General features: G+C 50.9%; 2 protein-coding genes and 2 long non-coding RNA genes across 4 annotated transcripts; 2 read left to right on the forward strand and 2 right to left on the reverse strand.

Moving 5' to 3' along the window:
* The first annotated feature begins 4494 nt into the window (after positions 1-4494).
* LAPTM5 (lysosomal protein transmembrane 5) lies at positions 4495-31743 on the forward strand. The gene is made up of 8 exons (XM_069578779.1): positions 4495-4908; positions 21319-21412; positions 22269-22345; positions 23981-24115; positions 24817-24939; positions 26076-26171; positions 29017-29109; positions 30352-31743. Exons 1-8 carry the CDS (start codon positions 4822-4824, stop codon positions 30439-30441), a joined length of 795 nt encoding a protein of 264 aa, XP_069434880.1. The 5' UTR covers positions 4495-4821; the 3' UTR covers positions 30442-31743.
* On the reverse strand, positions 8655-10680 carry LOC138434317 (uncharacterized). Its single transcript, XR_011254738.1, has 2 exons — positions 10331-10680; positions 8655-9562 (listed from the first exon to the last, which is right to left on the reverse strand). It is a non-coding gene; the product is annotated as an uncharacterized lncRNA (long non-coding RNA).
* Positions 31744-40390: 8647 nt separating the features above from the next.
* On the reverse strand, positions 40391-44570 carry LOC138434748 (uncharacterized). Its single transcript, XR_011254847.1, has 3 exons — positions 44066-44570; positions 42158-42330; positions 40391-40575 (listed from the first exon to the last, which is right to left on the reverse strand). It is a non-coding gene; the product is annotated as an uncharacterized lncRNA (long non-coding RNA).
* Positions 44571-47505: 2935 nt separating this feature from the next.
* On the forward strand, positions 47506-57466 carry MATN1 (matrilin 1). The gene is made up of 7 exons (XM_069579495.1): positions 47506-47603; positions 49329-49675; positions 50794-51016; positions 51942-52067; positions 53042-53458; positions 54557-54709; positions 56283-57466. Exons 1-7 carry the CDS (start codon positions 47507-47509, stop codon positions 56552-56554), a joined length of 1635 nt encoding a protein of 544 aa, XP_069435596.1. The 5' UTR covers position 47506; the 3' UTR covers positions 56555-57466.
* Positions 57467-141274: the final 83808 nt, after the last annotated feature.

The following is a 141274-nucleotide window of genomic DNA, read 5'->3' on the forward strand; positions in this document are numbered from 1 at the left end:
GGGAGGAGAGTTCTGGTGAGTTTCCCTTGGTTGCACCACTCACATGCTTCCCAAGCCGCTATCCCAAAGCGGGACCCCACTTATGGTTCTGCTGCTGCTTGGCTGCGTGTCTTGTGGCAGGTCACTCTCCCCTCAGGCCTGCCAGGACCATACCAGCAACTTCACTCTGCCTTCCTCTCCAGGCAGGGTCTGGGGGATGCTCAGCTGAGCAATGAGCTGGGAAAGAGCTTAGCTAATGATAGAAATGACATCAAAACAATCACAATCAAAATAGCTCCCAGCATTAGGGCTTTCCTGTGAGCCAGACCCTCCAAAGCGCTTTACCTGGTTCATTGAAAGGACACAAGACTCCCCAGTTCTTTGCTTAAATATGAAACCCGATAGAGTCATGGCTTTTATTTTTACCTCCAGGCATGTGTGTGAAGAGGGAAGTTCCAAAGATGTTCTTCTGGCTTCACAAAGAAAACCTGCAAGTAACTCTGCCTTTGAGGAAACAGAGGTGTCCATTGCAATATTAATATACCACAGCAGTAAATAATTAAGCAAGGCAGCCAACCAGAATTAGAGACTTTTTCTGGATGAAAGGTGACTTTCTAGGATATGCGAATCATCGTGAAGTCAGGGAGTCTTCAGAAGACTCTTTTGAAAGAAGTAGAACTTAGGAGGATAGTTTCATAAGCAGGTTCATCTCTGCAGAGATGTGGAACATTTCTTCCTCCTTATTTTGAGGAGTTTGGAAGGCGTGAAATTTTCAAGGGTTCTACCTGTTAACAAAGGGAGTTTAAAGAGTAGCCTGGAGGAGCTCAAAACTTGCTAATGGAAGAGGACAGAATTGGAGTCGGAACATCTGCAACATTGTCAGCTGTGTGGGCATTTTCTTCTTCTCTCTCTCTCTCTCTCTCTCTTTTTTTGCCACATGGCATGTGGGGTCCTAGTTGCCCCCACTGGAGATCGAAAACATACCCCCTGCACTGGAGGCACAGAGTCCCAACCACTGGACCACCAGGGAAGTCTCTATGTTCATTTTCTTATTTAATCGTCACAGACGATGAGATGGATGTTATCATTATCTCCACCCTGTGCAGGAGGAAACTGAGACTCAGACAAGTCCATGACTTGGCCAAGATCACAAAGCGAGGAGGTCAAGGGCTGCACTTGTGAAGATGGGGACTGGGGCTCCCACGGTGATGGAGTGCACTGTGATTCCAAAGGCAGAGACTTCCGGGTTGCATTGTGGACTCTGCTGAGTAGCTGTGTGAGTTACCTGTTGCTGCTGTAACAAACTGCCATAAATGCAGTGGCTTAAAACAATACACATTTATTATCTTATAGTTCTGGAGGTCAGAAGTCTGAAACAGTGGTCACTGGGCTAAAAGCAAAGTGTCAGCAGGGTTGCATTTCTTTTAGAGAAAATCTGTTACATTGCCTTTTGCAGCCCCTTGAAGCTGCCTGCATTCCTTGGCTTGTGGCCCCTTCCCTATCTCATGAGCCAGAAGTGTAGCATCTTCTAGTCTCTCTGTCTGACTCTGATATTCCCACCTCCCTCTTTCACTTTCGGGGATTCTTTTGATTACATTGGGTTCACTTGCATAATTCAAGACAACCTCAAGATTCCTAACTTAATCACATGTGCAAATTCCCTTTGCCATCTGGGGATTAGAACGTGGGTACCCTTGGAGGGCCTCTATTCTGCCTACCACAGTGGTCTTGGCCAAGGGACCTAGTTTTGGGATAATAGCTATCCCTTCCCTAGGAAGTTGGAGGCATTGGAAAAAAAGAGGATCAGATTTCCAGCCCCCAGGAAGTTACTGAAGCTCCACCCAGGGACCAGCGTGTGCTGGAGGCTGGCCATCCAGTGAGGGATAGAAGATCCATCAGAACTCTGATGTTTCTGGAAGGGAGACAGACAGTGCTTGGGAAATGCCACCTGCCCACAAAGCACATGTCCCTTACAGTCACTGGACTCTCCTGGAGGCGTGTCCCAGGACTCAGCATCAGACAGATCAGAGTTCAGATTTCAGCTCTGCCTTCTCCCAGAGGCTTGGGTGTGGTTGAGATGGGGGAGTAGGGTGGGCCGGAAAAGGAGAAGCAAACAAGACGTGTGCCCGTGACCTCATTTCATCTCCACTGAGGTGGAGCTTCTGCCTCCGTTTTGCAGATGTGGAAACAACAGCTCAGACAGAGAGACTGGGCGCCTTGTCTGAGATCGCATAACCACTGTGGGATTTCTCATGCGCCAAGATTCCCAAACCGGCGACGCCCTTACCCTCTCCAAGGCTGTTGGCTGCATATGCCTGCCTCATGGGCTATGGCTCCTTGATAGTTGTCTTTAAATCAACTTATTGCTTTTTAAAAAAATTTAAATGCTTCTGTTTTAAACTGAAACTTCATATTACTCCCATAAATGGAAAATAACAGAATCCATGGGGTAGTTATGAATATTTTTATAATGTACATGAAAATGAATTTTTATCACCATAAAAATGAAAAGTATTCATCCCTATGCCATGTACAATGAGTTCTTGGCTCCGTTAGTACACTTGGCCTTCTCTTTGGGAGTTGACTCCATACCTGCTCTGGTTTCACCAAATCATAATATTATTCATGGCTATCATTTATTACAGTATTAAATTTTCAAATGTCTTCCCAGCACCATTAAATCCAGACTCATCGGCCTGGCCTCAGGCCTCTGCTGTCCTCATCTCTGGCAGTCTGGACTTGTTATTCTTGGGGAAAGAAGGGTTTTTCTTGCTGTACTGGCTACCCAATTTTGCTGGATTGCAAGGAGATCCTGATCCTATAGGAAATCAGTCCTGAATATTCATTGGAAGGACCGATGCTGAAGCTGAAACTCCAATACTTTGGCCACCTGATGCAAAGAACTAACTCATTGGAAAAGACCCTGATGCTGGGGAAGATTGAAGGCGGGAGGAGAAGGGGACGACAGAGGATGAGATGGTTGGATGGCATCACTGACTCGATGGACATGAGTTTGAGCAAGCTCCAGGAATTGGGAATGGACAGGGAGGCCTGGCATGCTGCAGTCCATGGGGTCACAAAGAGTCGGACACGACTGAGTGACTGAACTGACTGAACTGATTGGCTACCCAGCTGGGAGGGGCTGGGATTTGAACCCAAGGCATGAGCCTCTGAGCCAAGCTGTTAACCTCTACTCTGTACCACCTTTCTATGATAACTGGTCTCAGCAAGGCCTGTAACAACAACAAAGACAGGCTTGAAAATTAAGTAGGGAAGGGCTTGGCTGGGCCACCCAGGAGCCCCAAACCTGTAGAACCCTTTTTGGTCTCATTGGCAAAGAGAAAGTTTTGATCAAGACCCCCAGCCAAATTTTGTAGGTCTAGTAGAGCAGCTTCTGCTGAGAGGGAGGAGCTAGAGACCTTTAATAACCTCTCCTGGTGTATAAATGATGGGCAACTGTCGTAACCAATTCTAACTCTGTGATCTCATAAGAGGCTGGGACTTCATGGCAGATCGGCTGAGTTTCTCCACTGGAGGAAGCTTCACATAGCAAGTGAACTCTCAGTGTCTGGACCAAGCAGACTTCTTGCAGGAATTCTGCAAGTGCCTCCTATTCCCTTCCTTTATTGCAACACAGATAATTTCTCATCTGAGAAGGGAGTATAGATCCCAGTGTAACTTGTTTAATAGTATCAGTAGATTCATTCCAGCTTTTCCTAAGCGTGAGGCAGAAAAACCCCTGATTGCATGGGAGCATCAGGGCCCTTGAGACTTGCCAAGGGGAACTTGATGGTGGGTCCCCCAGATTGCTCTGACACATTGATGACCCAGCTGTGGGAAGGGCCTAGCCCAGGACCTGACACCCAGTTGGTGGGTTTGTTTAATAATTATTCTTGTCCTGGTTTGGGCTTCTCTCTGAGGCTCAGGTTAGAGTGAAGACACTGATTTCTAGAACCAGTCAAGCCTTAGTTCAAATCTCCGTTCCTCCACAGGTAAAATGTGTAACCTCGGGCAAATCACTTCCCCTCTCTGTGCCTCAGTTTCTTCATCTGTAAAATAAGGATAATAGTACCTCCCTGAAAGGGCTGAGGAGAAGATTAGAGGAGTGGTTAGCCTCCCTGGTAGCTCAGAGGGTAAAGCGTCTGCCTGCAATGCAGGAGACACAGGTTTGATCCCTGGGTTGGGAAGATCCCCTGGAGAAGGAAATGGCAACCCACTCTGGTATTCTTGCCTGGAAAATCCCATGGACAGAGAAGCCTGGTCGGCTAAGGTCCATTGGGTCGCAAAGAATTGGACACAACTGAGCAACTTCACTTTAGAGGATTAAAGGCATGGATCCAGGACCGTGCTTAGGAAACTCTAAACAAGGCAGGGGACACTAAGCAGTAGCCGTTTTTGTAGCTGAGCAGGCCTGGGTGTGAGTCCTGCCACCAGCACTAACTGCTGTGTGACTTTGGGTGGATGCCTTGACCTCTCTGAGGGTCTAACTTCTGTCCGGAAATGGGGTTGATAAGAGTCCCTGCATCCAACGATGGTGGTGAGCATCCTGTCAGCGGGGTTTTGTGAGTGCAGCTGCTTAAACCCCAGCCCTGAGCCCTGGCAAACAGCAGGCAGCGGAGATGTAAGGGAAGGCCCGAGTGGCAGCGGCCCCCTGCTGTCCTACCCGAGGCAGGCCGGGGCCCTTCCCCTGCCGCCCCGCCCCAGCTGTGACGCCCACACCCCTGCCTGTCTGAGGGGCAGGAAGGAAGTGAGGAGGGCAGCCGGCAGCTTCCCCTTTTCTGCCCCTGCTCCAGGCTCCTAGTTCCTTCCCCGTCAGTGCCTCGGAGGAGGGGAGGCAACATCATGGCCCCCCGCGCGGCCGCCATCCGCCAGACCTGCTGCTGCTTCAACGTGCGCATTGCCACCACCGCCCTGGCCATCTACCATGTGGTGAGTGTGCTGGAGGCCCGGGCACTGTGTGTGCGTGAGACGGAGGGAGAGAGCCCCACCCCCCATCTACTGAACCCCCCTGAATGGGAGGATCGTGGCTCACCACCTCTTCGGAGAACCCCGGTCCGTCCTTTCCATGCTCCGGGCCTTGGGGTCCCTCTCTGTCCAAAGTGCCTGCTGGGGGTGAGGTTTGGGGGCGGGTGGAGCTCTGCGGCAGTGGCAGGAGTGGAACGAGGGGGTCCTTGTTCTAAGCGAATATAGCTCCCATTCCCTCTGAGGCTCAGTTTCTGTCTCTGTGAAATGGGACCTTCAGCTCCACAAGCTCTTTCAGGGTCAAACAGCTCCAGATGTGAAAGTGCTTTGGAAACCCGGAATCTCAGGAGGAACGTGAGCCAAGAGTGTTGTCAGGAAATGGGGTCAGGTCACAGGCACAGCTGTGCCGACTCTCCCTGGGGCCTGGGCCACTGGAAGGGATGGGAAGTGGGAATCTCCCTTTTGTGCTTCCAGAGGGGACAGAGGGGCCTGAGTCCTCTTGGTTTGGCTTGCATATGAGCAGGGTGACTGGCCTGGACCTGGAGACTTGGGCCAGTTGAGGAGGAACGGGCCCCCAGTACCCCTTTGGAGGCTGGTGCGCACAGCTGGATGTTGAGTCTTGTCTCTTATAAACTCAGAGTGACTGACTCTGGGCAAGTCATAGCCCCCGGGGGCCAGAGGCTCTCCCTCTGTCTAGGTGGCTGAAGGTTGGGGTTCTCTTTTCGGGCCCTGTCCAGACCCATCCCCCGAGCCCACAGCTCTGAGACACACGCAGCTCACCAGACCCAGCTCACCCTCCCTCCCAGGGTGACTCAGGGCCTGTGGTTAACAGTTCTTTTATGAGCCTGGAAGGGCTTCCTTAAAATTAGCCTAAATCCGGCAATGCTGTGGCGGGCTGCTATAAACTGTTCAGACCTGGTTGCATCTGCTTCTTGTCGCAGGCAGAGCCGGCAGGGCTGTGGCCAGAGCCCAACCTTCAGAGCGCTGGTGCCCCTCAGGGTTCAGCACAGTCTCTGGATCCGGACTCTGGTGTGCCAGTCCTGGCCTCATCACTTCCTAGCTGTGCAGCCTTGGGCCACTTACTTAACCTCTATGAATGTCTGTTTCATCTAAAAAAAAAAAATGAGCTTGAGAATAATAATACCTCTCCTATGCGGTTGTTGAGAGGATCAAGGGTATAAATATCTACAAGGCACGTAGTGGGAACTATTACCTGACAGGTTCAGTTCAGTTCAGTCGCTCAGTCGTGTCCGACTCTTTGCGACCTCATGAATCGCAGCACGCCAGGCCTCCCTGTCCATCTCCAACTCCTGGAGTTCACTCAGACTCATGTCCATCGAGTTGGTGATGCCATCCAGCCATCTCATCCTCAGTCGTCCCCTTCTCCTCCCGCCGCCAATCCCTCCCAGCATCAGAGTCTTTTCCAATGAGTCAACTCTTCGCATGAGGTGGCCAAAGTACTGGAGCTTCAGCTTTAACATCATTCCTTCCAAAGAAATCCCAGGGCTGATCTCCTTCAGAATGGACTGGTTGGATCTCCTTGCAGTCCAAGGGACTCTCAAGAGTCTTCTCCAACACCACAGTTCAAACGCATCAATTCGTAGTTGAAGTTATTATTAGCAGGGCCTCAGACACAGAGCCTGAGGCCGGCACACCCATAAGCCAAGTGGTCAGATCCCCAGAACACTGGTTTTGGGCGGAGCTCAGAGGTTGCTCTGCCAGGCTCCTACCAATGTGAGAGTGATTCTGAGAGGAGTGAAAGGCTCTTGACTGTCCCCAGACCAAATCCTTAGGGCCTCTTCAAGCTCTGAGATTGTATCATGTTCTTGGAAACACAGTGTCCTAAGCAGGGATGTCCCCGTGGGAAGCAGGCCCCTGGGTCTCTACCCTTGCTCTGCCGCTAACCAGCCATGCAACCTTGGACAGGCTGCTTGCTTGGGGCTCAGTTTTTCCTTTACAAGATGATGGATGAGGGGTGTGGACTGGCTCAATCGCTGATGCATCCAGGGCCAGGCAGCTCCTGTAAGTGAGCACCCTGGGGCACGCGGCCCTTGCTGTGACCTGGGAAAACTGTTCTGCGTCTGTTCCGGCAGCTGCTCTCCGTTTCCGCCGATTGTTGCTATGTGGGCCCCAGCAGCCGCTCTTGTGACATTTGGAGAAACAGGAAACACGGGCTTTTATGTCACAACTTCTGCTGTCTCCATGTTGGTGACTGATTTGAGGAAAAAAAAGAAATCCCTGGGCAGGCCGAGTCAAATCTACTTGCAGGCTGCAGGGCCCAGAGTCTGCCTCGCAAACCCCTGACTTTGTGACTTGAGGTTTCTTTCTGCTCATGCCATCCGAGATCCTCACCTGTACACAGTGATATGACATCAGCCTCTGCCCACAGAGCTGGAGAAAGTGTGCATGGGTGATCAGGAAGCCTTCTTGGAGGAGTGCCACTGGCAGACGTGTAGTTTGGTTATGGGGAGGGTGGATCTGGGATGGATAGGTGTGCAAAGCTGTGGAGGCTGAGGACTGTGGCTTGTGCTTGGGACACTGCACAGACCAGCTGGAGGCTTTAGGTTGGGGAGTAGGAGGTGGGAGGGGGTTGGATTGATAAGCTAGAGGTTGGGCCTTCACGACAGGGCACTATTGATATTTGGGGCTGGTGCATTCTTTGTTGTGGAGAGTGAACAGTATACTGTCAGATGTTTAGCAGCATCCCCTGGCCTTTATTTACAAGATACTAATAACTCCCCACCAGCTGTGATGACCCAAAATATCTCCAGACACTCTGAATGTATCCTGGGCGTGAAATCACGCCCAGCTGAGAACCACCATCTTTCATGTGGGTCATGGGGAGCCATGGGATGTCCTAGAGCAGAAGGCAGGAGAACGGAAGAAAAGTCTGGAAGCTGGCTTGGGCAGTCTTCTCTGGGCTGGGATGCTTGATTGACTCCAGTGGAGGATGGTCCTCCTGCCCTCTCTGTGAGAGGTCTTGCTCCTTCCCAGAAAGGGCAGGGCTTTCTCTGTGGCCTGGCAGTCACGTAGCAGGTGTACTGTCAGGGGCTTGAACATCTGGATAGAAAAGTAGAAGCTGCCCTCCAGATGTATTGATCACCTAGACTGGTGTCATCTGGAGCCATTCGTGGGTGACAGCCCTGCACACGGAGAGCTATTCGTGGACTGGGCCCCTCTAGGGAGGGTTAAATCGGGCTCTTGGCATACTGAGACAGTGCCACCGTTTATTGAGTCATCGGGGCATTATTATTGCAGGACCTCCACGTCCAACGGCCGGAGGACCTTCTTCCCCACTTCCCTGGGTTTGTGCAGAGGATTCCCTGGGTCACAAATGATTTTTGACCCAAAGTGGCACCCCTAGAGGAGTCAGAGAACTTTCGTAAATTGGTCTCTTTGGTTCTGGTTTATCTGGCAGCCCAAAGCATGTCTGTCCCAAGTTAATGGCAGGAGATAAGGACCCCAGAAGACCCCTTTGCCCAGAAATATCTCCCTCCCAAGGTGCCTGGAGTTCCATTAGAAATTCACTGCCTGATAAAAAGCTTCCACCCACAGTGATTGCAGCCCCGTAGGGAGAGGATTCACCGAAACAAGCCCAGGAGGAAATGAGGCTGGTGCTGGCCTTGGCTTGTCTCTGGGTTACAGGTTGTGAAAGCTCTGGTTTTTTTTTCCTACTTTTCTGTATTCTCAGTATTTGCTACAATGAGCATGTATTACATTTTAAAAATAAATATTTTATTTTAGAACAGTTTTGGATTTATAGGAGAACTGTGAACAGAGTTCCTGTATACCCGCTTTCTGGGCTCCCCGATTGACAGCGTCTTATATTAACATGACGCATTTGTCACAGTTGATGAGTCAGTACTGATATACTATTATTAGCCGCCAGCCAATACTTTACTCAGATTTCTTCAGCTTTCCCCTAAGATCCTTTTTCTCTTCCAGGACCCCACGTTGGGACCCCACGTTGTATATAGTCATCACACCTCCTTAGGTTTCCCTTGGCTGTGATAGTCTTTCCAGCCCATACTTTACCCAGATTTCTTCAGCTTTCCCCTAAGATCCTTTTTCTCTTCCAGGATCCCACGTTGTGTACAGTCACCACACCTCCTTAGGTTTCCCTTGGCTGTGATCGTTTTCCAGGTTTTCCTCATTTTTGATGACCTTGACAGTGTTGAGGAATATTAGTCACGCATTTTGTCAGATACTCATCACATGGGACTTGTCTGGTGGTTTTCTCCTGGTTAGACTTGGACAGCGTGTTTGGGAAGGAGATCGCAGAGGTGAAGTGCCCTCTCCGCACTGCACATTGAGGGTGTATGCTTGCACGTGTCTTACCGCTGTTGATGTTGACCTTGGTCACCTGGCTGAGGTCCTGTCTGTTGTGTTTCTCCACTGTAAAGAGACTGCTTCTCCACCAGTATTCTGCTTGACCTACAGGTCTGCTGGCAGCAGGCTCCACGTCTGAGGCACTGCTATTGAAGCATTCAATCTCTATTACTTGAAGGACCCTCTTGTCAATGTGGATCCGCTCTCAACGTGTCTTTCTTTTCTGTGCCCTGCCCCAGGCCAGTACATGCGCCTGACTCTTTCATGGCCTCTGTCCTCTAGGGGTTCCAACCTACCAAGGAAAAATTGTGATAATGGTGCTGAAGGATAGCAGTGCTGGCTCAGATGGGGGCACAGACGAGCTGCGTTAGCTCAGCCCTGGTGTAGAAGCTATGGGTTTCTCTGGTTGCTCAGTGGTAAAAAAATTCTGCCTGCAAGGCAGGAGACACAGGAGACATGAGTTCGATCCCTGAGTCACACAGGAGACCTGGGTTCGATCCCTGAGTCAGGAAAATCCCCCAGAGGAGGAAATGGCAACTCACTCCAGTATTCTTGCCTGGAAAATCCTTTGGATAGAAGAGCCTGGCGGGCTACAGTCCATGGAGTTGGAGTAAGAGTTGGACTCCACTGAGCATGCACTAGGTGGAGGCTGGGGATTCAGGAAGGGCTTTGGGGAGGAGGCCTGAGTGCTAAGCAAGAGCAGGACTTTGCTTGAGAACGTAGAGGAAAAAAAGGGCATGCTGGCCGAGGGGGCAGCAGATGCAGCTTTGGAAGTACTGAGAAGCTCACGGAGCTGGGATGGAGGGAGCGATGTTTATGAGGTGTGGTAGGGGAGGTTGCAGAGGTCAGCAGGGGTAAGACTGAAACAGATCTCCGGCTTCTTTCATGGATCTCTGCTTGCCCTAGTTCTCTCATTTCGTAGAGGAGTGAACAGGCTCCAGAGGGTCCCTGACTTGCTCCAGGTCACACAGGGAGGTGGGGGAGGGGCTTGCTCCAGACCTCGGCTACCAGCACACAGGTGTGTGGGATGAGCCCGCGGGTGCACAGATGAACTCCTTACCTGGTCCATGGCCCGGGGGTGGTCCAGCTGTCTGAGAGGCCCTTCTCTCACCCAGCGTTCGTTTCTTCTTCATGGTCCTGCTCATGGGATGCTTCCTCCTCCAGGAAGCCCTCTCGTTTGTCCTCCTGAGAACTGCAGTGCCTCCTCTCTCTCTGCTCCACTTTGGGGACTGAAAAGATTGTGGACTTGTCTCCACCACTCACTGACAATGTGACTGAGCAGGCAGTTGCCTTTGCTGTCTGGGCCTCAGCTTCCTATCTGTTAAATGGGGCCAGTGGTCCCTGTCTCAAGGCTGATGGTTTTGAAATATTGAGTTGATGTGGCCCTACGAGAGACGGCGGCTGGCAGGCAAGAGCCCCGTGTGGGCTGTGGGATGTGACCAGAGGCCACTCCCCTTTCTAGAGCTCATCTGTTTAGAGTCTAAAAATAGGTCCTAACTGTTAGGTCCATCTGTTAAAACCTCTGCCTTCACGCCCAGTGGCCCCATGCGGGGCAGAAAGAACTCGCTCCGTATGCTGCCTGAATGGTGGGGGAGGCCAGCGGGGGTAGGGTGGGAATCATGGCCCCTCTCCAGAGCCCTGGCCAAAGCGCCCTGGTGGGAACTCAGTTGTGCTCCCCATCTCCAGGGTGCGCATCCTGCCTTCTAGCTTATAAAATGTCAGAGGCCTTCAAGGGGCCCCCTGGACCAGCTGGGCCCAGTGTGGGTGGCAGACAGGGCCTTCTGGGGAGCAAAGTTAGTTGGGCTCTTCTTGCTGCCCCAGGCCTGGTGGGCTGAGTGGTGGTGGCCAGTCATCTGTGTGAGGTGGGCCTGGAAGGCCAGACCCCAGACTGAGCCTCGTCCCATCCCCACTTCCTGGTTCTCAAGCCCAAGGAAAGAGAAGGAAAGAGCTTCTGGGAATGGAAGGTGGTGAATGGTGGTTCCATCCATTGAGGGTCACCTTGGCTGGAGGGACCCACTGTTGTCAGAGAGCCATACCAGCCCCAGGGAGGGTTCTCCCTGGTATAGGGGCTGGGGCCTTACTCAGACCTGGCCCTATGGCTGGAGGGCAGGGCCTGGGTGGGCCAAGGTTCTCGGTCAGCACCCTAGTCCAGAGCCCCGCCGCACCCCGCCCCCCCAACCGGAAGGGAGGCTTTTATTTTGAGCCCAGGGCAGTGGCTCAGAACCAGGACTTCTATCTGAGGCCTGCATTGGCCTCCCAGGGGACCCCACACCACCGGGGGCACAGAGCCTTTAATGAGGCAGGAAGCTGAGCAGGGAGCTTGCACAGTGGAGGTGCTGGCTCCCCGCCTTGCAGACCTCAGCCCTGCTGCAGGCCCAGTGGGTCCCTCTCCTTCTCCGAGCTTCAGTTTTCTCCCTCGTCAACTGGGGGCCAATTACCATGACCGGCATCGTCAGAGACTCAAAGGGGACCAAGTGGGAGACCCAGCGAGTGCCCCACAAATGGGAGCTACCCCTGGAGAAGAAATTTGACAAAAGAGGAAATTGAGGCTTGCACAGGCCAAGCGACTTTGCAGCCCGGGGTAGATCCAGAACAAGAGCCCAAGAGTCCTGCTCGAGGCCCATTCTTCGCTGCTACTGCTCCAGACCGTGGCGGGGGAAGGGCAGGCTTCTTGGTAGCCATGGAGTTGGATTCAACAGTAGTATCAGGGGAGCATTGTTCTTAGAAACACAGAGCCCATGTGCAAAGATGCAATCTCTATTTCACCTGTAAAAGGAGAGGGAATTGATCTCTCCTAAATGCTCCAGTCATAGTAACACTTATTATCACAGCGGGGGCGTTTGCCCTGAAGGTAAATAAGGAATTGATGCTTTGTGGGGATAGTTTGGGGGTGTTCAGAAAGTGAAGGAGGATGGGAGCGTGGACTCAGCTTGGAGGTTCATTCTGAGCCCCCAAATGGGTGCCCATAAAGGATGCCCAACCCCCCATCCTCCAAGAATAGCAGAGACCCCCTGGGATTCACCGGGTCAGAAAGCTCACCTTCAGTGCCTCTTCCTTCAGGGGAAGGCTTGCCCTCCTGTCTTCTTTCACAGGGGCAGGTCTGAAAGGTCAAAGGGCAGAGGGCAGAGGCCAGAGGGCTTCACACTTGAAGCACAGGCAAGGGACGGGGCTCAGAGGTTGATACACTGGTTTTCCCGGACGTGGGCCCAGAGCGAGCTGCTCCCATGCTCGCACTTTCCACTTTCCACTTTCCACTGCGGGGTAATGAACCATCGGGCGTGCAATCCCAACCATGTTCTCTGCCAGCTCCCGACCTGTGCGTGAGCTGTTCCTTTTTTCCCTGGAGTGTTCTTTCTCCCTTTTCTGCCAACCTCGCAGTCACATCCCTGCAAAACCACATGTCCCCGTAGCATCTCCTGCATCCTTCCACCAGCCCAGCCACCCAGCAGATGCTGCCATTTTCTGGGGGCCTCCTGTGTGCCGGGCATGTGCTGAGCCCAAGTCGCAGTTCCCCAAGAGAAGCTTCTTGCAGTTTCCTAAACACACCTCATCCTTTTCTGCTTTTGCTGTTCCCTCTGCCTGGAAGACCCTTCCCACTGCCCTTTGGGGGAAATCTTTAATTCTCACCACCTCTCAGAAGCCTTCCTGGAACCCCGACTCCTAGACCCTGAGTTCTCAGAGTTTCCCCCTATCTCAGGGTGGCTCCCACCTCCCCCTGTGGGGGTCCTGGGGGTCCTGTGGTCTGGCCTGGAGCCCTGAAGGCCAGGGTTGGCCCTGCCTGATTCATCTTCATCATCCCCAGGGCCTGACATGGAGTAAGTGAAAGTGAAAGTGAAGTCGCTCAGTCGTGTCCGACTCTTTGCCACCCCATGGACTGTGGCCTATCAGGTTGCTCCAACCATGGGCTTCTCCAGGCAAGAATACTGGAGTGGGTTGCCATTTCCTTCTCCAGGAGATCTTTCCAACCCAGGGATTGGACCCCGGTCTCCCGCACTGTAAGCAGATGTTTCACCGTCTGAGCCACCAACAGAGGGAACTGACATGGAGTAGGTAGCTGCCAATCTCAATTGTATTTTACTTTTGCAAACCTTTTATTGATGCATAATTTCTATAAGTGCGTGTCTTGATGACCTTTCTCAGGGAGCAACATCCAGGTAGCCTCCACACTGAGAAACAGGACGGGACCAGCCCCCAAGGGCCTCTGGTGGGGCTCGTCACTATGCGGTCCTCACTGACTTCTTTCAACCCTTGTAGTTCTAGAAGCACCTGGGGATGAGTTTACACATCACGGGCGCTTCTTTTCTCTCAGCACTGTGTTTGTGACCTTTTTCTGCATGACTGTGTGTATCCACTTTGTTTTCCCCTTGCTGTTTACTATTTCACTGCATGAATATATCAGAGTATGTTTGCCTCTTGTAGGGAGGGGGAAGACACTGGGGTTGTTTCCAGCATGGGGCCCTTACAATGGCCACGGGGACCTGTGGCTTGGTGTCTGCCCTAGGCACAGTCACTTGGTCTTTCTGAAGATCAAGTCTTTGGTAGCAGACGTCTGTCAACCTCATCTGCTCTGCACAGCAGCCCTGCTAGTGGGTGGGGCCTTCTCTCTGTTTTACAGATGAGGAAACCAGGAAACCAGGCACAGAGGAGTCGAGGGGCCAGGTGGGGTGAAGGAGGGGCGGTTAATAGGAGGAGGGGGCGGGGATGGGAGGGAGGCTGGTGCAGCTGGGCTCCCAGGGAAGTGAGGGGGCCTGGCTGGGGCAGCTGCTGAGCTGTGGTTCTGGGAAGGCGCCCTGTGATGGTATCTAGGCCGGCTGGGGAGGTGTCTGGGGAGATAGCGCTGGCAGAGGTGGGAGGGGGAATGGCCCCCACTCAGTTGCCCCTGATAAGCTGCGACAGGAAGTGTGGGGTGGGGTTGGGGGAGGGAAGCTTCCTCCCCACGCTGATGCATCTGGTTCTTTTCTCCCATCCTCTGGCCAGACAGCCCCAGGGGGTACCCCCCTCCCACCCCCAGGGAAAACAGGGTGGGTGGGCGAGGTGGAGGGGAGTGAGCTTCAGGGAGGGGCGATGAGGATGATGATGGGAAGGAGAAAGATAACAATAATGACAGCCTGAACATGCAGCAGTCTGTGAGCTCCTTGGCCCCCAGAGACGGAGGACCCAGGGTCAGGTTGGAGCAGCCCTGGAAGGCTGGAAGAACTGTGCGCTTGGGACCGGTTTCCCATTGGGCGAACCGCTTCATCTCTGTTGGCGAGGGCGGAGGACAAGCCGGGGCCTGACTCCTTGTGCAGCCTGGGCTGAGGCACCCACAGGCCCGTTCTCCTCGGCTGGAAGCGGGTCAGCAGTTCTGACCTCACAGACCTGTGAGGAGGAGTCAGGGGAGTTAACAGACAGGAAATGGCCCAGGCACCGGCTGTCACATAGCAGATGCTCACTGAGTGTTAGATCGCTCTGTCAGTTTTACCCCCGGAAGCTCAGAGGATAGGTCTCTGCCTGCACGCTTGTGAAAGGGTGGGTCCTAAGCCCCCTCAGGAGGTCTGAGAAGCGGGGGCCCCCATTCTTGACTGGGAAATGGTGCTTGATCGCCAGAGTCAGGGGATCTGGCGTCATCAGCACCATCGCCGTGATCTTCGTCACCACCATCATCACGTCATGCTGTCAGGAGTGCCGTGGACATCAGCAGCAACAGCATGGCCTGACAGTCTTTGCAGTTATTAATTACAATTCCCAGCAGGCCTGTGGCTCCCTCCATCACCACCAGCCTGCCACCTCCACTGTCGCCTCTATCATCACTGCCCATAGGATCATAAGCCAGCCGCAGGGCAGCCAGTCCCCGCCTCCCAGCTCCCGCACGATTGTCAAGCCCACCCGACCCCGTGTCTACTCCACTCAGCTGCAGCATCACCGCCGTTATGGCCCCGGCCATGTTCAATGGTGCTCCCATACCCCTGCCCTCCTGGCCGCCTCCTCTCCTCCTACAACGGTAGGTTAAGGAAGTTAGAGAAGGCGAGGTTCGGAAAAAGAAGGAGACGGGCACTGTACAGAAACAGATCACCTTTAATGAGGCGAGAAGGGGCAGCAGTCAGATTAGCGAGCTGCTGCACTTACCCAAGCAAAGGGTTAAGTATATATAGGCATGTATGTGGAAAGCTACTGTCTTAACGGGGCCTGTTCTTCTCCAGGGTTGTTCAGAGTAGTTCTCTCTTAAACGGCGATGGGCCAGAGGCTGGAAGATCAGCCAGAGGCTGGGACTGGCTGGGAGCTAGGGGTAATCAACCTTAATGTCCATTTTTTTTCTTCCTGCAAGAGAGTTCTTTGTTTGGCATAGAATGTTGGGGAGGACCTGGAGGGGAGTTTTAACTCCAGGCTATTTTGAGCTGTGTACCTTTCCTTCAGCTGCCCTTTTATTTTAGCTCAGGCTGTTGGTTTGCTCCTCAGAACCGCCAGGAAAACAAGTAGAAATTCTCCTGGCCTCCTGGCCACTTCCCCCATCACACGGCTTAGGGAAGTTGTGTGTTTGTTTTTGAGAAAGAAGAGCTGGGGTGGGGATGAAAGTGGGAACTGAAACCAGGGAGAAGGCGAGGGAAGAGGTGAGAAAGAGGAATGGAGAGCGAAGGCGGCAGCGGGTGGCTGAGCGTGGTCAGAACTCACGCGGCCACAGAGCCCGCGCCTGAGTGCGGTGTCCGGAGGACTCAAGCTGATTCTGACTCTGCAGTCTGTTTGCTGTGTGGCCTTGGGCTGGCCACTGCATCTCCTTGGGCTCCACGTGCCCATGGGTGACATCCCCTCTCTCAGGGAAGAGTCATTCCTGCCCCCAAGTTTCCCTGGATCTGTCCTGCCGCGCTCCAGGTCTCTTCCGGGAATGCTTTTCTCTTCTCTCTGCTGGAAAACTACTTCTCCTTCAAAGCCATGATCAAGCTTTTTCCTGTTTGTGAAACCTTCCCGGGGCCTTCCAGACAGCTACGATCAGTCCCACGTCAGGGACTCTCAGCCTCCTGCATGTCCCATGATGTGGCTCTGAATATTCTGGTCACCTGTTGGGTTCCCCTGGGGACTGTGGCACCTGCAAGCCAGGGTCAGTGACTTTTCCAGACAGGGCTGGGAGGTGGTGGGTGCTCAGAGAGTGTTTACTGGATGAACAAACAAGGGAGCAGGTGTAGACCTGCCCAACAGTGTGTACTGATGGGGCACTTGCTGTATGCCAGGCTCAGGGCTGGAGGGCCATTTAACTGATAGCAGCCCTGCCAGGCCGGTCCAGTTATTATCCCATTTCCCAGAGGAGGGGACTGAGGATCAGAGAGGTTAGGAGCTTGCTCAAGGGCACAGAGCCGGGGTTGGGGCAGGGTCACTTGAGTCCAGCACCCTGGCTCTTAGCTGTGACTGACCAAAGATGCTGTCAGGGAAGAACAGGTGGGCAAGTGAATGCCGTGTTCCCAGGCACTGCAGGAGGAGAGAAGCCCCATTCCTGTCCCAGGAGGGCATGAATCACGGCCCAGGCAGGCGCTCAGACTCAGGGAGAGGACAGCTCTGCTCTGGTGGGAGGAGGGAGATGAGGGGAAGGGAGGGCCAGGTGGCCTGGGTAGTCTGGACTCTTGGGGTTTCCTGGCCTCTCCCAGCTTATGCTATAGGTAAGTCAGGTACTTTCTGAAACTACAAACAGCTCTTGGTTGGGGACTTGGGTGGAGCAGTGAGGACTTTCTGATGAGTGGGGTATGTTCTGGGGTGGGAGACGCTGGGCAGCCTGGGTGTGACATGCCATGGGTGGCAGGAGTTCAGTCATTCCTGTGAGAATGGGGGTGACTCTCTTCTTTGACTGGAGGGGATAAACTGAGATCAGGGAGGAGCCAGGACTTGGCCAGGGTTATCTAGCCGTCAGACAGTGGGAGAGGCCTCTTCTACCCCAGCTGTTGTCCCTTGAGCTGTGGGCGTGGGGTCAGTGGCTGGGGAGGGTGGGTGGATGGTTGGTGAGACCAGGGCTGGGCGCCAAGTCAACCACTCAGCCTGGAGTGGAGCCTGGACTCTGGGAGCTCAGGCAACAGGGTTCATATACCAGCCAGGCCACGTGACTCAGGGCACGTGAATTTTCCTCTCTGAGTCTCCATTCCTCATCTCTAACACGGGGAAGATGTTGGCTTTCTTGCAGGGTTTTGGGAGATGGCGGTGCAAGCCTGTGGATACAGGTCTGAGCACAGAGTAGGTGCTCAGGGAATGTCAGTTCCTCTCCACTTCATCTCCTACAGAACTGAGGTGCCTATCTTCCTCCTGGATCAGGGACTGGTGTCTTCCATTGATGGTCAGAGGCCAGCCGAGGGTCTGAGTCAGACTGAGGTTGCTCTGGGGTTGGTTCCTGCCTCTGTGAGCCTCCAGGTTCTTATCTGGCAAATGGGGACAGGGTTATCACTCTCCTACAGGATGATCGGGTGAGAAGGTGAAACTGGGTAAAGGAGGAGCTTGGTTTTAAGCACAGGTGGTTTTTTACAAAAGTGGAAATGCTTCTAGTGTCTGCTGCTGCTTCTAGCACAAGCTGTGGGAGGTGGAGGAGGCGGCAGAGGGAAGGGGAGGAGGGGCCCTGCTGGCTCTGCTGGGCTCTCTCGTGGGAGCGGAGGAGGGCAGACCTCAGGCAGAGCCAGGAGGTGGGGAGATGCTGGGAGGGCACTGGGCGGGGGAAGAGAATCAGATTCAGCGCCCATTGGCCTGGGGTCCTACAAATGATCAGCTCATAGGCCTTGGACAAGTTACCGGACCTCTTTGAGCCTCACTTTTCCCATCTGTGAAATGGAGGTGGGAGCATTACGACCAGTCCCTTTGCTGGATTTGGGAGGATCACAGGGATGGTGTGAGTGGTGAACCAGGCATGGAATCAGGCTGTATAAATGTCTCCCCTCTTCGCTCTCCTTCCTGGGATCCCAGGATATTCAAGAGGGGGTGGTTGAAGAGGGGTAGTTAGGACGCTAGTGGCAGGATTGCTGACGTGGCAGCAGGGCTGTGGGAGAGTGTTAGGGCCAGAAATGAGAATCTCGGGAATGGTTTGTGGGTTGGCACCAGTTTCCAAAGTGGGGTGATACCCAAGGTAACCGCTGGGGCCTCAGAATGACAATATTAAAATTTCTAAAATTTTCAATCATGTTCTTTATTCATTTCTGGGTATGTTGTGTGCAGGTTTTCTGACGTTCACTCTAAACCAGGATGGCGGCACATGGGTATAATTTGGAAATCAAGCCACAGAGAGTAGTGTGTGCAAAGGGTTTTACTGACACGGGCACATGGTCAGAGTATCTGAGCCCTCTGGAGTCAGGAAAGGCAAGGCCCCGAGTTGACTTGGGATTGGGGTGTGTGGGAAGGCATCAGGACAGCCCTGGGACACTGGGACTCCAGGCTCCTCTTTGTCCCCAACTTGCTGTGTGTCCTTGGTCCAGCCACCTAACCTCTCTGAGCTTAGAAAATGAGCAGAGGGAGTTTACAAAAGAAGTGGACAGACTCTTTCTAGCAGCTAGATGTCGAGACTGTCTGATTCTGAGTTTCGTCCTAGACTCAGACAATCCTGGACTCTTGGGACTTCAAAGGGCTTCCTGTTATCACGGCTGATAGATACTCATGCGTTTCTAAGCCCGGCTGTGGCGAGTCGTCTGTGCTCTGCTCGCACATCCCAGGGAACCCCAGAGCTTACCATCTTCCAGGGTGCCCTGTTCTGTCCTCAACTGAGCCATCACTTGCCTCCCTTTCTCTTTCCCTCATTACAGGGGAAACTGGGGTAAGAGGGGCTGGAACTCCAGTCTTCAGGAGGTGAGGAAGCAGCCTTTCTCTCTCGGAGCTGTTTCCTGTGGGTATCAGCCACAGCCCCCACCACATCTGCCTTCTGCTGTGAGGTGCTTTCCACCCTTCTGGTGAAACAAAGCCTTTTTCACCAGGTAGAGGGGGCCCATGTCAACTCACACCAGCCAAAAGCAGCTTATACTTGCTGAGCACCCACTGGAGGGCTTGAAGCTCAGTGCTTTGCAAATACAGTCCAGTTTACTTCCCATTAAATCCAGTGCTTGCCAGTTTCCAGGTGAGGGAGTTCGGAGAGGTAAAGTGACTTACTCAAGGTCACGTAATGACCTGGATTTGTATCCATCTCTGCCTGACTCTGGAGCCCAGCTCCTCAGCAGTCTTCTTTGCTGTCCCTTTCTGGCCCCCTGAACAGGATGTAATATGGCAGGAAGACAAATTGAAACCTATGTCTGCGCTAAAAAAAAAAAAACCCATCACAAGTCAGCCGGGGGGAAACAGATGGTGAGTGTCTAGTTGTTTGTCAGCTGAGCATCAGTTACTAGTGCAGGGCCGCCTAGAAAGCCCATGCAAACTCAGGCCATATTAATAGAGGTAGGCCACCCACTGCAAGGGAGGAGACAGTCTTTTTCACAGTGTGGTCAGATGGCACTGGAGAAGTACGTGTGTATGATGGGGAGAAGGCTTGCTGTAAGGACATGAACTCAGTGAAGATTAAGTTCGCTGTGGTTGGAAGCATTCAATAGAGGCTGCATGGTACAGGATCCCTGCCTTAGAAGATGGAGGGCAGGGATAAGGTGACCTCTAAGGGCCTTTGAAACTGCAGCTTTGTGGCTGAACCACAGCTCTTGCCAGGACCACAGCAATGCTCATGTCCATCAGGTTTGCCCCTTCTCTGTCATTCTTAGCAACGGTCCCCTGAGGAAATAGGGTTTATCCGTTCATCCATCCATCCATCTGTTCATTCATCTATAGCAGCTAGAGCAGTGAGCAAGAGAGACACATTCCTTTCCTCAGTTCAGTTTAGTTGCTCAGTCGTGTCCAACTCTGTGCCCCCATGGACTGCAGCATGCCAGGCCTCCCTGTCCATCACCAACTCCCGGAGCTGACTCAAACTCATGTCCATCGAGGCGGTGATGCCATCCAACCATCTCATCCTCTGTTATCCCCTTTTCCTCCTGCCTTCAATTTTTCCCAGCATCAGGATCTTTTCAAATGAGTCAGCTCTTCCCATCAGGTGGCCAAAGTGTTGGAGTTTCAGCTTCAGCATCAGTCCTTCCAATGTATACTCAGTACTGATCTCCTTTAGGATGGACTGGCTGGATCTCCTTGCAGTCCAGGGGACTGTCAAGAGTCTTCTCCAACACCACAGTTCAAAAGCATCAATTCTTCAGTGCTCAGCTTTCTTCACAGTCCAACTCTCACATGCATACATGACCACAGGAAAAACCATAGCTTTGACTAAATGGACTTCTGTTGGCAAAGTAATGTCTCTGCTTTTTAATATGCTGTCTAGACTGGTCATAACTTTTTTTCCAAGGAGCAAGCGTCTTTTATAATCCAGAGAGAATAATAACAACAACAATAATAGCACAGACTGTGCTTATTATTTGTCAGGTACTTTAAATGAATCATGCCAGCTGGCCCCACTACAACCTTATGAGACGAATATTAGTATTATCTCCATTTGCATATGAGGGTTGAAAAGCCAGGAGGACTGGGATTCATAGATCAGAGACTCCCAGGTCTGAGTTGATGATCCCAAGAACTTGAATTTCTGTCATGCTCAGATGCTGTGACTAAGATCCCGTGATGTCCAGAGGCTGTCGTTATAAAAGAGGGTACACAGCAGGGGCCCAGTCCCTGGTGAGAGCCCTCCATTTCCCCCACTTCCTCAAGCCTGACCTTCAGTAGCCACAGTTACCGCTTTGCTAAGAACTGGGTGTGGTTCTAAGCGCTGTCCTGAGATGTTCTCCTTTAGTCCCCGCATTAGCCTCCTTAGGTAGCTATCAGGATTATCCTTATTTTACAGATGGGAAAACCGAGGCACAGAGAGGTCAAATAATTTGCCCAAGCTCACACAGCTAGGAAGGAGAAGGAGGGTTAACAGCTTGAGCTGTCTCTCTGTCTAGGCCACACTGTATCCAGGATGCCCCACTGCCCGGCATTCCACCTCCTCCAGGACCTCTCCTTACCGGCCCTGACTGCACACTGTTGGGGTGGAAGCGGTTGGTGGTGGGACTGTGCCGACCCCGACTCACTGATGCTCTGTTCTGCCCCCAGATCATGAGTGTGTTGCTGTTCATTGAGCACTCAGTGGAGGTGGCCCACGGCAAGTCCTCCTGCAAGTTCTCGAAGACGGGCTACCTCAGGATCGGTAGGTCCAGGGGAAGCCAAAGGGTGGGGAGCGGTGGGGGAGGGGCGCCAGCCAGGGGTAGGGCAGCTGGAGTTGAGGCCCTGCCACTCGTCCTTTCTGACGTCTGCAAGTGGAGAAATTCCCACGTGTCCGTACGAAGTCTCCAGGTGTGACAGCAAACAGGAGGGTGCTAGGTGGCTCAGACAGTAAAGAATCTGCCTATGGTGTGGGAGACCCGGGTTCGATCCCTGGGTCTGGAAGATCCCCTGGAGAAAGGGAATGGCAACCCACCCCAGTATTCTTGCCTGGAGAATCCCATGGACAGAGGAGACTGGTGGGCTACAGTCCATGGGGTTGCAAAGAGTCGGCCATGACTGAGCGACTGACCCACTTTGCAACCCTAACCAGCCTTCCTAGGCTGGGCCAGTGGCAGTGGCGGCAGGGCCCTCCGCTGCTTAGCCCAGACAGGCGCCCGTCACTCTGCTCCTCACCATGGGCTCCAGCCCCCTCTCTGGTCTCACCTCTCATCACCTTCTGCTCCCACCACACTACCCTCCCCCTGCTGCAGCCACCACACCAAGCTGGGCCCTGTCTCGGGGTCCCTGCCTGGCCTCCTGGCTCACGGGCCACCTCCTTAGAGGCCTTCCCAGGGCCCTGCCACCCTGCTCCCTTTCTTACACTGTCTTTGTTACCTGAAATGTTCTGTTTGCAACTTGGTAGCCTCTCAAGACTGAGAACTGCAGGAGGGCGGGGCCTGGGCTTTCTTGCTCACTGGCATAGTGCCCACACCAGAGGTTCCCAGAGTGTGGCACTTGGAACCTGGAATGCCTCCCTAGGGGGCACTTCTGGGCTCCTCACCTCTCTCTTTGCCTTTCAGCCGAACTGGTCTCCAGCTTCCTGCTTATCACCATGCTCTTCATCATCAGCTTGAGCCTGCTGGTTGGCGTGGTCAAGGTGAGGGCCTGATTGGGGAGGGGCAGGGGAGTTGGGACCTGGGGGGTGGGCATGGAACCCTCGCTGCCCTCCTGCCCTCTCCTATTCACACCAGCTACGTCGGCAGCCCTGGATTCTGAGAGGTGGGAGGCAGGTATTTGGCGGAGATCCAACTTGCACCCTGAGATCTTCAAACTTAGCTTTTGGAAACCTCCCGCCTTTTTCCACGCCAGACCCCTCGGGCTGGAGGCGCTGGTTTCCTATGAAAATCTGTCCTCCACAGGCAGGGGTGTGCTCAGCCAGATGTGGCCGCCACTCATCACTGACACTTAGGCTGAACTAGCTGCCAAACCACGTCCTTTTGAATTGCAGATGGTGGCAAGGAATTTGGTAGAGAGAAAAGGAAGGGGCATTTTGAGGCCTAGGTAGAGGGGAGGAAAGCAGTGGATTCTGTAATCAGTGAGAGGAGCCCAAGCAGAGGGGAAGGTGCAGCTGCGTCTAGCTCAGTGCCACCCAGCTAGCGGATGAGAGAGACGGGCTGTGGCTCAGCCTCCTGCAAAGAGGAACCTGTCTGTCTCTTGGCACCCCCAGGAGTGGGCAGGAAGCCAGGGCCCAGGTCACACAGTCATGGGAGTGGGCCCTGGAAAGAATCCTTCCTGGGCAGACAGTGGGCCGGGCATCCCAGGGCCAGCAGGGTGGGGTGGTGATTTGGTGCTGGTTTGGAACGTCTCCACCTTGCTCCAAACACCACTGTTCACTCCCTAGCTAAGATCACTCTCTCAGAAGCCCTGCATCTCAGGGAGGGTTTTCACCCTGGTTCCTGGGGGGTTGTGCAGAGACAAATGGTCCAGCTAAGAAAATGGATCCGATCGTCCCTGAAGCCTCTGAGCTTTAGCCTGGGCTGATTCGGCTGCCTCCTGAGCAATTTTGGATAACCACATGAGAAACCACGAAACCACCTTTTCTCTGATTTTGTCCCTAGCTGTGGGTTCCTATGAATTAATACTCGTCACAGTGGTCACTTGCTTTCAGTTGAAGGAGAGGGATGTCAGCCTCAACCTCCCAGGCCCTCTCACTGTGACTGAACATCCTGGGAGGCATGCTACCCAGAGGTCAGATCCATTGTTAAAACAGCACGAGCTTTCTTTTTCCCACCTTCAGGCCTTAGCTCCTGCCAGCCCTGCTGCCTCCAATGACCACCCCTTCCCTCCCTGCTTCTTTCCAGCTCTAGTCCCAGTGACTCCACCTCTAGGAAGTCTTCTCAGGTTCCTTTTCATCTGTCAAATGAAAGTCTTTCCTTCTTGGGTTCTTAAGAGTGAGTTGAGGCAGACCTAGGCAGTCTAGGCAGTCCTAGAGCCCCAAGCACTTATGTCTGTAGATGAGGACCGCTCCTGGTGTTCCTGCTGTCTCCCAGGACACCGAGACTGCTTACCCTCAGGGCCTGGGTCTTGCCTTCTCCCCATGTCTAGACCCTCGCTCAGAGGAAGGCATGTGGATCCCCATGGGGTGACCTCAGCCGAGCTGCACAGATGATTTAAGAGAGCATCAGGTTCTCAGGGAGGGAAGGGAGCTTCAGGCCATGGGGTGCCGGAGACCCTCAGGCTGCACAAAACAGCTTGTGCAAGGGACCCCAACCATGCTGGACTTGCCTTTCAGAACCGGGAGAAGTACCTGCTGCCCTTCCTGTCTCTGCAAATCATGGACTTCCTCCTGTGCCTGCTCACCCTGCTGGGCTCTTACATCGAACTGCCTGCCTACCTCAAGTTCGCCTCCCGGAGCGGCAGGCGGGTGGTAAGTACGTCCTGGGTCCCTGTCCCGTGCCTCCCAGCCTCTAGCAGGGGAGACAGAGGAGCTTAGGCTGGTGAGGGTGGGAGCCCACAAGGCCCCTTTCTAGTTGGTGAGGTTGAGCAAGTCCCTGAGCCCCTTCAAATCACCCTGCATTTCTCCCTGTAAAATGTGTCTGAGATCATGTCTCAGCCATACGCCAAAGTATTAATTGGGGAATGCCTGCACAGGGCGAGTGTCATGTGGTAAGCATGGAACAAAGGTGAATTTACACCATAGGAAAGGGGGCGCCCCATTTCTGCCCCGAGCTCCTGCTTTGTCCCTCAACCACGGTGAAGAAAGGAAGGGAAAGATGGTGAGCATCTTTGGCGGGGATGCCCATGGCACCTGGTGCCAATCACTGACTCAGCTTTGCAGAGTTGCTTTCACACTTCTCCTGACTGTGGCCTTTGAGGAGACTGACAAGCTATACTGCAGATGACCCCGGGCTGGGAGTCAGGACACCCTGGTCCTTGTCCTGGGTCTGTACCAGCCCATGGTGGCAATGTCTGAGGAACGAGCTTCTGTTTCTTTCTGGGCACCATGGACCAGAGAGGTGTTGATGTTTCTGGCTGGCAGTCTCTCAAACTGAGGGTCCACTGTGTGCCCCATGGTACCCAGGCTTTTGGGTTGGGGCTGACTTGCTGGTCTGTCTTCTTCCCCCAAAGAACCCCTCCAAGGTCCCACTGATGACCCTGCAGCTGCTGGACTTCTGCCTGAGCATCCTGACCCTCTGCAGCTCCTACATGGAGGTGCCCACCTATCTCAACTTCAAGTCCATGAACCACATGGTGAGTCTGAGCTGAGGGCTCGCTGCCGTCACTGATGGTGTGGCCTTGAGCAAGTTGCTTCCCCTCTCTGTGCCTCAGTGCTTAGGCTGGGTTCTCTGAAAGTGGAGCTGGGTGGGGAGATTCTTGTGTGAGTGATTTCCTGAAGGAGAGTTCTCAGGAAGAAATCTGGAAGGAGCCAGGGAAGCAGGTTAGACAAAAGGAAGAAGTCAGGCAGATATCGGCTTTAGGAATAGCCCTGCGGGATCCAGAGGGCGCCCCGCAGTGTGAACTGCTGTGCAGAGATGGTGAGAGTTTCTCATTTCTCTCTAACAAATGATCCGCAAACCTAGTGACTTAAAACAATAAGCAATTGATATCTGAGTAGTTTCTGAGGATCGCAAATTTGGGAGTGGCTTAGCTGGGTTGTTCAGATTCAGGGTCTCCCTTGAGGTTGCCTCGAGGGCATGTGACTGTGGCCGCCGAGGGCTTTTCTAAATCTGGAGGATGCCCTCCCAGGCTGGCTTACTGGCATGGCTGTGGGCTCTTTGCCTTGGTTTCCAACTATGTGAGCCTTTGAGACGGCTGCTTGAGCATCCTCATGTCGTGGCTGCCAGCTTGCCCCCAGTGAGCAGCCGAGTGAGAGCAAGGAGGAAACAGCCATGGGGTCTCCCAGGTCACACTTACCTCTGGCACATCCTATTGTCTGTGAGAAGTGAGTCTCTAAGTCTAGCTCACACTCGAGGGCGGAGTGTCAAAGGATGTGTGCACATATTTGCATATTTGCACAATTTGCATATTGTCCCCCCAGAGCAGGACCTTCCATCAACCAGTCCTGCTGTAAGCTGCCCCTAGGGGAGGGGACATGTCCCCCTGGTGTTTCAGGATTAGGTGGATCTGTCAGCCAAGACTACCCTCCAGAGAAGGACATGATGGGGACAACGGGGGGTACCAGCCAGATAAGGGTCATCTGGATGGGCATCAGCTGCATTTGCCTCTCTGGGTTTGCTCCCCTGCCAGACAGGGCTAGCACCGGCCTCCCAGGGCCCTTGCAAGGGTCATCTGAGATCATGCGTTCCTATGTGTGTGGAGAGCTGGCTTTTATTCCTTTAGAGTTCCCTAGGGCAGAGGCACTAAAATGGCCCCCGAATCTGTTACAGAATTACCTCCCCAGCCAGGACGGTATGACTCATAACCAGTTCATCAAGGTGATGATCATTTTCTCCATTGCCTTCATCACTGTCCTCATCCTGAAGGTGAGTGGCCCCCGCCCCACGGCTCAGGGAGGGGTGATGGGGTTGTGCTGCTCCAGCGCCTCCTGTTAGGAGGCAGGGAAGCGTGTCTGCCCCGTCTGCCTTCCCTGCTGTGGGCTCCAAACTCCAGCGCTCCCCACACCAGCTCCTCTGACCCCACATGGGATCCTCAGGGACCCCCAGTTTAGAGCAAGTGGATCTGTGAAGACCCAGCTGTGTTTGTCAGGGACTTGGTGTGTGACTCAGAGAAACCCTGATTTAGGGGAAAGAGGAGCTATTCTGTCCGGAATTAGATTCAGAAAGACCTGGCTTTGAATCCCAGCTTTCCCATCTGTAGCTATACGGTTGGTTTTCAAGTCAGTTCTCTCTGGGTCTTGGATCTCACCTGTGAAATGTACATCCCGTGTCTTGCGTTGCCCACGTCAACAGTTTTATGTGATTCAGGCACCAAAATGTAGACAGGTCCTGAGGTCATATTGTTAGAGGTTTGGTGATGAGAAAGACTTTTAATTTCATGACTGCAGCCATGAAATTAAAAGATGCTTACTCCTTGGAAGAAAAGTTATGACCAACCTAGATAGCATATTCAAAAGCAGAGACATTACTTTGCCGACTAAAGTCTGTCTAGTCAAGGCTATGGTTTTTCCAGTAGTCATGAATGGATGTGAGAGTTGGACTGTGAAGAAGGCTGAGCGCTGAAGAATTGATGCTTTTGAACTGTGGTGTTGGAGAAGACTCTTGAGAGTCCCTTGGACTGCAAGGAGATCCAACCAGTCCATTCTGAAGGAGATCAGCCCTGGGATTTCTTTGGAAGGAATGATGCTAAAGCTGAAACTCCAGTACTTTGGCCACCTCATGTGAAGAGTTGACTCATTGGAAAAGACTCTGATGCTGGGAGGGATTGGGGGCAGGAGGAGAAGGGGATGACCGAGGATGAGATGGCTGGATGGCATCACGGACTCGATGGACATGAGTCTGAGTGAACTCTGGGAGTTGGTGATGGACAGGGAGGCCTGGCGTGCTGCGATTCATGTCGCAAAGAACCGGACACGACTGAGTGACTGAACTGAACTGATGAGAAAGAGGAAGGAGATTGGTTTTATTTTTCTCAGGAGCAGTCAGGCCCAGAGGACAGAGTTCCAGTTCTTAGAGATATGGTAACAGACAGGAGTGTGTTAATTGTATCAGTCTCTAAAAACATATTGATTGATACATCTCTGGTCAATGACGGGGTTCCCTGGTGGCTCAGTGGTAAAGAACCTGCCTGCAACGGTCAGTAACATTTGAGCAACGAAAGATATGTTAATACGTCTCCGGTCAATAATGTGTTAATAGCAGCACAACAGGAAGGTGAAGGGGCAAGAAAACTCTGCTGTCTTAGGGAGTCAGTGAAACCGGGGCAGTTCAGCTTGAGAAAGAAATGACTCAAGGGGGATGTGATCACTGTCTCCAAGTACCCGAAGGACTCTCATGGGGATTCTAGAGGCCACAGTGGGGACCTGTGGCCGGAAGCCACAGGGAGGCTGATGTCGATTCAAGAGAAGGAAGGGCTTTTAAAAGCGTTCTTTTCTGATTGTGAAAGTAACATATGATCGCTGTAGAAATTTAGAAACTACCGATGAGCAGAGGGAAGATGATCAGCCCACAATCCACCGCCTCTCAGAGAGTAGCACCTCGGATATCTGGGTGCATTTCTGCCCCCCCCCGTTTTTTTATGGGTGGTGTTACCAGACATCACTGCCTCCTTTCATCTGAGGCCCTGAGCAGTCTCTGCTCTCACTTAATGCCAAACTGGAAACAGCTTCACTCCTTTTAACCCTTCCTCGAAGGACTGAGCTATCACAAGTGCATTAGTCATGCTCAGTGAGAATATTTCTGAAGGCTGGCGGGGACCCAAGTAGGGGTTCACATCATACACGCTGCTAGAGAAAAGCTGTCCAAACAGAACTCCATCCCCTCAGCCCTCTCCTATTATTTTCATCCAGTGGGAGTGGGGGGGTGGGGTCTGTTCTCTGTTAATATGGAGACGTATTAACACATCTTAGGTCTGCCCAACTCTGCCTCAGTGACCACCCTCCACCTGCTTGCTTTGCCCTGGCCCTTCATACTTCATTTTTTCATGGCTCATCTTATTTATCTCTTCTCCCTCTAAGTCTCCATCATAGGACTCCATGAGGCAGGGGACATCCCAGACACCAGGACCCGCTCTTCTTCCTTAGAAGGCAGTTTAGGGGCAGAGAGAGCCTTACTGGCTCTTGTTCCTTGAATGCACCCTGGGGACTTCACTCCTCACCCTGGAAAACGTCTCCCCAATTCTTACATCAATTGCTAAGAGAAAACTATTGCTCGTGTCATCTGACAGATATATACATCTGTACATGTAATTTTTATGCGTCGATAAACATAAAACACTACTGTGTACAGTTTGTAATTTGCTTTAAAAAAAATCAACATATCATAAGCGATTTTGTAGAAAACTTTTTTGGCTGTTAGCTTTGTCTCAAGAGGGGTGGTGCCACCTTAGGAGGTGGTGAGTTTCCTGTCCCCGGAGTGAAGAATCGGGATCTGCAGAAGTGTTGCCAGAGTGGCTGGAGGGTAGCCCAGAAGCCTCCAGAAACCTCCTCCCTGTGCTGAGTCTGTGGGGCATTGAAGAGGGAAGCACCTTGGATCGCTGAGATTGGCAAGTGAGGCCCCCTCCAGCCAGAAGAGGCGTCTGAGCAGCAGCAGTTGAATGTGGCTTTGGGGATGAACTGGGGCTCCACAGGAAGCACCTAGCGTCTGTCCCAGGCCTGCTGGGGTGGTGAGAAGGGGATCACGAAGCACAGCCTGACTTGGGCCTTTTTTCCAGGTCTACATGTTCAAGTGTGTGTGGAGATGCTACAGACTGATGAAGTGCACGAACTCGGCTGAGGAGAGGAGTGGCTCCAAGATGCTACAGAAGGTGAGCCTGCTGGGCAGCCAGGCCCCAGGTCTGCCACCCACTGTATCACTGAGGCCAGGTCTCTCTGCCTTGCTTGGTCTCAGTCTCTCCACCGGTAAGACGAGAGCTGGACCAGAAGAAGTGTGCAGATCCCTTTCCACTCGGATTGTCTAGGATTCAATTCATTCATTCACGCACTAAACATTTTCTGCCTCTTACTCTTTCTTGGCCTCACATCCAACCCTTGGGATGTAGAGAAAATTAAGATGCCACCCTGTTCTGGAGGAGAGCATAGTCCAGAGTGAACCTAGACGTGGAGATTCAGTGATAACTTGCAGAGAAGCACAGGGGCAATGGGAGCACAGAGGAGGCACCTAGCCTCATCTGGGGTTTCAGGGAAGGCTTCCTGGAGGAGGTGGCATTTGACCAAATCTTAGACTGTCAGTTGGTACAACTTAGCTGAGAAAGGGGAAGGGATCTTCCAGGAAGAAGGGTGAAGTGCACTAAGAAGCAGCTGATTGGAGAAATGATGCAAAATTGCAGCTGGTTTAAGTTATTGGAGGCTCACTTTCCTCATCTGTAAAATGGGGATTGTATTGGTTAAGACTTTTTTTGGGTTGCTTGTGTCAGAAACCCAACTCAATCTTACTTATGTTAAAAAAAAATAGGGAATTTATTAGCTTATAGAACTTGAAAGTCCAGTGTAGGTCTGGTTCAGGTCCAGCTGAGACCTGATGTTCAGTGATGATTTCATTTTTAGACATCCCTATCTGCATGGTGACAAAATAGCTGCCAATAGCCCTAGACTGACACCCCACCCTCTAAGTAACCCCAACAAAAAGAAAGACATTCCAGGAGCATGTCTGGTTGGGCCAGCCTGGGTTACAAGCCTATCCCCAAACCAATGATGGATTGCCAGGGAGGATGAAATTCTACTTTGAGTGACCACTGCAGGTCTCATATCCACTCCCTTAGGTCAGAAGGATGATCAGTTCTGAAAGCACATGGACTGAGAATGTTTTCCCAGGGAAAATGGTGGACTGTTCTCAGAACAAGGGGGCTAGATGCTGAACAGGCAGAAACAAGTCTGTCTGCACCTGTCTTGTTCGTGTAATGCCTAGCACACAGTTAGTACCCAAAGCATGCTAGCCGTCATCCTCATCATCATTTTCATCATCTTGTCAAAGGTGGGGCTTGGAACCCCTTGACCCCGGGGTGGGATCGTGGTCCAATTCTCAGGCCTTGTCTCTCTGTCTCTCCCAGGTGGTCCTGCCATCTTATGAGGAAGCCGTGTCTCTGCCATACAAGGTTCCGGAGGGGGGCCCAGCACCACCCCCGTACTCAGAGGTGTGAGGCTCGCCAGGCCCCAGCCCTGGTGCTGGGAGGGGCGGAGCTGCCTCGCAATCCGCTTCTTTGCTTTGGTGGCCCCTGTGGCCTGGGTGAACCACCTGGCTGACTTCAGGACTGTCCGCTTGTGTCCCCCTCGCTGGCCTGCTTTTCCTGCGGGGCCTGGGAGATGCTCACAATGGGTCAACGCTTTTAGGCTGGATGATTCCTTGGGTCTCGAAAATTCAGTCCAACAGCCCTTGGCTTCTTTCGATCAGCTCTGACATTGGTCTACATGACTGCTCTTTCTAAAGTCAGTGAGTTTGGTTATGTAACTCCTCAACTTGACCAGTTTTACTAAGGGGCTGACGAATCAAAAACAAGCTTGTCAGTTCAGTGAAAATAATGTGGTCAAACAACAAATTCCATTGCACTGATTTGTAAATAGTTGTTAATTCACAGAGCAGTTCAGTCAAGTAATCATCAGTTGATCCTCCCCACCAAGTACATATGTCCAATTTCTTCCAATAGTTGCTTAAACAATGATTAAGTCAGCCAACCCTCAGTTAATTTAGTGATGACATTCAATAATAAAAAAACCCCTCAAATTAGCCCCCAAACCATTCAGTTCAATCTAGTCCAATAACCCAACTGCCTGCTGTGGTCAATTCAGTCCTTGTGAGTCCTGAATAATTGTTCATTCAAATGAAAATGCAGTCAGGCATTTGCCAAAATGGGAAGTAGCAGTTGTTTTAATCATCAAACAGCCCCTACAGACACACAATAGGTTTGCTAAAGAGTTGTCATCCTCAACAACCAGTCACTCACGGCCAGTGTGGTCACATAGCCATGGGTCCTGGGAAACAGGTGTCCTCAGCCGCGGTCATCTCTAGGAACGCACTATTGGCCCATCCTGCAGCCTGTCCACCGCCAGTTAGCTGTAGGCCACCCAGCTCTGCCTGACACTTGGGTCAAGCAGAAATTCAGCCCTGAAATCAGGCAAATGCATTTATTGGACTAAATCCACAGGTTAGTTCAGTCAAAACAGGCAAACCCTTTGTGGGCACAGACCCAGCCCTGGGGGCTTATGTTGGTGGGGCCATAGGGAAGGCTTTGGTACCAGTACCACCTCTTCTGTCTGCCCCTGGGGGCCAGGATTTCTGAGGGCACAAATCCAAAGGTGGAGAGAAGGCCACAGAAGCAGGTTCTCTGGGGTCTGTAAGGGGGGTGCAGAGGGAGAGGGCTGTGCAAGGGGCTCCCCACCAACACCCCTTGTGCCACTGCTTTGTGTGATGGGAAAGAAGTTTTAATAAAGCAGCAACACGCTTCTCTTTGGCTCATGTGGTTCTTAAAATATGGTGTGTGGCCAGGGGTGGAAAGTCAGCCTTCATCACTCCAACACACACACACACACACACACACACACACACACACAAACTGTTCTTTCAGTCCAGAAACTCACAGGGCCAATGTCCAGGTAGGGAGTGTCATGACCTGGCACTGTCTCTGATCACCAATCATGGACCCTGTAAACACCCTCAGGTTTCCCAGACACGGTATGAACTGCACTCACCTGGACAGCACCCGCCTGGAGCCAGGTCCCATGCTGGGCACTGGGGTGACCACAGTGGATCTGAGTAGCCTCCAGTTACCCTTCAGTCTGGGTAAGAGGAGGCAGAAGCATAAATGATTGTAAATAGCCTGTAATGATTATAAAACCATCATGGGGAAAGTCTGAGGGACCCCGTCAGCCAGAGGAGACTTCTTGGAAGAGGTTTTGCTGAGCTGAAGGACGAAAGGACAGCAGTGAGCACAGTGGGGAAGGATGTTCTGGACTGAAGTGGCAGAGTGTAGAAGGTCTTGTGGAGCGGGGAGAGGAACTAGGGGAGGCAGCCCAGTGTGGCTGCAAGTCAGGAGGAGGTTGGCAGTGTCCTGGGGCCTGGGTTATGAAGAGCCTTTGTGTACGTCAGGGTTTTTTGGCTGCAAGCCCACTCTGGCTAACTTTAGCCAAGAAGGGCACTTATAGGAAGGAGACGGTTGCAAGTAACAGAAAATTTAGTGAACCAAGTTTACTGAAAATACCAATCAGAAATAAATGGTGGTCGTGATGTTTCTTGGCTCACATACATGAAAATCCAAGGGAATTTCAGCTTCAGGCATGGTTGGATCCAGGAATCAAAATCTTCAACAGTCTCTCTTTTCCCACCTCTAGCCTTCTTCCTTTCAGGCTGAGCTGCCTGAGGGTGAAGCTGGCAGACAGCACTAGGCAGTCTGAGTTGGGCTGTGTCACCAGCGCCGCAGGAGACCTAGCAGAACAGTGGATGCCAAGGCAGGAGTGTGGGCTTATCCTGGGGCAGGGGACTCTTTGAGGGCTTTTGGGCAGGGGAGTTACAGGATCGGACTTGGGTTTTAGGAAGGAAGAGACCAAATTCTGGGACCCATAAAAAGGCTGGTGATGTCCCGCTAGAGGGAAAGAGAGAAGGGAATTTGAGGTGTGCTCTCCGTCTGTTGGAGTTGTCAGCTTTTCTTGAGATTGGCAGATTTCTTCATGGATTTTACCTGCTCTTTATCCAATGCCCAAACAACTGATGAGGCGAGGCTCTAATGGAGATGGACAGCAACCTCCCATTTGTTCACACATGAGGGAACTGAGGCCCAGAGACATCAAGTGACTTTCCTGAGGCCACACAGCAGTCAGGGGTTAGACTAAGCGCCTTTTGTTCTCCTTGCAAGTGCAGGTCTAAGGGGTTGGGGACGCAGTCTGTGTGAGCTCTTGCTTCTTATGAAGATTCACATGAAGAGAGCCCCCCCCTCCAAGAAACCCCCAGCAAGTGGTAAACTGGGGGCAGAGGTCACAGGAGGAGGGGACTGGCCTTGCCTCCAGCCTGTGTCTTCATCAAAAAGTTGTCGAGGGGCAGTGGCCGTGTGTCCTGAGGACAAATGCTGAGATGACACTCCCATCCTCCTTCCCACTCCCACCCCTGGCCCGAAGCCAAGCAACTGGCAGAGATGTGTAGTGGAATTGTGCCCTGTGGCCAGGCGGCTGTCGGGGAGTGGGGGGACGCTGGCCCGAGGAACAGGAAATAGCTGGGTTTGGGGAAGTCATTTGGCCCGGGCCAAGCCAAGCCAGCCCGCCATCATTGGGCAGTTCTCACTGCAGCCCCATCAATGCCCCGTTTGAGGCTTGTACAGGGATCCTTTGACGGGGCCGGGTGACCCACTGAGAGGGCCTATTTGAGCTAGCTGCCCGGAAAAGAGCTGGCCCCAGGAAAGAGGGGCTGCGTGTGGGCTGGGCAGGTGAGGGCCGCCCAGACGGGCCGTCTCTTGGAGGGAAGGAGGACTGACAAAATCAAGCCCTGTGGCTGAAGGGAGGGAACACCCGTTTCTCAGGGTTGTGACTGTGGCAGGAACAGTCACAGAGTGAGCTTCGCGTGTCATCTCTGCGACTGTCCCACTGGCCTCACAAGCAGGCGCCACACGATGCTGCTTCCTGAGGCTCAAGGCGGGCAAGTCCAATGTCACCGCCAAAGTCACCAGCAGTTGAGGGCTGGAGCGGGGCTTTCACTCTGACATGCCTGACGGAGACTGAGCTTCTCCCTCTGGTCCTTCCTGGCCCCCCTCGGCCACCTTGCCGGTGATCAGAATGATGGCGCGAGAATGACCTTGGAAAGTCCTTTGAAGATGGGGACAGAGGCGTAATTGCCCTTGTATGCTTGGTGCTGAGTTCAGGCCTGGCTCCAGAGCCCCGCGCTGCTTATGGTAGAGACTGGGGGTCTGTTGTGTGTGCAGGACCCAGACGGATGGTGACAGGGAGGTGGTCCAGGTGAGGGACATTGGGGGCACAAACCCAAGCATGGATTTGCTATGGGGCTGGATAGATTCATGAGACATTTGGGAAGCAGGACCTGCCGGGCAGAAGTGAGGAAGAGGAGGGTAATGAGATTGGTGCTCAGGTCTGGAGAGCCTTTAGGATGGTGCTGCCCAGCTCTGAGCTGAGGACACCTGAGAGTGGACAAGAGGAGGTGCAGTCAGCTTTGTCTGCATGCGAGTTACCTGGGGGACCACGTGATGGGGGTTGCTCAGGGGCAACTGCGTCCGCAGGTTTGGAGGCAGGAGCCTGGAGGAGGAGGGGTTTAGGATATGAGCGCCACCCGTGGACATGTGAGTGGGGTGTCATGTGGGTGGGGTGTTATCAGGGTCGTTTTTTAAACTGACTTTTATTGCAGTGTAGCTGCTTTACCGTGTTGTGTTCCTTTCTGCTGTACAGACAAATGCAGCAGCCATACCTACCCATGCATCTCCTCCCAGCTGGACTTCCCTCTCACTTAGGGCACCGCAAAGTAGAGTTCCCAGTGCTTTACAGTATATCCCCATCATTTGTCTATTTCATCAGGTCAGTGAAGTTCAGTCGCTCAGTCGTGTCCGACTCTTTGTGACCCCGCAGACTGCAGCATGCCAGGCCTCCCTGTCCATCACCAACTCCCGGAGCTTGCTCAAACTCATGGCCGTTGAGTCAGTGATGCCATCCAACCATCTCATCCTCTGTCATCCCCTTCTCCTCCTGCCTTCAATCATTCCCAGCATCAGGGTCTTTTCAAATGAGTCAGTTCTTCACATCAGGTGGCCAGATTACTGGAGTTTCAGTTTAAGCATCGGTCCTTCCAATGAATATTCACGGCTGATTCCTTTAGGAGGGATGTCTATTTTTTACATAGCATCAATAGTGTATATGCGTCAGTCCCAACCTCCCAGTTCCTCCCGCCCAACCCCTCTCCCCCTTGGTATCCATACACTTATTCTCTACATCTGTGTCTCTTTCTCTGCTTTGCCAATAAGCTCATGTATACCATTTTCAACAGGGTTGACAGAGGTGTTAGCCCATCAGCAGGATGTAATGTTGGCCCGTGGCCTCCCAGGGCATGTTCTCACGTGATAGCACATGCCCCCTTGCCCTGTCCAGCCTCTGGCTTCCAGCCTTCCTGACTGCTTGTGGGGCCTGAGACCAAGGCAGCACTTGGTCGGATGACACATGGGAGACAATGGTTCCCATGCCCAGGGGCTGTGACCTGAAGGGGCCATAGCCGGAAGGGCAACACAGTGGCACTGCCGCAGCCTGGGGTGGTGGGAACGGGCACCGCCCCCACGGCCGATGTAGGAGCTCTGCCCTGCTTATGGGCAAGTTCTCCATATTGTGGGGAGATCTGGGGGAGACCAGCAATTCATGCCCAATCTGCCCATGAAATCTTCAACTTGGGGACTCCCCTAGCGGTCCAGTGGTTAGGACTCTGCACTTCTGCAGGGAGCCTGGGTTCAACCCCTGGTTGGGGAACTAAGATCCTGCATGCTATGTGGCATGGCCAAAACTAAAACAACAGAGAGAGAGAGAGGGAAAAAAAAGAAATCTCCAGCTTGTAATGAAATAGTCTTAACTCGCAAGGTGAGCAGTTCCCAGGCGTAAGGATGCTGGGTCTGGGTGGTGTGCAAGCACCTATTCTGCGTGTGCAAGGCAGCTTCTGTGGGTCTCTGTGGCCCCTGCCCTCCTGGATGGGCTCTCTGGAGCCAGCACTCACATTCCAACCCCTCCCCTGGGAATCCAGGAGGAAGTGGCCTCCTTAGCCAGCAAGGGCGTTTCAACAGTCAGTGGGCTTGGCAGGGAGCAGCCAACACAGGGGGGCTGGAGGCTTAAATAAACAGAGTCCATCTGGTAAACAGTCTCCCTGCTCCTCCCTGGTCCAGGTGGTTAAGCAGGACATTGACCTTGAAGCTTCCTCTGCCCACATGCTGTGGGGACAAGCCAGGTTGGGGGACAGCCTAGGCAAAGATCCGGAAATGTTGATCACAGGTCAGAGGGTGGTTCCAGTCTGGAAGTCTCCCCTTTGAGAACTCACAACTTACGACAGACACCACAAGTTGTTCAGCCTTGTCCTTCTTGCCAGGGCCAAGTTGCTGACACTTTATATGGAGGTGGAGCTGAATTCTAGTCCGAGGGTTTGGGGAAAAGCCAAGGTATTTTAAGGGGCTACAGGTGGAACCATGGAGGGAAAAAAATGTCACTGTGCACCTTCCCAGCTCCTCTGCCCCAAGAAGTGATGTCAGGTGTCATAAGGGGAGGGTGGGAAGGAAAGGTTCAGATGTTCCTGGCATTGGGCATCCTTACAGAGGCTGTGGGCTTCCCAGGTGGTTTACGGGTAAAGAATCCAACTGTAATTCAGAAGATGCAGGAGACGGGTCAGGAAGATCATCTGGAGGAGGAGGGCATGACAACCCACTCCAGTATTCTTGCCTGAAGAATCTCATGGACAGAGGAGCCTGATGTGCTACAGTCCATAGCGTTGCAAAGAAGCTACTAGCAGGCACGCGTGCCCAGAGGCTGTAGGTGGAACAACCTTGACACTGTAACATTCCTCTGTTGCCCATGATCACTGTAAGAACAGGGCCAGACCTTGCTCTCAGGTGATCACATTCCACAGGTTGCTTCCCCAGCACCCTTCATCACTGAAGGCACTGCAGAGTCAAGGGCGTGAAGGCTCAGTAAGCACTATGTGCAGATTTGCTATAATTAACACCTAGTCCTTTCCTTGTGACTCAGCTGGTAAAGAATCCGCCTGCAATGAGGGAGACCTGGGTTCAATCTCTGGGTTGGGAAGATTCCCCAGAGAAGGGAAATGCTACCTACTCCAGTACTCTAGCCTGGAGAATTCCATGGACTGTATGGTCTATGGGGTCGCAAAGAATCGGACATGACTGAGCGACTTTTCACTTTCACCTCCCCTTACTGACCTGAACTGAAAAGTGCTGTATTTCTTTCTTTCTTTTTAAGATCTGGTTTTTATATTTTGGGGGCTTCCCTTGTGGCTCAGCTGGTAAAGAATCTGCCTGCAATGCAGGAGACCTGGGTTTGATCCCTGGGTTGGGAAGATCCTCTGGAGAAGGGAAAGGCTACCCACTCCAGTATTCTGGCCTGGAGAATTCCATGGATTGTATAGTCCATGGGTTTGCAAAGAGTCGGACACGACTGAGCAACTTTCACTTTTATATTTTTGTTAGATATAGGCCTAAATGTGGCATTTCTGGAATATAAAGTTCCAAATCAATTTTTAATTTTCTGAGGAAACGTCATCCTTTACATAGTGGCTGAAACCATGTACACTTCCACCAACAGGGAACAAAGATCCCTCTTCTTCCTCATTCTCACAGATGTTTGGGTTACCTTGTCTTTTGAATGATGACCATTTTAACAGGTGTGAGGAGATACCTATGGTTTGATTTGCATTTCTCTGATAGTGCTGTTGAGCATCTTTCATGTATCTGCTGGCCACTTGGATGTCTTCTTTGAAAAAGATGTGTATTCACTTCCTCTGTCCATTTTTGAATCAGATTTTTTTTTGAAGTACAGTTGATTTACAATATTGTGTTAGCTCCAGGTGTACAGCAAAGTGATCTATACATTTAATTTTTTCAGATTATTTTCCCTTATAGGTTATTACAAAGTATTGAATATTATTATACAGTAAATCTTTGTTGTTTTTCTACATTATATACAAATGTGTATCTTTTAATCCCATACTCCGAATTCTTTCCCCACTTTTTGGTAACCATTAAGTTTGTTTTCTACGTCTGAGTCTCTTTCTGTTTTATAGATTCATCTGCATTATAAAAATGTCATATTTACTTGTCAATCCCCTGGCCCTTGTTTGTTCTTTTTTGAAAATTAATCAAATTTTTTTTTTAGCTAAGCTGGGTCTTCATACTGTTCATGGGGTTCTCAAGGCAGGAATACTGAAGTGGTTTGCCATTCCCTTCTCTCAAACTACCACACAATTGCACTCATCTCACATCTCACATGATAGCAAAGTAATGCACAAAATTCTCCAAGCCAGGCTTCAACAATATGTGAACCATGAGCTTCCAGATGTTCAAGGTGGTTTTAGAAAAGGCAGAGGAACCAGAGATCAAATTGCCAACATTTTGCCAACATCATTGAAAAAGCAAGAGAGTTCCAGAAAAAACATCTATTTCTGCTTTACTGTGGGGAATTCTGAAAGAGATGGGAATACCAGACCACCTGACCTGCCTCTTGAGAAATCTGTATGCAGGTCAGGAAGCAACACTTAGAACTGGATATGGAACAACAGACTGGTTCCAAATAGGAAAAGGAGTATGTCAAGGCTGTATATTGTCAGCCTGCTCATTTAGCTTATATGCAGAGTACATCATGAGAAATGCTGGGCTGGAGGATGCACAAGCTGGAACCAAGATTGCTGGGAGAATTATAAATAACCTCAGATATGCAGATGACACCACCCTTATGGCAGAAGTGAAGAAGAACTAAACAGCCTCTTGATGAAAGTGAAAGGGGAGAGTGAAAAAGTTGGCTTAAAGCTCAACATTCAGAAAACGAAGATCATGGCATCTGGTCCCATCACTTCGTGGGAAATAGATGGAGAAACAGTGGAAACAGTGTCAGACTTTATTTTTGGGGGCTCCAAAATCACTGCAGATGGTGAGTGCAGCTGTGAAATTAAAAGATGCTTACTCCTTGGAAGGAACGTTATGACCAGCCTAGATAGAATATTCAAAAGCAGAGACATTACTTTGCCAACAAAGGTCCGTCTAGTCAAGGCTATGGTTTTTCCTGTGGTCATGTATGCATGTGAGAGTTGGACTGTGAAGAAAGCTGAGCACCGAAGAATTGATGCTTTTGAACTGTGGTGTTGGAGAAGACTCTTGAGAGTCCCTTGGACTGCAAGGAGATCCAACCAGTCCATCCTAAGATCAGTCCTGAGTGTTCATTGGAAGGACTGATGCTGAAGCTGAAGCTTCAATACTTTGGCCACCTCATGTGAAGAGCTGACTCATTTGAAAAGACCCTGATGCTGGGAAAGATTGAAGGTGGGAGGAGAAGGGGACCACAGAGGATGAGATGGCTGGATGGCATCACCAACTCAATGGACATGAGTCTGAGTAAACCCCGGGAGCTGGTGATGGACAGGGAGGCCAGGCGTGCTGCAGTTCATGGAGCCGCAAAGAGTCGGACACGACTGAGCTGAACTGAGCCGGGTCTTCACTGCTGTGCGTGGGCTTCTCCCTAGCTGTGGCGAGCAGGGGCTGCCCTTCAGTCAGGGTGCGCAGGCCTCCCACTGCAGCGGCTTCTCTTGCTGAGGGGCGTGGGAGCTAGGCACACAGGTTTCAGGAGCTGCGGCGTGTGGGTTCAGTAGTTGTGGCTTGTGGGCTTAATTGCCCTGCCGCATGTGGGATCATCCCAGACTAGGGATTGGACCCGTGTCCCTTGCATTGGCAGGTGGATTCTTTAACACTGGACCACCAGGAAAGTTTTTCTCTCCCCCTGTTCTATGCCCACATATATCACCTAGGGTGGGTAGAATTCTAAGAAGCCTCCAACGACCTACGACCTTGTCTAGTTCTCTGCCCTCAAGTGTGGGTGGATTCTGGGATTCTGATCAGACAGTCACTCCTGGCTTAGGATTATCTTATCTGGCAAATTGACTTTAAGAAAGGGAGATTATTCTGAGTGAGCCAGACCTGATCAGTTTGATCTCTTAAAAGGGACTGGGCTCTTCTGGAAGAGGGGGTTCAGCATGGGAGAGATGTGAAAGGTGAGAGGCCTTGGGGAGCCCGCATAACAAGGGACGGCAGGTGGCCCCTGGAAGCTGAGTGTCTCCTGGGTAAGCAGCCTGAGCGAGGCCGGGGGAGGGGAGCGGAGGGGGGAGGTTCAGTCTGACAACCGCAAGGAACTGAATCCTGCCAGCCACAGTGTGAGCTTGAAAGAGGATCTTGAGATCCAGAAAAGAAGAACAAGGCCTAGTCTTGACTTCAGCTGGACTTCAGCCTTGTGAGGGACTGGGAACCCAGACTTCTGACCTTCAGGAACTGTGAGGAACTTTGTTTGCTATGCTCAAGCTGCTAATTTTGTGGTAATTTGTTACACAGCAAAGGGAAAAGAATGTAGCACTCCTTCCCAGTTTGGAGGAAGTTTTATTTTTCCTCTTCAATGTCTAAGTGGCAGCCGCACCAAGGATCTTGCACCTCTCAAGTCTTGGTCAGGGTAGACGCAGAGTTTTGAAACTGAAGGGTGGAACAGGTGAGCCAACCACTGTTTGCACATTCTCAAATGCTCTTCTCACGTCTCCAGATGCTCTGCTTTGAGGGAAAATAGCTGGGATATTAGGCAGCCAAGAGAGAAAATGAGGGAGAAAATATATCCCGTTCTGCTAGCTAAAGCATTATATTACATTCAGAGCTCCGATTTTTTAAGAGGGAAAGAGACAAATTAAAATGCTCCTGGGGAGCTGGCACCATGTGCTGAGATCCATGTGTTGTAAAGGATAGTTTTAAGAAATGAAGTTTTCATTAGAGAAGAATTGACTCAGTAGGGGTGTGACCGCGATCTTCAGGTTGCCGAACATGGTACATGGGGGAGACAGGCTCACTCGCTCTCTTAGCTGGATGGACAATACTTTGGGGGATCTCTAAGCTCCCTGCGGAGAAGGCAATGGCACCCCACTCCAGTACTCTTGCCTGGAAAATCTTATGGATGGAAGAGCCTGATAGGCTGCAGTCCATGGGGTCGCTGAGAGTCGGACATGACTAAGCGACTTCCCTTTCACTTTTCACTTTCATGCATTGGAGAAGGAAATGGCAACCCACTCCAGTGTTCTTGCCTGGAGAATCCCGGGGACGGGGGAGCCTGGTGGGCTTCCGTCTATGGGGTCGCACAGAGTCGGACACGACTGAAGCGACTTAGCAGCAGCAGCAGCTAAGCTCCCTGTCCAAGAGGCTGAACACCATAGGCTGGACATCAGCTTCCCAGGGACAGAGAGAGAATTTACGTTTCTTATTGGAGGCTGGGTGAGATTGGTGCTTTAGTTATAGCAGAACCACCTGGAGAGCCTAGAAATACAGGTTCCCTGGGCCTGGGATGGAGCCTGGGAATCTGTATCCTCTTCTGAACTATCTTATCCAAACGGTCTGGATAGTTTGGGAGCAACTGAAGGCAATGCAAAACAGAGTGACTTGCAAGGGCCTATGAACGAGAATTGTGCTCAGCACCCCACAGATCCCACTTGCTCTTGGGGTCCTGTAGGGGCATGTCTCTTTCGGCCTTCACTTGGGGGTTCTGTTCTTCCCCACCCACCGGCAGGCCCCAAAGCTTTGCCTTCACTTTGCTTAAGCTCCCCCCTGCCCTGCCAGTGCAGATCCTGAGACATAGACTTGGGTGCAGGTCGTTTTTTGGGAGGTGGTCCCAGGGAGTACAGTGAGAGCAGGAGGGAAGCAGAACAGGGATAGAAGCTAATAAAATGTGCAGTGACGGAAATTTCCTGGTGGTCCAGCGGCTGGGACTTGGAGCTCCCCATGCAGTGGGCCTGAGTTCGATCCCTGGTCGGGAAACTAGATTCCAAATGTTGCCAACTAAAAGTTTCCATGTTGCAAGTAAAAAAATTCCACAACTGAGACCTGGGGCAGTCAAATAAATAAAAGTAAATGTTAAAAAAAAAAAAAAAAGTGTGGTGAGAGAAGATAGAGGAGGGAGTGACTCGTTCTGGGGCAGAGAAGAGATGGGGAAGGCAGGAGGCAGGGAGAGAGACTGGCAACTGTCTGGATTTTGAAGGACCTTAAATGCCCAGCTAGGTCTGAATATTCATCTAGAGGTGATACAAGACCATCACAAGGTATTTTGCCCTGAGAAGAGTGACAGAGAGTGTCCTGCTCACTAGATACTCACTTCCTGCCCCTGGAGTCACTCCTTTCCCAGGCAGAATCCAGTGACGTCCGCTCCTTTTCTCTCTCTTGTCCACGTGGCTGGAGACAAAAGGCTTGGACTTGATGGGTTAGCAAGCTGGGGGCAGCTTTGCAGAGGGCCCATCTTGGACAGCAAGGAGATCCAACCAGTCCCTCCTAAAGGAGATCAGTCCTGAATATTTATTGGAAGGACTGATGCTGAAGCTGAAACTCCAATACTTTGGCCACCTGATACGAAGAACTGACTCATTTGAAAAGACACTGATGCTGGGAAAGATTGAAGGCGGGAGGAGAAGGGGCTGACAGAGGATGAGATGGTTGGATGGCATCACCGACTTAATGGACACGAGTTTGAGCAAGCTCTGGGAGTTGGTGATGGACAGGGAGGCCTGGCGTGCTGCAGTCCATGGGGTGGCAAAGAGTCGGACACGACTAAGTGATTGAACTGAACTGACTGAGGCCTGAGTGCTTGCTTGTTACTGTCACTTAGCCTGTTCTCTGCTGACTAATACAAGAAGGCACTCTGAGAACCACAAGCACAGGTGTGGCCTGCAATACCTTTCTTTCTCCACTGTCCTCTGACACTGGCATTGAGAGCCCAGCTTCACAGACGAAGGGCAGATCAGTGGGGAGACTCATCTAATGCCAAGACAACTGGCAGGTAATAGGACCGAGCCTCAAGCCCAGCTCTATCTGCTTCCAAGAGCTTTTTCACTTCATAGTATTCCTTAAAACCTGGCATGAGCACCGGTGACAGAAATCAAGATAATTTTCCGTGACATGTAGATGAAAAAGTTAAGTTTAATTCGTTCTGAATTTATTTGAAGGCATATTGGAATAAACATGTAATCTGTACATCAAACCAATGATTTCATGGCTACCATTTCAAATTAGGAGGATAAATTTTTGCCCAAAAGTGAGCTTTAAAGTTAGAACGATTCATTAACAAAAAAAAATACTAAAGGTATGCGTGCTGAAGAATTGATGCTCTCAAGCTCTGGTACTGGAGAAGACTCTTGAGAGTCTCTTGGACATTAAGGAGATCAAGCCAGTCAATCCTAAATGAAATCAAGCCTGAGTGTTCATTGGAAGGACTGATGCTGAAGCTGAAACTCCAATACTTTGGCCACCTGATGTGAAGAGCCATTTCATTGGGAAATATCCTGACACTGGGAGAGATTGAAGACAGGAGGAGAAGGGGGCGATAGAGGATGAGATGGTTGGATGGCATCACCGACTCAATGGACATGAGTTTGAGCAAGCTCCGGGAGGTGGTGATGGACAAGGAAGCCTGGTGCACTGCAGTGCGTGGGGTCGCAAAGAGTTGGACATGACTGGGTGACTGAACAACGAGAAGTGTGGATCCAGTAAATGGTGATGATGGTTTGGAAGGAGGAAGGGGACAGGCACCCGCAGATTGCGCTGCATCGAGAGATACCCAGCTTTGCTCTTCAGGAAAAGAACTGAGCCTGGGGCACAGGATGGGGAGTCCTGCGGGCCTTCCCCTGACCCAGACTCTGCCCAGAGGCGTCTCGGTGGACCACTCTGTCTTGGATAAAACACTGAAGGCTTTAAGTCTCTGGAAACCCGAGGTGTGTGAAAACAAGGAGAGGGAACGGGGGAGCCCTTCACGGGCTGCCTGTCTGACTTTAGGAGCAGCCTCGGTGAAGGCGCCTCAACGCACTGTTTCTCCTAGGCCAAGACCGGACACACTGTTCCCCATTCTGATTCCTGGGGTAAAATGTTTCACATTTTAAAAACACAAATATTTAGTTTCTTTCCTCAATGTATATATTTAACATCCAGGTCTCCTCCCCCTCCCCAAGCTCCCGCTATGGAATGTTAAAGCTGCCCCTTTGGGGGAAACCCATCTCCGATCCTGAAAACCTACCTGTAGCATATTTCTGTGGCTTCACTAATGAGCAAAGTGACACAGAGAAGGCGCTTGTGTTCCTCCGAGGAGCCCATAGACCTGCCATTCAGAGACGGAGCTGAAAGAGCTGTTTCACGGGCTCAGCTGCGGCCCCGGCCAAGAGGGCTTTGTACCCTGTCCACCGGGAGAGGGGCGGTGGGGGGCGAGGAGACTCCAGCTCACGTTCTGCTCGTCCACCTTCAGGATGAGAGTGGTGGGGGACACTCGCTGTCGGTCACCATCGCCCAGCCTGTCTGACCTTTGCTGGTTAACATGGGAATAGACCCAGTTCTTCACCAGTTCCTTCTTTTCATTCCTGTCTCCATTTGCTCACCAGAGACCTGTGACAGGCACCAGGCCAGGCCTGGGGAGTCCACTGGTGACAGATAAGACCCCCGCAGGCAGGGAGCTGATATCCTCTGGAGCAGGGTTGGGGTGGTGGTGGGGGACCAGGTCCTACATTCATAACACAATTTTGGGAAGTGATATGGGCCACAATGACCATGCCCTGCGGCATCTCGGGAGGACGGAAGCAGATTTACAAGCTGCAGAGAGACAAGAAGTCAGCGTCAACTGATTGCAGGAGGTGGTGAATTGTGAAAAAATGCAACTAAAATGAAAAGTCATTTAACTTCCTCATTCTCTGAAACAGGGGCAAAAGGGAGTGAGACCTGATTTCTAAGCTCCGCGCTGTCTCTAAAAAGGCTGGTCAAGAACCTCTCTGCGCCTGTTTCCTCACCTGACAAATGGGCTAACAGAGTTGGGCCTGCTGACCTCACAGGTTTGCTGGGGGAACAAAAGACGCAGAGTGACGTAGTGAGTGAGTGTGCCATGTCACACGTACAAGGGACTGTTACCTTCATTATTCCTGAAGGTTGTGACAATGTTGGTTGGATCAGCTGTGCCTGGCAATCACTTTTAAAAAAATGTCCGTACATTTCCTTTTATGGAGGTGTAATTTATATAGAGTGAAACCACAGGTCTTAAGTATTGGTAGTTTTACCTCCCCAAAGATGACAATCCTTCAGCCCTGCAATCTCCACGTCTATCCTGTCCCTGACTTCTCACACCGTCCCAGTGAGGCAGGCAAGCCAAGAGTTAGTATTCCCTTGTCATCTTGCATAGTGACAAGCTGAGGCTCAGGGACGCTAAGTCACCAGCTACAAGTCACACAGCTGATGAGCAGCAGAAGCGAATTTGAACCTGGGTCTCTCAGATGGTCAAGCCCATGCTCTCTTTATCTCATCAACTACTGGACCTGCAGACGATACCACCCTTATGACAGTGAAGAGGAACTAAAGAACCTCTTGATGAAAGTCAAACAGGAGAGTGAAAAAGCTGGCTTAAAACTCAACATTCAGAAAATGAAGATCAGGGCATCTGGTCCCATCACTTCATGGCAAATGGAAGGGGAAACAATGGAAACAGTGACAGGCTACTTTTTTGCGCTCCAAAATCACTGCAGATGGTGACTGCAGCCATGAAATTAAAAGATGCTTGCTCCTTGGAAGAAAAGCTATGACAAACCTAGACAGCATATTAAAAAGCAGAGACATTACTTTACAGACAGCAGTCATGTATGGACGTGAGAGTTGGACCGTAAAGAAAGCTGAGCACCAAAGAATTGATGCTTTTGAACTGTGGTGTTGAAGAAGGCTCTTGAGAGTCCCTTGGACTGCAAGAAGATCAAACAGTCAATCCTAAAGGAAATCAATCCTGAATATTCACTGGAAGGACTGATGCTGAAACTCTAATACTTTGTCTACCTGATGTGAAGAACTGACTCCTTGGATGCTGGGAAAGATTGAAGGCAGGAGGAGAAGGGGGTGACAGAGGGTGAGATGGTTGGACGGCATCATAGACTCAGTGGACATGAGTTTGAGCAAGCTCTGGGAGTTGGTGATGGACAGGGAGGCCTGGTGTGCTACAGTCTATGGTGTCCCAAAGAGTCAAACATGACTGAGTGACTGAACTGAACTAGACCTAGATGCAATGATGGGGACCCTTCCTGGTTATATCTCTTCATTTATAACCCTTTAGTTTTGCCTCATCTGTGCGGATCCTGGACTGGGCCCGGATGCAGAGATGAATCAACCAGACACTTATCCACTCACGGGTGAGACGGACAAGGTACGGAAGCACAGGGAAGGGGTCCTAACCCGGGGGAGCGGGGAGAGAGATGGGCATGGAGAAGGCACCTCTACCAGGCTTCCCCCATGCAAGCAGGGTGCCTGAGAGCTCTGGCCTGGGGCCCTCTTCTGGCATTGACACTCAGCTGCACTTAAGACAAGTTACTTCAAAACTTTGATTTTCAGTTCCTCATCTGGGAAGTGGGGGCAATAGTATTGGTTGCCTCAAAGGGTTATCCAGAGAATTCGATGAGATGGTTCATATAAGACTGCTTGCCCTGGGAGGTGGGCATCATTAGCATCCCCACCTTTCAGGTGAGGCACAGAGAGGTGAAGCAACCTGCTCACAGTCACACAGCAAGTAGAGAGCACACCCAGGTCGTCTGGCCCCTAAGTCTGTGCTCTCAACCATCTTCCCTACCGCCCTGCTCCTAGTGTGCTGTGCTCAGTCGATCAGTCGTCTCTGACTCTTTGCAACCCCATAGACTGTATAGCCCACCAGGCTCCTCTGTCCATGGGGATTCTCCAGGCAAGAATACTGGAGTGGGTTGTCCCGCCCTCTCTAGGGCGTCTTCCCAACCCAGGGATTGAACCCAGGTCTCCTGCATTGTAAGCAAATCCTTTACCATTTGAGCCACCACAGAAGCTCGCCCTGCTCCTACAAGGGGCTCGTGTACCTGTTCGCTCCGACATGACTCTGAAAGATTGTTAGGCAGAGAGTGATCAGGAGGAGGGGGCAACATGAGCAGATGGTCCTGTGTGGAAAAAGGCTTGAGGAGCACTCAGATCCAGGCGCGGATGGAGAGCAGGGTGTGTGTGGAGAGCCAGCAGACAGGACAGCCAAGGCTGGAGGTGGGAAACTGGGGCTGGAGTTGGAGGTGGGAGAAGAGTGTTGGTGTGGGTGGGGGCACTGGGCAGGGCTGGGCTGTGAGGCTGTTGGACTCAGGTTTACCTGGGCTCAGTCTGGCAGCTTCGGGCCAGTGCAGGCTCTGGGCCCCAGAGGAGCCTCCCTCCACCCACCTGATATTTCCTGGATTCCAGCTGTAGCTTCTGCAGGCAAAGGAGCCCTTGTGGTCGGAGGGGCCGCTGGAGCCCAGGCGGGGAGACTCCTTCCCTCCCTCCCTGGCACACACACCTCCATTCAGCCTGGCCCCGCCCTCCAAGGGGGCTGACCCCACGTTAGTGGGGGGCCCGCCTGACTGGGAGGCTGGGCCAGCAGGCAGCGAGGTTGATAAGACCTGGCCCCCACTGGCCCCCACGACTGTGCTGCTACTGCCCGCGTGCCAGAACCATGAGGGCGCTCAGCGGCCCCCGCCTCGTGCTCTGCGGCCTGCTGCTGCTGCTGTTCCAGGCCCCATGCGCCCCTGGCCTCGCCCCCCTGTCCAGAGGTGAGGGGACCCCATGTGAGGTGGGGGATACCGGGCACTGAGACAGACAGAGGCTAAATGGTATCCAGCAAGGGCGGGGTGGGGGGGGAGCAGGCAGGGGTGCCCCACAGGGCTGACCCAGGAGCAGACAGAGATGGTGACGAACACAGGGACCAGGGTGGGCTGACCCTCTCTGTTCTGTGGGGAGGGGGCATGGCATGAGACAGCTTCTCTGAGCCTGTCTCTGGGCTTCACAGCTCCCAGGCTGTCCTCAGGGACCAGGCATCCTGCAGTGACCTTGGTCTTCTGGGTCACTGACGGCACAGCCTTCTGTCACCTGGGGCTGCAACCAGGCCCAGGGCTGAGCTCACGACTCTCTGATGACTGCAGATCTGGTGGGAGGGGTGGTGCAAGATGACATTCCCCCTTCCACCAGCCCTTCCAGCATATTCTGGACTGGGCTCTCCATGAGCTGTACCGCTCTGAGTTTCAGCTGTGAAGACAGAGTCCTAGGATGCCCAGCTCCTCCTGTGCAGATGGGGAAACTGAGGCCAGAGAGGGGAGGACCTGTCTAAAACCACACAGTGAGTGAGCAAGCCTCAGAGCCTCGTGGCTCCTGGTCCACTGTCCCATGGTGTGGCCAATGCCCTCTCCATCTCTGGGCCTCAGTTTACCCATCTGTAGCCTCAGCTAAGTGGGGACCAGGAAGCCAAGCTGCAAGGTGATTTCTGAGGCCCCTTGAGGACCTCTGATGTCCGGGCCTGGGGCACTATGGCTGGGAGATAGGACTGTCTACACACCTTGTCTTTCTTGACTCTTCCCGCGTCCCTGCTTGGGAGTAGCCCAGATTTAGCGTGGGACAGAGTGCAGACTTCTGCACGGGCTGCAGGGCCAGGCCAGTGATAGCATCAAGCATTAAGCCTATCCTCCCCTCCAGGCAGATGAGAAAAGTGAAGCTTCAAAGCTGCCACGATCTGCCCAAGGCCACAGAGCTGGGACTCGGACTCCGTCTACCTCACTTGGGCTCCGTGTCCCTCCCAGCTCATGGTGCTGCCTCCCAGGCTGTCTGGAAAGACGTCGCTCCCTGGGGGTGTGTCTTGGGGGCCCACTTGGTCAGACTGCCAAGGTGGCCTCGAGGAACTCCTGCTGTTTTTCCTGCTCTTAAATACCAGCCAGCAGGCTCTGCGGGATTGGGGCAAACTGGGTGCACTTTGCTTATTCTCTTTGATGCTCAGATGAAGGAGCCCACGTTGATGGATGCTGCATTGGTTTTCAAGGCTGTGCCCGCTGGAAGGCCGACCCTCAGTTCCCTCCTGAACAGGCAGGGCAAAGAGAATCCCTTGCTTACACTCTGGGCTAAAACCTGAGACGTGAAGGCTATCCTCCTTTGCTGCCTCTGAGAACCCTACATGCCCAGCCTTGAGCTGGCACCTTACACATATTTTTACTTGTCCTCAAAGGTTTCTGTAAGGAAGGGATCGCCTGCCCATTGTACAGACAGGAAACTGAAGCTCAGAGAGGTGAAGGTGCCATTTGAACCTCTGTCTTTCCTATGGGCTGAGCTGGGGGCCTCTGGCAAGTTGCTTGCCTGGATGTCCCCATACTGACAGCAGCACCCAGCCAGGCTGATTCATGTCTGGTCTACTCTGCCTGAGGCCTCAGGTCTAGACCTAAGTAGCCCCTGGTGCCCTGTTCCTTTGTCTTAAGTATTTCCGCTCTATCCTCCTGACCTCTGCCCCCTCCCAGGGCACCTCTGCCGGACCCGGCCCACCGACCTGGTGTTCGTCGTTGACAGCTCACGCAGCGTGCGGCCCGTGGAGTTTGAGAAGGTGAAGGTGTTCCTGTCCCAGGTCATCGAGTCACTGGATGTGGGGCCCAATGCCACCCGCGTGGGCCTGGTCAACTATGCCAGCTCTGTGAAGCAGGAGTTCCCGCTGCGGGCCCACAGCTCCAAGGCTGAGCTGCTGCAGGCCGTTCGCCGCATCCAGCCGCTGTCCACGGGCACCATGACGGGTCTGGCCATCCAGTTTGCCATCACCAAGGCCTTAAGCGATGCAGAGGGTGGTCGCCCCAGGTCTCCCGACATTAGCAAGGTAGGGGCTCACAGGAACGTGGCAGCTGACAGCAAAGAAAAGATACAGCTAGGTTTTCAGGGCCAGAAGCCTTGGCCTCAGGAGGGGAGGAGATTGTACGAGGCCGCTCCCCAGGGGACCCAGGGTAGGGATACTAAAAATATTGCTGCCCCCTCTGGCTTCTTATCAAGAATCATCTCAGGGGGCTTCACCACACTCCCTCTCTCCAGATAAAGAAACATGGGCTCAGGAAGGTGAGCTGTATTTCTAACCCAGGCGTGTCAGGTCACTAAGACAGGGGCTCGGGCACCCAGGCCAGGGAGGAGACTCAGGAATCAGAAGCAGACTCAGGTCAGAAGCAGAAAAGCAGCCACAGGTCTGGACGCTGAGTCCCAGACTCCTACAGAGCAGTCTGGAGGACCCGACTTAGGGCAGGCTGGACAGGGGGTGGGTGAGGGCCAGGCTTGGCACCAGGGTCCCTTCCTGTGGCCCTTTCCCAGATACAGCACACAGGGGACTTGGGGGAGGAGAAGTGTTTTCTTCCTAAGGAAGTTAGTGTCTTGGGGAACGGAGGGAGAAAAGGCAGCATCTTCCTTCATTCCGTGGGCATCTATATGGGTATCGCCTCTCTCCCAGGGTATACAAGGGAAGATGGGCAGAAGAGAGGAAAAACTTCCACTCTTTAGCTTCTGCCTCTCTCTGGTGGCCGAAAGGTGGAACTGCATGGAGTTGAGTACAGAGGTCTGGCCCTGCCCTCGCAAGCACCCCCAGGCTGAGGAGTGGAGGTGGCTCTGCCCTCAGAGGTCACAGAGCTGTCTGATGGAGGAGAAGACACCCAGAAGCCCTAGTCAGAAGGAAGAGCACCTTAGCCACGCCTCTCACTCAGAAGAAACCTTTCTCCTCTTCCACTATCCAAGTTCTTTTTCCTGGGCCTGATATTGGTGGTGGTGGCAGTCATATCCACCTGCCACGGAACAGCTGTGTGACCGGGGCTTGCCACTCCGCCCCTCCGGGTCAATCTCCTCTTATGTCAGCCGTCCTGGCGTGTTGCGGGGTGGGGTTGCTGCTGGAGGACCAAGTGGCCCATTCAGCGTGGGGAGGGAGGCCAGGCCCTCGCACATTCCTCCTCTGCGTCGCAGGTGGTCATCGTGGTGACGGACGGGAGGCCCCAGGACAGCGTGCGGGACGTGTCTGCGCGGGCCCGGGCCGGCGGCATCGAGCTGTTCGCTATCGGCGTGGGCCGCGTGGACAAGGCCACGCTGCAGCAGATCGCCAGCGAGCCGCAGGACGAGCACGTCGACTATGTGGAGAGCTACAGCGTCATCGAGAAGCTGTCCAAGAAGTTCCAGGAGGCCTTCTGCTGTGCGCGGGCGGCGGGGGGCAGGCGATGGGCCAGGCTTGGGGTGGTGCTGGAGGAAGGGAGACTGGGGAGAGGCGATCGGGTGTCTGGGCGGGGCCAGGGCAGGGGCGGGGCTGAGAGTGCACCATTGGGGGCGGAGCCTGGGAAGGAGGCGGCCTATAAGGGGCGGGGACTGAGATTGAGATCATATTGGGGGCGGGGCCAGGGCCTTATCTGGGCTGATCCCCACCCAGTCCGAGGTTGAGGGACTTGGGGAGGGGGTGCCGCTCAAAAGAGTATTCTTTTTTTTTCTTTTGGAGATTGGAGTCCCGGCAGGGAACATGGGGAGGGCCTGTGCTATTTGGCTGCGGGGTGTGTGTGTGTGTGTGTGTGTGTGTGTGTGTGTGGTGGTGGAGGGTGGAGGGTTGGGATGCCAGAGTCTTCTGCGATGTGGGAAGGTCTGATGGGGCTTGGGCATTGGGGTGGAGAAAGTTCAGGACCTTTAGCGGGGTGGAGGGGCAGTGCAAGGATTCTTCTCCACGTGTAAAACAGATCTAGGAAGAGCCTGAATCTAACTGTGAGAATTCTAGGCCATAATGCACAGTACCACAAATCTGGTATTTCACAAATATTTGTCAAGCGTCTTCTGTGTGCTGTGCTCACTGCTGCGTGTTTTGTCCTAGTCATTTGGAATACAACAGTGAACAAGAGGGATTTAGGGCCTACCCCTGTGGCCTATATCATTTCAGCAGGAAGCTTTAGTTTATCGTCAGCAATGCCACCGTCTCCATGGATGTCAGCCCGGCTGCAGTGATGCTGGCCTGGGTTGAGGGTCTGGAACCCCACCCGGGTGAGGGCCTGAGTGTCCCTGAGTGTATGAGGGGCCATCCTGGCTGAGATAGCCAAGGGCCGGTGACCGTGTGATTCTGTCTCCTCTCGTCCCTGCAGTGGTGTCAGACCTGTGTGCCACGGGCGACCATGACTGTGAGCAGGTGTGTGTCAGCTCCCCGGGCTCCTACGCCTGTGCCTGCCGCGAGGGCTTCACCCTGAACAGTGATGGCAAGACCTGCAACGGTCAGTGGGCCGGACACAGGCAGCCTGGGGAGGGTGGCAGGGAGGGGATGGGGCCTTGGCCAGTCCCCAGGAAGCCCACCCGAGCTTCCCTGCTCCTTGCCTCTGGACCAGTCTGCAATAGATGTCTTCTGTGGACTTGTGGACACGGAGGGGGAAGGAGAGGGTGGGATGAACTGAGAGAGTAGTATTGGCGTGTATGCACTCCCATGTGTAGAGCAGATAGATAGCTAGTGGGAAGCTGCTGTGGCTTCCTGGGTGGCTCAGTGGTAAAGAATCTGCCTGCCAATACAGGCACTGTAGGAGACATAGCTTCGATCCCTGGGTTGGGAAGATCCCCTGGAGGGGGAAATGGCAACCGCCTTTAGTATTCTATCCAGGATAATCACATGGACAGAGGAGCCTGGCGGACTGCACAGTCCCTGGGGTCATAAAAAGTTGGACACGACTGAGTGACTGAGCAGGCAGGCAGGGCAAACTGCTGCAGAGCACAGGGAGCTCAGCTCAGTGCCCTGTGATGCCTAGAGGGGTGGGATGGCGGGTGGGTGGGAGGGAGGCTCAAGAGGCTTGTGTATACATATAGTTGATTCATGCTGTTGTACAGCAGAAACTAACATGACATTGTAAAGCAATTGTCCTCCAGTTTAAAAGAAAGAGATGTCTTCTAGAGTTTGATGTTTGCAGTTCTCTTCTCACTGTTCCTCTTTCTGCCACTGTGGATGGTGGGTTTAGTGTGGTGGAAGGAGTTATATACTCTTGAACTCACATCTTGGTGCCACTACTTCTGAGCTGCGTAATTTAACCATGTTTAGAGCTTCAAGTTTCAACGCTGGAGCTTAGGCTTCCCAGAGGGAGTTTTGAGGCCCAAATGGGATGATCTTCTGAACAGCTGTTGGGTGTGGTGGGTACCCAGCCACTGGCTGGGATGAATGACTGTGTCCTTAAGCTTCACCTCCCTGCCTTCCTACCCTCTGCAGTCTGCAACAGTGGCGGGGGCAGTTTGGCTACTGACCTGGTCTTCCTGATTGATGGGTCCAAGAGTGTGCGGCCGGAGAACTTTGAGCTGGTGAAGAAGTTCATCAACCAGATTGTGGACACGCTGGATGTATCGGACAAGTTGGCCCAGGTAGGGCTGGTACAGTACTCAAGCTCTGTGCGCCAGGAGTTCCCCTTGGGCCGCTTCCACACCAAGAAGGACATCAAGGCAGCCGTGCGGAACATGTCCTACATGGAGAAGGGCACCATGACCGGGGCTGCCCTCAAGTACCTCATCGACAATTCTTTCACTGTGTCCAGCGGGGCTAGGCCTGGTGCCCAGAAGGTGGGCATTGTCTTCACTGATGGCCGGAGCCAGGACTACATTAATGATGCTGCCAAGAAAGCCAAGGACCTTGGTAGGTGCTGCTGGGACCGTGAACACCACCAATGGTCAGGGGTACACATGGAACAGCTCAGTTTCAGTTTAGCTTAATGTCTGTTCTGATGAGTGCTCAAACACAGGTTCCATATAAATGAGGTTTGTCCAACTCTTTCTTATACTGATGAGAAAACTGAAGCCCCAGAAGTTTAAGTGGCTAGTTCTCATGGTCTTTTGGTAAGTGAGGCTTGGAACTTTTCCAGTTGAATAATCCCAAGAGCACACCATCTGTTGGCAGGCAACCTCACTTTGGGACAGTCCTGAGTCTCAGCTTTATCACCTATTAAATGAAAATAATAGCAACCAGTAGATGGATATTATAAGGTTTACATGAAATTACAAAGTTCTCAGTACAAGGAGTCAGTACAAGTCTGATGTATGGTAGCATCTCAGTAAATGTTGATTTCCTCAATGTCTTTGTCCCAGGCATTGTGCCTGCGATTCCAGCATCTGCCACCAAGAGGTGACTGGTTTTGATTGCCTGGGCATTCCCCAGACAATGGCACCCCACTCTAGTACTCTTGCCTGGAAAATCCCATGGACAGAGGAGCCTAGTGGGCTGCAGTCCATGGGGTCGCTGAGGCTCGGACACGACTTCACTTTCACTTTTCATTTTCATGCATTGGAGAAGGAAATGGCAATCCACTCCAGTGTTCTTGCCTGGAGAATCCCGGGGACGGGGGAGCCTGGTGGGCTGCTGTCTATGGGGTTGCACAGAGTCGGACACGACTGACGTGACTTAGCAGCAGCAGCAGCAGCAGCAGCAGCCTGTCCCTATGGTGAAAGTGAAGTGAAAGTCACTCAGTTGTGTTTGACTCTTTGCAACCCCATAGACTTCCCAATCCAGGGATTGAACCCAGGTCTCCTGCATTGCAGGCAGATTCTTTACCAGTTGAGCCACAAAGGAAGCCCAAGAATACTGGAGTGGGTAGCCTATCCCTTCTCCAGAGGATCTTCCTGACCTAGGAATTGAACCAGGGTTTCCTGCATTGCAGGCAGATTCCTTGCCAACTGAGCTATCAGGGAAGCTGCCTGTCCCCATAGCCACCATTATTCACCTTGTTCCTCTTGGTAGGCTTTAAAATGTTTGCTGTGGGTGTGGGCAATGCTGTGGAGGATGAGCTGAGGGAAATCGCCTCGGAGCCTGTGGCAGAGCACTATTTCTACACAGCTGACTTCAAGACCATCAACCAGATTGGCAAGAAGTTGCAGAAGAGGATCTGTGTGGGTGAGTGAGACCAGAAAGGGCACTGGAGGGAGGAGTAGGTGGGGCTCTGACGATACATGTGTGTGTCTGTTTGTGTAACCATCCCGGACTAGATATGGGTGGGGAAAAGAGGAGCTGGGATAGCATCATGACTTGGCAGAATTGGGAGGAGGGCTGACCAGTCTGACTTTTCAGTTCAGTTGCTCAGCTGTGTCCGACTCTGCGACCCCACGGACTGCAGCACACCGGGCTTCCCTGTCCTTCACCATCTCCTGGAGTTTGCTCAAACTCATGTCCATCAAGTTGGTGATGCCATCCAACCATCTCATCCTCTGTTGTCTGCTTCTCCTCCCACCTTCAATCTTTCCCAGGCTCAGGGTCTTTTCCAGTGAGTCAATTCTTCACATCAAGTGGCCAAAATATTGCAGTTTCAGCTTCAGCAGCAGTCCTTCCAATGAATATTCAGGACTGATTTCCTTGAGGGTTGACTGGTTTGATCTCATTGCAGTCTAAGGGTCTCAAGAGTTTTCTCTAACACCACAGTTCGAAAGCATCAGTTCTTCGGTGCTCAGCTTTCTTTATAGTCCAGCTCTCACATCCATACATGACTGGAATGTATACATGACTGGAAAAACCATAGTTTTGACTAGACGGACCTTTGTCAGCAAAATAATGTCTCTGCTTTTTAATATGCTATCTAGGTTGGTCATAGCTTTTCTTCCAAGGAGCAAGCATCTTTTAATTTCATGGCTGCAGCCACCATTTGCAGGGATTTTGGAGCCCAAGAAAATAAAGTCTGTCATTGTTTCCATTGTTTCCCCATTTGCCATGAAGTGATGGGAATGGATGCCATGATCTTCATTTTTTGCATGTCGAGTTTTGAGCCAGCTTTCTCACTTTTCTCTTCTCCTCTGTCTGATTTTTTACAGCCAGCAAACATGTACTGAATGCTTTTCCACAAGTGGCACTGTTCTCAGTGCTCTCCAAATGTGAAATCATTTAATCCTATTTGGTAGGAATATTGTTATCCCCATTTTAGAGACAGGAAAACCAAGGCCAGAGGGATGGAACAACTGAGTAACTGGAGGAGCCAGGATTTGAACCCTGCTTCCTCTCCTGGTTCCCAGTGGTAAAGAGTGTAGATTCCCCAGTCAGACAGGCCTGGGTTTGCATGTTTGCTTTGACACTAACTAGCTGCTGGCTCTGGGTAAGTTGTTTTCCTTCTTGAGTTCTTCGTTTGTAAAATGGGATTAATAACAAACCCAAAGAGTTGTGGTGAGGAGTCACCAAGATGACCTCAGTGCCCCCGACTAGAGTGTCCTGCACATTGTAGGTGACCAGCGTTGGGGAGGCTGTTTTGGAGTTCTTTATCAGGGTTTTTAGGGGTCAGGAAGACATTCAGGGATTGCCCCCTCCATCACTCCTGGGAGCTCTGTCTCAGGAACTCTACATGTCTCTCTGCCTTCTCGCTTCTCCCAGGCCCCACACTCCACGAAGGCACTCCAGTTCTGGCCCTGAGCAGTGACCGCCTGCCTCCCTGGCAGGCAGTCACTCACCATCTCCTTTCCCTTTCCCCACTTTCTGCCCACCCTAGAGGAAGACCCGTGTGCTTGCGAGTCCATCGTGAAATTCCAGACCAAAGTGGAGGGGCTGCTGCAGGCCCTGACCCGGAAGCATATCCTTTCCCAGAAGCCTCTGCGAGGAGGGGAAGAAGTCAAGAGGGCCCTGTGGTGGAGGGGAGGAGAGAGCCTTGCCCCCTGTGTGAATGGGTCGGGCAGGCTCCTGCTGAAGACGGGCTGGATCCTGGCCCGGGAGGCTGGCCCTGGCTTTGGTACTGACGAAGGAGAGGCAGAAACCAAGAGCTAGAAGCTGGGCACACACGGAGTCCTGGACACACTCGGGAAAACGTGGTGCCTATGAACTCCGCTTTCTCAGGCGCTTGGTGACCTGCCTACCCACCAGACTCCTCTCAGATGGGGCTGCACCCCGCACAGCTCCCTGGGCTCAGGCAGGACTAGGCGGGTACCCAGCAGGCCTAAACCTGCACCTGGGCAGGGCTGGGCTTTCTAGACCCACCGTAACTGTCGGCTTGGTCTTGGAAAGCACCCTCCTGAGGGCCGTGGATGGGTAAGTTTTGACACTGGCGACAGCACCCGCTATGGGGAGGGATGAGAGAAAGTCCTAGAAGCGGGGCCCCGAGTGCAGGTGCCACCCCGTCACTGCTCTGCTCCGGTCAGCCCTCGCCCCTCCTTAACTCCCAGTCCACTGGAAGCTGTGAGTAAGCGGCTGGCCATCCTGGAGGACAGAATCGTCTAAGGCCTCCTGTCCTCAGTGCAGCTCACGGAGCCCTGCGTGTGTCCCCTGGAGCCCAAGTGTAGTCTAGCTTTGCCAGTTCAGCGAGAGGGGTTTGGGAGGTGGGGTCCCAGGACAGGACTGGGCTTCCTCCTTTCTCACCCTTCGAGCCTGGGGGCAGTGTGCGTTTAAGTGTGTGTGCTGGGAGAGTGTGCCTGTTCGGGAGAGCATGCATGCGTGTGTGTGTGTGTGTGTGTGTGTGTGTGTGTGTGCCCAAGGGTAGGCATGTGACTAGGAACATGAGTGAGAACGCAGGGGTGAGTGTGGGAGGAACTGCGTTTGCATTTTTTTTTAATCAAAAGCTTAATATATTCCTGTTTTTTTTCAGTTCACTCTTTCTTGACTTGCGAGTGCTGTGAATTTCTTTTCTGGTTTCTCTATTCCCTTTTGAAAAACCATTAAATGTGATTTAATGTAAGCACTGAATGAGGCTGGTGGCCGTGTGGTCATTTGGGCAGCAGGAGGAAGAGCTTGTGGGGGTGGCAGGCGATGACTTTGCTCGGAGGAACTCAGCAATGGTGGCAGCAGGGAGGATGGCCACTACTCCCCAAGCTGCGCATGTCTGTCCTGACTGTTCAGTTACAGATTCATTGATGAGATCTCTGTTCATCCTCCCAGCAACCCTACCCAGAACAGACTTGAGTCATCCCCATTTTACAGATGGGAAACCTGAGTGTCTGGGTGATGAGATGACTTGCTCATTGGAGAGACAGGGCTCTTGAATCTGGGACTTTGAGACATCAAGAGAAAAAGGCATCAGAGAAGAAGGGCAGTGGCACCAGAGAGGAACATCCATCCATCCATCCATCCATCATTCATTCATTCAGGCAACACACAAAGAGTCTATGCCCCGTGTCAGGCGGTAGGGAGCTGGTGGCCTGTGGGAAAGACACAGTCCCGTCTCTTCTGTTGGGCAGGGTGCCCTGTTACCCCAGTTGAGAGGTTTAGGTTGCCAGGAGCCCCTGGGATGAGTGAGTGCGTGTGTGTGAGGTTGGTGATAAGCAGGGCTGGCCCTCTGTCCTCTGCCCGGCACCACACCTTCCCTTGGAATTTTCTCTCTTGCTTCCGGTCAGCAGCCTCAGCCCCACGCCCAGCACAGACAGTTGCAGCCTCCGCCTCGGGGACAGTACCAGGAAGGTCTTTGATGACCATGTCCCCCCGACCCAGTCCCAGGTGCCTCTGGAGTCTCATTCCTTTACCTCCCCCAGGGGAGCTTGGAACCCATTCTTGTTTAATGGAGCACCTTTAGCATAAGTACTAGACTCATACTTGAGAGCTTGTAAAAGGCTTTTATAAGAAGCTCAGACCATCCTGAAAAATCTTCCGTAGAAGGAAGATCAAGGAGGTAGAACTAAAACCACCAGCAACACCCAGGAACTAACCTGTGTGTTGGTAAAACAGCACCACCTTCTAAGAGCAATGTGAAAGTCACACAACCTTGCACAGCTTTCACCCTTGGCACAGCCAAATTGGCAAAGCCCTGTTTTGTGCCAATCTCTGGATGAGGGTTTTTTCTTGTCTGAAGAGGCTCCTTGTCACAGCCCCTGTGGCGATTGCTCAGTCCACACTTCCTGCCTTCTGAGATTATCCCCACAACCCACCCCCAGCACGTCCATGGGGGCAGGGCAGCAGGGTCATGTGGATACAGGATAACCTTGCCTCCTGGACTCAGCTAACTGGTCAAAGGGGGTCATGTGACTCAAGTTGGGCCAATTGCTGCCTCTCTTCTGGGAATTTGGAAGTGTGGACCCTAGTTACCTGGCAGCTGCTGCTGGAAATGGGCACTCTCTCTTCCAGGTGTGCTGAAAGGCTGAGGTTGGTGGTTGCCATCCTCAGGAGGGAAAAAAGTAGCATTTGCTGAGTTGCTGATGGCCTTCTAGTCTAAGGCGGTTTCAGTGACCCTTTGCTGTAAAACAAACCACCCCAAAGTCAACAAGCCACCTTAGTGGCTTGAAGCAACCACCTGTTATTGTGTGACTCTGTGACTGCCTGGGCTCAGTTGGGTGGTTCTTCTGCTCCACCTGGTGTTGGCTGTGGCTGCAGTGATGAGTCCCCACCAGGCTGGAACGTATGGTGTGGCCCGCTCACGTGACTGCTGCCTCAGTGGAGACAGATGCCAGACTGGGTCCCTGTCTTTGTCTGTCTCTCTCTCCACGTAGTCTCAGGGCCTTACTTTCTCCAAATGGGCTCTTCAGCAGGGGAGCTAGACTTCTTACATGGCAGCTCAGGGCTTCCAGAAGTTTCTGAGGCCCAAATTGGCCCTGTATGACTTCCACCACATTTTCTTGGTCAAAGTAGTTATAGGCTAGCTCAAGTTCAAGGGCGGAGAGATAAACTTCACCTCTTCTCCATGGAGGGAGAGTGACAAGGAATTTGTGGCCAGCTTTAATCTACCACTTGGGGTCACTCACTGGCCCCCTACTTAGGCATGGCTACGCTCCCTGCCTGGCCATGCATGAGACGCCCAGTGAACCTCAGCAAAGTTAAACATGGTCAAAGCACTTTCTGTTTCATGCAATGCAAAAGCCCTGACTCGGCTGTCTCGTCACCTGTATCTCCCCCCAACCTGTGTGAGGCCTTGGTCTTCTGGTTCTCCACTTTCAATTCTGGGAAGTGACTAGAGCATCCTGGCTTCTAGCTCCTCAGCTGCCTGCTAACTTGGTGGAGCCTTTCACCTGAGTCCCGCAGGCTACAAGCGTGGAAGAAAACTACTAGCCTTGCCTCATGGTGGGGTTGCAGGATGTGAATAAGGAAAAAATAGGAGGCATTCAGTATGGTGCCCACCCACACTTTGCATCCAGAGTGGAGCTGGCATCACTGATGCCATCTGGGGGTGGTTTCCTGGCCTCAGGAACACACCCACACCTGTCAGCTCCTCAGCACCTCCCTTGCTCCCATCTGGCACTGATGTCCCTTGAGATGCTGTGGCCACTTGGCCTCAAGGAGCTGTGCCACTTGCTGGGAAGCCACCCCAGAGGGTGCACCGTGGCTCCCTGCAAGCGTTCTGCTCCTCAGCAGGGAGCTTGGCCCCTCTGTGTTATGTTAGCAGGTGCCCATTCTCTGGCCCCAGCAGGAAGCCAAGGCGAGCACAGCCTTCCCTCTGCTGTGAGCGACAGCCTGAGGCCCAAGGCTCAGGAGGCCAGGCAGGGAGGGGTACCAGCCTGGGGGCCTCTGGGAACAGTGGCCACCCCATCACACAGTCACTTGGCAAACTTGTACCACACCAATGCCAGGCCCTTGTCTGGGTGCTAGAGAGAGAGAGAACAAAAGAGACCGAGGGCGTGTTCATGGGTGACCTTCCAGCCACACTTATTTCTGCCTATATGAACCTGCGCAAGTCACCCTGTCTCCCTGCGGGCCTTAGTTCTTCATCTGTTAGATGGAGAGATGATCCAGCAGCATGGAATAAATGAGGAGAAGTCTCCAAGGAAGCAGGTACTGTGTACTCAAAGGCCAAAAGCTGTGGACACTTCCTTGATGAAATCAGAGAAACGAAGATAGCAAAATACCCAGGGGGAACCTCTTTGGCCTGGCAGAGACCAAGTATCGGGCCACGAGTTTCCAGGAAATGTCCCGCGGGGAGGTGATGGCAGGTGCTTGTCTTTGGAGTCACACATCCCTGGTGTGAGTCCCCTGCAACCCCTTTGCCTTGAACAAACTCCTACTTTCTCTGATGTCAGCTTCCTCAACAGTAAGCAGGGCAACAGCACGCTTCTCCCAGCGGTCATCACCTAGGCCGACAGAGGGCTTGGTATGGGTGTGGCCAGCCCTGCAGGAATCCCTGGAGGAGGCAGCAGAGGGGGATTTGAGGGGAGTGGGAGGGCTAGACCTGTAGGGGAAGGCACTGCAGGGAAAGCCTGGAAAGTGAGGTGCGTAGGGAGGGAGAGAGGAGCTGAAAAGCGACATATTGCGGGGCAGGCGCGGGGGGCTCGGGGGAGGAAGGGAACCGTGAGGCAGGCTGTGGGGTTGCAGGGACAGTTCCTGTCTGATTGCTCCCTCCTTCCTTCCACATTTACTAAGCATCCCCAAAGGCCAAATGACTTCCCAGGTGGCTCAGTGGAAAAGAATTCACCTGGCAATGCAAGGAGACACAGGAGACGTGGGTTTGATCCCTGGGTCAGGAAGATCCCTTGGAGGAGGAAATGGCAACCCACTCCAGTATTCTTGCCTGGAGACTCCCATGGACGGAGGAGCCTGGCGGGCTATAGTCCATGGGGTTGCAAAGAGCCTGACACAACTGAGCAACTAACATGTACTTTCTTTACTTCTGGTCAACAGCCCCTTTTCTTTAATGATTAAAGCAGATGTATAATGTTTGTTTGATAAGCCAATGTTTCTTTGATCAAGGGTGTGCCACAGGGGCTCATAACAGATGGTCCAGTCAAGTCATGCATGGGTGGGGAGGTGTCCTGGAAGAGGTGGACTTGAGCATGGATCTGAAAGCGGTTTAAGAGGAAGGTGAGAGGGGTGGTGGAGAAGAGCATGTCAAGAAGAGGGAACAGCACGTGCAAGGTCCCTGAGGCAGAAAGGCACGTGGTCCTCCAAGGGTCTGGATGCAGCTCTACCTGGGGGAGGGGGGACAGTCAGGAGCAGGGATGGGGCCCAAGACCAGACTGGGCAAGGGCTCCATCTGTGGTGGGATGCGAAGCCATGGAAGTGTTTTACGTGAGGAGGTAAAGGGACCAGACTTATGAATTATCAGTAGGACTCCTGTTTCTCTTACAAATCCTCAGATGGAGTGTGAGGTGGGCTGCGAAGAGGCCTCAGCTGGGATGGGCACAGACCAGACATCCATGTCACATCCCTGAGCTGGGTCGGGTGCAGGCAGCTGACCTGCCTGTCGGGGTGAGGCAGTGAGACCTGGGCTGGTTCAAACGCTTAACTTGTAGGGAGAGTTGAGAAACTGCTTCTGAAGATGGTGCTGGAGGCCCCGATGAATCCGTGCAGTGACCCTCCGAGGCAGTATGACTGTGTTCCGTGTGATGAGACTTGTCCCAGTCAGTGGAAGAGCTGATTCCTTGGTTTATCTGATGACAAGGCTTTTCTCAAGAACAGCCCATACTGAGCTCTGCTGGTTGTGATAATAGATGTCAAGGCCAAGTAGGCGCTCTGCAGACCCCAGTGATCTCCCCCCTTCGACACCCTCAGCCCTGGCAGTCAGCAGGCTCACGGTCTGGCTGAGGGTAAACCTGGTCATGGAGGAGCCTGAAGCTGGACCTTGGAGGGCAGAGGGGGCAGGGTCGGACCCCAGAGGTGGGGACTGGTGGGGGCCAGGCAGGGAGTAAGGGCCTCCTCAACAGACTGGGGTTGGAGAAGGGGCCAGCCATAGAGAATACTCAGAACCCAGTGCCAGGGAGGGCTTCCGGAACGAAGGCTGGGGGAGGCCACAGCTCAGAGGCTAGACCCAGTGGGCCTGACGCTGTTATGGTCAGGCCTGGCTTTGGTCCCAGTCCATGCTGAGCTGAGGTGGCTTGGGGACCTGGAGCCTCAGGGTTTTCTATGAAAGCAACAAATGGAGAAGGGCGCGTGCCCAGGATATGGCCATTATGCTGGGGTGGGGAAGGGGGACAGCTTCCTGTTTCCAACATTCCTGCCTGAGGAATTCCATGCCTGGAGGGACAGTGAGACACAGCTTGCAGGAGAAGCAGTGAGCTCAAACACTGGAAGGCTGGTCCACAGGCACCCTGGGGCAGAAGAGGGTGTTAGAGCTCCTGGTGGCAAGTGACAGAAACTCTGCAGCAAGCAGCTGAAGCCGGAGAAGGGAGTCGGTGGGATCCAGTGGCTGAAGGTGCTGCAGGGGGTGGGATGGGGTGGGATGGGGTGGGGTGGGGTGGGGTCAGGTGCAGGGATCAGCAATGTTGTCAAGCCTCGGTCTCTCTCCACTCTTGACTCTGTTCTCCACCTCCACGGCCTCAGGCCCCGGCTGGAGACAGCCCATCAGCTCTGCACTGACCCTCTGCCAGCTCCAAGTGTGTGGCCATTCCTATAGTTCAGTCCCCTTGGGTCTGACTGGGTCCTCCGCTCACTCTTGAACCATTATTGTGGCCAGGGGGAGACAAGGCTGTGACTGGCTAGGCTTGGGGCTCTGCTTTCCCCGGTGATGGGTGAGTTGGCTGCAAGGGATTTTCTAGCTCCAGAAACCTGAGCTACCCAGGTGGCGCTAGTGGTAAAGAACCCGCCTGCCAATGCAGGAGATGTAAGAGATGTGGGTTCGATTCCTAGGTGGGGAAGATTCCCCCTGAAAGAGGAAAGGGCAACCACTCTTAAAATTCTTGCCTGGAGAATTCTATGGACAGAGGAGCCCGGAGGAGCCTGCGGTCCGTAGGGTTGTAAAGAGTCAGACGTGACAGAAGCGACTTGGCAGTGGTTCTTCAAGGAGGAGGGGTTGTGAGATGCAGGGGCCTAGAGCAGGGCAGGCAGAACTAATGAATAGTCCCAACTAATGTGGGCAGGGAAGCATGGAACCCCTGCTGGAACAGCTCCCGTGGATCACATCATTCTTCCCTGCATGGGGGGAATGGGGGTGGGGTGGGGAGTGAGCTCATAAAGGACCACGTCTCAGGCTCCAAGGAAGGCAGGGGCTGGCATCCTGGGATCTTTCAAATCCAAACTCTTGCGGCTTGCTCATCTCAATTCTGCCCACAGCTACTCCAAGTCCCCTTGCCAGTCTGCCCCCTTTCTGTGTAATTTCCCCCCATCTCTCTGCTTTCAGTTTGATTAACAGAAGGTTATAAACAAGTCCCAGAAAGAAGGAAAACCAGCATCTCCCCAGGGCAGCTGCAGTGTTTTGGCAGACGGCAAGTTATTCTGTAACTGATATTTTTGGTGTTTTTTTTTTTGTTTGTTTTGTTTTGATTTTTGTATAGATAAACAGAGCTAAACTAATTAGGTTTTTTTTTTTTCTTTCTTTCCTCAGGTCGTGGCTGACAATAGGAGTCTCTTGGCCCCCCAGTGAATTGGTTACCAGGTTTCAATAAGGGGTTTGTCTTTGTAATTACAGTTCATTAATGGATTTACAAGGGAGGGAAGATGGCAAAGTCCGCTAAGGGGATTGTTTTGCATTTCTCCTCTTTTAATTACACGATTTTCTCCTGAACCAATGCTCTGTGAAAAATGGTAGAGGGTGGGGAAGTCCCAACACCCCATCTGTTCCAGATACAAATGCAGTTAGTATGGGAGGAGGCAGAAGATGCTCAGAGCCTCCTGCTACGTGAGTGTGCTGCCTCCCCATCCCAGCGGCTGCGTGGTGGGGGAGGGGAAGAGGGGAGAGAGGGAGGGGGCTCGGCGGCTGTCAAGCTGTGCCCGCCTGGGGAGGGGACTGCTCTGGCGGGGGCAAGGCAGCCTTTGCACATTTAGGATCAGAATCAGACTTAGATCACTCACTGATTTACCTTTTTTGGGTCATCCATTAGGTGCTTTGAAATATACATGCAATTTTTAATTCAAACTTGTTAGTGACCTTTTTAAATAATTTTTTTTTCCATGAATGGGGAAACCAAGGTTGCCTCTCTGGGGTTCAGATTCACTAGGATGAAAGGAAGTTCTAGTCCTTCCTCCATAGGTTGGGACCATAGCAGCTTAACTGGCTTTCCTGCCTTGTTCTTCAGTCCATTTAGCACACTGATATCAGAGTGATTGTCCTACAATGAACATTTGATCAGTCACACTCACACATATACCCTTGCTCAAGAACCTTCTCAAGCTCCCTATTATCTTGGAGATGAAATTCTTAGTAGATGAGCATTCTAGGTGCTGTAAGACCTGGCTGTTGTTCAGACCCGTTGGACTATTTCCTACTGTATCCACTCAGCCTTTGCTGATACCTGGGTGACCTAGTTTCCCCAGTTGTGAAATGGACCCCTGACACTGGGCAAGAAGATCTCAAGGATCACTTTGGACCTTGGAGTTAAGGGAATTGTACTGGGGCTGGAATTGCAGACCTGGGGCTGCTATGGTGGAAGCTGGCCACAGGGTGGCACCATCAGCCCAGGAATGGGGTTCAGCACTCCTTCCCGTGAGCTGGGGCAGTTCCATCACTCCACTCTGTAGCACCTACTCTAATCCGTTTAAACTGCCCCTCCCTCCTGCACACATGGGCTCCCAGGAGGGCAGACTGTGGGTGTAAGTCTCAGAGGTGGGTGTTATCTTCCCATTCTCATCGCTCACTCTGAACTCTGAGAAGGGCCTGGGCTGGAGTCACCTCCTGTCTCGTAGGGCCTGTTCAGGGGCTTTGCTGAACTAGGGATGGCAGCTCAGTCCTGAATGCTGAGGCAGGGTGGGGGCTAAGCAGGAGGCCCCCCAGGAGACATCTTCCTGTTCCCTACCCTCTCTTGTTTGGGTGGGCAGTGGTCAAGTCTTCTCTCCCTAAATCAGGGTATGTGTTCTCAAGCCCAAAATAACTGCAGCCCAAGGAAGGGGTTAGTAGAGACCCTGGGGCAGAGGTGACTGGGGGCCCCAGACACCTCACAATCCAGGTCCCAGTGCTGTCCCTCCTGTGCTGTGTGTCTTCGGGCTCCTCTGAGTCTCAGTTTGCTCACCTAAGAAGTGGGGAGAATGATTCCCCCCTGGCTGGGGTGTGAAGACTGAAAGGAGCCAGTGTGTGAGTGCCCAGTGCAGGGCGAGGGGCGCAAGGGGCTCAAGACAGAAGCTGCATCTTCGTCAGGGTTTGGGTCCAGGACCCCCGTCTCAGTCATAGGTCTTCCAGGAGCCCCGTCTCAATCACAGGTCTCCCCCGAGGGCCTCAAGGAGGGGGCGCATCTCCTCACATCTAGAACAGCCCTTTCCTGGGACTTCCCTGGCGGTCCAGTGGTTAAGATCTGGATCCCAGTGCAGGGGACGTGGGTTCAGTCCCTGGTCGGGGAGCTAAGATCCCACATGGCAAACAAGAAAAAAGAAAAAAAAAAAAGAATGGTCCTTCCCTCCCTCATGAAAATCTGCTAACAGATTTTCTGCACAACCCTCCCACGTTCTCCCCAGGTCCCAGGGCCTGAAGTGGGCCTTTCTGTGTCTCCTGCCTCCTTGTAAAGTGTGAGTGGCTGCCTGGCCCAGTGATGGGGCAAGGGGGCTCTGCAGGGGGACGGTCTCCAGGGTGGCCACCTGCCTGTGCTCAGACCCCATGTGGCCACGGCCAGTCCCCCACCGCCCTGAGCTTCACTGCACCGATGCTATCGCGGGCTGCCCCAGGCGCGCACAAGGCACGTCGTCCCTGGGAACTGACCTTGGAACCCCGGCACCCTCACAACTACAGCCCCTCCGTCCTCTCTAAGGTGCCCACCTGAGGGCTTGTGACTGTGTAGTCACGGCCGAGAATGAGCACCACTCTGCCTCTTGGGGCAGAGTTGCTCCAAGTTGCTCTTGAGAATCCTGTATGTTGAATGAAAGCGGGAAAGAGTGAAGGCATCCAGGCCATGCAGAGCATATCTGCTCCCTTGGTTCCCCTCGCCTTTTAGTGATAATAATAAAACATAATTTATAAACTGCAATTTATGGTATATTAACTTGTGGCTCAGCTGGTAAAGAATCCACCTCCAGTGGGAGACCTGGGTTCAGTCCCTGGGTTGGGAAGATGCCCTGGAAAAGGGAAAGGCTACCAACTCCAGTATTCTGGCCTGGAGTATTCCATGGATTGTATAGTCTATGGGGTCACGAAGAGTCGGACATGACTGAGCGACTTTCACTTCACTTCACAATGTACATAGTATACCTATATACATTAAGACATAAATTAAAATAAGTCATATAATTATGCAAATAATAAATGTATATATATATAAATAATATGACTCAATTTATATGAGTTTGAGCAAACTCCGGGAGTTAGTGAAGGACAAGGAAACTTGGCATGCTGCAGTCCATGGGGCTGTAAAGAGTTGGACATGGTGAGTGACTGAACAACAACAAAAATATAATAATTATGTCGATAATATAAATATATAAACAAATATACAATAATATACTTCAGTATAACTATAAATAGTAACTACACGTATAACTCTATGAAGAGCTAACATAAATCTCTGCTTACTGTGGGCTATGCTACGCCGTGCTATGCCTTGTCACTCAGTCGTGTTGGACTCTTTGCGACCCCAAGGACTGTAGCCCACTAGGCTCCTCTATCCATGAGGATTCTCTAGGCAAGAATACTGGAGTGGGTTGCCATACCCTCCTCCAGGGGATCTTCCCAACCCAGGGATCAAACCCAGGTCTCCTGCATTGCAGGCAGATTCTTTACCATCTGAACCAGCAGGGAAGCCCTACTATGGGCTAAGCCTTGTCCTAACAGTGCTAACCTTGTTTATTTCTTACAACCACTTAGGGAAGTACGATTATCCTCATTGTATAGGTTGGGTAAAGTGAGGCTCAGAGACCAGAAGGGACCTACACAGACAAGTAGAGGTTCTGGGACTTGAACTTGGCCTGTCTACCCCACTTGATCCCAGAGTCTTCCTTCCTCCAGGAGGACTCCCCTTCCTAGACTGGGACCCTGGCTCCCGTGATTCCACCTCTGGACCCCCGTCCAGCTTGCTCACATCCCCTCTACCGTGTGGGCTGGAACAGACCCCCGCCCAGTCGTGCAGCCTTCTCTCCCGCTTGGGGCCTCTCTGCCTGCCGCCTGCCTCCCCTCTGCCCCCATGGTTGGTGCAGCTGCTGCTTGGGTGTGTGGCCACAGTGGGCAAGGCTTTTCCCTCCTCTTGGTGTCAAATTTTCCCTTGCAGTTTCCTGCTTTCATTCCTGGCAGGAGTCCTTGGCCTGTGGACAGCAATCCCTCCCCGCCTCTCTCCTGTGTTTGGTGCAGAGCCAGGAAATCTGTCCTAAGCCTGGGGCTTCCTCCAGGAGCCAGGACTGGCGGGGAGTGGACGTGGTGGGCACTCCCACAGGCATCCCACTGGGGCCATCGCAACCTTCTGGTCCCTTCCCCCAGGGTCCTCCCTCACGGGGCTGGTGGTCAGGAGGCCCCTCTCCAGCTGCCAGGGAGTTTCCCTTTGCCAAGACCCAGCCTGGGGCAGCAGATGAGGTGGGGCCTCCCCAGGAGAAAGAACTGCCGCTGTCCTGGGCTGGGCTGGGCTGGGAGAGGCCAGGCGGGCTTCACTGCTCAGATACCACCCCTCTCCCTCCTCTCTTCTCCAGCAGCAGCTGCGGAGTCTCCCAGGGAGGGGCCTCTGAGAGGGGATCACAGGTGGTGCATGGGCAAACATTAATATTCTGTTTTACCAGTCATGTATTTATTTTAATGAATATCAGAAAAAACCTCACAAGCAATTAGTGCATTAAACCTTGATTTCATGGATGTTATTGCTCACGGTGAGGCAAATTGAAAAGGGGAGGCCTTTTCAAGTCAAAGGGTCGGACTGAATCAAAATCAATATCATGCAGGTAGAGGTGTGGGTGGCAGTCTCCGGGAGGGTCAGAGAAGCTGCTGGAGCTCGGGAGACACGGAGGAGGCCCACGAGACACCAGGGTCCCGCCTGGCTCTGCCGGTGGCGGGATGGGGGCACCTTGGGCAGCTTGCTGCCCCTTGCGAGCCTCAGTTTCCTCCTCTGTCACGTGGGGAGGAGCCGTAGCAGCCTGAGGGGCTGTGGTGGGGTGAAACTGGGTGAGGTGGGTGGGGGGCTGGCCTGGAGCTCAGCACTGAGTCATTGCTTGGAGCTGCGGCGGCAGCTCATGGTGGCATTCTTGGTAGTATTAGCATCACTGTGGAAGCCTCAGGAGCTTATTCTGGGTGCCGAGACCCACGGCTTTCAGCCGGGAAGAATCCTCAGTACAGCTTCATGTGAGCAGCCCCCGCCAGGGGTGCCCTGCTCACGTTCACAGCTCAGGCAGGCTGGGTGTCCGTCCAGTTTGGCCACCCACTGGGCTGCTTGAAGCCACCCTATCCTTGACTGTAGCCTTAGACCAAGAGACCCACCTCATAGGGTCATGGCTGTGAAGAGCAGCAAAAAGGGCTGGCCAGGTCTCCAGAGCAGTAGGGCTTCATCCTGTACTTCATCCTGAGATTTTGTCTTCTCTTGGGGTGAAGATCTGCTGGTTGGGCAGGGAGAGTTTGGCACAATCTGGGGGTTCTGAACCAGCTCTGAGTGTTTGTTAGGATGTGTTGTCCTTGACATGCTCATCTATCCACCCATCCATCACCCACCCAGCCTGTGTCCATCCTTCATCCATGTCTCATTTATCCATTCATCTCTCATCCACCATCCATCCATCTCCAACCACCCACCCCATCCATCCACCCATCCATCCAGTAAACGATGGTGGGGGCAGTGGAGCCATGCCAGGGAGTTGGGATGTTACCCTGAACAGTCGCTACGCAGGGTGTGAGGAGGGGAGGAACCTGGGCGGATTTGGGTCTGAGGGTCCCTCTGGCCACTGTGTGGCTGTGGACAGGGCTGAGCGTGGGAAGAGGCCAGACAGGAAGTGGTGGCTGCAGGCTAGAGGTGGCTCCTGGGGGAACCAGCAGGGAGGGCAGAGTGGCCTTGACAAGGGCAGGGTCCTAGGGGCTGCATGGGGACTGTGGTGGGCACAGGGGTGTGTGTGTGTGCACGCTGCGGGGGGTGGGGTGGGACACAACCATTGTGGACCAGTGGTTTGACAAGTTGGGCTGTCAGGGGAAAGAGAGGGATACAACGACAGGGATGTGGAGTTCAGGCTTGTTTGTTACAAGGTGAGAGACTTGAATACAAGCAACTATGAATCACGTGTGAAGGGAAGGGGGCCACAGCGCTAGACAGAAATAAATACAGACAGATGGTTGATAGATAGGGATTAAAGCAGTGCTTCCCTCTCCCCCTGGACAGAGTGAGGTGGGGAGGAGGGGCCTCACGGAGCAGGTCTGGGCCCAGGCAGAGCGAGGAGACAAGCTCCAACTTCAGAAGGAGGAAGAGGAGGGGCCTGTGAGTGCTGGCAGGGCGGGGGTGGGCGGGGCGGTGGGGGTGGCGCTTGGTGGAATGTTTGGTTTCGGGAAATCTAGGGAGTTGGTGATGGACAGGGAGGCCTGGTGTGCTGCGATTCATGGGGTCGCAAAGAGTCGGACACGACTGAGTCACTAAACTGAACTGAACTGAGGGAGTTTCTATTTTGAGGCTTGGGTTTTCTTTGGGCAGAGAAGTGAGCTCACCTGCTGAGAAGGGGAGGGGAGGGGCGCGTGAGAGAAGGGCTGAAACAGTCCCCTTGGTGATGAGACCCTTGGGGTAGCTGGGAACTGGGGAGAGGTTGACTCCAGGACCCCCTTGGACTTTGTGGGGGTGTGTGAGCCGTGCGTTTGTGTGTTGGGTCATTGGCAGGGCTCTGGGTTGAACTGACCCCAGGCCACTTCTCAACCCATCCCTTCCACCGCTACCCCCCCTCCCCCACCCAGCTATTAGCACTAGTTATCCAACCTGGGCTTCCCTGGTGGCTCAGACAGTAAAGAATCTGCCTGTGATACAGGAGACACCGGTTTGATCCCTGGGTCTCAAAGATCCCCTGGAAAAGGGAATGGCAACCCACTCCAGTATTCTTGCCTGGAGAATTCCATGGACAGAGGAGCCTGGTGGCCTACAGTCTATGGGGTCGCAAAGGGTCGGAAATGATTGAGCAACTAACACTACTGCTATCCAGCCTGTGGTCCCTGTCTGCCAGGAGGCCCTCTGTGAAAGGAGGACCCTGAAGTACTGGGCCCAGGAGATGCACAGCCTTCTGGTTTGCCCCTCTCACTTCTGTCCTGCAGCTGGAGGGTGCTTTCTAACAGGAGTATTTCCCCACCATGCCCCAGCTCAAGAACCTTCGATGGCTCTTAACTGCCTGTGAGCTCATGCTCAAGCTTCTTGGCCTGGAACTTAAGGCTTCTCCAAGTCTGGCCCTGCCTCCTTTCAAGCTGCGGTTTCTTCCTGCTCCCTCCTGATACCCCTGCCTGAGTGCTGAAACTGGGATCCAGTCACACTAAGCTTTTTCTCGAGTAAGTCAGGCTCTCCTGTGCCTCCTTTCCTCTGCACATGTGCCTCTGCCCAGAATGCCCTTCCTCCTCTGCTGAGGCTGGTGGTAACTTAGCCCCCACTTCCTGCAATCCTCCCTGATGCTCCTAGGGAGAATGCTCCCTGGGGACTCCAGCAGTCCCTCCCCCTATGACCATTCTCACTGGACTGGGAGGGCCTTCAGACATCAGGATGGTCTTATCCCTCCTAGTGTCTCCCTCCAGGACCTGCTCAAAGCAGTTCTAGGTTCCTGCTGTAAATAAACAAGACAGTGATTGGATGGTTGGATTGGTGGATGGATGGGTGATGGAGAGACACGTGGATAGGTGGATGAGTGGATGGATGGAATCAGAAAGAGTTAGGAACTGAGAGATCTCCAGGAGAGGAGCCAGCAGAGAGCTCAGAGCACAACCTTAGATCCTGCTTCAGCTCAGGTTTTGCTGTGTGCCAGGCACACAGGTCTCACGCTAACCCTCCCGCTATTGCCATAGGGTCATCATTCCCATTTAACAAATGTAGGAACTGAGGCTGAGAGAGGCTTAAAGCATCTAGAAAGTGGATGGGCCACTACTTGAGCCTCAGTTTCCCACTCTCAGTCCGGGGCCCTTCCTGGAGCTTACAGCTGCGGCCCTGGTGTCTGCCCTCATGGAGCCTGTCCTCAACTCAGTTCAGTTCAGTTCAGTCTCTCAGTCATGTCTGTCTCTTTGCGACCCCATGGACTGCAGCACGCCAGGCCTCCCTGTCCATCACCAACTCCTGGAGTTTACTCAAACTCATGTCCATTGAGTCGGTGATGCCATCCAGCCATCTCATCCTCTGTCGTCCCCTTCTCCTCCTGCCTTCAATCTTTGCCAGCATCAGGGTCTTTTCAAATGAGTCAGCTCTTTGCGTCAGGTGGCCGAAGTATTGGAGTTTCAGCTTCAGCATCAGTCCTTCCAATGAACACCCAGGACTGATTTCCTTTAGAATGGACTGGTTGGATCTCCTTGCAGTCCAAGAGACTCTCAAGAGTCTTCTCCAACACTGCAGTTCAAAAGCATCGGTGTTGGTTATTTCATGTCTGTGTTGATTGGGGCACAAGAAAATCACCTGCTTTGGAGCCAGACAGGCCTGGATGGGAACCTGGCCCTGTCACTGAACAGCTGGCGACTCGGGCTTGTCATATCATCACGGACACTCAGTGTTCTCATCTGAAAAATGGGGACCTTAACAGAGGCTCCCAGGGCCATTGTGAGGATTAAAGAAGACAGAGTGTGTGAAATGCCCAACACAGGTGAGGGCTGGGGCTATTAATACAACCCCCTCCATCTCCCTTCCTCCCCCTCCTCTCCCAGGTCAGCCCCTCCCTTGGGCCCCCAGGCCCTGTCCCTGGCTGTCTGCACCGCCACGGTAGCTGCCACCTCAGCCCTGCAAGGGGAGGAGGGAAACAGGCCAGGGCGATGACGAGGCTGCGCGGTTCTCCTCTGCCCCTGATGCTCTGGCCTCATAGGTGTCTCCCTCCAGGGAGGCAGCCTGGTCTCTGGTCCTTGAGCCGATGGCTGTCCTGCCTTGGCCTGGGAAGGGCGCAGGCTCCTCTTTGTTCACCTCTGATCAGAGGGGCTGGGGAGGCAGCTGCCAGAGATGCTCTTGCCTCCAGTCCACACGGAGCAGGCTGGCAGGCACCCTTGCCTCCTGGTTCCCAGTAACCCCCCCTCCCTCACAGGCAGGTCTCTGTACCCAGACCTTGGGAGATCTAGCCCCAGCCACCCTGGGTTCTCGCCTCCACGGCTAAGTCTGCCGGGCTCTAGGCTCTGGGTTCCCTCTCTGACACAGGTTCCCCAGGACCGCCACCTGCCCGCTGAGGTCAGGGTAGGTGGGGGCTACCCTGGAGGACTGACTGCAGATGCAGCCTCCACAATTCCAGCCTCTCCGTGCCTTCTCCCATATGTCCCTCCCAGGGATCCAGTTCTTTGCGGAAAAACCAAAGTGAACCCAGCAGGACGTCTGGTGCTCAGAGCCCTCTGAGATCCCAGATTAAACAAGGACTAGCTGTCTATGGGGTCGCACAGAGTCGGACACGACTGAAGCGACTTAGCAGCAGCAGCAGCAGAGGAGACCCAACCAATACATCCTAAAGGAGATCGGTCCTGCGTGTTCATTGGAAGGACTGAGGCTGAAGTTGAAGCTCCAATACTTTGACCACCTGATGCTGATGTGAAGAACTGACTCATTGGAAAAGACCCTGATGCTGGGAGGGATTGGGGGCAGGAGGAGAAGGGAGGAGATGGTTGGATGGCATCACCGACACAATGGACATGGGTTTGGGTGGACTCTGGGAGTTGGTGATGGACAGGGAGGCCTGGAGTGCTGCAGTTCATGGGGTTGCAGAGTCGGACACGACTGAGTGACTGAACTGAACTGAACTGAACTGAGAGGGGAAGAGCTCCGCGGAGAGGGTGAGAGGATCAGGGAACACAAACCGAACTGAAAGGAAAGTGCGCTCCTGGCTTCTTCCCCCCAAGGTGTTTCTTTTGAGTGAAACTCATCAGAAAAGGGCTTCCCTTGTAGCTCAGTCAGTAAAGAAATCTGCTTGCAGTGCAGGAGACCCGGGTTCGATCCCTGGGTAGGGAAGATCCCCTGGAGAAGGAAATGGCAACCCGCTCCAGTATTCTTACCTGGAAAATGTCATGGACACAGGAGAGGTGGGCTGCAGTCCATGGGGTCGCAAAGAGTTGGGCACAACTGAGTGACTAACAGTTACTTAAACCAGAAAAATTCCACTTGGTTTCCAAAGACTGCATCCGTACTCATAATTAACAGTAGAGGAAAAAAAAAAATCCCTGAGGTGTTCTTCTGGGACGACATCTCCCCAGAGATTTTCTAATGGTTTTTATTATCTGGGCTTTAAGACCAGCTAAACCTACCTAAGATGTGGGGGCGTGTGCAGGCGTCCCTGTGGTGACCTTACACCTGGGTTGTCACAGGTGACAACTCCCCCACCAAGAAGGTCCCAAGCATAGGGCAGCAGGGATGTAGCTCACACTTGTCACCCAGGTCTGGGGGCCAAGGGAGGGCAGGAGGAGAGGACCTGGGGTGCAGGGAGGGGTGTCTCAGCCCTGGTGCTCCAAGCTGGGGGGTGGTCCCCGGCGGAGTCTATGTGCGAGAATCCAGAGAAGCAGTTTGTGCACTAGCGTCAAGGGAGGGGTGTGTGTCTGCTGGCAGGTCAACCAGGTGGAGGCTCAGTTGGAGGTGGGGGTGAACATGGGGGTGGAGACTTCTGGACTGTTTCATTCCACTCTGAGGGCTTTGGGTCCTTGAAGAGAGAGAGGAGGGTGAGCCAGGTGGGGATGAGAGAGGGAGGCGAATGGAAAGGGAACACCCAGGTACTCCACTTTTTAGTGTTGAGAGGTCACTGGAGAAAAACCACCGAATAATCTCCTAAAGATATCAAAAAGTCTGAGAAGCCCAGGATCTTTGCACCTTTATTTCCCTTGTGTAGCTGGAGCATTCTGGAATATATGCTAGTACCAGTCAGAACATCTGAGATGCACAGAATCTTGGGATTAGAGCATCTTTCACAGGCTCAGAGATGCATTTTATAGAATCTTTAAACCACAAGATCTGAGCATCTCATCTTTGTGCAGAGTCCTAGAATTATAGGAGCACAGATGCATTCACAGACTCATAGGCCCACAGATTCTGAGGATTTAGGAATCTTTACAAAAGACGTGGGACAACATAAAGGCATTCAGAGGAACAGAGCTGAAATAGAAATGTTGGAATCAGGATATTAGCACAGGAAATAACTTTAGCCCAACTTCCTCCTGTAATATAGGAAGCTCCCTCTTTGTTGTAATAACTTGGACACTACTAGGGACGGGGAGCTCACCATTTGACAGGGCAGATTGTCTCACTGTTGAGATTTGGCAGCTGATGCTGAGCCTAAATCTATTCCCATATAAGTCACTCACCCCTCTCTCCATGGCACTACTCCCTGCCTCCCTCTATTCACCCCAAAATGCTGAATGGGCTAAACAAGTAACAGATATCAAGACAGAAACTGAACTATCTCCTGGATAAAAACATAACGACTTTTGAGGGCAATGGGGCTATGGAAGGCATAGGCCATGACAACTCCTGGCAATGACACTCACTGCTTCCTTTGGTGCCCTGCTGGAGTGACAGTAAGCCATCCTCGGCCTGCTAGCCCTTATCCTAGCCCTTCAGCTCTGCAGAGGCAGAAATTGCTGTTGTTGAGTCACTAAGTCACGTTCGACTCTTTGCGACCCCATGGACTACAGCACGCCAGGCTTCCCTGTCCTTCACTATCTCCTGGAGTTTGCTCAAACTCATGTCTATCCAGTTGGCGATGCCATCCAATCATTTCATCCTCTGCTGCCGTATTCTCCTCCTGCCCCCAATCTTTCCCAGTATCAGGGTCCTGAAAAGAATCATGGAAAAGGCAAGATCTGCTCCCAGCCAAATCCCAGGCATCAGCAAGAAGAGTGATGTGATGGGTAAACCAGGCACCATTCTGAGGGTGGGAGCTGGATTTCAGCAGGCTGTTTTGAATGTCCACAGTGGGTAGGGTGGGTGTGATGGGAAGGCCCAGCCCTTCCGATGAGCCTCAGCCATGATACTGCCCCAAGGCAGAGCTGGAAGTGTGGGCAGACGTCCAAGCTGGAGTCCCAACTCTGCCTCACACTAGCTGTGTGACCTGAGGCAAGCTTCTAACCTCTCTGTGCATCAGGTTCCTATCCAATGTGATCTAGCCTTGGTCACTCAGGCAGACGTGCTTGCTGCCATCCAGTAATCCGTACTTGTATGTTCAATGTGTGCATTTATTCTTGCTCTCAACCATTCAGTCCATTCCTCCATCCATTCATTCAGGCATCGACTCACTTGCTCCTCCACTTCTCAGTGCTTGGTTCATTCACGCATCCTGGCAGGCTGAATCCACCGTGCAGCTTTTCTCCAGCTTGTGGGTAGACAGTTCTGGCCCAAGAAGGACCTCTAGCCTTGGGGCCGGTAGAAAACCTGCGATCACTTCCATGTCACTTAAAGGCACTAGAAATTTTAAGGATCTAGGGCATGACTTTATCTGGGTCTCATGGCTCCCTACCCTGTCTCCTCCACTTGGTCACTTAGGGACAGAGTGGCCCATTAATGGGCAGATCCTGGAGGGTTGGTCAGAGCAGCTTACCTGGAAGGTTTCTGTGTGATGTGGACCAGACCACCTGCTGTCTCTGTACCCCCCCCCCCCCCCCCCCAGGAAGTCCCCTCACCACTGGTAAGAGTTGTCTGAGCACCACAAGCTCGGGGCTGGCTGGATAGTCAGCTTGTAATGTGTTTGCAGAGAACAGGCCCATCATCCATCCTACTGCTCGTGGCCCTTGTTTTGTTGAGGTGTATTTTGGTGTAAGAACACAACTCCTTATTCCAGAGAATTAAAGAGTTCCTCTTCCCTCAAGTGTCCCACTTCTGACCTGGAGGGGCTGATGGTTGGAGGCTGAGCCTGGTTCAGGGTCAACTCTGCTGACCCAGGAGGCATTGAGATGGATCATTTTCAAAATCTATTTCACTTTTTACCTTGGTTGAGGGTCTCCTGTAGCTACGTGCCCACTGGTTGGTCACACTAATTGATTTTATTGCCCATATTTGAGTCTCTAAGCCCCGCATGCAAATGTATGCAAGTAACCAGAGGAACCCACAGCCTGGTGGGCATCCGCCTGGACCGGGCTGACTTCTCTGCTCATCTTTCCCGTGGCAGTCCAGGGAGCAGAGTCTGCAGAGGACCAGGGACCTGAGAGCCAGCAGACCTGGGTTCCAATCACGGCCGTACCTCTCACTGCCCTGTGCCATCCTGAGCGATTCTCTTCCCCTGGGGCCGTGAGGGCCCCCCACTACACAGCTGGGAGAACACTCTGAGCTGTGTGGTCTCGGGGCCCAAGGAAGCAGGCACTGCAGAAGCGGAGGCGTCTGTGTCAACATGACAATGAATTCTGGGGAGGGGATGATAGTGGCTCAGCCGAAGAAGGTGGAAGGGAACTCTCTGTTCTGTTACCTCAGCCCAGGACAGGTGAGGAGGGGACAGGGAGGGGGTGCAGTCATCCTCTGAAACCCCAGGCCACAGTCTCCAGGCTGCGGGCGTTCGCTCTCTGCAGGGTGAGCCCAGCACGGGCCAGAGTGCCCAGGTGCAAGGCTGGCAGGGAAGGCTCACGTTCAGACAGCCCTACAGTGGCCCCCGGCACTGTTCTCAGCTCCTTGAATCCCCAGTCCACCCTGAGAGGAGGTGGCTGCTACCATGTCCCCCAGTTAATGATGGAACAGCCCAGAAAAGGTTAGAGACCTGCCCAGGGCCTCCCAGCTGGGGAGCGCCAGGGCCTGGGTTTGGCTCCAGAGTCTGGGCCCTTAGCATGCAGCTGTGCTCACCTCCTTAGGGACCACGACCTCCTTGCCTGCTCCCTCCCTCTGCCCGCCTGTGGGGTGGCCCTCTCCCAGCTGGAGCAGCCTGTCCTGCAATTTCCGGAACGGCTTTACCCATGCTTGCCCTGGGCCTTGGTACTGGTTGTTCTTTCTAGGTGAGCATCTCTTCTTCTCTCTTCTGCTTCCCCATCTCCTCCTCCTGCCAGGATGAACCCCTGCTCACCCTCAGGCCCCGGAGCAGACAGCCCACCCCAGGCTGGTTAGGGTCCTCCTCTGGCTCCCACATCGCCTGTGCTTCCCCACAGACCCCCCTGCATCCTCACTGTCTGTCTCCCAGGGGACTAGGGGCATCTCCATCCCCACAGTGAGCATAGGGCCAGCCTCCATCATTTGAACAAGTCTCCTGACCACTTGGAGCCTCAGTGTCCTCATCTGTAAAAGGGGTGAACTCACACCCGCTAGGATGGCTGTGGGATGAAACGAGCCATGTGCAAATATTTGTGCTCCCCAGACACCACCACCCCCTCCCTCCCTCTTACCTCTTCCCATTCTCATCTGGGCTCTGAGGGGCCCAGGGCTCTTCTCCCGTGCATGGCTCCGCATTGCCCACCTTCTCCTACCTTCAGAGCAAAGCCAATCACAGACTTCCTCCAGGGCTCCCATTCCTGGAGTTCTGCGCTTAATTAGCAGCCCCTGTTCACACAGGCGTTCTGAACCCAGCCTTTCCAGCCCTGGAGGGGTGAGAGGTGCTGTGACACCCTGTCAGTGTTTCTCTTTCTACCCTCGAGGCTTTTTGTCTCCCTGAATCTGAGTGGGTTTTACTGCCACGAATATTTGAAACTCAGGGAGCGAATGACAAGGCTTTATAAAGAGTCTCAGACAAGGGGAGTGAGGCATGGAGAGGGCAGGCCCTAGTGGGAGTCAGAGCTGAAACAGTCAGAGCCAGAATTCACACTCATTACGGAACTAATGCATGTTTAAAAACATGCATCAAAGTCCGACTGGGTGCCGCAATGTGGAATGCCCTCAGTTTAGTGAAAGCCAGCATTATCCAAGGGCCTTGAATGGTCCAACTTAACACCTGTGCCTGAAGCATCACCTGGCTCTGGGCTGGCTTCCTTCATACATGGATTAGGCTTGTTCTCAAGGCCACGTGAGCAAGAACACACTGTCAGCCCTGTATGACTGAGGATGGCACGGGAGCTCAGAGCAGTGATGGAACTTAAAGACAACTCTGCAAGTGTTGAGGCAGGATCTGGCCCTGGGCCACTGGACTCCCAGTGTGCTCTTTCCAAGAGGCTGGAGCTGGGCTCAGCTGCTAGGAGTGGGCCGAGTCACAGGGCGGTGAGGGCAGTGTTAGGACAGGGAGGCCCTGTGGCTTGGACTGATGGGATGAGAACACTTATCTCACCCCTGGATTGTTACTGAGGCCGGTGGCTTCTGCCTCAGAAAATCCCTTGAACTGTTTTGGTTTGGATGTGGGCTCTGCTGCTTAGTGGGGACAACTGTGGACACAGCCTCACCCTCACTGAGACCCAGATTCCTCACTGGAGATGACAAAACTTATCATCTGGGGGCTTTCCAGAAGAGATTGCCTCTAATCTGGGTTTTGCTGGATCAGTAGGAGTTTGCCAGGTGAATGAAGAGGAAGAGAAAAAAATAGAATGCCCTGGAAATAGGAACCCAATATGGTTCAGGGTAGCATGTCCACCTGAGAGGGTGGGCCAGATCATGAAAGGTCTCGAATGCCAGGCGTAGGGGGAGGGTCTCTGCTTATCTTCCTGCTTGGGTCTGTTTCTGCCCCTGCCTGTCCAACTGCATGTTGACACTAGCAATGGCTATCTGCCTGGCTAGATCTGACCCCATCCCCCTTGACACTCTTTTCCAGATCTCCCCTGGCCGCAAGCTCTGTTGCCTGCAAGTCAGTCCTGACCCAACGGCACCAGTGGAGACTCCGGGCTCTGGAGGACTGAGGTAGAGCAGGGGGGCCATGTCAAGAGCCTGGGCTCTGGAGCCACAAAGACCTGGGTTCAAGTCCCAGTTCCATCACTGACTCACTTCCTTAAGCTTCCCCTGTGACATGGGGGTCTTAATCCTGCTCCGGAGAGGTTGTCAAGAAGAGGAAAAGATGACAAGATAATAATACCGAGAGCTGCCTTTCACCAAGCACTTAGTAGGTACCAACAGCCCTGTACACGCTTGCCTCCTATAATCCTTTCCACGTCCCATGAAGTTAAGCTTAGCATGAAGTCCAGTACCTGCTACCTGCCACCTCACGCCCCCATCTTCCATGGTGTTTATAACCGGCCACTTCCCAACTGGTTGCCGGACACTTCTTTTCCCTTTGAGCTTGCAAAGAGAACCCTCTTCACTTATGCCCCTGAGGACCGGGGTCAGCCATGGAGCCCTCAGGTGGGCTGAGGGGATGGCTGAGAGTGAGTTCTTTATGTGTGATAACCCCCGCCCCCCCTCACCTGGATACCCACACAGAGACACACACACATTGACACAAACACACACACACATTCCTCATTCAGATATGCAGGTCGGGCTGGTTGAGTGAGATGATGCTCTCTGCCTCTCCCCCTGGCTTGCTCCTCCTCACCCCCTCGGCAGTGTACCAGGTGGCCACACTAGTGCACACACACACCGGGGCACACGCATCCAAGCACGGGTGTGCGCTGTGGTCCCCTGTCTGCTCAGGCAGGTAGGTCGCCCTCGTTCTTTGGTCTTCCCTCCGTTCTGCAAGCACCCCAGGCGGGGCTGGGGAGGGGTGCGGGGAGGATGGTTGCTACTGCAGGGCCTGGTAAGGACCTCAGGGTCACCCTGAGAGCTATGAGAATGGGAGAGCCGGCGGGGAGGGGGGCTTTGAGCAGAGGAGTCACGTGCTCTGACTTGAGTTTGGACGTACCCGGCTGCTGGATTGAGGTTGAGTGGAGCCCTGGCAGAGAGTGGAGCAGGGAGCCCCTCTGTGCAGCCGCAAGAGAGGCGTGTGGCAGTGGGAGGAAACGGTCAGTGTGGGAACTCTGGAGCTAGAGCCATTGGGATGTGCTGGGGGCTTCTTGGGTGTGGGGAGTGAGAGACAGTGAGTGGTCAAGGTGGACTCTGGGCTTTATCCTGAGTGATGAGCAGGAGGGAGCTTCTTTTTCCAGAGATGGGAGAGCAGTGGAAGGGGCAGGCAGGGGATGGGAGGGCACCGCTGGGGACAGGTGACAGTCTGGAGTTCAGTTTTGGGTATTAAGTTTGAGATGCTCATTAAATGGCTGGAAGGAGGTGTCGAGAAGGCAGCTGGATCTAACAACCTGGAATTCCAGGCTGGAGGGAAATGCTTGGGAGTTGTCAGTGGTGGTGGTGGTGGGGGCGGGGGGGGGGAGGTTACTGAAGCCTTGACGCTGGCCTGGTTCATCTAGCAAAGGAGAGCAAATAGAGAAGAGGAGAGGTGTGAACACCCGGCCGGGGGCGTCTCCACAGGTAGGGGACGAGGTGCTGAGGAGGAAGAAGTAAAGGCGACCCTTCTCAGGAAGCCCCCAGACCCAGGCTCAGACCTGCCCAGGAGCCAGTCAGGCAGGGCTTCCGAGCCTGTTCGATGGGGGTCAGGGGGGAGGTCCACAGTGTGGGTTGAATGTACTTACTGGACAAGGCCAGATTTAGACAAAGGGTTTTGAAAAACGGTATTTAAAAAACCTCTCAAGTTGACGAGCTACTAGGAATCTTGAAAAAAATCAACCCATTAAATTAATGGCTTGTCTCTCTGTGCTTTTAGAGGGCGGTTATCCTCTCTTCCCCATGTCTGCTTCCCGTCCTTCGAGGGGTGTCTCACCTCCTCTCTCTCATTCCTTCCCTACCAAATTGAGCTGTAACCAGTGCAGGCAGAGAGCTGGGCTCCCCTGTCCCCTCAGCGGGCACTGAGCCCCTCCTCTGGGGCCCTTGCTTTCCCCGCCATCAACCATCCATGGGATGAGCAGCCCCTGAGGCAGATGTCAAAGCTCCCCTCCTCTCACACCTCCTGTCAGCAGTGAGCGGCTGGGTTTGGGGGTGCAGGCTGGGATGTCTCCTCCCACCCTGGGTGGTTAGGTCCACGTTAATGGCCAACCCAGGATTCTTTCCCAGTGGCCGTGCAGCTTGCGTACCGCCCAGGCAGTAAGGAGAGGGGGTGAGCGGGACTCTGAGGCATCTCCTGGGTTCTCAGGTGGGTAGGCCTGAAAGTACCCTGGAGCGTGTGTAAGTGAACAACTAGGCCCCACCATGTGGATGGGTGATGTGGATAGGAGAGGGGACACAAGCCCCTTGTCCAGCCTTCCTGTCCCGTCTTCCCAGCTCTGTCCCCACCTCCCCCCTGCAGCCCAGGACTCCTTCTTCCCAGGCTTCCCAGTAGACCGAGGCTCCCAGGCCTAGATCCCAGTCTGCTCTGACCTGGATCAAGCATCCTGTCTTGGTCCAGCCCGCTTGGGTCAGAGGTGTGGTCACATGCTGTGGATTCTGGAGCCCAGAGGAGGTGAGCCTGTCTGGTGAGGACAGAGGATGGTTTCTGGAGGAGGAGAGGGGTTGCTGTGAGTGGGGTGGGTGTCTAGGAAGGGTCGTAAGGGCCCAGAGTTGGCACCAGCTGGGGATTGGGAAATAAGTGGGAGCTTGTTTGGCAGAGAAAAGGAAGAGGGGAGGGCGTGCCGTTTGGAGGGAATGCCTGAGACATGGTGGAGGCAAGAGAGCCTCCCTGAAGCTGATGCGGCATTTCGTTTTGTTTCTGTTCTCAGACAAAGAAGAAAAGATCATTTTCAGAAAGATCTTCTCCTGTCCACGATTGTTCAGTTTATTCCTTTACTTGGTGAACGTCGCTCTTCCCCAGGAGACTGTCAGTCCCAGGAGGGTGGCCCCGCCTGTCCCCTTCACCCCTATAGTCCCAGGGAAGCTCTGCTGGGCCGTGGAAGGTACTCAGTTCATGTGAGTGAAGCGAATGAATGAATGCTAACAGGGAGCCGAAGTCGCAAAAGAGTAGGGAGTAACGATCGCTGGTTTTATGTTTTATTCAAACGGTTGTTCTAAGTATCGTCATCCGTAACAACAAATCTTCATCATACACTTGGTATGCGCTGGGCTCTGTGCTGAGAGCTTTACACCCGTTTTTTTCATTTGACCTCCAGCTACAGCCTTGATGGAGAAGAGGGTGCTCTCACGTCTTACGGCGGAGGGCAGGAGACCCTTGGGTGCAAAGTGCTCAGGGGTTGTGCCTGGTGAAGAGAAAGCGGGGACTTGAGGCTTCACCCCTCCTTCCTGCCCCGGTCTCTCTGTGGGACTCCAAGTCCCTCTCAGAACCATGCTCCATCTGCCTTCCTGTATGCAGGCCCTGAGCTGGGACCTGGAGATGAGGGACACATGGTCCTATCCCATGAGGGTCCCGCCGTGAGTCAGGGAGAGGCAATTGTATAATGAGGATGGAGAATGTTGTCTTCAGCTATCCTCTTGCCTGGATCTCACTCTGTGGGTAGGAAACCAAGGCCCAGATGGGGGCAGGGGCTTGCTTGCTGTAACACAGCCTCCAGGGGGAAGGAATGAGGTGAAGGCAGAAGGTCAGATGCTCTGGGTGAGTCGTGTTCATTCACTGAGGATGCTGGGGTCTAGGGGTTTGGATCCCAGGCTGCTGTCCAGGGCAGCACAGGCTTGTGCAGCTGCTCAGTCATCTGTGGGGGATCCAAAGGAATTAATGGGACAGCTATGTGGGGGTGGATGGAAGGGAGAGATGGCATGAATTGAGGTCATCTTGACATGATGTGGGGCAGGTGGTGGAAAAGAAAAAAAAAGGGACTGAAAACTCCAGCAGCAATCACCCTGAGGTTGGCAAAATATCGATCAACATGGTATTTGGTCTGTTTTGGAGACCTAGAACTTTCTAAGTGAGGTGTTGGGAGGTTGTCACTTTGTAGGGACAGAGGGAGGGTGGAGGGATTATGCTGGGCATGAGGTCACTGGGAGGGATGGAGGCAACTTGGTCCATGCACTCCCTGAGGAATCTTCCCACTCTCCTGGAAGGGCTGACAAAGGTCTCTTTGCTTGATCCCCTCCCCGAGCTGAGAGGCGCTCAGTTCAGTTCAGTTGTGCAGTCATGTCCGACTCTCTGCGACCCCATGGACTGCAGCACGTTAGGCCTCCCTGTCCATCACCAACTCCCTGAGCTTACTCAAACTCATGTCCATTGAGTCAGTGATGTCATCCAACCATCTCATCTTCTGTCGTCCCCTTCTCCTCCTGCCTTCTGATCATTCCCAGCATCAGGGTCTTTTCAAATGAGTCAGTTCTTTGCATCAGGTGGCCAAAGTATTGGAGTTTCAGCTTCAGCATCAGTCCTTCCAATGAATATTCAGGACTGATTTCCTTTAGATGAGAGGGGCTGGGCTGCAGCAAAGGCACCATGGGCTTGTCTTGGCCACCTGGGGATAATGGCCTCATTCCTCAAGGTGCCTGCTTCCTGCAGGGCGTGTCCACATTGTTGCCGGCTCACCCTCGTGCTCTGCATGGTGCCAAGCATGTGGGAGATGAAGGAGCAAGCGTCAGACCCTTTGCTCTCCCCCGCACTCACTCCAGTGTTCCCAGGGGAGGGCTGACTCGGCCGATCATACTAGGGTTCATGGCTCACCCACACAGTGCCCGATGGGGACTGGCACTCAGGTCCCCGGGTCCCAGAGCAGTTCCAGAGAGTGAGAGATGCCGCCCTTGCAGTGGCTGGGGCTTGGATTCTGGGGACAGAGAGGGTCCCAACCCAGAAGCTCCTTCTACAAAGCATGTCGCTGTCCTGTCTCTGCTGAGTTCCGGGGACCCGTGCTGACCTGGTGCGTGGTGAAGTGAAAGTGGAAGTCACTCAGATGTGTCCGACTCTTTGCAACCCCATGGATATACAGTCCCTGGAATTCTCCAGGCCAGAATACTGGAGTGGGTAGCCTTTCCCTTTTCCAGGGGATCTTCCCAACCCAGGGGTCGAACCCAAGTGTCCTGCATTGCCGGCGAATTCTTAGGCCTGGCTCAGGGTAGGTGCTCAGAATCCACTGCCTGTGCCCGGGGTCTCCTCTGTGTTGCTGGATGGACCTCCCGGATGCTCAAAGGGAGAGCAGCAGAACCATGTGATTCTCAAGGCGCAATCTTGTGGAATTCTCAGCCTCCTCCCTTCAGCCCTGATTGATTCAGCAACTTAACGTGCCAGCGGGGCTCTGGCAGAGCTGCTGACAAGATGACAGGGAACCAAGGTCTCAGCGCTCTTTGCTCCAGTATTTATCTGCCTGATTTCACGTGGCTGGAGCCCCAGCCGCCACTCAGCTGAAGTGTCCGAATTGTATTAAGTCCCAGGACGCAGACAGGCAAGCAACAGGAGAATGCCTATCATCCACCTCTTGCCTGTCCCCCCTGGTCCCGAGCCTGCAGCTGGGAGGGATCCTTGTGCTCTGAGGGCCTGGCTCATTTTACCTGTGAGTCGCCATAATCACAGTCTTGGAACTGGAAGCAGTTTTCTCGAGGTGAGACCTGGTGGTGGCTGGGTATGCACACTCACAGCCCGTGGTCAGCGATGGCCGGCGTGACGGGCCCAGGAGTTCCACACCCAGACAGCCCTGGGGTGGAGCATCCAGCTGCTGTCAGAGAACACATCACAGGCAGGTGTTGGGCTGGCTTGTTTTCTCCTTTTAGTTTTTTAAAACACGGAATTGAGGCAAGCTCGCTGTAAAAATCCGAGCATTGTAGTAGAGTGTAGTTTGAGTGTCCGGTTCCCCCAGCTCCGAAACCCACTTCCAGATGAAACAGCGCAGGCATTGAGGACAATGAGCTTGCTGAAAGATGGCTGCAGAGTCAGGCTTTTAAAATTCACGGTCCCTCAATCCAGTTATCAGCCCCACAAGGTAGGTTCTGTGGCCCTCTCTTTTTAAGGACAAGCAAAGGGGCTTAGAGCCGGTGCCACCCCCAGCCCCAACCCCAGCACCAGGACCACTCAGCTGGTTCCAGGGCAGGGAGTGGACCTACATCTGTGTGACTCCAAGAGCGTCCATCCGCTTGACAACACTCCCTGTTGGTGGTTTGGCACGTGTCTGTTCCCTCTTAGTGTACGATAACTCATCTTTGTTTTGTAAACACGAGGTTATACTCCGAGCATCATTCTTGCAGCTTGCTTTTTTCATTTTCAGAGAGTATTTTCCTACTTGGCTCTGCGCCATTTTTTTTTCAGCAGCTGCCCAGTGTCCTTTTCTCAGAGGTGCCTGTGTTGGTGTAGTTGGTCCTTTTCAGGTGAGTGTTTAGGTTGTTTTTTGGGTCTCCTGTTATTCCTGGCAGTGCTACAATGCATATAACCCCCTGGCTTTCTCCCTAAATATTAACTTCTACTGTGCAAGTGCTAGCGGCATATATTTTCCTTGTCAGATAGTTGAACAACTTAGATAAAGAAAAACTTCCTTGGGCCAGCTTCCTCCACCACTCACCCCTACATTTCAATCTCTTCTCCATAGTAACCACTGTTATCAGAGTGGCGTATAATCCTTATAGCTTCATTGCCATGCATTTATATACATACATATGCATGTGCTTTTGCTATCGGTCTTTCAAAAAACATGAAGGGTATCATACAATATGCATGTTTTTGCATCTGGCTTTTTTTTTTTTTTAATATTAGTAACATCCCAGGCATTTTTCTACATTAGCACATAGAGCACTCTCTTATTCTAATGAGGTCATGTGTCATGTTCCGTGGCTTCGAAGTGCCACCTTTTTTTAAAAAAGATTTTCACTTACTTATTTAGGGCTGCACCGGGTCTTTGTGGCTGTGTGCTGGCTTTTCTCTAGCTGCAGCGATCGGGGTCTGCTCTCTAGTTGCAGTGTGCAGGCTTCTCATTGTGTGGGACTCTCTTGTTTCAGAGCACAGGTTCTAGGGTGCCCAGGGCTCAGTAGTTGTGGCACACAACTGTTTGTTGCCCCTCGGCATGTGGGATCTTTCTGGAACAGGGATCAAACCCATGTCCCCTGCATTGGCAGGTGGATCCTTAACCGTTAGACCACTAGGGAAGTCCGCATCATCTTTTAAAAAAACATTTCCCTATTGATAGACATTGGAGTTCCCTTCACCTTTTTTCTCTCCATAAAAAGTGCTGCAGTAGAAATCTCTGTGAATGTCTCATTGTGTGTATGTGAGAATGCTTCTCTAGAATCGATACTGAGAAGTGGAACTGCTGAGCTCGAGGGTTTGTCAAGCCAGGTCCTGTCTGAGGTCACAGGAGGCTGGGGAAGGTGTGGGTTGCGGGTTTCAGGTGGCTCTTTCTTATAGGCAGCTTGAAATAAGAGGGCAGGGGATTTGGCCTTTGCCCAGTAGTCCACTCACTCTGGCCTGGGTTTTGGACAGCTCCTGGTGACACTGCTAACTCCAGGAGGGTCTCTGACTGGCAGTTATTTGGACAGAATTGTCAGAACAGCACTGTGGGTCCCCTCTGAGTCCAGCCCCAAACATCGTCTGACTTTCTTTTCCTCCTTGCCCTGACTGGAGGTTGGACTGACTGATCCAGACTGACTAGTTACTTTGGTGGGTTTTAGTCTGTTTCTACTAGTTAGCTCTAGGAGAGTTTGGGGGGCAAGATGTAATAAATGGTTCAACCACCCACCATTACCTGCATGTAGGTCTGTATGTGTTGTTGATTATGTACTTGGTTTGTTTTTAACCTGTTCACTAGCCGTCCCTATTGCCAGGTCATGGTACAGCCTTTCCATTTCTGTTCGGCCTCTGCGCTTCCCAGCTTAGAGCTCAGGGATGGACATGTGACCCAGGCTGGCCAATCAGAGTACTGCCTCTCTACTGGTTCAGGACCCACCCATCAGGGCCTCCCCTGGGATTTTCTGCTGCTGTCTATGGGAGAAACTCCCTCTTGCCTTTGGAGTAAGAGTTCAAAGTAGACTTTTGGGGCCACCTTCCCTGGCCTTGTGGGTCTTGCCCAAGTGCAGTGGGAGAAACTGAGGTCACTTGGCAGAAAGAATCAGAGACAGAGATGAGCGATAATAGACAGAGTGTCCCGGGGGCACCAAGATCCTGATTCTGGCTTTTCTTTTAATTGCCCCCAAACTTCTGAGCTCCTTTGTCAGCCTGGGGACTAATCATCCCCCTTCTGAAGGCCTCAGCTGCTGGACTGGCCTCTGTTGCTGTGGCCTAGACTCCTGACCAGTTTTGGGGGTGTCCTCATGAGGGTTGTAAGAAAGCAGGTAGGCTGGGGATGAGAATCTCCTCTGACCCAGCTTCCTGACCTCAGTACCTCTTCCTTTATTCTGTCCACCCTGTCTTCTAAAACCCAAATCAAACATGATGTTCTCTTTCTTAAAACTCTTCAGTGGGGGCTATCCTGGTGGCTCAGTGGTAAAGAATTTGCCTGCCAATGCAGGAGACACAGGTTCGATCCCTCGTCCAGGAAGATCCCACATGCTGCAGAGCAGCTAAGTCCATGTGCCACAACTCCCGAGCCTGTACTTTGCAACAGCGAGAAGACTGCGAGCAGCCTCTGCCAGTCACAGCTAGAGAAAACCTGGGCAACTACGAAGAGCTGGCACAGCCCCAAGCAAAACAAAGCACCAACCAGACAACGCGTGCATAGCTTCTTCCCATTTTCCTTGGGATCAAGCCCAAACTCCCTAACTGCTGTGGTGGACCTGTGTGGATCAGCCCTTGCCCATCACCGAGCCCTGGCCACAGCTTAGGTTCTAGCCAGCTTTCTGTTCCGTGCTCAGGCCAGTCTCTCTCCCCCAAGCCTTAGCACATGCTGTTCCCTCGCCCTGGAAAACCTTTCCATCACTCTTCTACCTTAACCTCTCCACTATTCTTTACCAGGACAACTCATACTCCTCTTCTGGTTTGTAAGTAAATACCTCTTCCTCCAGGAAGCCTTCCTGTTTCCTTGCTCTGAGCCCCCATAGAATGGCATTATTCAGCTCTGTGGTAATTATTTAACAATCTGTTTTCTGCAGAGGACTCTGGGTTCTATGAAGGCAAGTTCATGTCCATCTTGTTCATTGCTGCATTTCATTAATACCAGCTTCCAGCACACTGTTATTCACTATGTGGGGAATTAATTGACAATGACCTCTTTTTTAAGGGGCACAAGATGGGGTGGAAAGAGCTTGACTTGGAAACAAAATAGTCCTGGTTTCTGCTGCTGCCTGCACACTTTACCATCCTTTGGCAAATTACTTCACGTTTCTGAGGCTTATTTCGTGAAATGCTGATAGCAATATTATTGCCCACCTGTGAGAAAGATAGTGAAGGAGCCAGTATGCAGAACTCAAATTTTTAAAGTTACAGGTCAATGATAATCAGTAAACAGAAATTGTTCTGATAAATATGCTGGTCCTCCCTCTACTCAAGGATGAAACTAACAGCTGAGAGACAGGGGAGGGGAAAGAGAGACACACTAAGAGCTATAATAATAATAATAATTATATATAATTATTAAACAAATTGAGCTTATTAATTTTCTCCAGAAAAAGCTTCAGTGACTTTCATTAGATTTGTTGCTAGGTATTTTACACTTTTTTTCCTGCTGTAAATGATATTCCTTTTTATTTTACTGAGGCATGGAAATGCAATTTAGCATTGTATATTGATTTTGTGACCAGTAAACTTGTTTTGTTATTTTTAACTCTCTTTTTTGAGGGATAATTGACCTAAAATAATAAGATATTCAGTGTATAACATGATGTGATATACATATAAACTGCTTTGTTAATTCTATTTATTTACCTGTAGATTCTTTTAGATGTTCCCCATAGACAATCACATCATCTGCAAATAAGGACAGGTTTGTTTCTCCCTTTCACCTTTCCTTGCTTTTCTTTCTAACCTTTCCAGAGTGGTGACGAAAGAGACTGTTGTCTCATTCCTTATTTCAAAGGGAAAGCTGTTTCCACTACCATAATGTTTGATATTTGCACTAGATTTTTCAGAAATGCTCTTTATCCTGCTAAGAAAGTCTAATTTATTCTTAGCTTGCTGGGACTTTGGTCTTGAAGAATACTGAATTTTATTTGCATCTATTGATATTTACACGTTTTATCTTCTTTTAACTTTTTAATGGGATGTTTACATGAATTAATTTTCCAACTTTAAATCAGCCTTGCTGGAATAACCCCGATTGATCACGACATGTTTATTATTTGTATATTGCTAGATTTCATATGCTAATATTATGTGTAAGAATTTTACATTTGTGTTCTTTACTGAATTTGGCCTCTGACTTTCTGCTCTCACATTGTCATTTTCTGGGTTTAGTGTCAAGATTTTATTAGCTTCATAAATGGGACCTGTTTTTGAAAGATTAGATTGTTCTTTATTTATAATGTCTGAGAAATCATGCTAGAAACCATCTGGGCCAGTGTCTTTGTCAAAAGGTTTCTACTTCTAATACAAACTCTTTAATTCTTTCATAATGTTATACGATTATGCAGCAAGACATAAACATGTCTTGTTGAGTCAGATTTCATAATTTGTGTTTTTTACAGGAAGGTCTCTGTGTCATCTGTTTTCAAATTTATTGTCATAAAGTTATCTCTGATATTCTCCTGTTTATCTATTTAATCCCTGTAGCTTCTCTTTCCCACTGTTAATGCTGTTTATTTCGGTCTTCTCTCTGTTTACCTTTTTTTCTTATTTCACTCATGCCAGAGACTGGGTTTATAGTCATTTCAAAGAATCGATCTTTGGCATTGCCAATCCTCTTTATTTTATGTTTGCCTTACCCCTTCTGTGCCTCTGTTCCCCCATCTACAAAAAGAGCAACAGCAATAGTGTGTGTCTTATATGCTTGTGAAGATTAATTGAGCTAATACATAGAATTGCATTCTACACATAGTAGGTGCTCAGTAGATCAGTTCAGTTCAGTTCAGCTGCTCAGTCACGTCTGACTCTTTGCAACCCCATGGATTGCAGCACATCAGCCTTCCCTGTCCATCACCAGCTCCTGGAGTCTGCTCAAACTCATGTCCATCAAGTCGATGATGCCATCCAACTATCTCTTCCTCTGTCATCCCCTTCTCCTCCTGCCTTCAATCTTCCTCAGCATCAGGGTCTTTTCCAATGAGTCAGTCCTTTGCATCAGGTGGCCAAAGTATTGCACTTCAGCTTTACCATTGGTCCTTCCAATGAATATTTAGGATTGATCTCCTTTAGGATTGACTGATTGATCTCCTTGCAATCCAAGAGACTCTCAAGAGTCTTATCCAATATCTCAGTTCAAAAGCATCAAATCTTCGGCACTAGCCTTCTTTATAGTCCAACTATCATATCCATGCATGATGGACCTTTGTTGGCAAAGTAATATCTATGCTTTTTAATATGCTGTCTAGGTTGGTCATAACTTTTCTTCCAAGGAGCAAGCATCTTTTAATTTCATTGCTGCAGTCACCATCTGCAGGGATTTTGGAGCCCTAGAAAATAAAGTCTGTCACTGTTTCCATTGTTTCCCCATCTATTTGCCATTAAGTGATGGGATTGGATGCCATGATCTTTGTTTTTTGAATGTTGAGTTTTAAGCCAGCTTTTTCATTCTCATCTTTCACTTTCATCAAGAGGCTCTTTAGTTCTTCTTCGCTTTCTGCCATAAAGGTGGTGTCATCTGTGTATCTGAGGTTATTGATATTTTTCCCGGCAATCTTGATTCCAGCTTGTGCTTCATCCAGTCCGGCATTTGACATGATGTACTCTGCATATAAGTTAAATAAGCAGGGTGACAATATACAGCCTTGACATACTCCTTCCCAATCTGGAACCAGTCCATCGTTCCATGTCTAGTTCTAACTGTTGCTTCTTGACCTGCACACAGATTTCTCAGAAGGCAGGAAATGTGGTCTGATATTCCCTTCTCTTTAAGAATTTTCCACAGTTTCCACACAGTCAAAGGCTTTGGTGTAGCCAATGAAGCAGAAGTTAGATGTTTTTCTGAAACTCTCTTGCTTTTTCTATGATCCAGTGGATGTTGGCAATTTGATCTCTGGTTCCTCTGCCTTTTCTAAATTCAGCTTGAACATCTGGAAGTTCTTGGTTCACATACTGTTGAAGCCTGGCTTGGAGAATTTTGAGCATGACTTTGCTAGCTTGTAAGATGAGTGCAATTGTTTGGTGGTTTGAACATTCTTTAGCATTGCCTTTCTTTGGGATTGGAATGAAAACTGACCTTTTTCAGTCTTGTGGCCACTGCTGAGTTTTCCAAATTTGCTGGCATATTGAGTGCAGCACTTTCACAGCATCATCTTCCAGGATTTGAAATAGCTCAGCTGGAATTCCATCACCTCCACTAGCTTTGTTTGTAGTGATGCTTCCTAAGGCCTACTTGACTTCACATTCCAGGATGTCTGGCTCTAGGTGAGTGATCATACCATTGTGGTTATCAGGGTCATTATATTCTTTTTTGTATAGATCTTCAGTGTATTCTTGCCACCTCTTCTTAATATCTTCTGCTTCTGTTAGGTCCATAGCATTTCTGTCCTTTATTGTGCCTGTCTTTGCATGAACTATTCCCTTGGTATCTCTAATTTTCTTGAAGAGATCTCTAGTCTTTCCCATTCTATTGTTTTCCCCTATTTCTTTGCATTGATCTCTGTGAAGGCTTTCTTTTCTCTCCTTGCTTTTCTTTGGAACTCTGCATTCAGATGGGTATATATTTCCTTTTCTCCTTTGCCTTTCACTTCTCTTCTTTTCTCAGCTATTTGTAAGGCCTTGTCAGACAACCATTTTGCCTTTTTGCATTTCTTTTACTTGGGGATGGTCCTGATCACTGCCTCCTGTACAATGTCATGAACCTCTGTCCATAGTTCTTCAAGCACTCTATCAGATCTAATTCTTTGAATTTATTTATCACTTCCACTGTATAATTGTAAGGGATTCACTTAGGTCGTACCTGGATAGTCTAGTGGTTTTCCCTACTTTCTTCAATTTAAGTCTGAATTTTGCTCAGTAAATACTTGCTCTCATTTCTATTTTTATTATTAATTTTTGCTGTCTCTTATTTCCTTCCTTGCGTTTCTTTAGGTCTATTCTGTTCCTTTTCTAACATCTTACTTTGAATACATATCTCATTCATTTTAAGCTCTTTTCTCAGTATTTAAGGCTCTGAACCTCTATCACTCTCTCTATACCCATCAGTTTTAATATATCATAGTGTCATTATTATTTTTCTGTATATATTAAACATTTCCATTATTATTTCTCTTTCAGTTTTGAATTGTTTAGAAATATGGTTAATTTCTTAATGCAAGGGCATTTCCCCCATTATCTCTTTCATTATTAGTTTCTAGCCAATTTCTTTGTGATCTGAGTCCTTGTCCCCATCCTTTGACATTTGTGGAGCTTGCATTTGGTTCTGACACATGGTCCAGGCTTTGGTCTATTTGATATATTCTTCTAGCAGTTACTCTAGTTGCTTTAAGATGTCTACTTCAATTAATAAGGCTTAAAGTTAATTGGTATTTTTACACTGCTCCCGAGAAATACAGGAACACTGGGATGCTCTAATCACCTTCTCTCAACTTACCTGGGGTTTTTTATCAGGTGTTTTTCTTCTCTCTTGTTTATTTCTAACCTCTGAACTGAAATTTTATCATCGTTATCACACTGCTGTCTTTGATGCTAGAGATGATTATCATTGTTTCAGACATTTAATGTCAGTTTAGGTTTCCCATGTAATAATCAGCATGTCACCATTTCATTTTTTCTCTCAGTCCTTATACTGGGACCCAGTTTCCTTTTGCCCAAACCACGTCCTTCAGAGTGGAGTAATTTTCCTCTTGCCTGAAAAAGGCATGCTTTAGAATTTATCTCCAGCTGGTGTGGATTCTGTTTTTGTTTGTCTGAAAATCTCTTTCCTTTTCCCTCCTTAAAGATAGGTTTGCTAGCCGTGTATGTTGACAGCTGCTTTTCCTTAGTGCAATGAAAATAGTACTTCACTGTCTTTTTTTTAGCTTTTATCATTGCTGCTAAGAAGTTATCCATCCTTGTTTTGTAGGCATCTTCCCCCCCACCCCGCCCCTGGATTTTAAAAATAATTCATATTTCATAATACATTTTTATTCCTATAATCATTGTACTGTATATTAGGTTTCCGGGACTTATCTCCTGTTGAAAGTATGTACCCTCAAACATCTCCCCCCTGGGGGGAGGAAGTGAGGGAATGGAATAAGAGAGGTGTTGTCTCTGGCTGTTTTGAATATTAATTCTCTCTCTCTCCTGTTGTTTTATTATATGTATTACAGTGTGGTGTGACTATCTTTAATTTTCTCATTTAATGTTTGGGAGATGAAAATTGTTGTCTTCCAGTAATTCTGAATAATTATCTTCAAATAGTTCTCATTCCCATTTCTCTTAACCTCTTGTTTTAATATTTTCCATTTTATTGTCTTTTTGTACTGCATTCTTCAACAGCATTACGTGCCTCACTAATAGTCTCTTCAACTCTTTCTAAACTGTTCTTTTCTCATTCTAAAATCTGCTTGGTCAATTTTTTTTGAATTTTTAACTGTCTCTTGCTGTTGCTCATATTTTCAATCTTCTCTTTTATTGCATTACACATATTAGACGGAGCTCTTCTAGTTCGTGGCTGATAATCCTGACATCTGGAGTCGTCACGGGTCTGATTCTCTAGTCTTGAGTTTCTGTGGACTCTCACTTACGGTACATTTTCCCTTGTGTGTGCTGTGAATTTATGGTCCTTAGAGGTTGCATTCTTTCAGGTTGCATTTCTTGCTGCTCATCAATGTGGGGTCACTACCCACTAAAATGTTAGTTGTTTGAATGATGTTTATCACAAATTTGACTGCAAATTCACTTGAGAATGGGCTTGTAGTTACAACCCTTTGTAACCCTGTAGTTACAACCCTTTGTAAAGTGTTTCTCTCCCTTTGCCTGACACTGAGTTTGAGTCAGACATGTGTTCTAGCTGCTCTTCTCTTTTCAGTGTGTTTATTCTTTATTCAACCATTCACTGAGGTGTAGCCCTTTGGGGATCTCTCTTTATGCAGAAATTCTTTGTTAGCTCCATCACCTTGCATGGTGCTAGACTTTGTCTCCTATTGAGGTCTCCAAGATTTTGTAAAACTTTTTTGGGACAAGCTAGTTAGGGTGCTTCTTACCTCCTAGGAATTCTGCTATTTCTTTTTTTTTTTTTTTTTTTTACTGCCAGGTATAGCAGTTCAGGTGGACTAAGTGAGCTGGGCTTTGAAACATGAATGGGAATTTAACAAGTAAATGATAAGAGAGAGACTGAACTCTGGAGGTTGGGGGGGTGATGCATGGGAACCGGAAGCTATGTAGTGTCTTCTAGAAAAGGCAAATGGGTCATGCTCAACAAGCATTTGTTGATTATCTGCTGACTGTGGACATTTCTATATTTAAACAAATATGAATATCTTATGGATAGAGCATAAATATTTCATAGTATTAGAAATAAAATAAGACTCAGTGCTTATATTAGTCAGGGATCTTCAGGGAAATAGAACCACCAGGAGATAGAATCCTTTTTTTTTTAAAGGAAATTGCCTGATGAGATGTGGAGGTATGGCAAATACAGAGTCTGCAGGATAGGATGTCAGGCTGGAGATCCAGGGAAGAGCTGCTGTTCAAATCCAAAGGCAATCAGCTGGTAGGGGTCTTTCTCCCTCGAGGGAAGTCAGTCTATTCTATTCAGGCCTTCAGTTGGACTGGACGAAGCCCTCCCACATTTTGGAGGGCAATCTGCTTTACTCAAAGTCCGTTGGTTCAGTTGCTCATCTCATCCAAAAACAGTCTCAGAAACACACACACAATAATATTTAATCAAATATCTGGACACTATGGTTTAGCCAAGTAGATATAAAATTAACTATAACAGTGCATCAGCTTTGGCTTACAACTCCTGAGTCCTGTGTGGACCACTCTCTCTTTTTCCTTTAAGGTTCTTGGGAGAAAAAGTGTGAAAAACATTGTTCATGGCCCAGAGAAGGGACTCAGGGCTTGCCCTGTGCTGAGTCTGAGCTCTGAAAGGGATAGAAAAGCTGCATGCGGCAGGGACAAATTCAGAAGTACAGAGATGTAAGTGGTCTCGCTTTGCCCTGACTTGTCCTGACGTGTCTAGAGCCCCATTCTTCAGAGTGGTGGAAATATGGGCTCAGTCATCCAGGCTGACTTCTACCATTGCCCAGGATTGTGTCGGATTCCAGGGCCTGTTCTCCACCTTGGCATCTGTGTAAGCGTTTCCCTTCCTTCCCTCAGGGGCAGGGACGTGCAGCTGGGCCTTGTCTGTCTCCAGGACTGCTCCAAGCCAGCTCTCTTCTGACCTTTCCTCTGCCTGGCTGGGACCTCGAGAATCCTGGGAAGCCACCCACAGCTCCAGCCTCCGGATACTCCCATCATCCCTTTCTTCTCTGGTGCCTTTCCTGCCTGCCTTCCTGGAGCTTCTCCAGAGAAAGGTGCTCAGGATCCCTCTGGTCTCAGCTCCCACACACACACTGGGGATGTGTGTGTGTGTGTGTGTGTGTGTGTGTGCTCTCCTTCCTGGGACACAATACCAAGGGGGCAGTCTGGGAGGAGCCTTCTACTTAGGAATCCATTCCACATTCAACACATATTTATTGAGCACTACCTCACGGGAAACAAAAAAATAAAAAAAAAATCATGGCCCTCACACACTTTATAGTCTAGTTAAGGAGGAGACAGACCATAAATATAATAAAAAGTAAAAATCCATCTTGTATAGGAAGTCAGTGAGGGCAGGAGACGTTCATGTAGGGTAAGGAAGACTGAAATTGCTTGATTGAGGGGTAATAAAAGTGTAATTTTAAAGGCATGTCTGAGAAAGGCCTTACTGAGAAGGGGACATTTAAGCAAAGGCTGGAAGTAGATAAAGGAGTGAGCTATGTAGAAATCTAGGAAAAAGAGTGTTCCAAGTATAGGGAATAGCCAGTGCAAAGGTCCTGGGGCAGGTGCACATCTAATGATTCAAGGTGTGGTGAAGGGCTCTGAGGCTCAGGTGTACTGAGCAGCTGGAAAGTCTCTGCTAGCCTTGGGGCTGAGAGGCAAAGGTGACCAGAGCGAGGGTGGTCTCCTAGGCCTCTGGAAGAACTTAGCCTTGACTCTGAATGAGGAATGGGTCAGTGGATGGTTTGAGGAGGGCTGACACAACGTGACTCAGGTTTTCAGGGTCACTCTGGCTGCTGTGTCTGCAGGAGATCGTAGGGGGCAAGGGTGGAAGCAGGGAGGCCAGCCAGGAAGCTACAGAGTAACCTGGGAGAGAGATGATGGAGGCTTAGAGGACCGGGTGGCAGCAGTGGGCCCTCGTCTGAGCACTGGTCAGGTGAGCTCCCATCCGCTTGCTCCCCTGACCGGGTTCAGCCTTCTCTTGCTTCCATGGAAAGCCCAGCTCACCATCCCTGTGTGTCCTTCCACTGCTGACACCCTGGGGACCTAGGACTTTACTCGTCAAAAAGCAGGTCCAACTGACGCTCAGTGTCCTGCTAAAAGTCCTTTTTCACAGTCAGCAAAGAGGCCAGAGTGACTAACTAAAGGCTGGAAAGGGCCAAGGGGGGACTGAAAGTAATACGCAAAGCGTTGGTTACTATAGCAAGGGTCTTGCTCCTGCAGAAATGGAAGGTTCATGATAAAGACCTCAATGGGCAGAGAATTAAGTATACAAGCCCTCAGAAGTGGGCAGAGCCTGTCCTGTAAAGGCAGGAAACTCGACAGGCGTGCATGGGGACCGCACCTCTTCAGCAGAAACTGGAGAAGAAGGGTCCCTTCATTTTCAGCTCCTCCCGCCCTTCTGTCCTTCCATGCAGTTCAGCACAGTGGCTGAACACTCGGACTCTGGAAGCCGACAGCTTACGTTCACATTCTGGGCTGCCCGACCCTGAAGGGGCCGGAAGTCTCGGGAGGGCAGCAGGGAACACGAGGGAAGGAGCAGACCCTGAGGCCTGCCTTTCCATCTTCTTCCCAGCAGTGGTCCCCAAATTCTGAATTCCAGTCAGGCCAGGGCCGGTTGGACCTCTCCATGCTGGCTAGGGGACAGAATGAATTCCACGGGGGTGCTGGTCTGTCTGCAGGGTCTGCAGAGCTATGGAGTCCACTTGGGAAGTCCTTGAGCACTGAGGTGGGCCTCAGGCAGAGCAGAATTGAGGGAGAGCTGGAGGAGAATTGCATCAGTTTTGTTTGTGCCTCCATCAAGTTCAGCTTAGGCAGTGGTCTTTCACATATATATTTTGCAGTTTTTAATGATGCATAGGGACTCTTCTATGCCTCTCTCCCCAGGGCTTCAGGCATAAATACATTTACTGCAGGGCTACTTATAATAGCAAAAAAAAAAAAAAAAAGGGAACAATCTAAACTCAACAAGAGGAGTTTAGTTAACTAAATTATAGACCCTCTGGAATATTTCTCAGGTGATGGAAATATTGTTTACATTCATAAAGGATGGGAAATACTTAGTGCGGAAACAGTGTCAGACTTTGTCTTTTTGGGCTCCAAAATCACTGCAGATGGTGACTGCAGCCATGAAATTAAAAGACGCTTACTCCTTGGAAGGAAAGTTATGACCAACCTAGATAGCATATTGAAAAGCAGAGACATTACTTTGCCAACAAAGGTCCGTTTAGTCAAGGCTATGGTTTTTCCAGTGGTCATGTATGGATGCAAGAGTTGGACTGTGAAGAAAGCTGAGCGCCAAAGAATTGATGCTTTTGAACTGTGGTGTTGGAGAAGACTCTTGAGAGTCCCTTGGACTGCAAGGAGATCCAACCAGTCCATTCTGAAGGAGATCAGCCCTGGGATTTCTTTGGAAGGAATGATGCTAAAGCTGAAACTCCAGTACTTTGGCCACCTCATGCGAAGAGTTGACTCATTGGAAAAGACTCTGATGCTGGGAGGGATTGGGGGCAGGAGGAAAAGGGGATGACAGAGGATGAGATGGCTGGATGGCATCACTGACTCGATGGACGTGAGTCTGAGTGAACTCCTGGAGATGGTGATGGACGGGGAGGCCTGGCGTGCTGCGATTCATGGGGTCGCAAAGAGTCGGACATGACTGAGCAACTGAACTGAACTGAACAGTGTTAAATTACACCTACAGATCAATAATAACTATGCCTGAAAAACTGATTAAAAAATACTGAAAGAAATGCAAGCAAATGTTAAAAGTACACCTTTGGGTGTTGATAATACACATTAAAAAGAAAAGGCGAAACACATTTTGTTTCATTACCTGTGTACACTGATTTGATGTAATTTAAAATGAATATTGTCGTTGTTTTTCTTACTGAACAGTTAATAGAAACTTTTTTGCATTTCCTTCTGTTCTTTAAAGACAGTGAAAACCTTCACCTCCTCTCTCCTCCAACTCCAGGATTTGGAAGTTTGTTTTTCAGACCTCTGGAGACATTTTATAAGAATGAGATCATTTCTCAACTTTCCTTTTCCCGTTCTAATTTGTCTTGGAAATGTCTCTCTGACATCATTTTATATCTATTTCATTAAAAAAAAACCCACACTGTATTTCCTTCCATTGTGTGGATGACCCACGACTTGTTGCCTAGTTTTCCCAGTGGTGAGTGTTGCCCTGGCGGCTCAGCGGTAGAGAATCTGCCTGCAATGCAGGAGCCACAGGAGGCGCAGTTTTGATCCCCGGGTCGGGAAGATCTCCTGGAGAAGGGCATGGCAACCCACCCCAGCATTCTTGCTGGGATTATCCCATGGACAGAGGAGCTTGGTGGGCTATACAGTCCATAGAGTCACAGAGTCAGACATGACTGAAGCGACTTAGCACGCATGCACTCCCCACATGATGGACAGTTAAGGTTTCCAGTTTCTTTCCGTACAGTGCCGTTAGGAACACCCTTGAACGTACCTTTTTCAGTATTTTTGTGTATACTTCTGTAGGATAAATTCTTCAGTATGGGCTTCCTGAGCTAGAGGTTGTTAATAAGCATTTAAATTTTGAACCACGTTGCTCAACTGTCTTCCAAAATACTGTGTCCATGTACACTCCCACCAGCTCTGTCGGAGGGGTCTTGGGTATTGTCTTGGTAATAAGAGTAATAAAATAAACTTTGTGCTGTGCTGTGCTTAGTTACTCAGTTGTGTCCGACTCTGCAACCCCATGGACTGTAGCCTTCCAAGCTCCGCTGTCCATGGGGATCCACCAGGCAAGAATACTGGAGTGGGCTGCCTTGCCCTCTTTTAAGGGATCTTCCCAACCCAGGGATTGTACCCAGATCTCCAGCATTGCAGGTGGATTCTTTACTGTCTGAGCCACCAGGCAAGCCCAAAAATAAACTTTAGTATTATTTAAAAAAAATTAAATGATGGTCTCTGAGCTTCTTTGCTTCCATCTCTAGGGTTCTGAAAACCTGAGCTTCATAGATGCCCAAGGCCACCAGATCTCAGGTCTGATGCTGAGTAGTGCACTCAACAATTTACCGTAAGACATCTGCTTATAGGGAGATGATATGCATTTTAGCTCAGATTTTAAATATAAGCCAACATAATAGATTGATAATTTTCTTTTTGGTTATCATGTATACACAGTCTGAAAAATTCTACTTTTTCTTTCTCTAAAATAATTTTTTGCATTTCACAGATTTATTCCATGAATATCAGAGGAATATGCTTAATTTTTTTCGTTGTTAAACAACAAGTGAGTGGCAAGGGATTCAAGTAGATTTTAAATCAGAAAAAAAAAAGAAAACAACAACAAACAAGCAACAACACAAAATTCCTCAAGGTTCCACCCAAGGGGAATTCCACCCATTCCTCAAGGTTCTGCTTCAATATTTGGCCATAAATCAGGAGGCTCCGGTTCCAGGCCAGCCTGTGATACCTCACTGTGTGTGACTTGAACTGAACTGCCTCAGTTTCACTATCTGTGCAATGGGTGCTCAGGGCCTGACTTTTTGACCCACCTCCTATCCTGGCTCAACTTCCTTGTTGCAGGGTTTGAAGTTTGGAAAGTCTGGGGAGATGCATTTCTCCTCTTCTTTCACAGTGCTAATGTGGTTCTGGGGTTCTGGTCCCCTCCAGGGCCCTGGCTACTCTTTCTGGCCTATCAATTCTGGAGTACAGTTGTGTCCCTGTCTCCCATCCAGGGAGACAGGCTGGGGTAGCTGCATGAGTCTCCATGTTACCTTGAGGAGTGCTGGAGTGCAACTGGAGTCTGCCCAAGCTGAGGCACTGAAGGCTAATTCTAAGTGGGCAAGAGAGGGCACCCTGGCTCAGAGGCACAGGGCTGCTGGGTGCGCAGATCAGCTCAGTCCAGAGACTTCCAGTAACTGCCCCCAAAGTCATACAGCAAATGGTAGCTCATTCAAGCCTGTTCCCAAAATGTGAATGCTGAAAGAGCGTTTATAGATCTCCAAGGTGAGTACCCATTGCATTCGTGGGGAAACTGAGGCAGTTGGCCTTGTGTCACATGATGAAGACGAATCAGAACCTAGCCTAGAACCTGGGCCTCCTGGTGTATGATGGATTGCTAAGCAGAACCTTGAGGAATGGGTGGCGTTTGCTGGGACAGAGGGAAAAGGGTGCTGAAGTACTGCATACCCTGAGGACCGCTCATCTTCAGAGAGCCATTTTGCCAGCAGCATGATGTGATGTATGGAAAGTGGCCCTCCTGTTGTCTGGCCTGGTTCATGGGAAGCCTGTGGTACTCCTAGGGCTCTTGCTATAATCCTGCTGCTCACTGTCTGCTGCTTGAAGGATCATGAAGGTCAAAGCTTACAGACCATCAGCTCTAACCTTTCTGCAGATGGGGAAACCTGAGGCTCAGAGAGATCAATAACTCGCCCAGGGCCGCAGAACAAGTGAGTGGCAGGGCTGGGATTTAAACCCAGATCCACGAGACGTTGAGGGGCTCCCCTGCCCTGCTGCCTGTCTGCAAATCCTCCTCTTTCCCATGGGGGCCCAGCCTCAGGACCGCCTGCAGTGATTCATTTCTCTCCACCAGGGAGTCAGGCTCCCCATGGCCTTGTCCTCAAGGCTGGGACTGCAGATGTGGGCGTGCTGGGGGGCCCTGGCTCTGAGTTCCCATTTCCCACAGCTGCTGGTTATCCTCCTACTCGGTCTGGAAGGCCCAAGAGGCAAGTTCTGAACCACATGAGGCCAGCCGCCTCCTCTGGAGTCCTGATCCCTTTCCCAGGTCATGGGGACGCAAGAGGGTGTGTGCATTTCTTCTTAAACTCCACCTCACCCTGTTCCTGTGCCTTCTCATCCTAGGTCCCTATCAGAGCTCAGTTGGAACACAACAGCCTCCTGACTCCCCATCCCTCCCCATCTGAGCCCTCCACCTCCCAGTATTCCACACCCCATACTGGCCCAGAGAGAGCATTTTACAGCACAGCTCTGCTCCTGCTACATGACCCTCCACTGCCAAGAGACAAAGGCCCTGCTCCACAGGGGAGGTGGGAAGCAGTGGGGTGGGGATGGGAGGGAAGGTGAGGGTGGGGGGTAGGAGAGGGAGCGTGTGGCCAGACGGGCTGTCCCATGCCCTGGCTTTCCTCTGGAGAGTCTGCCCCTTGCCTTTTCTAGCAGTGACTTTGGGCAGGATTGGCCCGCCCTCAGCCCCCCAGGGCTCCTCTGCTGCCATTTGGGTTCTTAGTGCAGGTTATAAGCATGAGGCAGGGCTGGTCTTTGCCTCTGGGTTCAATGTCCCTGGACTGAACTCACTCACTGCCTGTCTTACTCGCTGTCCTACCCCAGTACAGGGCCTGGAGTGTAGTAGGCATTCAACATAGAGTCCATGGATGAACCAAAGCAACACTTTCCCATAATTTTGTGTCCCTGGTGCCTGTCTGTTGCGATCCTTCCCCCTAGACGACCTTGACCTGCACTTACCCAGGTGTGCCAGGAACTGGCCTGACCTGCCTCCTAGCAGACTGTGACTCCAGGCCTGCCTGTCCCTTGAGGCTGCTCTGTGTCTTTGGGCAGGTTCCTCTCCCTCCCTGGGCTTCAGCTTCACTGTCTGGATGCTGAGATTTCCAAGGGAACCCCCTTCCTTCCAATCTCTTCTTTGGTTCTCCAGCTCTCAACTGCTCAACTCGACCCAGTGGCTTCTTCTTGTACTGTGGAGGGGAGGGTACATGGAGAGGGCTTGCTGGCATTGAGAAGCCTGGCACGTCCACTGTTTGTGTCTAATTACTCTGGTGTCTGTTTATTGCTCTCTGATTATTTCTGCAAACATCCCCATTACTGGGAGGAATTTTCCGGCACCAGTTTGGGCTCTGAGGCATGGAGGGAGGGTCTGTAATGGCCCCACCTCAGCCTCCACACACAGCCCAACCTCTGAGAGAGGCTGAGGGAGCCTAGGGCAGAGCGCCTGCCCTTCCTGGTATGCTGGGACCAGGGATTCTCAGTCTCAGCCCTGCCTCTGACCTCTCTGCAGTTGCAGACTGCAGAATGGGCAGTGCTTGCAAGTGGTTAGAGCACAGACTCGGGAGCCTGGTGGACCTGGGTTCAGGTCCCAGCTCTGCCACACTCACTGTGTGACTCTAGGAGAATTCCTTCTGCTCTGGGAGGCTCAGTTTCCTCATCTGTAAAATGGGGATTGCTGTCTGCCCAGTTGTCATCCCGTCCTCCTGGCATCTGCCCCCCCCATTTCCAGGTGACAATAGCAGGGGCCCACCTGGTCTTACTTGACCTTGTTGCCTCTTCTGGACACTCATCAGTGGACAAGGATGGGCACTGACCAGAGGTGGACCAATCTGGGCCCCCCATGCTTTCGGCCACAGTGATGGACATCTGACCATTGCTGAAACTGCAATTGAGAAAGCTGGTCTTTCTCTGGTGGGTGAACATGTGACTCCCAACAATTGTGGACCCGGAGTGTTCAGCCTGTGGAAGGAGCCAGTGCAGAGAGGCAGTAGGCAGAGTCCTGGACTTTCACTTCCTTCAGTCTGGATGCTAAATCTTTATTAATTGAACCCAGCAGAGGCCTCCGTTTCTGGGAAGTCAGAGGTTCTAACACCAAGGTCTTGACACAACAATATACCTGACTTAGGGGCCCGGGGAGGCCAGAGCCGTGGAAAGAGCAAGGATTGGGGCGAGCAGACATCGTTTGGAGGTCTGTTCCTGACATGCTGACCTCACTCAGTCTTTCTCAGCCTCTGTGATCCCCGCCCCCAAAGAGGGACGACAGCAACACCTGCAGATCAAATGAGGAAAAGAGGGAAAAGGCCTTGACTCCAGCCTGGGCACACAGGAGGGGCTGTTGCTAGCATTACGAGGGCCATTGGTTGGGGCCCAAGTTTCCTCACAGGATGTGCCCCAGGGTGCTTCCCTGGTAACTCAGCTGGTAAAGAACCCACCAGCAACGTGGGAGACCTGAGTTCGATCCCTGGGTTGGGAAGATCCCCTGGAGAAGGGAATGGCTACCCACTCTGGTATTAGGGGCTTCCCAGGTGGCACAAATGGTAAAGAACATGCCTGCCGATGCAGGAGATATAACAGATGCAAATTTGATCCCTGGGTTGGGAAGATTCCTTGGAGAAGGGCATGGCAACCCACTACAGTATTCTATTCTGGCCTGGAGAATCCTGTGGACAGAGGAAACTGGCTGGGTATGATCCGTGGCGTCACAACGAGTTGGACATGGCTGAAGCGACTTACCACACACACATGCCCAGGGCAGATAAGCTCTGGACTCATTTGATTACTGGATCCCTTCCTCATCCATGTGTTCACAGGTAAGTGATGAGCACTGACTAGGTGGTCATCATGCCAGCTTTGGGCAAACCTGGTTGCAGGTTTCTGCTCTCCTGGGTTCAGGGATGGGCAAGAAGGGAATTCTTGGAGCGTGAACAAAGGCCTGTGCTCCAGGAAGCATGTAGTTTGTGAGGCTGAAGGGAACTCTGCTGGAGGTGTTCGGTAGGAGGAAGTGGCTGTGGCTGAGGTTGGGAATAGAAGGGGAATCAGGTTGGGTGGACGGGTGGGTGTATCAGGAGGGAGTTCTGCTGCTTTTAAAGAGGTCCATGGTGCCAGGAGATGGGATGTGCATGTGCACACACAGGAGAGCGCCTCCTCTTCAGCCCCCACTGCCCACTACCCATTTCCTGCACCACACCGCTCTTCCATCCAGAGGGAAGAGGAGCTGAAAATGAGCTCCACTGCGGCCTCCCTCTTCCAGGAGGTACCACCTAAAGCCCTCTGACTTGGTAAAGTGGTGGGACTTTGAGGTAATCTCCTGGGCCACTTCAGAACCAGCATGCTCTTGCTACCAAATCAAACTTGGGTTTCCTTGCACAGCAAAATTGACGCCAGGTCAAGGTGCAAGAAAGCACAGCATTTATAACAGGGTGCCAAGCATGGAGAATGGGCAGCTCATGTTTAAAAGACCCAGACTCCTTGGTGGTATTTGGGAAAGGGCTTTAAAGACAGCGTGAGGGCGAGGACGGCAGAGTGTATGGTCAGCTTAGGCACAATTCTCTGCTGGCTTGATGGGGAGGCGACAGAGTAACGTTTTGGGTTAACTCAATCCTCAACCTCCTGGTTCCAACTGATCTGAGGTCTATGTGCCGGTTGCCAACACTCAGTCAACTTCCTCCACTTGGTGGGGGTTTTAGTATCTGCAAAACAGCTCAAGGATATGGCTCAGGATATTATCTGTAGCCCCTGAGAAGGAACTAAGGATCCTTGACTTTGTTTTAAACTGTTTTTGCTTTGCTTGACTGCTTTTCTTTGTTTCTGCATTTTTTTTTTCCCACACTTCTCTGATTAAATTTGCTCTTTGGAACTGGGGGCAAGCCTACAAGGTTAAAGCTTTCTACAAATAAGAGGTGGGGGACATGGGAGGTCTGTCCTCAGGAAGGCCCCACAGGGTCTTGCTCAGTTCCATTCTCTGGAGTAGGTGCTGGACAAGTGCTTGTTGAGGGAGAGATGAGCCTGGGGGTGAAGCTCTGGGACCAGGTAGCTTCTCTCCCTGCAGACTTGCTGGGAATTTTCCTTGGCGCAGTGGGAGAGAGCAGCACCCCAGGATGACGGGTGAGGGCCAAGGCTGGGGCAGCAACCGCCACCTGGTTTAGGGGATTTTCTCTGCATCTGGTCTTGGTGGGTGCCACGACACCCCCGACCTTGCATAGAACCTGATCTGGGGAGTTGGAGCCTCAGCCAGCCCATCCCGAGCCCAGAAGAGGCCTTTGATTCATAAACTGCTGGATTTAGCAATCAGGTTTCCAATTGATTTCCGGGGGGAGGGAGGGTGGATTTACAGCTCCTAAAACAGGCTTGCGGCCTCACGGCAGATCTGCGCCAGGCAGTGGGCAAGAAGTTATTGACGTGACCTGGGACCCTGGGAGGGAAAGATAATGAAGTTCAGTAAAATCCATCTCTGTGGGGTTCATCGCGGGCCCTCGAAGATGTACCGCCTCCTTCTGATGCGCATGCGCAGCTCTGCAGATGCTGAGCAGAGAGGATGGAGAGAAAGCGGGTCCCTCTCCCCTCGTCTTCCGGCTCTCAGAGGAGGCTCTGGCTCTGCAAAGGATTGGAAGTCTGAGGAGTGTCCAGGAGATAGAGTATGGAATTCGGAGATCTCTGGAACCCTGGGGGGCTGGCTGCCTACAGGTCTCCCTACAGGTCTCAATGGTCCCCTGTCCCTGCAGCTCTCTCCCCACAGCTGGGGCCCATTGGTCACTCATGCAATCTCAGAACAAGGAGGGCAGGAGGAAACTGCCATCATTGTGGGAAGAGGGAGCCCTGGGTCTGAATTCTGGGAGATTCTTCCTTTACCGGCTGTGGGAACTTGAGTGACCTCCATGTGCCCCCAGGCCTCAGTTCCCTCACCTGTGAAATGGGAAATGAGGAGACTTCCCTCTGAGGATGGCTGTGGGAGGGACGCGGCGTAAAGGGATCTGCACAGGTCTTGGCCTGTGGTGGGCAGGATGCAGGCCTGGACGTGACAGCTGCGAGCTGAAGCACTGACTGTGCGGTCCTGGACGTGTGCCTTAGCCTGTCGGAACTTCAGTTTGCCCCTCTGTGAAGTGGGAGTAGAGTTGTGGTCATGATTAAAAGGGACAACACAGGTCAATGTTAGCCCCTTGTTGGGCAAGTGGTCAGTTGTAATGGACACTTTTACTGACCCTCCACAACTCCTGGGTGGCCAGTATTTCCCACGCAGAAGCTGTGGACCTGGCCCTGTACCAGCATGGACGAAAGCGTGGACTTCTCACGTCCATGCTGATGAAGCAGGAGGAAGTACAGCCCCAACACTGGTGCCTGGAGATGGAGTCACAACACAGATTGAACCCTGGCCTGGGCCTGGTCACCAGCTGTGGGGACACAGGAGGTCATGTGCCTTCTTTGTGCCTCAGTTTCCTTATCTGTAAAAAAGGGAGGATGGTAAAGGTGGCAGATGTTACTGAATAGCTATTATATGGTGGGCATATTGTAAGTGCTTTCAGTTCAGTTCAGTCGCCCAGTCGTATCTGATTCTTTGTGATCCCATGTACTGTGGCACGCCAGGCTTTCCTATCCATCACCAACTCCCTAGCCTACTCAAACTCAAGTTCATCATGTTGGTGATGACATCCAACCATCTCATCCTCTATTGTCCCCTTTTCCTCTGGCCTTCAATCTTTCCCAGCACCAGGGTCTTTTCCAATGACTCAGTTCTTCGCATCAGGTGGCCAAAGTACTGGAGTTTCAGTTTCAGCATCAGTCCTTCCAATGAATACTCAGGACTGATTTCTTTTGGGATTGACTGGTTGGATCTCCTTGCAGTCCAAGGGACTCTCAAGAGTCTTCTCCAACACCACATTTCAAAAGCATCATTCTTCAGCACAGCACTCAGCCTTCTTTATAGTCCAACTCTCACATCCATACATGACCACTGGAAAAACCATAGCCTTGACTCTTTGTTGGCAAAGTAATGTCTCTGCTTTTTAATATGCTCTCTAGGTTGGTCATAGTTTTTCTTCCAAGGAGCAAGCATCTTTTAATTTCATGGCTGCCATCACCATCTGCAGTGATTTTGGAGCCCAAGAAAATAAAGTGTGTCACTGTTTCTGTTGTTTCCTCATCTATTTGCCATTAAGTGATGGGACTGGATGCCATGATCTTCATTTTTTAAATGTTGAGTTTTAAGCCAACTTTTTCATTCTCCTCTTTAACTTACATCAAGAGGCTCTTTAGTTCCTCTTCACTTTCTGCCATAAGGGTGGTGTCATCTGCATATCTGAGGTAATTGATATTTCTCCTGGCAATCTTGATTCCAGCTTGTGCTTCATCCAGCCCAGCATTTTGCATGATGTGCTTTGCATATAAGTTAAATAAGCAGGGTGACAATAGAGCCTTGACGTACTCCTTTCCCAATCTGGAACCAGTCTTGTTTCATGTATGGTTTTAACTGTTGCTTCTTGACCTGCATACAGATTTCTCAGGAGCCAGGTCAGGTGGTCTGGTATTCCCATCTCTTTAAGAATTTTCCACAGTTTGTTGTAATCCACACAGTCAAAGGCTTTGGCATAGTCAATAAAGGAGAAGTAGATATTTTTCTGCAACTCTCTTGCTTTTTCTATGATTCAACAGATGTTGGCAATTTTGATCTCTGGTTTCTCTGCCTTTTCTAAATTCAGCTTGAATATTTGGAAGTTCATGGTTTATGTACTGTTGAAGCCTAGCTTGGCGAATTTTGAGCATGAGTTTGCTAGCATGTGAGATGAGTGCAATTGTGTGGTAATTTGAACATTCTTTAGCACTGCCTTTCTTTGGGATTGGAATGAAAACTGACCTTTTTCAGTCTTGTGGCCACTACTGACTTTTCCAAATTTGCTGGCATATTGAGTGTAGCACTTTCACAGCATCATCTTTCAGGATTTGAAACAGCTCAACTGGAATTCCATCACCTCCACTAGCTTTGTTTGTAGTGATGCTTCCTAAGGCCCACTTGACTTCGCACTCCAGGATGTCTGGTTCTAGGTGAGTGATCACACCATCATGGTTATCTGGGTCATTAAGACCTTTTTTGTATAGATCTTCAGTGTATTTTTGCCACCTCTCCTTAATATCTTCTGCTTCTGTTAGGTCCATAGCATTTCTGTCCTTTATTGTGCCCATCTTTGCATGAAACATTCCCTTGGTATCTCTAATTTTCTTGAAGAGATCTCTAGTCTTTCCCATTCTATTGTTATTCTCTATTTCTTTGCACTGATCACTGAGGAAGGCTTTCTTATCTCTCCTTGCTATTCTTTGGAACTCTGCATTCAGATGGCTATACCATTCCATTTCTCTTTTGCCTTTTGCTTCTCTTCTTTTCTTAGCTATTTGTAAGGCATCGTCTGACAACCATTTTGCATTTCTTTTTCTTAGGGATGGTCTTGATCACCGCCTCCTGTAGAATGTCATGAACCTCCGTCCACAGTTCTTCAGGCACTCTATCAGATCTAATCCCTTGAATCTATTTGTCCCTTCCACTGTGTAATTGTAGAGGATTTCATTTAGGTCATACCTGAATGGTCTACTGGTTTTCCCTCCTTTCTTCAATTTAAGTCTGAATTTTGCAATAAGGAGTTCATGATCTGAGCTACAGTCAGCTCCTGGTACTGCTTTTGCTAACTGTATAGAGCTTCTCCATCTTTGGCTGTAAAGAATATATATACGTGCTTGATATATATTAAATCATTTAACCATCACAATCATTCTGTGAGGTCAGCACTTTTGTTATCTTCCCATTTCAAACTGAGACTCAAAACCAGTAAAGCCACTTGAACCCAGATCAGCCACAGATCACACACAAGTGGGCATGTGAACCCAGGTCCAGCCATACCCTGTGGCAATGTGCTGCCCCTATATTGTCACTAAATAATACAAAGATTGGGGTGGATGGACCTGAATGGCTGGTCCAGTGAGATGGAGGGGCTGAGCTCAGAGCTGGGGTGATGGCGGGACCTGTGTGATCCAAGAGACTCCTTAGAGGTGGTGCACTGTGCTCAGGGCTAAAAAGACTGTCTGGATCAGGAGCACAGAGACTGTGCTCAGAGCTGCAGAGACAGTGTTGGGAATGTGGAGCTCTGTGCCCCTGAGCAGAGGCTGCGAGGGGCCAGACCGTGAGTCTAGGGGCAGGTTTCACTCCGGGGACACTGGCGGGGTCTTTGGGGATAACGCATGTGGCCAGACAATGCTAAAACCCAGCTGCAGGCTCGGGTGACTCTGGGTATCATTTGTTATCACGTTAACTAGTTTTGGTCTCTTGTTAGGAAGTTGCCTGTTTCCTCATATTTCATTGTTATTGTTTTGTCAGCTTGATGTTTTAGACTCTGTAATTAGGGGAAGAGTTGAGACTTTTCTTCTCTGCCATTACTCAGTTCTAGGGACTTGTTCTGCCTCATTATGAACAAGAGATATTTTTTCATGAACTTTTACTGATATCCAGATAGAAATATTTAAAAGTGAGATTTTTAAAAGTGAGATTCCCGTTTCATGTATCTTGGCATCAGGTTGGAACATTTGACCTGTTTTACTGTGAAAACAACATCAGTGCCTCACTGGGGACATCTGTGCATACCCTTGTGGGGTCCTAACTGAAGACATGTGAGCTGACACGTGAGAAGACCAGCAGCAGGAGTTTCTCCACAAACACCAGCACCTCCCTGTGCCCTAGTGGACCCCTTGCTGGGTGTAGGGAGCATGTAGGCTGGCCAGGGTGAGCCCGCAGTGCCCTAGAGAGCGTCTCCTTACTTCCGTCATGTGTCACCGCCATCAGCAAACATTCACTGAGCGCCACTGCGTGCCAGGCCCTGGGCTACGCTCTGGACCCAGAGAATGTTCTGAATGTGAACTGGTCTTGACCCTCCCTTCCTGAGGGCTTCCCTGGTGTCTCAGATGGTAAAGAATCTGTTTGCAACATGGGAGACTCGGGTTTGATCCTGGGTCGGAAAGATCCCTGAAGAAGGGAATGGTGACCGATTCCAGTATTCTTTCCTGGAAAATCCCATGGACAGAGGAGCCTGGCAGGCTGCAGTGTATGGGGTCACAAAGAGTTGGACATGACTCAGTGACTGACACCACTCAGTACTCCCTTCCGGGCCCCTTCAGTGGCTTCTCCTTGACCCTAGGATCAGGTGCAGGCTTCTCCCTGTGGCCGGCAGGCCTGTGTGGTCCGGCTCCGTCCCCCCTTCTCTATCTCCCTCCCCTCCCTCTGCCCTGCTCTTTCTCCCCAAGGCCCTTCCTGGCACAGGAACTTTGCACACGCAGCTCTTCCACCTGGAATGCCTTTTCCTGGCCTCCCTTCACTTGGCTGGTCTCTCTCACCTCTGGGTCTCAGATGACGATCCGACTATGACCAGCCCACCCCACCTGCAGACTTGGTTCCCCTCCCCCGGCCTCCTCTCCCCGCCCCCAGCGTTCCCTTGCTCCACTCGATTCTTTTCTGGGTGCTCACCGGTACCGACTGTCTCCTGCACTAGCCTGTGAGCTCCGGGAGAGCAGGCGCTGCTCCCTGGATACTTCCAGCGCCCAGCACAGGCCCGGCACAGACTCTGTCCAGGGACTTCTTTGTTGAAGGGATGAGTAAACAGAGAGAAACCTGGAGCCCAGAGGTTCTTGGGTGATCTGCATGTTTTTATGGGATATGTCCTGGACCTCTCTGGTCCAGGTCTGGGCAGTCAGAGCCCAGGGAGCCAGCCTCCTGGATACAGGAAGGGCACTCCAGACCTGTGATGGGTGGCGTGGAGTGACTTATGCCACAGAGACCAGCATCCAGGGGGCCTGGGAGCAGGGGCGCACCTTCTTGGGTGACCTGGTTCCAGCGGTGGCATCACCTGAGGGGTCCGGGCTACACTGCGGTAACCGATGGCCGCAGCATCCCCAACTCAAGAGGAGGCCCCCAACTGTGCTGCCATGCCCAGGGCAGGTGACCGGCTCTGCTCCCCACAGTCGCTCTGGGCTGACGCAGCTTCACCTGCATGTGGGCTTTCTGAGCTCACTGCACAAATGGTGTGCACTCTTAAAGCTCCCTCCTGCAAGCGGCAGATGCCTCTGCCTCTCATGTCTCATTGGCCAGAGCAAGCCACAGTCCACGTCTGCCTCCAGAGGGGTGGGAAAGCCAACCTCGAATCAGGGTGAGGGAGCTGGAGATAATGGGGAACAGGGCCAAGGACTCTACGCTCATCCCCTGATGGGCCGAGAGCCCCTGGTGGAGGGCCCCTTGGTGCTCTCCTATGATTGAGCTTGGAGCAGCTGGAAGCAAATGCCCTTCAGCTCAGTTCGGCAAGTGCTTTGTGCCTCCCCTGCACCAGAGATGGGGCCCAGAGATGGCAAGGACACAGTCCAGGGGAATGGGTCAGACATGTGCAAGATCCACCAATCCAGCGTGGTGGGTGCAAACCTTCCCTTGTCCTCCGGCCCAGGGCGTGGATGATGGGGGGTCCACCCGCTCCAGCTCAGCAGTGGAGCCCTCCATGAACCAGCCCTCCCTCCTCACCTCATCTCTGTCCCCAGCTCCCCACAACAGGGTCTCCTTGGCCCTGGGCGGGGGTCCACTGTGACCCTTTCTGCTCTGTCCTCTACCACATGAACTCAGAAAGTATCTTCAGGGGTAATTTTGCTCCCCAGGGGACATTTGTCAAAGTCTGGAGACATTTTTGATTGTGATGCTGGAATGCTGGGGGTTGGTACCCATCTGGTGGGTAGAGGTCAGGGATGCTGCTGAATGCACACAACAGGCCCCACAACAAAGAGGAACCAGCCCCAAATATCAATAGTGCTGCTGTGGAGAAGCCCACAGGACTCATGGCGAATGAGGCTCAGAGAGGGGCAGTGAGCTGCCCCAAGTCACACAGCGTAGAGGTGGCAAGTCTAAGATGACAGCTGGATCCCGTGACTCCGGCTTATCCAGCCGGGGGATCAAGCATCAGTGCCAAGTGGTCTCTATTGTCTCTGGCCTGGCATTTCATTTCTTTCAAAAAGAATTCCAATTTCAGGAACATTTTTGTCAGTATTTTTATTCTCCCTTATCTTTCATTGTGCTTTCTCTCTGGGTAATCCAATGCTTGCAGGCAGCTGGGTATGATGTGAGCATTCCAATGAAAGGCAATACAAAATAACTGAGTGTATTTCTTTTCATGTCTGAGCAGCAGATTAATCTCCCTGACACATCTCTGTTTTCTCTTTACTCCCATCACTTTTGGTCTGAGATTTCCCTTCCCTTCCCAACATCTCTGGGATTCAAGTAGTTTTATGGCACCTGCTCATCAGAGATCTGTGAAAGATTCCAACACCATGGCCTGTGTCCCTGTGACGTCTGACAGCGTTCCTGAGGAGAGGGAAACTGTCTGTGTCTGTGTGGTCTGGGAGGGGGCTCCACCGATGACAGGAAGGGTGGGGGATCCATGATTGGGACTGGAAGGGTTTCTGGAGGACCCTGAGACCCTCCTGGGTGGACTCAGTCTCAGTGCAGCTGTTATGGGTGATTCTGCACTCAGCGAGTGCAGGATCAACAGGGACACCCTGGACCTGACTGTGAATTGTGGGCTCTGCTTAGGAGAAGAGTGGGATGCATCGAGCTGGTCCCACAGTCTTGGAGCAGAACCCTAAGGTGGAGAACATGACAGACCAGGTCCTGCAGGTTCCTGTCAGCTGTAGGGAGCAGATGTGTTTCCATCCTGAGAGCTCTGGGGAAGCCCTTCATTGTTCTAAGCAAGGGAAGCCCAAGAAGACTTCTGGGGTGAACTGCTTTCTTGGATGGTGGTCAGGAAAGGATGATAGGGTGGGAGGTTGGGAGGAGGCTGCAGAAAGATTCAGACGGGATATGATGGGGTAGGAAGAAGTTGTGGAATTGGCGGGAGAGATCCTGTTGCCTCCATGGACATTTATTCATCTTGGTATGTTTCATAATAATTTCCGAATGTTCAGTCACTCTGCGGACGGTCAGAGGTGAATTGGCTGGTGGGAGGTAAGCAGGCTGGTAGGAGCTGAACAGTTGATATGAAGCAAAAGGCTGATCAGAGGTGAGCAGGCCATAGGAGGTGTGCTTTCTGTTGTCCAGGGAATCCTGGAACTCACGACTGATCCAGGGAGAGGCTTGGTTTGGCTTGGCAGGAGCTCAGGCCTTCCCTGAATGAGGAAGGCATGGTCCTGGCTTCGTGATGCTCGTCTTTGCAGTAGGCACCCAGCCTGGTTCTGGACATATGAAAGTCACCCAGGAACCCTCAATGTGGTGCTGTGGAAAGATTTTAGAATTTAGAGTCACACAGGCCAGGGTGGTCGAATCCCCTCGGCTGCTCACTATGTGGTCTTGGGTAGACACTCTGGATACTTGCTAACTGTTGTGTCCTTGCTCTCCAGGCACCATGGTGAGAAGGTAGCTGAGCTTCAGAACGGTTGGTTTGTCTGTCCCTAAAGGAGATGGTGAGAAACCACTCATTCTGTGGATACATAGCCCTTTGCACCTTGAAGTCTGCTCAGGTTTTTAGGGGCCCCTGAGAAATGCAACCATCCCTGGGGTCTCACCCCAAAACCTGTGAGTTGGTGCCCTCTGGGGGCTGGGGCCAGGGCTCCAGGAGTAACAGTGGGTCTCAGTGTGGGCCTCAGGTGGGATGAGGTGAGGAGTGATGGAGGAGGGGTGGGGTATTGGTAACAATAACAGTAGCTAACAGTTTTCCATTTTCAGATGAGGAGTCTGGACACAGAGAGGTTAAGTACTCTGTCCAAGGTCACACAGCTGAGATTTGGACCCAGGAATTCTGGCTCTGAAGTTTGGCTCCCAATCATGAATTTGAGGAGGGAGAATGTGTTGAAGGGGCATTGAGGAAGCCCTCAGTCAGCCTGGCACAACCTCTAAGGCTACAGGTGTGAGGGGATAGGCCTGGAGCAGTGGCTGGCACAGCCCCCAGGTGGATAATTGAGGAGGACAGAGCACCAGGTCTCAGAGGGGAAGGAGCTGTTCAAGGGGATGATGGGAGGTATTAAATTGATCTCAGTACAGCTCATGCAAACCTACCTATCAGCCTGTGAATATCCCGATTAATAGGCCTGGAGATGCCAAGGTGGGGAGGTGAGTGCCGTTGGGGCCCCACCAAAGGCTGGAGCGATGCTGACCCTGAATTCACTAGGGAAGGGGAGGACCCCAGGCAGCTAGGATGGTGATGAGGGGTCACTGTCCAGCTCTGAAGCCACCCTTCTTCTCAGGGTCAGCTTTTGCTGGGTCTGCCAACCCCAGTTTGGAAAGAAAACTAAGGCTCAACGCCAGGTGAAATGCCTGGGAGTGGCATAAGGGAAAAGCATGAATTTTTGCCATCAGTCAGACTAGGTTTGTGTCCTGATCGGGCCTCTTGCAGCTGTGTGACTTTTCACATTACTTTTAATTTCTGAGCCTCAATGTGTTCATCTGTTAAATGGGACTAGTGGCAGAATCTATAAAAGAACCAATAGAATAAATGAGAGAAAGCACAGGGACACCTCAGCTCAGGGCCTGGCAAGGGTGCCTCGGAGCATTGGTTTATTGTTACACTGACCTGTGTGCTGGAGTCAGGGCAGATGGAGTGGGCACAGGGAAGAGGGAGTTAGGAAGGGCTAGAGGGGGACTGGACACTGCTCACAGGTGAGGACGGACTCTCATTCACTCCTCATCGCCACTCACAGGGAGAGGCCAGTGGTGGCCTATTTTCCAGAGGAGGAAACAGGCTCAGCCAAGTTTAGGGCAAAGTCCTAGAGCTGGTAACTGGCTGCAACCAGGAAAGGGAACCTGGGTTTGCCTGGCTCTGAAGTCCCTGTAATAACTCTCAGGTCTGGGACTAGGGTCCCCTCAAGCATCCCTGACCGTTTATCCAGATGGTCATTACCAGGAGTGATAGTTTATGCAAAGCTAGTTAGTCCTCTTTAGCAACTGATCAGGAGCAGAGTTTGCCAATTGCAGCTTGGGTTTCCTCCTCCTTTTTCCCCTGGGACCCCATGGGGCCTCAGCAGAAGGGGACCAGGACTCCCAGCCCATTGGTCAGAGGCCAGGTCTGGTGACCAGTGTGGCCCAGCCCTCCCCACGCCCCTCCGGACCCGTCCCCACACCCCTCCTGACCTGTCCCCACCTGTGCTGGGCCCTCAGCGCTGCTCCTGGGAGTTCCCAGGGCCCTCAGTTTCTCAGACCTCCATTTGCTCCACCTTTTCCCCACTTCCTTTCCCCCGGCCTCTCTCTTGGTTGCTCTTGTCCCCATGGATACCTAGCAGCTCTCCAGGGACCCTCTGCCTCCAGGTTCCCCACTTTCAGTTCCCATCCCCCATAGAGCTATCTTGGGGAGTGGGTGCCTTGGGGCAGGGAGATCCTGTGTCTTTACTGGCCTCCCCTCTCACTGGTGCATGAGTGTAAGAAGGAAAGGGAAGAGAGAGGCTGCGACACTCAGACTTGGGATGAAACATAAAGTGTCAAATGGCTAACGGTGCTCTCATGGTGAAATGTATTTTGTTTAATACCTTGATCTCTTGTCTGCTGGAAAAATGAATTCTGTCAAATCTCTTGAAGCCAAATGTCAAAATAGAGCATTTCGGGGGAGACAGATCTCTTACTCTGATGGCAAAATTCATTTGAAATCACTCTCTAACCCAGTCTCCCGGCAAAACCTGGAGCTGGAATTTTAGAGCCTGTTCACCCTAAATGGTTTTCCTCACTTCTCCTGCCTCCTCCTCGCCTCCTGCCTGTCCTCTGTCTCTTACAAAATAATGGTGCAAAGAATTGCCGCTGCGGTAATGATGACCATTTGGTGGCTCGCAACCATTTCTAGGGAGAAAACGTCAGAGCACAAAGCCCGGCTCTCCGGCTTGGGGAAGGAGACGCTGGCTGTCACAGGCTCCAGGAGCCCAGGGGAGTGACTGTGCACGGGGTGGGCAGGGTTGCAGAGCAGACTTCAGGATGGAGCGCCTGGGGATGTCTGGGAGCGCAGAGGCGCCTCATTCCTGCTGGGGCAAAGGGGCTGCTGCTTTCTCTCTAATCCCTGCTCTGCACGCTGCACCGCTCCATCTCCCCTCTGTGCCCCTCCCAGAACTTAACCCTGCATTTCGGCCCAGCACTTTTCAAATTTCCAAGTTCTTCATTTATTTGTTTGTTCACAGATTTGTTCATATTGTTCACACTGTGGTAACTGGAGCTGTGTGATCTGAATGAAGGTCTAGGGTTACAGAGGCCTGTGAGACACAGCCTCTGCCTCCAGGATTCCCCGGTTTGATGGGGGAGGAGGGTACAGTCAGATACTCATGACTTGGATAAGAAATGTGTGCTAAGCACAGAGGAGGTGCTTCCGTCAGTTGGAATGTTTGGGGAAGCGTGTAATGGGAATCCAACAACAATGGCTCAAACAATTAAGACCAGATCTTTAAGAGCAAGGTCCGTGGGCAAGTTTGGCCCAGCTGCCTCTTTGCATGACCCTTGGACTAAGGGTGGTTTTTAACAGATGAACATTTGCAATCAATTTGATAACACAGAAAACTAACTTTGATCTGCAAGTAAGTAAAATGTTTTTCCCATGGTAAAAAAAAAAACAACCCCAAACCATTATTCTCATTGATAAATCTGCTATAAAAATTGCCCTTTATTATATTTTAAATTTCATCAATCAAATATATGTGGAAATTTATTTTCTCTCTTGTTAAACAAATACTTGCATAACATCATTGATTTTTCCTCTTGATTTTGTCTAAGCCTAAATTATTTACTATCTTTCCCTTTACAGAATGTATTTGCTGATTTTTTTCAAAGGAAGTGGTCTCAGCTTGGTCAGATGCTTAGAGATGTCAGCGGAGACCCTCTTCCTCTTTATCATCCTTGGCGGTATTGGCTTTGCGTTCTTAGCTTTTGGCTTCATGGTTATAGGATGGCTGCCACAGCTCCAAACATCACGTCTCACACTACAGCATTCAAATTGAGAAGAAAGGAATGGAGTGAGGCAGAAAATGCATTTCCTAGAAGTCCCTCTACCAGTGTATTTTCCCTCAAACTTCAAGAGCCAGATCTGGGCCACACTCCCACCCCTGAAACAATGTCTGGAGAAGGGGCTGGGGTGCCAGGAGTGGCTTTACCACTGGGGAGGCCCACCAAACCTGAGCCTGCTGCCGCAGGACAAACCCAGGGCTCTGAGAGTGAAGGGAGGAGTGGGCTGCTAGGTGGGCAGCCATGAGTGTTTACCACCTTCTCATCAGTGCTCGTGACTGAGTGTCCTGGGCTGTGTGAGGTGGTGGCCCAGCCCAGGCCCGGGGGCAGAAAGCCCTGCTCTGAGCCTCTGCCCACTTCGGGCTGTTTGATTAGGAGGTGCTTGATCTGCCTGAGGCATAGCCTTCCCCCACTCCCACCCGTGGAGAGGGGGCTGGGATAGCACCTGCAGTAGGGCTCTTGTGAGGGGTACGTGGGGGTCATGCGTGTAGATGCCTGACCCAAGCGCCTGACTCCATGTCAGCAGCTGGGAGTCATCGCAGCAAGTGGTCCCGGCTGTGGAACAGGCCGTGCGTCTCCTCTGTCTCCGTCCGGGGGTGACAGCAGCAGGAGCATCAGTTCACACGGTGAGCACTTCCTGTGTGTGCTGGGCGCCCTTCACTTGCGTGTGCTCGCTCCATCCTCACAGCCACTCCATGAGGAGGGAGTTGCTTTCATCCCCATTTTACAGCCAAGGAAACTGAGGCCCAGGGGTAAGCCCAGGTAAGTGACAGTAGACGGAGCTCCAGCTCTGACCCCCTTCAGGGCCCTGGGTGGGACCACAGGCAGGTGCCCAGGTAACCCCTCCCATGTTCCGTGCCCACGGGACACATGACTGTGAGCCTCGAGTCCCTGTGTCTTGGTTGGGAGTTAGCAACTTGAATTCTCGGGAAAACAATGTACACTTATGCAGAACATAAGCATGTGCTAATGATGGATAATTACCAGCCATATTTATAGATGGATCAAATGTGCAAAACCACTCTGACAATGACACACCTACAGCACATCACAGTTAATGACTGCACACCAGGCTCCTGGCCAGCGCCGTGATGCAAGCTTGGACACCCAGTGTGAAATAAGACTGCCGCCCAGCTCTGTGGGGGGTGGGGGCTTGGCTGTCACCCCTGCTGGAGCCCCGCTCAGACCTGTGCCCGTCCCAATTGTTTGCAGCCTTCCTAGTCCTCCTGGGTCCCAGAGAGATGGCCTGGTCCGTGGGGGACCCCTGGGCAGAGGAAGCGGTACTGTGAGGGCCCTGAGGGAGGAGGGCCCGCTGACTTGGAGGACCTGTGACACACTGTGGCTGGGGCAGTGTGAGGGCCACCCAGGAAGACTAGCTGCATTAAAGAGGGACGAGCCGCTTCTCCCTGCAAGGGGGCTGAGAGAATGAACGAAGCCTCAACTCCCAGACTTTGGTAAAAGGTTGAAAACTGGCTGCTGGCCCCCGAAATCAGTGACAGAGCCAAGGCTTAGATCCAGGCCCAGCCCCTTGGTATCCCAATGTTGCCCATTTATTTATGGCCAACGACTTTAACTGGTAATTTCACTTCGATATAGTCTGATGTAACAATCAATGACTGCAGCCTCTGGGACTATGAAATGGCCCACAAGCAGGACAGGCAGCCAGCCCCCCGACCTGAGTCTCCCGGAGGCTTCAAGTCACCCCTTTTCCCCTTTTAAATCCCATCCAAATCATCCCTGGCCTCTCCCTTCCCTGGGGTCACTCAGACTTTCTGAGTTTATGGCTATCACAAAATGTTATCAGGCATGACCATGACAATTACAACAACTGTGTTAGGCTAGAAACTCCCGACAGATTTAGGATCCGCAGTCACGCCCCCAGAGCCGAGGCGGCAGCGGGCCACCCGGGCTGTGTTGGACAGACTCCACCCGGTGGACGGCTCGGCCGCAGCCACAGGGTGCCCTTGCCCCTCTTGAGCAGTGGGGCCCGAGGCACCGTGGTCCTGGTAGGGAGCCCACCCAGGCCCTGGGTACTTTGGCGTTTTGGGTTCCAGGCTCGTCTCTTCCCTGCCCTGTGCCTCTAGCTCCCTCTCCCTTTCTGCTCTTGGAACAGCATCCCACATTTGGTCTCTGGAGCTTCTTCCGGGGAGTGTTGCTGCATCTTATTTCAAACCCCGATGGGGGAGGCTCGGTCCTTGTGGCTGGTCCTGACCACAGGCTTCGGCCAAACCTGGCTTCAAGTCTGGGTTCTATTACTTCTTGGTTGGGAGACCTGGAGAAACTTGCTTAATCTCTCTGAGCTCAGTGTCATCACATGTGAGAAACGCCTTGTGTTAGTTGCTCAGTCGTGTCTGACTCTTCATGACCCACGGCCTGGAGCCCACCAGGCTCGTCTGTCCATGGGGATTCCCAGGCAAGAATGCTGGCGTAGTTGCCATTTCCTTCTCTAGAGGATCTTCCCAACCCAGGGATTGAACCCTGTGTCTCCTGCACTGTAGGTGGATTCTTTACCATTTGAGCCACCAGGGAAGAGATCTGCCTTAAGGGATATTATAAGTAATATTATATGTGATAGTACAGTCATAGGCTCAGCAATCATAAACACTCCATGGGTGAGGGCTGTTGTTACTACTACTATTGCTATTATCATGTCAGGGCTGGTGATTTCTTTGGCCGCAAGCGCACTGAGTGTAGCCACGTCTTCCTGCACCTGGAGGGCCTTGGCCTTGCTTGGGCTTCTCATCATTGGAGCGGTGAGAAGAGACAGGCCTCAGAGCCCACAGATCTGGCTTCAGCTTCAGCCTCTGCCGCCTCTTTTGCTGCGTGACTTGGACAAGTGGCTTAACCTCCATGAGCCTCATCAGTTTCCCCCTCTGTAAAATGGGCACAATAACACTGACCATCTAGGATTCCGTGGGGAGGGAATGTCTCTTGGAGGCAGATTCCTGGGCTCAAATCACGTGAGGGTATGACTTTGGGCAAATTCTTCCACCTCCCTGTGCCTCATATCCTCAGCAGCAAAACAGTATCTGCTTTGTAGGAAGCTTTTATTATTTCAGGCTTGAGAGAGGGCTGGTGCCTCTAAAGATTTCTCTGCCACCACTGCACTTGGCGATGAGAAACTGAGGCCAAGAAACACTAAATTAAACATTTGAGAAAAGACAGTATATGGCCGTGCTAAATTATGCAGGACGGACAATTAGAGAACAAAACGATCAGTAATAAAGGGCTAATTGAGTGGGACAGACGCTCAGTGTGCCTGAAGCTGGAGATACAGCCTGGGACAGGACGGCCTCTCCAGGGCCCGGCACTCTCGTTAATAACACTGACCTTTCTCCTTAATGTGAGCATGCCTACTTAACACTGACGTGTCTGGAAAGTGCAGACATTAATATAAAAGAGGTTATCAATCACTAATTGCTCCTCTCCCAAGACAGTAGTTTCTACTACTAATAACCTTTCTTCTTTCCTTTTTCTATCCCTATACAAGCATATATTTTCATAGTTGGTTTCACAATGGTGTGACAGTCAGGGTGAGCTAGGATATGATGCAATAGCAAGAAACTTTCCAAAACAGTTGAGGCTATTCTCACACACGTCACCTGCTCCCTGTGATCAGTGGGGAGGGCTTTGCTTGCCACTGGCCCCAGGGACTCAGACTGATGGCGGGGCCACGGTCTCAGGGCCCTTAGGAGGTCAGCAGCCCCAAGTGTCACTGTGATAGGGAAGATTGGACCAGAGAATTGAGCCCAGAGCCTTATTTGTCCCTCCTGGAAGGGTCCGTCCTCACCTCCATTCATGTTTCTTTGGTCAGAGCAAGTCTCGCTAGTGCCCCTGTCATGAAAAGTGATGGGGCTGTGCTGGCCCCCTGTTTCAGCGGGAGTAGACTTTGTCAAGCCCCAGCTGTGCCGTCCATGTGCAGCACACACAGACTTGGGTCTTTCTTACCGGACCCTCCAATCTGACCAGTTTTCTGTCTATATATCCTTAGAAAAAGTCCATTTGTAATATTCCTACTAAACCCGCACTTTTGAAATGTGAATGGCTTCAATTTTTTGACTATTCTAAACAGTGAAAGTGAAAGTGTTATTTGCTCAGTCGTGTCCGACTCTTTGCGAACCTGTGGACGGAAGCCCACCAGGCTCCTCTGTCCGTGGCATTTCCCAGGCAAGAATACTGGAGTGGGTTGCCATTTCCTTCTCCAGGGGGTCTTCCCGACCCAGGGATCGAACCTGCATCTCTTCTGTCTCCTGAATTGGCAGGTGGGTTCTTTACCGTCTGAGCCACCAGGGAAGCCTTCAACTGATATCTTTATTCTTTCTCCAAATTTCTGTTTTGCTAGAAGAGATTCCTAGAAGATGTTGTGTGAAATAGAATGGATTTTTAAAAATGAATAGTGCTGGATTTTAATGGAATGCATAGTCCGTAAGTCCTGCTATCTCGACCTCCACTTAACCCCGGGTCTAGTATCTTCTCTCATTCTCTAGGCTCCCGCCTAGTCCCTCTCCACTATCATGCCTGGGCCAGTGCAGTGGGCTGCTGCCTGGTCCCTTTGCCTCAGGCCTGGCCCTGCCCCATCTCTCTCCCTGCAGAGCCAGGTGACCCTGTAAGACTCAGAGTGGGGCTGCCCTTGCTGTACTCCACGCCCCAGAGCTCCTGCCTCACCTGGGCACAGCCCACACTGACAGTGGTCCTGGGCCCTGCATGTCCCCCCATCCCTCCAGACTATCCCCACTAGTAACTCCCTTCCAGCCCTCCATCCCTCCTGGATGGCGAGCCCTCATCCTATTCCCGCCTCAAGGCCTGGCCCTTACCCTTGCCTCCAGTTAGACCCTCTTCCCTTGTCTGCCTGGCTCCCTCCCTCTCTCTTTTCCTTTAGGTTTTTCCCCAGCGTCACCTGCTCTGGCCTGGCAGCCCAGGGCAGTTGGACTTCACCCACCTCCGCAGCCTCAGCACCTGCCATACAGAAAGGCCTGTATGATGGTCCAGCCACACAGGCCTTTCTTCTGACACTCAAACCTCTGAGCCTTTGCAGGTGTTGTTCTCTCTGCCTGGAGCATCCTCCAGGGCATCTCACCTGGCTGACTCTTATGCATCCATCAGGTCTCAGCATAGGACTACTGCTTCCTCCAGGAAGCCCACCTGACCTCCCTGGACAAGATAGACCCCCTGTGGCCATGATCATGTTATAGCTGTTTCTCTGTGTAGTTAATGCTTTAATTTCAACTAGAAACTCTAGAAGGCACAGACTGTGTCTACTCTAGTCACCTCAACCCCAGCACCTGGCTGTGTACTTGGTACAGAGCAGATGCTCACACACGTAGGGGACCCAGCCTGTCCGGGGTCCTGTCCAGGGTGCAGAGAGGCAGTAGACCCCTGTGAGGAGAGGGAGAGAAGGATGGTTCAGTGGGCAACAAACCCCGTGGGTGCCAGTAGGTGGACAGTCATGAGTCATCGGGTCGCATCCCCTCCTCCTGGGGCCCCTATCACAGGCAACCACGAGGCTGATGTATTAGGAAGTGAACAGAACTCATCCTTATTTAAAAGAAAACAAATGACTCGCTCCCATCACTTTCCTGTGATCACCTTCTGGCCCCACAGCTGCTTTTCTTTTCCCCGTCATTCCTCCCCCTCCTGATACTTTATCACTTTTCTTATTCTTCTCTTTGCTTGGTCACAACACAGCAGAACAAGGAAGGAAGGAGCAGAGCTGAACGTGTAGCTCCCGTCACAGGAGCCGAATAAACCATTTTGTAAATTTCAGGGAATGATGAGAAATTAGAGCAGCATTTATATCAATCACAGCAGGAGATGGAGAGAAAGATGGCCTGGGGGTGGTCAGGGCTGGACAAACACCCCTCTTTGGTAATGAGGGCAGTGTGGGCAGAGGAAGCGGCAGTGGATGGGGGTCCCAGCTGGCCTCTGGCCTTAGTGAGTCCTGTGGGCTCCACTCGGAACCTCTGTATGTGCAGATACGCACAGCACACACCCAGACACACATAGAGACATGCATGGACACAGACGCACAAACAGCCCCCTTGCATACATATCCATAGGTGTGAAAGCGTTAGTCACTCAGTTGCGTCTGACTCTTTGTGACCCCATGGACTGTAGCCCGTCAGGCTTCTCTGTCCATGGAATTCTCCAGGCAAAAATACTGGAGTGGGTTGCCACTCTCTTCTCCAGGGGATCTTCCTGACCTAGGGATTGAACCTGAGTCTCTTGCGTTGCAGGCAGATTCTTCATCGTCTGAGCCACCACGGGTACACACCCCACCCAATCCAGTGCATTCCTCTTAGACTGCTCTCAAGTCACCTGTTTGGTTTGTGCCCACCACTATGACCTGTGAGACCTCCACTAGCTGTTGCCTGGACCGCTGCAGTATCCTCCTTGTCTTCCTACTACCCGGTCACAGTCATTCATTCATTCCTTCATTTCATGTTTGTGGAGCCCCTCCTCTGTACTAGGAGCTGTCAGGACCCTTGGGAAATGGCAGTGTTTCCTGGAGGTCACATTCCACTCCTGCTTGCTGCCCTCAAGCCCCTGGTCCTCCCACAGCCCGCAGCCGGCACTCAGGACCATCTCCGACCACTTCCCTCCCCACCATCTGGGCTCTGGTCACCATGCACTCTCATTCCTCTGGGTCTTGGCACATGCTGTTCCTGCTGCTTGGAACACTGTTCCAGTTCCATATCAACTTGCCTAGGCTGCTCCAGTGCCCCTACCTCAGGAGAGCATCTCTGACTACCCTTGTCCCAAGCTGGTGGCTTCCTCTTCTCTGTGCTCTTCCATTGCCCAGCTCTTACCGCATGCGGGCCTCTGTTCTCAGTGTTGCCTCCTCCCTCAGACTGTACGCTCCTGGAGGGCAGGGCTGGATCCTGTTTGTCTTTAGGGCATAAATCAGAAAGAAGGTGGTTGCCAAGTGTGTGCCTTCCCTTTTCCTTGGCTTCTGCTCTCCTACTTCCTGTCCCCCAATCTTTCACCCTGGAAATCCTCCCCAGACTCCTGTGCTCAGCTCCCTCTGACATCCCCACCCCAATCTGTAAGCTCAGCAGTCAAGGCGTTGCTCATTGGCAGTCCTTGCTTTTGGCGATGGGTCTCAGATAAATCTTTTGGACCCAGAGAGGAAATTAATGGCAGAATTTCAGGCAAGAAAGGAAGTCAGACATTTTTCAGTATTGGTGAGGAAGTTCTTTCCAGTTCTCTTGGATCACCAGGTGGAGAAGGAAATGGCAACCCATTCCAGTATTCTTGCCTGGAAAATCTCATGTATGGAGGAGCCTGGTAGGCTACAGTTCATGGGGTTGCAAAGAGTCGGACATTACTGAGCTACTTCACTTTAGATCACCAGGGGTCTGCTTTTCCTTCTTTGGAGCCTGCTGGTTGCAGAGATAATACCTGTGCCTTCCAGGTCTGTTTGCTGGGGTTCGAGGAGTAAGGCCCATGAAAGTTTGGGGCTTTCCTGAGACTGAAGGGGCCCCAGGAGTTTCTACCCCTACATTAGTCCACACTCAGCCTCTAGCAAGTTAAGCGGCATGGAAGTGTTCCTGCCAGATTTATGACGGCAAAGATTCCCTCCTTGACCAAACAGGCTCCTCTGAACTCTCTTCTCAACTGGGCCCTGGATGGAGGATTCCATTTTTACCCGTGCATCGTTCAATTGCAGTGAGGGTCCTGCCAAGTCAGGTTAATCAGAATCCCCCACCCTCACCCTCTGATTACCCTCCTTATCTGATTGGGTTCTGCATCTTCACTATGCCCCATGTGATGCCTGATCACCCAGGCTGCCTTCAGCAAGAATCTTGTTAGATTACTTTAGCCAGAATGCCCTCTAACCCCTGAGGTTTCTTCTTAGAAAATTTCCATCCAATGACCCCCTACCTTGCTCCTTGGCTATAAATTCCCTCTTTTTCTTGTTGGATTTGGGGGTGAGCCCAATCTCTCCCTCCCCTACTACAGAATCCCATTCTTGCAGCACCCCCACCTCCTGAATAAAACCTGTTTTACTATTTTTTACCACATGTCATAAGCCTTTTTTTTTTTTCCCTTTAACAGTGGGTCCAGTGGGTCTTGCTGTGACCGTCTGTATACCCCACCTCTCCTGATTTTGGAGGGGCAGTTTGCCTTGTAATCTCAGTTCTCTGATGAGTCCCAGAACCGTCATTGGTTTTCAGTTTTCCAGGCTTTTCTTGTTATAAGGACAGGAGAAGCAACTGGCAGGCTAAAACTGGAAGTCTATCCAGTTGTATTCAGAATAAAATTCAACCTCTGCGCCTCTACCTGCTCCAACCCCTGCCAACTTTGATGATCACTCTCGGGGTTTGCAGGGCCAATAAATGGCATTTCTGTTCCCCACTCAAGTCTGGGAGAAATTAAGATCAAGGCACAGTGGTCAGGCTGATCAAATGGAAGAAAAACAAATCCTTAAATACCGGTAAAGTTGATTGGAGAACATAGCGCAGGTGAGCAGTAACAATGACACTAACATTCCACTGACTTGAATATATTCCCCCAAACGGCAGGCTTCTCCACCAGGGGCTGTACACGAGGCTGACCATGAGGCTGAAGGTGGGCGAGGAGGCCCTGCGTGATTGAGAAGTGAGGGAAGGCCACAGTGAGCTCACAGGAAACCATGGGAAAGATTGTTACCATCGTTCCCCAAATGAGGCACAGGAAGGCAGAGAGGATGCGGGCTCCAGCGTCTGAAAACCCGAGTTCAAATCCAGCCTCTGACATTCACTAGCTATCAGATCTTAAATTCATTAATAAGCTTCTCTAGGACTCATGAATCTACGTCCGTATATCCTGTGGGCTTGTTCAGAAGATTGTTAGTTAACACAAATGGAATGCTTAGAATAGTAAGTGGCCCATAACAAACCGTATTCAAATTTTACGGAGTCTAACTTGAGCCGATGTCACTGTCTTTTTTATCTTTTTTCCTGACATATAGGAAGCCTGTTTTGCCTCAGGGCCTTTGCACTTGCCGTTATTTCTTTCAGGAATGTTCTGTCCTACATCTTAGCATCGCTGCTCCTTCTCGTCGTTAAGGTCTTGGCCCAGATGCCACCTGTCCCGAGAAACCCTTCCTGGCCACCTGAGACAAGGCAGTGTCTGTCCCCCGATACCTGAGTCAGTGTGCTATCACGTTGCCTTGTTTTATTTTCTTCAAGCAGTTAACCCCCTCTGAAATTGTCCTATTTACTGATTTTCTTCTTCATTGTTTGCTTTCCTTTTCTTCACCTTATTTCCTTTGGAGGCTAACCACACACTTTGCACAGGGCTGGGAACAGAGTAGGTGCTTAATCTATTCTGGTTGAATGAATGGATGAATAGATTTAGCACTGAAATAGGAGCTGCTCACTGAGATTCATTTTTGAAGGTTTCCTGTCAGGGACTGGGAGCCCTTGCTAATTCCTGGGATTTCGATGGGACCAGTGAACATTTGAGCCTTCAGGGAATAACTGCTTCCTGTTACAGAAGGATGAGCTGAGATCCAGTGCAGGTGGCAAGAAAACCCAGCACACACTTGCTTAAACTATCAAACTAGTGGCGGGTTAGGTATCAGGTAAGGACTGATCCAGCGTCTCAGCTGTGTGACCAAGGACCCAGTGTTTTCCAAGCCTCTTCTCTGCCTCCAAGGCATTGTCTTCATCTTTGGTCTAGGTTCTTGGGTGGCTGCAGCTTTAATGTGGGCCACATAGTTTCATGTTGCCATTTACTGGAAGACATACCTTTTCCAGCCAGAGTGCAAAAGTCCTGGACTTCTCTGACTGGCTCATGGTAAGTGATATGTTTACCTTTGAGGTAAACACAGGACTGAACTAGTGTTGTGTTGATTGCCCCTGGTCTGGGCTATGGCTTAGGGAATCAGGGACCGGCTCTGGAGGTGGAGGTAAAGTCAAGGCTGTTACCCAAATGAAGAGGCCTGGAGGGGATGCCAGAGGGACAATCTTGATGTCCCTTCTTCCCAGGGAACAGAAGCCACCTGGCCAGAGTAAGAGGAAGAGGCAACTCTAGAACCCAGGTCTGAGGGGACGGTGAGCTTGCGAGACTGTGTGAGGCAGAAGGGAGAGGGGCATCGTGTGGATCAGCCCCCCTTGAATGCCCCTGCCTCAACCCTCAACCATTGTTCCTTCTTTGGAGGGAGATGGCAACCGGGGAGTTGTCTGGACAGGAGCCTGTGAGACATGAAAATCCACTTCATCTTCTCAGGAGCCGAGAATGAATTCTGCTCTCAGGCGGGAGGTGCCCCTACGCTGAGCCCCTGCTTTCCCATTGATGGCCTCTGTGATGAGGATACTTGCCTCTCTGGCTCCTCATTGGACGAGAACTGCCACTCCAGGTCCCCGCAGCTATGGGCTCTGGCCTGAGATGCACGTGGGCTGCTGGGCTGAATGGGGACTCGGGGGTGTCAGGGCTGGGGCTGGGGGTGCTGCTGAGGCCATTCACAGAGAAAACCTGCCCCTGAGCAGCTCTGCTCTCTCTTTATGGAGCAAGGCTCTGCATCCTTGTTCTCAGGCCTGGTTTTCTGCTTCACAGAGTGGCTCCCTCCCGTTCACTCCATGAGTTAAACCTGGAGGCTCATCCCCGCATCTCGCCAGTCCTCCTGGTTTTCCTCACCCTCAGGCACGGTAGTGTCTTCACCCCCTTCTCCTTCTCTCCACCTCAGGCTCTTCTGTCCATGGAATCCTCCAGGCCAGAATACTGGAGAGGGTAGCCTTTCGCTTCTCCAGGGGATCTTCCCAACCCAGGGACTGAACCCAGGTCTCCTGCACTGCAGGTGGATTCTTTACCATCTGAGCCACCAGGGAAGTGCACCTCAGGCTTCCATCACCCCGAATTCTAGAAAAATCAGCGATTATAATGCACGGACATCACACAGAACATTCCAGGTGCTGAGCTGAGTGCTTCACGAGCATCACCACACTCATCCGCGTGACGTATCTGTGATCTGTGTGCAGTGTGCTCCGCCGCAGGCTTTGGAGAGAATTGCCAACACAGACGCATTCTCGCCCCCCTGGAGCTTCCGTTTTCCCTGGGGAAAACAGGCGTCAGCCGAAGAACAAAGGAAAAAAATTACAAAAGATTCCAGCTTCTGGTCCAGGCCTTCAGAGAAGATTCTAAATTGAGCTGTCATGTGATCCATAATCCCATTAAAAATATCATTCATCTAGTCTCCCTCCTTTCCTCATCGGTTAGGCACTCGCTGTTCCTTCCCAGGTCAAGGGCACATGCCAGAGAGCAAAGGGGGATTAATTGAGCATCTTTTGCCTGCCAAGATGGTCTCATCTCGTTCTGTCCCCATAACTGTGCACACGAGGTGATCATTACTTTTTCCACTTTTTGAGCAAGGAGGTCAGGGCTCGTAGCTTAGGGCGGAGGTCACAAGGCACCTGCTCTGGGTCTCTTGGCTACCCAGTGAAGGCCTTGCAGACAGTGGCATCTTTTCTCCACCTCCATCAGAAGAGGCTCTCGCTCTGCTCAGGACACTGTCCTGTTGTCATGATAACAGCAATAACCACGGCAGCAGCAGAAACGGCACAGTTTCATTCCCTTGCAGAGTCACCACTTGAGTGTCCATGTGCAAAGTAGTGTGCTTGTATGATGTCATTTCATTTGTACAAGAAATTGGCAAGGCAGGTCGTGACCCCAGTTCACACACAAAGGGATAGGTTCATGGGAATGAGCAAGAAGCCCAAGTGTACCCCGTGAGTCAGGACTTGAATCCATATTTGTCTGGTCCTTCACCTAATGAGTGTGCCATTGATTCAAACAGTGGAGGCACAGCCATTCCTACACGGTGAGAACAGAAGCCAGGAGGCAGGGGAATAAGGGAGCTGACTGAGATGGGAGATTGTGAGCCCCTGAGAGCAGATGGGTAGGGCAACTCCCTGGGATCGGACTGGGGGCTTTAGGTCCAGGTGCCCCTAAGTTTCCAGGGGCATCCCCAGAGCCTAAAACACTCCTCTGCCTGACATTTTTCTTTGCTTAAATTGCGCTGAGTGCTTTTCTGTTATTTGCCAAAAGCCCGGACCCAGACAGCAAAAAAACCTGCTTATTAAAACACACACACACACACACACACACACACAAAACTGCTACTGCTTAAAATAAGCAACAATTCCAACAATGAGTATCTCTTGCTCAAAGAGGCCTCATCAAATAAGAGGAACAAGGCTTTTGCAAACCTAAATGGAAATCAAACCCACAATCTGAGCACACACTTGTTTGACAAGTGATAATTAACTGCTGACAATATAATTTCAGTTTGGATGCAAATGTGTTTTTCATTAGAAAGTAATCAAAGAGGTGTTTGTGTCTGAGAGTCCAGCCTCCAACAGGGGGAGCTCAGCTCTTCTGCTGAAAGGTTTGGGAATTGAGAACCCACTGTTCCTGGCCATGTGGGCATGGATCCCCAAAGTGACACTGATCTCCAGGACAGCTTCCAGAAGGGAGCTCAGTAAGCCCCTGTCACTAAGGATCCTGTACCCTTGGGGAATCTAGTGATCCTCTGGCCATCTCTGATCCCAAATGTGCCTAGAGCTGCCTTGCAGGGGTTGAGAGCTGGCCCTTTTCTCTAGTCAACTCAACTCCACTGTATCTCAATTTCCTCATTTGTAACATGGGAATAATACTGATACTTACCTCGTGAGCTTATTGTGAGGTTTAAATAAGTTAATACAGGAAAGTGTGCCTGGTACGCAGAATCTCTCAATAGATACCAGTAGCTATGATACATACTCATTAATTCAGATGACAGACTCACAGGGCCTGACACTTTCATAATCACGAGTAACACCAGGTGCAGAGCCAGGCTTTGCTTCCTGGCCTTGAGGTCTGGCTCCTCTGAGCACAGATCTCTCAGATCCCTGGTAGGTGTTGTCACAACTCACTGCTCCTGGAACATTCTATACCCTTGAGCATCTCCAACCTTTGCACCTGCTGTGTTCTCTGCCTGAGAAGCTTTTCCCTCTACTTTCCACCTAGTGGAATTTAATCTTTGAAGGCCCAACACAAATATCCTCTTCTTGATGACACCTGGAGCCTGAATCTATTTGACCTGACTCTGAACACAGAGTAGGGGCTCTTTATGCACTTATCAGCCTCCCACTGTGTGCTTGGCTTGGTACATTTGGATGCCTGTCTTTCCAGTTAATCTTCATAGCAATACTGTAAGATGATTTATATTATTCCCATTTTACAGATGAAGAAACTGAGGCTCAGAGATGAGAAATTATGTGTAACGGCTCAAAGTTATATATCTAATAAATACCAGAGCCTGGGCTATTGACACAGCCCCAAGCTGTGTCCTTTCCACTTTAGCTCATACGAATCCACTTGAATCCTTTCCTAAAAACAGCAGGATGTGGTGCTTCCTGAACTCACACTGATATTTGTCACTGATCCAGGCCTCAGACACAAAAGTATGTATTTCTACCCACATAAGCCCAGACACACACAGGTTAAGGAACAAAATGCCAAACAGATCTAAGTGGACATTTGCACTTTGCCAAGGATATTAGTAAGCACATCCGCTGTATTCCAAATCTGTCCACACCCCAGCCCCTCGTGCTGAGTCCTGACTCATGTATCTCTCCACACCCCAGTCCATGTGTTGAGTCCTGACCCATGTATCTGTCCACACCTCAGCTCCACGTGCTGAGTCCTGACCTGTGTATCTGTCTCCTGAACACTTGGACCAAGATGACCCATGGGATCCTCAGACACAGTGAACCCAGATGGGCTTTGAGTGAGCAAGGCAGGGGATCGATCTAACACAGAGATTGGGCTCTAAGTTCTGCCCATGAAAACCTGTTCTCTACAAACTTGAGGGACAATTGACCAAATATAGCAAGAGGGCAAGGGGCATGCCCAGGAGGTAGAAAGAAACTGACAATCAGGTGGCAAGTGTGTGAACTGGTAATCCGCTGCTATGTTTCAGGGTTGGAGGATGAAGAGCCACCAGCTAAGGGATTGGGTTTAATTCTTTCAGGAACAGGAAATGATGTTTTGGGTACAATGCAGAAGTTGCATAAAGCTGTGACCGTCAGGGGGCTGAATCTCAGAGAGAGCATATAAAAGAAAAAGAATCTATTCCTGACAACTGGGAAACAATACAGGAGATTGTCAGTTTCTGCCTGGACTCTGAGAGAAATGAGAAATTCCTTGGGTGACTATAGGCCTGTACTTTGCTTGGGTTTATGGCTTTAATTTATATTGCAGGTATTGTTTGTAAACCCCCAAATGTGAGTAGAAAAGTAAAAAAAAATCTAAAAACAAAAATAATAACTTTTGCAATTACAAAAATTTTCAAACCATGGACTGGATAGTGGATTAGGTAGAACTGGGGAAGAAATCAGTTACCTGGAGTGTAGACAAGAGGAAATTACCCTGAATGCACACAGAAAGGAATAGAGATTGGAGAAGAGGTTTAGAGACATGAGGAGAGACTGAGAAGTTTCAAAAATTTTTATTAGAAGTTACAGAACATCAAAATAGAATTTGGAAAATTAATACTCAAATCGGTAAGGACCGTGACTTCTACAGAATGCATGAAAGACTTGAATTCATAGTTTCAAGAAGAAATTCAGTTCAGTTCAGTTCAGTTCAGTCGCTCAGTCACGTCCGACTCTTTGAGACCCCATGAATCGTAGCACACCAGGCCTCCCTGTCCATCACCATCTCCCGGAGTTCACTCAGACTCACGTCCATTGAGTCCGTGATGCCATCCAGCCATCTCATCCTCAGTCATCCCCTTCTCCTCCTGCCCCCAATCTCTCCCAGCATCAGAGTCTTTTCCAATGAGTCAACACTTCGCATGAGGTGGCCAAAGTACTGGAGCTTCAGCTTTAGCATCATTCCTTCCAAAGAAATCCCAGGGCTGATCTTCAGAATGGACTGGTTGGATCTCCTTGCAGTCCAAGGGACTATCAAGAGTCTTCTCCAACACCACAGTTCAAAAGCATCAATTCTTCGGTGCTCAGCCTTCTTCACAGTCCAACTCTCACATCCATACATGACCACAGGAAAAACCATAGCCTTGACTAGACGGACCTTAGTCGGCAAAGTAATGTCTCTGCTTTTGAGTATACTATCTAGATTGGTCATAACTTTTCTTCCAAGGAGTAAGCGTCTTTTAACTTCATGGCTGCAGTCACCATCTGCAGTGATTTTGGAGCCCCCAAAAATAAAGTCTGACACTGTTTCCACTGTTTCCCCATCTATTTCCCATGAAGTGATGGGACCAGATGCCATGATCTTCATTTTCTGAATGTTGAGCTTAAGCCAACTTTTTCACTCTCCTCTTTCACTTTCATCAAGAGGCTTTTTAGCTCCTCTTTACTTTCTGCCGTAAGGGTGGTGTCATCTGCATATCTGAGGTTATTGATATTTCTCCCAGCAGTCTTGATTCCAGCTTGTGTTTCTTCTAACCCAGCATTTCTTATGATGTACTCTGCATAGAAGTTAAATAAGCAGGGTGACAATATACAGCCTTGATGTACTCCTTTTCCTATTTGGAACCAGTCTGTTGTTCCATGTCCAGTTCTAACTGTTGCTTCCTGACCTGCATACAGATTTCTCAAGAGGCAGGTTAGGTGGTCTGGTATTCCCATCTCTTTCAGAATTTTCCACAGTTTATTGTGATCCACACAGTCAAACGCTTTGGCATAGTCAATAAAGCAGAAATAGATGTTTTTCTGGAACTCTCTTGCTTTTTCCATGATCCAGTGGATGTTGGTAATTTGATCCCTGGTTCCTCTGCCTTTTCTAAAACCAGCTTGAACATCAGGGAGTTCACGGTTCACGTATTGCTGAAGCCTGGCTTGGAGAATTTTGAGCATTACTTTACTCAGATGAGTGCAATTGTGCGGTAGTTTGAGCATTCTTTTGCATTGCCTTTCTTTGGAATTGGAATGAAAACTGACCTTTTCCTGTCCTGTGGCCACTGCTGAGTTTTCAATTGAGCAAGTGCAAATAAATACATAGAGCTTCCATGTAAAAAAACCTGGAAATGGTCATTTCCACATTTACAATAAGCAGTTGGACAAGTGGAACGTCAACTTTTCTTGGCTCCATCAGAAAACTGAGGTTGCAGAGCAAAGTGCTACCCTGAAATCTGGAGACATGTGAATCCAGAAAGTCACAGATAAGACCTGCCTGCCTGTAGCAGGCAGAGCTGCTAGAGTCGTAAACAGGTAGGAACAATTAAATGATAATTCTGACAAATAGCTGGAGACTGAATGTGAAGGTGAGAAACTCCTTGGATGCCACAGTCCTGAGGGCACACAAGGTTTCATGGGATTTCCCTCCAGGAACTCCACCAGACTGTCATGATGCAACTTCAAGAAGATACCTTTTTGGTTCTGGCATAAAGAAAGGAAGAGTAATCTTTGTGAAATATCCAGAATCCTCTCCATAACAAAGGCTTACTGTTCAAGAGGAAAGACTTAACCAGAGCCTTTCTCCAGCAACATGAAGGGAGGGCCTTCTTCTCACTGGAGCCTCTGTTAGCCTTCCTTTCACCTAACTGGCACTGGGGGAAGCATATAAGAATGTCACAGGCCAGAGACACAGCTCCACTCAAAGACTGAGGTTTAATTGAAAGATTATAAACACCTCCCCTCCCTTATCACCAGACAAACAGGGTTTTCAATACAAATAATAATGGATTAGATTTGAAAGAGCTGCCATGCAGACTCTCTCTGAGGGTTTAGGGAAGCCTGAAGTCAAGAGGGGGAGATTAAGACAAGGATACTAGAGGAATTTTAAGCCCTCGATGCCTACAGTTAGAGCAAACACTAAATACAACTCAACTCCTTGCCAGACTAACATAAATCCTCACACTAGAGGTCTACTTACTTCAGTTTCTATTACTCAGTGCAAAATGTCCAGCTTCCAACAACAACAACAACAACAAAAAATCACAAGGAATGCCAAAAGGTAAGACAAAAGAAGTAAAAAGACAAAGCAAACATCAGAACCTCAGTCAGACATGACACAGACCTGAATTAAAAGAACTACGACCCAGTAAATTCTATTCTCATCTATGTACTACATGTTTGCCAAAAGAAATGGAGAAAATTGTTCAGAACAGGGATATGATTTGATTTTATGAATATCACAAAAATTCCAAACTGGAAACTGCCTATTAAAGGCAGAATGGAAAAATAAAATATAATATTAAACAAATCCAAACAATACCCACCATGAGTGAATATTACAATTATATGTTGAGAGAAAAAAGGGCACATAGTATATTATTATATACAGTTAAAAAGCAGGCTATTAGAAGTTAGGACAGTGGTTATGGCTGGTGGAGGTATAGTAACTGGAAGGGATTAGTAGGGGGCTTGTCAGTTTGTAGTAATGTTTGATGTTTACTTTGCGAAAATTCATTAGCTCAAGACTTATGTGGAGAAGGAAGTGGGAACCCACTCCAGGATTCTTGCATGGAAAATCCCATGGACAGAGGCGCCTGGGGGGCATCCATAAAAGGGTCAGACATGACTGAGCACACACCTATGATTTGAACATTCTTCTGTATGCATATTATGCACCAATAAAACATTTGCATTAAAAAAAGCAACCGGAGAAAAGACCTGATTACCCATCAAAGAAAGACAGTTAGACCGACAACAGACTTTTCAGCAACAACCATAGAGACCAGGAAACAGTGGAATGATACTTTCAATGCCAAGAGAAAAGAACTATCCAAAATGATCTAAACTATCTAAATATCCCCCCCAAAATTAAACTATTGTTTAAAATTGAGGAAGATAGTGGTTGATGTGGGAAACAATAATACTCATCAGTTTTCTCTTAAAACGATTTCCATATTAATGATGGTGATGGGATTCAACTAGGTTTTTAAAATTTCAATCACTCTTGATAAATAGCAAATGTGAAGAAATAAAAGAATATGTAAAATAAAAAAAATTACAGGAGAAAGATATTTTCAGGCAAAGTCTGAGAGATATTCCAAGGTTTTTCTGAGAAGGCAGATAAATGACGCACTTCAGGGAAGACAGTGTTATGAAAAGGAAGTAGATCACAGGCTCAGTACTGAGCAGAGAAACCTGTGAGCTTGCATCGATCTTGTAACACAAAAGCATTAACAAATGAAAGTCATGTAACTAATTTGTGGTGTAAGGGAGGGTGGAACCGTAACAGTAAGAATGGAGAAGTGATGAAAATGGATGTATTCGAAGCTCTGTGCATTGTTCAGAGCAAGGGGAGAGATATTGATTTACTTTAGACAGTGTTAAGTCAAGTGTGCTTATTAAAATGTAAAGATTAACCAATAAAGAAGATAAATGGAATGAACAATTTCCAAATCAGTAGAGGAAAAATAGATGGTATAAAAGCTTGATTGATATGATGGCAGAAAATGAGCCAAAATGAAAAAAAAAAGAAAAAGCAGAAGAAATCCTTGTAAGTTGAAAGGACAAAGAAGGCAGAAGTCAGACTCTGCCATTCACATCTAATTGTGACTTTGGGCAAAAGAGTTAATGGTGACGGGAGTGTGATGCCCCTTTGCAGCTGTTGTAGAGACACGATGAGCCTCTGCTGGGCCTGTCCTCAGCGCAGGGGCAAAGGGCTGCCCTCCACCTTTCTGCAACCAATGACTCTGTGTAAGAAATGGATTTTATGGACAACACAGTGTGGGCATCTTCACTTTTCTTTTGCTGATAAAGCTTTCTGCAGTCAAGCTTTATTTTATCGGAAGAATAAGAGATTATCAAACTAGCTGTGCAGTCTATCAAGGAGATTTCCAAAGAGATAAAGAGGCAGGAAGCCTTTCTCCCAAGACAACCTTGGCTTTATCTTCATTCTTCACTTAGTTGGTAATAGCAGCAACCATGGTTTGAATGTTTGCCGTGTCCCAGGTGCCGCTGTTTTACCCATGTTCTTTCGTTAAAGTTTGCCTTTAAACTTGTGAGAGAGGCATGGCCATCCACTTCAGAAATGAGGAGATGGAGGCTGGAAGGTGAAATAAAATCTGTCCAAGGACATGGCTGAGCTAAAGTCATCAGGTCTGTCTGACTCTGAAGCCCCTGATTCTCTTGCTTCTTAACTATCCAGAAACCCCCTGTCAATTATTAAAGAATTGACCCTAATTAGTAGGTAGAGCATCATATGGAGCAGACATTTAAAAATGTTCATGTTTAATTATTGATCTTTCTCATAGGAGCCTCCTCTGTCTATTTTTCTTCTCTTTTTAGAACTTCTTCCTCTAAGAGCAATTCGTAATAATCAAGGACAATTTGGAGACTGTAGCAGACTTAAGAAGAGGAGCCCCAGCTACCTGTCTGCTTGCCTGTGTCTTTGGAGGTGTTCTTGGATATCTCAAGCCTAATGTGGGCAGGACTCTCTAGATCCTGCTTCAGGGGCACCTGCTGGGGCTCCCCCTGTGAGCCTGGACTTGCTGCGAGAGAGCAGAGGGTGTGGAAGAGTCCAGCTGGAACACTTCCTCTGGGCAGAGCCCGTGGAGGGGACCAGCTCTGAAGGTCACTTGGTCAGTGCCCAACAGCACTGACACAGAGACGGGAGATAAGTAGGAACTTACGGAGGACCCTACAGACAAGATTGCCCAAGGCAACTTGTGACCATTCTCCCTGGCCTGCCAAAAGACCGTCTCCAGGTCCTCGCTCTTCCTGAGCATGGAGACAGGCCCTGCTCAGTGGAGGGAGTGCCTGCTTATACAGAGCTGATCTTGCACTCTGCCTCAGAGACCCACCCCCTCCTCCTCAGAATAAAGACCGTATCCTCAGTGTGGGCATCAAGGCCCTTTATGACTCATGGGGACTCCCTCTTCTGCTTTATCTTCCTCTGTCTTACACACACACACACACACACACACACACACACACACGCACGCTACATCCATCGGCTGCCTATGATTCCCTACCTCTCACACACGCATTCTTGCTATCTTCCCAGAATGCCCCCTTTTCCCACCTGTTTGCCAGGCAAGCACCCCATCCTCTTCCTCCACGACTGGGCTTTTGTTTCTGCCATGCCTGTGAACTCAAGTCTTTCTCCGTGTCTCTAGAGCATCATGTGTTTAGCCCATCAGACCACCCACTGTTGGATGAGGTGTGTTTTAGGATTGCTTTCCCCGCCCCATACAGTGGGCTGCTTGAGGGCACAGAGTAGACACTGAACATACATTTGCTGAGAGATCGAGGTGAATATGGTGACGCAGTTGCTCTGGCCTTCCTCTATTAGTGCGGGGTAGAGGCGTTCACTGGAGAAGGCAATGGCACCCCACTCCAGTACTCTTGCCTGGAAACTCCCATGGATGGAGGAGCCTGGTAGGCTGCAGTCCATGGAGTCACAAAGAGTCAGACACGACTGAGCGACTTCACTTTCACTTTTCACTTTCCTGCCCTGGAGAAGGAAATGGCACCCCACTCCAGCGTTCTTGCCTGAAGAATCCCAGGGACGGAGGAGCCTGGTAGGCTGCCATCTATGGGGTTGCATAGAGTCAGACATGACTGAAGCGACTTAGCAGCAGAGGCGTTCACATCAGTCTCAGTCCAGGACCTGGCACAGAAAGAATGCTCAATGAGCGTTCATTGAATGAATCAACAGATTATACAGATCTGCCCATTGCAGACCAGACTTAGCTAGTGATCATACAATCAGAATCACTGAGTAGCCCTGTAATACTATTCTGAGTCTTCCCCAAGTTAGACTGGTCTTTTCTAGCTCTGATCTTACCCACCCCCAAAGCACCACCCCTCCCTCCCCCCCCGCAACACACACCAGGCCAATTAGAAGAGGCTGCCTGTCACCTAGAGGGGTTAATGAGCAGAGAAACGAGGTGAGTTAGGTGGGGTCAAATCCAGAGAAAAGGCTCATTAAACCTGCAGGTGGGTGCCAATCTATGTCAATTTTAGAAAAAGAGAAGAGAGTTTAGGATGAGCAAAATAATTAGGAAGTGGGCTTCTGGAAGCAGGAAGAAATTCCAGAATGATTGATGATAGAGTGGATAGCCAGCATCCAGTGTCATTGATGGAATATCAGGAACATTCAAGTCCATTGTCAAGGGTCCTGTTCTTCCTGACACCCCCTCCTCTAGGTGCTCATGGGGGGACTCGACAGGTCTCCATTCTCTGTCCCTGTGGGAGGTCAGATCCATAGGCTGACCTCTCATCAATACCAGCACTGGGTCAGGGTCAATATGGGGACCCCGACTATACAAAGTAGTCTTAATGACCTGGATAACCATGATAGTGTAGTCACTCACCTGGAGTCAGACATTCTAGAGTGTGAAGCCAAGTAGGCCTTAGGAAGCATTACTACAAACAAAGCTAGTGGGTGTGATGGAATTCCAGCTGAGCTATTTAAAATCCTAAAAGATGGTGCAGTCAAAGTGCTGCCCTCAATATGTCAGCATATTTGGAAAACTCAGCAGTGGCCACAGGACTGGAAAAGGTCAGGTTTCATTCCAATCCCAAAGAAGGGCAGTGCCAAAAATTGTTCAAACTACCAGACAGTTGCACTCATTTCACATACTAGTAAGGTAATTCTCAAAATTCTTCAAGTTAGGCTTCAGCAGAATGTAACTGAGAACATCCAGATGTACAAGCTGAGTTTAGAAAAGGCAGAGGAACCAGAGATCAAATTGCCAACATTTGCTGAATCACAGAGCAAGCAAGAGAATTCCAGAAAAACATCTACGTCTGCTTCATTAACTACACTAAAGCCTTTGACTGTGTGGATCACAACAAACTGTGGAAAATTCTTAAAGATATAGGAATATCAGACCACCATACCTGTCTCCTGAGAAATGTGTATTTGGGTCAAGAAGCAACAGTTAGAACCTTACTGGAACAACTGACTGGTTCAAAATTCGGATATATACAGGATTGTTTAAATATACAACAAGGCTGTATATTGTCACCCTGTTATTTATATGAAGATTACATCATGCAAAATGCTGGGCTGGATGAATCACAAACTGCAATCGAGATTTCTGGGAGAAATATCAGCAACCTCAGATATGTAGATGATATCATTCTAATGGTAGAAACTGAAGAGGAACTAAACAGCCTCTTGATGAGGGTGGAAGAGAAGAATGAAAGAGCTGGCTTTCACTCAATATGAAAAGAGCTAAGATCATGGCATCTGGTCCCATCACTTCATGGGAAATAGATGGGGAAAAAATGGAAACAGTGACAGACTTTATATTCTTGGGCTCCAAAATCACTGCAGACAGCGACTACAGCCATGAAATTAAAAGATGCTTGCTCCTTGGATGGAAAGTTATGACAAACGTAGATAGCATATTAAAAAGCAGAGACATCACTTTGCTGACAAAGGTCTGTATAATCAAAGCTGTGGTTTTTTCAGTAGTCATGTGTGGATGTGAGAGTTGGACTATAAAGAAGACTGATCGCCAAAGAAATTGATGCTTTTGAACTGTGGTGTTGGAGAAGACTCTTGAGCATGCCTTGGACTGGAAGGACATCAAACCAGTCAATCCTAAAGGAAATCAACCCTGAATATTCATTGGAAGGACTGATGCTGAAGCTCCAGTGCTGTGGCCACTTGATGCAAAGAGCCAACTCATTGAAAAAGACCCTGATGCTGGGAAAGATTGAGAGCAGGAGAAGGGGCAACTGAGGATGAGATGGTTGGATGGCATCATGGACTCAATGGACATGAGTTTGAGCAAACTCTGACAGATAGTGAAGTTCAGGGAAGCCTGGCGTACTGCAGTCCATGGGGTCACAAGGGGATGGACACGACTTAGCAGCTGAACACAGCAAACTTTGAGCAGCCCTGCATCAGAGCCTGTCGATACTCTGTGCACAGTCGCACCAGCTTGTTCCCGTACATTCGGGCCCACCAGGTCCTGGAGGCAGTGCACAGGGAGTGGGGAGGGGCTGAGACGGGCAGATGCAGGCGGAGTCCAGGGAACAAGTGAGACTGGAAGAGCGTCAGCAATGGGGCCACGTGACAAGCTCCATGAGGACACAGTGAGTGGCCTCCTGCTCATCAAACCTCATGGTTCTGAACAGGACTGAAGCAGCTTCTCAAACCCACGCTGCCCATCAAGATTTAGGTATTCCTCCCTGCATTGCTCACTGAGCGCCTACTCTGTGCAGGCTCTGGGCTGGGAGCTGAGTGTGTGCTGAGGTTGAGATCAGTCCTGGCCCCAGTTTGGTGGGTGAGAAACAGAGACCCCCATTAGCCTGTTACGAGGATGTGCCCAAACTCTGGAGGCACACAGCAACAGTGAGGAACTCTACTAGAATGAGGTTCCCCCAGAGAGGTTGGGAATTAGGAGAACAAAGCTCATTTTATAGGGAAGGGGACTGAGGCCCAGATGGGAGAGTGAGTAGTTTAATGTCACATGGCAGTGGATGGGGCCTGGGACCTAGGCTCTGAGTCCCCTGACAGAGTCCCCCGCCTCCTTCCAGCACCACACAGCCTCCTTGCTGAGTCTCATGGGAGGATCACAGGGACAAATTCAAACCCATTCCTCATTACCAGGCCACATGGCAAACATCATGTCGACATTAATTACCCCTCCTGGAGATTAATTTGTGGGGATGTAGTGGAAGCAGTTATTTAATAGTGAGTATTAAAGTCTTGCTGGGGGTTTGCTGCATAATGGGTAATTATTTGCAGCACAATTGGGAAAAAAAATGCAGTTGATTCTAATATTTAGCCCTTTCTATTGAATTCAGAGTTAATCCTGGGGCGCTTTCAGCTTTAGCTAATATTATTTAATAAAGTTGTATAATAATGTCATCAAACCCAACGGAAGTCACATTAACAAAAGCCTTCACTAAGAAGCATGCGGTCAGTGTGCCAGGACCTCGGCCCCAGCGTTTCTGAATGGAAACCTCACCAACCCTGTGGATCCAGCTGGAACTCTTTCACCAGTTTCCCATTTATAAAATTGCTCACTCATTTACTGCTTAATCTGGGTAGTTTTATGTCCATTCATTCATTCAATCTTCCTCACCTCTTCAGCCAATCTTAAGAACCATTGACAACACCGCTTCTCACATTCACGTGTAAAT

Source organism: Ovis canadensis, chromosome 2, assembly GCF_042477335.2.
Source record: "Ovis canadensis isolate MfBH-ARS-UI-01 breed Bighorn chromosome 2, ARS-UI_OviCan_v2, whole genome shotgun sequence".
Lineage (NCBI taxonomy): Eukaryota > Metazoa > Chordata > Mammalia > Artiodactyla > Bovidae > Ovis > Ovis canadensis.

What these genes read in the sequence shown, in the direction of transcription:
- LAPTM5 (XM_069578779.1), top strand. Translation starts at nt 4,822, where the DNA reads ATGGCCCCCCGCGCGGCCGCCATCCGCCAGACCTGCTGCTGCTTCAAC. An exon ending in CCCTGGCCATCTACCATGTG is followed by an intron (nt 4,909 to 21,318) that starts GTGAGTGTGCTG and finishes TTCTGCCCCCAG; the next exon opens with ATCATGAGTGTGTTGCTGTT. An exon ending in TCACTGTCCTCATCCTGAAG is followed by an intron (nt 26,172 to 29,016) that starts GTGAGTGGCCCC and finishes CCTTTTTTCCAG; the next exon opens with GTCTACATGTTCAAGTGTGT.
- MATN1 (XM_069579495.1), top strand. Translation starts at nt 47,507, where the DNA reads ATGAGGGCGCTCAGCGGCCCCCGCCTCGTGCTCTGCGGCCTGCTGCTG. An exon ending in GTTCCAGGAGGCCTTCTGCT is followed by an intron (nt 51,017 to 51,941) that starts GTGCGCGGGCGG and finishes TCGTCCCTGCAG; the next exon opens with TGGTGTCAGACCTGTGTGCC. An exon ending in TGATGGCAAGACCTGCAACG is followed by an intron (nt 52,068 to 53,041) that starts GTCAGTGGGCCG and finishes TACCCTCTGCAG; the next exon opens with TCTGCAACAGTGGCGGGGGC.